Source organism: Mustela putorius, unplaced genomic scaffold (assembly GCF_011764305.1).
Source record: "Mustela putorius furo isolate JIRA1106 unplaced genomic scaffold, ASM1176430v1.1 tig00003858_pilon_pilon_pilon, whole genome shotgun sequence".
NCBI classification, from domain to species: Eukaryota; Metazoa; Chordata; class Mammalia; order Carnivora; family Mustelidae; genus Mustela; species Mustela putorius.
The window spans coordinates 40179341-40292242 of NW_025422010.1; the positions used below are offsets into that span (position 1 = coordinate 40179341).

Sequence of the window (112902 nt, forward strand, 5' to 3'; positions counted from 1 at the left end):
TTGCCACAGAGCTGCCCTTGGGACTCCAAGATACCACTGGAAACACGAAAGAATACCAAGTGAAATGAGCAAAGCTTGGCCCTGCTTTTGTTGATCAGCCTTACCACTCTTCTAGTTTGGGCTGGACTGCCTTTGGCTTAGGAGATCCCACTGGCTTTGGGGAGCTCAGAAAGCCCAAAATGGAGCCTATAAAAAGAGGAAAAAAAGAAAGCTGGCTACTAAGGGCTGGCCCTAGGTACAAATAGTTTAAAAAAAGAAAAAAAAGTGTGAGGCTTTAACTAAAAATAGAAAACATGGCCTGACAATGGGCTATTTTACAGGGCAAGTAAAACTGTGTGAAAAATTATCTGGATATCCTTAGGCAGGTGTATCTGCCACACGTCCAACAGATGTAGTTGAAACTGAGACACCCCAGGAAAATCTCTGCCAATTACTTCCTTATCAGCCCAGCTCACCAGGGTCAGAAAGGTAGAGTCGTACTTAGTATAAATGCCAGCAAAGAGGCCAATGAATGGTGCATATCCTTGGAAAATATGGCGAAAGAGTTTTTCTTATATCATATGGAGTACAGATCAGTAATATCATGTGGAAAAGTGAGTCAAGAACCACAAAAGTGTTTGTTTCCCTGACCCAGAAATTCCATCTCTAGTAATTCATCCTAAGGAAATAACTTACACACAAAGACATTGGCTGTAATTTTATGAGATGCAATCTAAAACGTCCAGTGGGGAAAGGGGATACGCATCAGGGCACATCCAGATAATGGAATATCACGCAATGAATAAAAGTTGACAGTTTTTAATGACATGTAGACCGAGGGAAAAAAACCAAGACACAAATTATATTGAGAATGAATAAAGCTACGTCAAAATACGCACAAGTAGCAGAGAGACGGCAGGAAATATGTAAAAATATCAAAGTGCTTATTTTTCTTTATACTTTTCTGTATTGTCTAATTTTTCCTCAACGAGCATATATGACTGACATAAACAGAAAAAACAAAAACATGATTGAATCAGGCAAGCATTAAAGAAGAATGGGCACTTTCATAATAGCTTTATTTGTTTCTGCTAGGAGTTGGGAGTGTGGCTCCTAATAACAAAAAAAGGGGGGGGCGGGGCTTACAAACTGGTCATTCATTTGACAGGAGCATCAGACTCTTAAAAAAAAGCAGAGAAAGTCTTAAATTTTTTCCCACAAGTTTCACTATATTCATGTAGAACTGCAAACAGAAAAAAACGGTGAATCAAACCGAATTGTCAATCACTGACCTTACTGATGATATGCTCCCACAGCACATGGACCCAGGGCCACATAACACATCACACCCAAGTTTAAATGAAAAGAATTAGGAAAACAAGTGTTTACTTAGAAAAAAAAAAAAGGGAAAATAGTTAACGCTTTTGTACCAACTGGGCGCTAAAGAGAAATAAAAAGCATACCCGAGAATTAAACTAATGTTTAATTTTTTGGTAAAAATCAAATTTACCTAAAAAGACAAAATGTGACTAATGAATACTTTATTAGCAAAAGGAAAACAATCTTGGTTACTAAATGACTAGTATCCAGGACTGGCCTGAAGGCAGAACGCCTGACAGGTTTAATGTCAAGAAGTCTTTGTTGAATACCATTTCACCTAAAATCCAAGTTTACTCCTCCTTCAAACTCTTTTAAGATTCTACCCTAGGGAAACTTACTTTATGTCAAGAGGCATGGCTCAACTTACTTAGACTTACAACTCTCCCCTAATCATAGTATTTTCATCCTAGCTTTCCTGAAGTACACTGTAAATGCCACATAACCTAAATTTACTGCTATTATTTCACTTGGGCTTATAATTATTCTATGGTTGGCATTCTAAGATGCCAAGTATTTTTACCTTCTGGTAAAGGCATTTACCTCCTTCTGGGCAGAAATGGAAATTAAAAATCCTAAAGTGGCTCATCTAAGGGTCAGAAAGTGAGTGAAGGTCAGCAGAGTTTAGCTGTGAAGCTATTTTCAGCACCAGTTACGTAGTAGTCGGGAGTCACCAAACCCAGGAAAGCTCTTAACATTTCTACATGCATAAGGATCAAAACCACAGGCTGCCTCAGTGTTTTAAGAGGAGACCAGTAGGTGCAGTCTACAGTATCCTTCCTTAAACAAGACCTCCACATAATCACTAGCAGGCTGACATCTATGTAACGGCTAAGACAACCTCCTCTTGAAACTGCATTACGCTGGGTTATGCAGAAATCTTGGCAAGTAAAATAAACTACTGAAAAAGTCAGGGTCTTGGGGAGAAGTATTTGGTGACCATCCTTTAAAAAAAAAGAAAAAAGAAAAAAAGATAACTCAATGATCATGCTGTTTTAAGGCAAAAGCATAAAGTACTCATCCTCAAGATGCATACATAAAAGCCCCAATTTTAAGATTACAGACTTAAAAGTATATTTTTAAAAATGTTAGTCACCTGTATAAATTATAATTTTATGTAATTTCAGTATAAAGCACCAAAAATGAACACTAAAACTGTTCACATAAAATCATAGAAAAGAAACAAAACACAACTATAAAAGCACAGAGGTATCGGTTACAAGAACCAAGTAAATAATTTCTATGAATATATTTTCATTTAACCTTATAAAACTTCGTTGATTACGCTGGGGAGGGGGGAGTCCAAGAATCTAAAGGGTAACAAAATGGTAACAAATATACATCATTTATTTATTAACAAATTATATACCACACAAATCAGAGTTACGTTTTCTATCTGATTACAGAGTTAACAGAGATTGCATCTGTGTGTAGAGCAGCAACATAGAATCTTACGAGGAACAAATTCTCTACGTGGACCAAAGCCCTGTAACATGAACTAGAACTAAGAAGGTGAAACTGGCAATGACGATACAACTGCTGCAAGAAGATTCTGGTTTGTTTCCATGTTCTCAATAGTAAGCAGATCTCCAAAAGGAAGAATGCATTAAGTAAAGGGATGATGTAGCCAAAGGAGATGATGTAAAAAAAAAAAATCACATGAAATTAAATCAGGATAAAAGGAGCACAGAGCCATGAAAACTTGAGGGGTTTAAAAAAAACCACCCAAGCAGTGACAAGTCAGCTTCCTAGAGTTCCACCAACCCTGAAGTAATGCATTGTGTCCCTGATCTAACTGAACTCGATCTTTTTGGCTGGCACTTCAGTCTGAGAAATCAGTTAGATTAGTCATTTTTAAAAAGGGTTTTTTATTTTTAAGATAGATACAGTTAGGGAGAGAAAGATAAACATTAGAAAAGTATTAATTCCTTGAGAACTCAAAAATTTAGGGAGCCAAATGAAACAAAGGGAAATATAAAATGTGGATAGAAATGTTTCTCTAAGGGTAAAAGTCGGTCTCCTGGGGAATTGAAAATCAAGTCCACTCTGAATGAGTGGTTTTCAAAGTGGGCTGCGGGCCCATCCTCCCCAAAACCTCCTTATTTTATATTCACACACTTCTAACTTTGTGTGTCCTTTGTGGTTATTCCCTTCTTTAAAAAAAAAAAAGGAACGGGAAATCCAATGCAGTCCCCATGCCTCGCCATGGTTTGTGTCTTCTAATTACGTTTGAAAATCATCACTGGGACTGTACTGGTGAGAAATGTGTGACCAGAGTTCTAAATCACATTCGCTTTGTTAGTGTTATTAAAACATGAAAAGTTTCAACAAAGATTTGTATATTATTCTATAAAATAAAATGAGCAAAAGTAGTTCCTAGAAAGAGATTAAACTCTGTTAATCCCACATCCCCAAAATCTGTTCTTCTACTGCCTCAAAGCTCGCAATGTTCTTGGTCAGTGTGAGCAAGATTCCAATGAACATTCTAGCCACAGGTTACTCCAAAAACATCTCATTCGACATTCAATAGCTGCACAGAATTTCTTTCTCGGGAAGGCAAGCCCAATTTTGTAGAAATCTCTAGAATGAGAATGGACAATTACCAAAAATAACACGCATTACATCAGGGCAGAATATGCATAGTGTTCTTCAGTACAATCACTGAAATCAAGCAGCCGATTCCCAGAACTTCCCTTTGCAACTGCTAGCAAACAACATCAAAGTGTAAATGACAACCAGGGAAAAATAAGTAACACAAAGGCCATTTTTCTTTGATGTAATCAGGAAGAAAAGGGGAACTGCGGGAAGAAAAGTGGAGCCAAGCTCTGGCCACCTAGCAAGACTTCATTATTCGATGAAACAGAACAAATCTCCGTGGAAAGGACTCATTCAGCAAACATGACTTCCTTCCATGTATTTTTCCTTCACATCAGGTTAAACAAAAGTTGCCGTCATTTTAGAATCATTGATTACATCCTTTTTTAGTTAGAAAAAAAGTTTACTTGAATATTTACATAATTTTATTGCTGTTTATTACAACAAAAAAAATTTTAACCGATGTGTGTAGAATCCATCCAGTAACATAGGAAATCGAAATCCATCTCTGGAGAAGATACAGTTAGAGCTGAAATGTATCTGATGCTCAGAGTACAGCATGAGTAAGAAAAATCCTTGCATGTCATTTGGTTCTTGCTGCAGTCATCTGTGATCATCTCTCAGAAAGCAGAAGAATCCATTTGACGTTTCAATAAATATCAAAGTAATTGTTACTGAAAAAAATAGCTTCCATGGACCAGAGATCCAAGAAAGAACAGTTTCGATGAATGATTCCTAGAATCGAGTGAGTCCTCCTTTAGTCCAATGAGATGATGTCAGGAATGTTACTTCCACTGCTGGTTATGACCCCTGTCTCACTCCTGCTGCTGGAGGAACTAACATGAGTACTGCTTTCATGGGGGCTGGTGGTGGTGACAGACGTACTGCTTGCTGTTAGGGGTGAGGTGAGACTATCCAAAAACATAGGAGGACAGTACTGCTTGAAACAAACAATGATGCCGATGAGGAAGAGGCTACATTGATTTTAAATAAAGAGACTAGAAATTGTTAGATATGTACAAGTGATAGCCATATATTTAAATCCCCATAGGTTTAGAATTTCTCAAAACTTCGTATCTTTGGATAAAAGGTGGCATGAATTTAGTTATCTATTCTACTGTTTAGTGAGTGTGGCATATTTTTCATTTTCTCAAATCTATGAAAAATTTGTTGAGCAAGTATATAGATACAAGTATAAAAATGTCAACAACAATAAAATTATTTAATAGTAAATACTGGCCCCACAATTATGACTCATACTTAACCTCCGAAAGAATATGCTCACTAAATGTATTTCTACCAGGTTTAAATCACATCAAAAAGGCTAGCAAATACTTATTTCCAATGGTATTAAGCAAAAATGCCAATGCAAAATTCAATAATTCTATCAAAATTTACTATTAATCAGACTTTTCAGGAATAATGTTAAGATCAAGCAACTCAAGAGTCCAAGCCTCTGGACATGCATGAAATGATACCTGTGTAATCAGGATCACAGTGTTCATTCTGAAACAGAGACTACATGCTAGCTAACTACCACTATAGGATGTTCAGAACAAAGAAGTATCCCATATAACCTCAAAATTTTGGAATAAATCTTAAAAGAGATCTAATCTAATCTTCCTTGTGAGACTCGATACCCGCCCTCCGAGAATTTATATTTCAAGTTTCCTTACCATCTTGATCGCTGACCCCCATATTCAAATCCAAGTTTAATACTCTAATATTGCCCAAGAGAAGTAGAGAGACAGGAGCTAACAGTTTATTTTATGTCACCACAGAATATTTTCGGTGAGAAAAAACAGCACTGACTTTAGTGAGGTCCAAAATATACACGAGAAGCCCTAAAAGTCGGTCTTTAGATTAAAGGTATCAAAGATGATCAGTAAGGATATCCTATCAATATTACCAATTCTATAAATTTCTCAGCCTATCATTAGACTTAAATTAAATCGCCAAACAGGAATTTAAAACTGAAGCTGTTTCGACTACATGATCTTCCAAAAGATCTTAAAACAGCAATGACAGCCCCAGGCTTACGCTGCCAGTCAGTGGAAGAGCAGCAACTAAAATTCAGGCTGCTTTACCGAAAAAGGTAGTTTAGTGGCTAGGATGGGTAACGGTCTTGGTTCATCAATAAAATGAAAGTCATGCACAAAGAGATCAAAGGGATATTGGTTAAGGGTGGGTGGGGGGGATAGTTCTTAAAGAGCTTCTCAGAAGCTCTGAAGAGAGAATTGTAAGGCATTAAACTATTTTAAAATCAGATCAATTCTAATTTTCCACTAATATTGAGGGAACAACCTGGAAAAAAGCCCAGAAACTTGCATTTTATTTCTACTTCCTCTCAGGCTGTTTTTGACTGCCTGGTAATAAAAAGATCCTCTCTTGCTTATAAGACGAAGGCTAGACACCGCGTCCTGCTGTCAGTAGGCCCTGCGAATTCTTGCAACACTTGGGCTGCAGCCATTTCACCTCTAACTCTTTCTGTGTAACTGGCACATATCTACACAAAGATAACAGGGCTTAAGGGGGGCACCATGGAGATAAAGAATAAATCTAAGGATTCTTAGGAAAACTGAAGGCACCACCTCACCCTTCTACTGGCCTAACAAGTAAGTTAGCTGGACTGACACTAAGTATGCCAAACAACACTATGAAACCAAAACCCTCTGGTTCCAAGATCATTTTTTTAAAGGATGATTCTCATAAAAATCAGTAATATTTTAAGCCTGAAGAATCCATTCCCTAGAAAAACATATAGCTACCTTTGCTACAGAATCTACTGATGTAACAAAGTCAGCTCAGGGTGAGAAGAGATTCCTCATTCCACACATGTTACCCTGGGCCCAAACTTTCAGTGCTGTTTTTTGTGATCAGATACAGAGTCCTGACACAGAAGGCCACTTCTGAGGCCTATGAAGCAGTGGTCTGTGGGTCTTCCTCTGGCCCTCCCTACCCTCAGCAATTCTCTCCAAGTCTCTGTTCCCCCTCCACACTCCCTTCTGTTTCTCCCATGCCTTTCCCTCCTCTGCTCTGCCTCCACTATAGGCCTGTCAGTCCAGGTGTGCTACAGGTCTTCATATTGGGACTCTAGGATACTCCACTTTCTTATCGCTGGCAGAGAAAATAGGAAGGACTGGTTTATGGCAACTTCAGACTAGGGCATCTCCAACATTTAAATCTGACTGCCTCTAAACACAAGGAAGAATCAAGCTAATGATTCAAACCTGTTGAACCATCTTCCACTCTATTCTACATACAGAACAAGTGTTTCATAAATAATCTCCGTCAAGTTTTAACTTCCAGGGATCATTGCTTCCCCTCATTTTAATCACTCAAGTGCTTGTAGGAAATGCCAACTGATTATTAAGCTGAATAAAATGTAATTAAAAATTCATGTATTAAGTCGAAATAACATAAATTTAAAAATAGCAACTTTATTTCTCCAAATAAAAATGTGAGATATTTATATAGTAATTCCTTTCCATCAAGTTGAGTAACTGAAAGTTGACTGTCCTGATTTTATGCAACTGGTCATTTTTAGTTAGTATGACATACCAACAATCAAATACAAATTAGTTGCTTAAACTCAGGGTACATACCTGGGGATCAACTGGAATAAGGGAAAGAAAATCCAAACCTAAAACAAAAATGCTTTGTTAATAGTTGTCTCATATTTTGGAGACAAGAATTATTTCCCAAAATCATTTTGTATTTATCATAAGTCATAAAACATTTGGGTAAGTGCTTACCATTCTGCCATAGAGAAGTTCAATACCACAATCAGTGATATTTAAAGTGCATAAAACCCCCAAATAAACATATTTCCTCACAAAACAATTGGAGGGACTTAAAGGGACCAGTCTAGATATTAACAGAAAAGTATGACTAGTCAAAGCAAACTTTTCCCTTTCATCACTTAACAAAATGAGAAGCAATAAAAATGATGAGAGAATGATCTGGATTCGGACCATTAAAAAAAACATACTTAGGCTCTTAGGATACTTCACATTTATTTTTTAGAAATACACCACATTGAGGTTCATCTAAAATATCACTTCTTAAACAGATGTCTCTTTCATGGATTGCTCTCTGTCACCCTGTCCCCACATCAAGAGTCGTACACAGTTCAACGCTCTGCACAAAGCAAGCACTTGGTTAACTGCTGCTCACTAACAAGTAAAATCTTAGTAGGGTTTACTGGGTTATTAGCTAATGCAGTTTTCTAAACCAAAGATCTGGGATTCTCCAATAATGCTTTAAAAACAGGAGTGTGGAAAGTTTGCCCAGTAATACAACTCTGAAGTATTAATATTATAACAAAAAATAATGGTAAAATTTCAGTTTTGAAAAATCTAGCAATAAACTTCAAAATCAGCCCCCCTAAACCTGACTAAATTTTAAAACATTAAAAAGAAAATTTACAAGGTATAGGTCAGTGAGACAGGCCAATTTCTGTTTAATTCTATGAACTTTTATATGCTGGCATTCAATGTCACCTCAAATATAAGAATCATACAGAATTAAAGTCTGATATTAGACTGTTACTCAAAATAGAGAATATTTGTGGAAATAATATTGAAAAAAATTTAATAACCAGTATGAATAATTTATACCTCTTTTAAAGTATATTTATTCCCTTATAATCTGTAAGGATATGATAAAAAGGCTTATCAAATGATACAAGCTAGAGCACCAATTATTATTCAGTTTCTAAAGCATTTTAAAAACTGCTGATACGGTTTTTCACTCCATAGGCCTGTCACTAGCTTTATGATACAACAGAGCCTGAGCCAACAATGGACAAAGGGGGAGCACAATGAACTTTTCCCAATGACTTCCCCATTATACTGATCATCAGTAGATGACATATCTCGGTAAGCTGAGAGTTTCCCTTCACATTAATGATATTATTCAGTAAATCCTCCACTTCTGAACAGCATTTCAAAATCTTTCTAGCCTTTACAATGCTTTCTGAATTTTATATACTCAACATTTCTATTACTGAGTAAGTCACAAAGATAATTTATTGGCATGCCCTTTAATTGACTTAATTTTATTAATTTGGTTTTGCTTCAAATGGTGTAGCATTTTTCTCTTTGCTTTTTATAGCCTAATTAATTTTATTTGTTCAATCACTTTTAATGTTTGTTGAATCACTCTGTCCATTTGAATAACTTAAACCTTTTTTATAAAGCTGAAGAAAAATCTTACTATCTTTTGCAATGTTGTGTACTGAAGCCAAATCAGCTCAAAAATGCTCGTTTTCTAAATGTGTAATTATTTCCACTTCAAAACTGCAATTTAAATAAAAGACACAGGCTTGATATGATTTTCAGGCTGTGCAGTGCCAGCACTGGAGGCTGCCCACCAAGGGGCAAAGATTCCTCAGATTTTCATTATTTCAATTACCAGCTCTTCGGAGGTACTGTCATTCTCTTTGATGATCATTTTATGTGTGGCAGTGGATAGATACTGATAAACGATTTAAGACATTTACTTCCTCTTTATCTTCTGACACCTTATCCAAGGATAACTGAATATGGTGACTTCTAGTATGCCATAATAAAACAACTTGAAACATTTCTACGATCAGTTGAAACTCCCGACTGTGTGCCATGACACAGATGCTCTCGACACAAAATCCAATGTTTTAATGTAAATATAGCTCACTGAACCCATCTTTTCTCAAACACTAATAGTGAAGTTCGATACAGTATTTCAGATGTTACTCCTTCTGACAAAAAACTCAAAACTATTCTCAAAGCCTTGCATCTTAAACATTTTAAGTATACTATTAAAACTCCTATATGAAATAGATGGAGTTTCATGAATACGAATTAAAATGTTACTGCCTTGTTTCGTAGTTGAGTAAAATGTTGTTTTCTTATTTCACCATAATTTCAATTACAGCATGTTATACTGATATATTTTTATGCCCACCTAAGTATTTCATGGCTGAAAATGCTCAATTATTTTTAACTAAAAAGCAGGCAGTGTTAAAATTCTGATGATACATTCTAAAGGTTTTATTTTATTAACACTGAAAAAAGTGTAGTTTTTTTAAGTGCTTCTTTATGTGAAACTGACTCTACATGTCTTATTAATAACACCACATTTTCCTTACTTGAGTCATGAACTTTAACAAAACATGATAGCTACATGATTAAATATGTAAATGTTCAGCACTTTCCAATTTTAATGATACAACTTTCGAGCACCATTCGCACCTGACAATATGGCACTAGCAATAATAAGGCAGTCATATTTTTCTTGAAATAATCAAGCTGTTTTCCATTCCATAAATACAAATTATTTGTTTTATTTTGTATTCATTGTTGCACAGTATCAGGAGGTGTTCCAAGCTGCAGTTCATTATTAATATCATTTCTTCTTTGTTCTCCTGCAGATTCAGAAGATTCACGTTTATGATGTTTAAAAGGAATGTTAAGAAATGTATTAAAACTTTGTCATTGCTCCATTCTTGATGTTCTATTTAATATTTTATTATAAATTATGAAATTTATAAATATCAAAACTCTGCACAATAGGACTAATTACATAAAAATTATGCACTGAAATAAAACCAAAATAATTACTAACTACAAAAGACCACATTGACAATAAAATCAAAGTAAAAACTAAACTATTTAGATGTAGTAATTGCTAATATATGAATAATAATTCATAGATGATGATAAACTGGAAATTCTTCTGTTCAATTTGTCAACTGGTTAAGAAAGCATTTTGACACTTCAATAACCAGGATCCCCATACTGGTTTATACTGGTCAAATATCAGCCCTCTATCTTGGTGTTAGTTCCTTAATACCAGCTTGAAATGTATTTTACAAAATATACAGTTAATATAATGTAAATATAGCTTCTTAAATCTGCACATTTTATTAATAATCTCAGTTTATGCCCAAATTTTGAAATAATGCAAATTCTCTAAAATTAAAAATTCACCCAGACTCACATAATTTGAAAACTGACAGAGCAAGTGATTCATAAATTGTGGCTGTTCTATTCTTAAATGGCCAGGGTCACTTTAGTAAACAAAAAGTTTTTTCAGCATTAATTTGTGTATCAAGGTTTTTAGGAACACAAATTCTTCCTTAATGCTTATTTAAAACACATACTAAGACGATACATCATGGACACTCTTCAACTTCATTTAAAACTAGACAAAGTTAAAGGAAAACACAGCCGTTAGGAATTAAGTATCTCTGAGTTCCGTCTGTCTTATGGACCATGAAACCTCCCCTGTATCTTGACATCAAGTATTATATACAGCAAGTATTTTTTAATTGGTGCCGGCTGGGCTTAACAATGTTTTAAAATACCAATTCCCCAAGTACATATGTAGTAAACATAATTAAGAAGGCTTTTTGAAAATTCCTGATAGATACTATTATTGGTCTATTCATCTTCATTAAATTTTACCCGAATTATCTGAATTTCAAGTGGCAAGATTACACTAGGCCAGATAACACAACTACCAATTGTTTCAACAACACAAATGTTGCCCAACAGAATATATACCGTGCTTAAAGTAAAGACCTCATTGAGAGGGTAAGAAAAATAAGCTGTAGGTCAAAATTAACTTCACAAGTCTAGAAAAGAATATTAAGAATATGAGGAGGGAACTGTATTGCACCAAAAGTGCCCCTCAGAAAGAAGGGAAGTCATGAATCTAAGAGGCACTGGTTTCAGCCGGCTCAAATTTGATTGACAAAAAAAGTGTCTACAAAAACAATGGCTACAGAGGGAAGAAAAGAGGGTGCAGGGTGGGAAGGGGAGGTCCATATTTTATAATATGGTCTTGGTTCTAAGGGACTTCAAGCAGCACTGAGCTTTTCAAATGTTAATACACACATAAGAAATATCCTGAAATACTAAGCAGTGCTCTAAGGAAACAGCTGGTAGACCCTACTTTTATAGAGGGGAAAAAAGCCCACAGGGTAAAGCTATGGGTGATGTTAACCCCATGGTACAGCAGTATGTTCTGAAGCTCTGAGGAGCTACCAAGATCGTGAGAAAATACTCTCCTGAAACTGTGAACCTGCTATGAGAAAGAAAATATCTCTGAGTACAAATTCCTTAGGAGGGAGAGTAAAGTCCATCAAACTCTCCCCTATCCTACCATATTTCCTATCATCAGGAATCTACAGAGAGCTCTGAAATTAAAATGGTAGGACTTGAATGTGATGCATTAAAAGATACTACCTTTAGAAGAAGCCTTCAAATTTCCTTAAAATTTCTGTTTCAATTTTAACACTACATTTGCTCCACAGATTTAGAGTAAAAATAAATAAATCTTGGTAACAAAATACAAGAACTCTTCACATACCTGGCAAATCTGATGACATGCTTGATATTGGCGTGTGGTGGAATGGTACTGAGTAGTCTGTTAATGAAGGCGGAATAGCAGCAGGATCAACCGAAGTCACACTGGGCACCCTTACAGAAGATGGCTGATACATGAGAACCCTGTTTTAAATAGCATGGGAAATTACAAACAATCTGGCTGTTAGTTCACAGGAGACAAGGGCTGCACCCTGGGCATTCTCAGCTGTAAGTGCACTAAGTTTCAACACACCGACATGGCGGCTGCTCACTGCACAGTCCCTCCACTCTACTCTCCTCTTTCCTAACAGTCTTCATTTTAACCTGAATGTACGAGGGCTCTCAGCAGCAGCTGCGATGTGAGAGTGAGCTGGCACGAAAACGTAACGTACACTGCTGGAGCAGGGCAGGAAACAGTCATCCACAAGTGGAAATACACTTCACACAGGCTCTTATTAATGTACGGGTAACTCAGATGTGGCTATTAGTAATTTTATCTATAAAGAAACTTAGAAATAAAACAGAGGACTCCTAAGATTTGATTTAAATCACTGCATCTTAAAAGTGAAGCTACTTACTATATAGCTCAACCAGAAGCCGGTCCATTCTAACCCGAACTGTGTTAATTAGCGGCAATCTTATCTGAGAATTCATCTGAGAAAAAGATAGCCCATCCTAAAGCCAGCCAGCATGATGACAATAGGCAGCAGTCAGAAATTAGAATAAGATGATTTCTCAAGATTTAAAATATCCAGGGGCGCCTCGGTGGCTCAGTGATTAAGCTGCTGCCTGCATCGGGCTCTCTGCTCAGCAGGGAGCCTGCTTCCCCTTCTCTCTCTGCCTGACTCTCTGCCTACTTATGATCTCTCTCTCTGTCAAATAAATAAATAAAATCTTTAAAAAAAAAAAAAAAGAGTCTTAAAATATCCGGAAATAAAAATGTTAAATTACTATGACACCCGTCTACCCTAAAAGGGTTTATATATAGACTTTGAAATTAACTTATCATGCTAAGAGTACAAATTAAACACACTTAAAAAATACGCTATAACTAGTTTTATTTATATATACAAATATACACATAGTATATATGTATAGATATATATATAATTAACAGCTTTATCATTTCAAGAAGCAGTGTAATTAATTATATTTTTTTAAATGTCAGGAATAAAGAGAGATGACTGCATTCTATCTATTTAACCTTCATTTTCTCTTAGTTGCCCAAGCTCAACAATTAGAACCTCACAAGAAAAACATCTTGAAAGTACATAAGAAATTAGGCAATGTTAGGGATCCTTGGCTGGTGGTGATGGCCATCTTTTCTGTCTACCATCTTAATGAGGCTACAGTGGTAGCAGCTGTTCCCTGAGCTTCATGATGCCACCCAAGGACAAGAAAAAAAAAACAGATGCAGGAAAGTCAGGCAAGAAAGATAAAGACCCAGTGAACAAATCTGCGGCCAAACCAAAAAGAGATAGTCCAAAGGCAGAGTTTGGGACCTAAGATCAATAACCTGGTCTCGTTTAAGAAGGACCCCATGTGACAAACTCTATAAGGAAGTTCCCAGCTATACACTAGTAAGTACAGCTGCTGTCTCTGGGAAAGAAAGCAAAGATTCACAATTGCCTGGCCACGGCAGCCCCCTTCAGGAGGAACTCCTTAGTAAAGGACTCATTAAGCTGTTTCCAAACATGGCAGCATTCAAAGTGATTTATGCCAGGAATACCAAGGTTGGAGTGCCCCTTCTACTAGTGAAGATGCATAACACGTCCCACCAACTGTACATTTTGAAAAATAAGATTTATTAAATTAAAAAAAAGGAGAGGAGACAGGGACACAGGGACATTAATGATAGCATCCCACAGCATTGCCACTGAACTACTGTAAGCTTAACAAGAGAGCCACAGAATTATGGAGTTGGAAGGGATCATTACAGAAACAAAGAAAGTAAAACCAATAAAAACTTAGCACCATGGTCACAGAACTAGACTGAGATGACCACTAGGACCTCTAGATACCTTTTCATTTGGTCCTAACACTTCTTGTTACTGCTCTGATCATTACGTACTAGCGATAAGAAATGATGACATAGTCCCATGTCGCTTTTCATACTTTAAACAACTGACAAAACTATTTCATGACTTCAATCTACATCTCAAACCGCTAAGATAATCACAACTTATTTAGACACTGGAGTCATTCTAAAACTCGTCTGCATGATGACATGAGGGTCCTGTCTAGCTCTTATTCTGTACTCCTTGTTGAAAATACAAAAGTCACTAGAAATGCAGAAAATGAGGTCATCTTGAGAGTACATATATATAGCTGTGTTGGCAACTATGTTATTCTCCGAATAGTGAATGAATAACATAGGTCGGAGTTCAGAAGTCTTAAAAATGGACTCATAGGAAACATAACATGCTTGAGACAATTAACAGAAGTCTGGTATTTCAAACACATTTGCCAGAGGTAGATGAAGAAGTCATCATCCAAAGAAGAACCTGCCTGGATTAGAAACAGAAGACTTCTTGGCCTCCAATGTTACATGGAGACCTAAAACCACAACCAGGAGGTAATACTAGAAAAGGCAGATTCTGTGGAGGGAGAAAGAACAAACTGGGGATGAAATCAAGTAAGTTTTGCTGTATTAAGCCACATCTGAGAGGCTTGAAAACAGTGGTCCTCTACATTGTAATCACCAAAAGTATTTTCAAATTACATGTGATCCCACCTCCCGCATAGGAATGCGTATCTGTAATTGGGGTGGGAGGACAGGGCTTAAGACGGAGAGAGACTGGTACGCTCCTGCTGAGGACGGGGTTACAGAAGTGGCTTTGATTAATCTGGCTGTCTTACAGTTTAAATATCTTAATCATTTTTTTATATGTAAGAGACAAGCTTTTGAAGATACACACATACACCTGCCATACACACATGCCTACCGTCCTCCTGCTCTTTCTCTTCCTTTGATATCTCACACTGAGAAGATTCTTTTTTCTTGATCCTGAATTGATCTCTGAATGTGAATCAGATTTATAGGTGACACCAACAAAACTCACTTTCCTCCCCGGCTCTATTACTTACACCTGTAGCATCAAGTCAGTGTCCAAAGACACAGTCTATCACCATAGTAACATCTAATTATCACACAGGTTCTGTTCTCATAACATGAAACTTTATAAAAGTAACTACTCTTTGTTTCTCCAATACAAAATGTTGATGGTCAGAAAAGGTGAAAATGTCAAAATCCTATGAGGGTACAAATTATTAGATCAACATCTAAAATCTTAGCAAACATCTGAAAAACTAAAACTATTTTGTGTAGATTAATTTCTTTTGCCTGAACTTTGCAACCATTAACACAAATTCTATTTTTACAGAATGGATAGTCATTTGTGACCATTATCAAATTATGCATTGGTAGCAGATTTTGGTTTTAATCAGAATATTCACAAGGACTACGTTCAAAAAGGTAAATGATTCTAACGTCTATCCAAAAAAACAGATGTATTTATAAATATGGAGTAATAAGGAGAAATGCAAATGGCTTTATCTAATGGACTTGTGAGTATAAAAATGTGATACTATAAAGTGACAGAAAAAAATTTAAAGTTTGTAACTTGTTACTGCCTTCTCACAGGATTGGCAAATACACAGGCATAGGTATATATTATGCACATGTACATATATATTTTAAATTTTTGTAGCTTTATCCCTAACATCCCAGCACAAGGGTAAACTGGAACCAGCCTTACCACAAAGATAAAGCTGGAACACTGCTGGAGAGCAAATATTAGTATTCTAGACCATGTACTAGATCACTGAATTCATCATAATTGGCCCAGGCTTAGATGTCTGAAAATGATTAACAGTTCAGTAACTTGAATTTTTATCCATAAACCTGAAATTCCCTGTGTGCTCCCACTTTATCATACAAACATAAAAAAGATCCAATTTTGTTACCAATTTCTAATGAGTCTTAATCCACACAAGTTCTCTATACTTGTCTATGCCTGTCTTTAGAATACCTTATTAGTGACAAAGTAATCATTCAGTGATTCAGGGAATGGGGTGGGGACATAGTATTTAAAATTAACTTATAATGTAGAAAAATATTAGAGGTTTTTCTAAAAGTCTTAGATTAATGTGCCAGTCTCTTCTGATAACTACGATTATGACCACAATTAAGGACTAGAGTATGTATTCAAGGAGGGAGGCTAGAAGGATTACCATCAAAATGTCAACAGAAGCCTCGGTCTAAGTGGAATGCATTCTACCTCTTGATTATAAAACAACTGTGAAATTGTTTTTAAAAACAATTTCTAAGGGTGCCTGGGTGGCTCAGTGGGTTGAATGTCTGATTCGTGGTTTTGGCTCAGGTCATGATCTTAGGGTTGTGGGATCAAGCCCCATGTCAGGATCTGTGTTCAGGCAAGGAGTTTGCTTGGGATTCTCTCTCCCATTCCCTTGGCCCCTTCCCCAGCTCACGTGCACTAAAATAAATCAATCAATCTTAAAAAAACAAAAAACAATTTTTACTAAAACAATACCTCCTCAAAAATAACTGCTCTCTTGGGATCCCTGGGTGGCTCAGTCGGTTAAGCCACTGCCTTTGGCTGGGGTCATGATCCCAGGGTCCTGGGATCGAGTCCGGTGTCAGGCTCCTTGCTCGGCAGGGAGCCTGCTTCTCTCTCCGCCTCTGCCTGCCACTGCCTGTGCACTATCGCTCGCTCTGACGAATAAATAAATAAAATCTTAAAAAAAAAAAAATAACTGCTCTCTGGAATGTAACTGAAAGCAAGTTTTTCTGGTTTCTCATTCTCTATTCTTTCTCATTTGCTTACTATCATTGACCAAGAAGTCCCACGATAAACTTACACAGCAGAAGAAAACCATGAAAATTCTAGATGCTGAGCCACAAGAAAATACAAAAAGGATGACCAAGAACAAAACCAGAAAAGCATTAAGAGTTGGAAGGGAATACAGAGATAATATATCCATAGCATGAGTCTCCATGACACCCACTGGGACAGGGGGAATTGATTCTACCTCAATAAAGAAAATGTGATTTTAGCACCAAACATCAACTTTCCTAGTGTTCAGCTCCAGCTGAAAGTCTTTCCATGTATCTTCCCTCCACTGTATTTAGATCTCCCAAATTTTATTACACAGAATAAACTTAATCCACTTAGTCAATGATTCCCTTTTAAGAACTACAAGATATTCACATATTCACATCTTCTCTTGTCCTGGCTTAACAGCGTCAGTCCGTAGACCCATCCATCCATCCATCGTGCTACAGGATGCACTATTTACCACCCTGCTCCCATCGGCTCATGATCAACACTGACTAGAGTGATATTAAATAAAAATCATCTAGCCTTAAACAGAATAAAACTAGTGTAGGTATATATCCTGGACACTATGCCTCTTTCATTAATGCAGCCTAAGAATAAATCAACTTCAGTGGTAAACCCTTCAAACCTTAAGTGAATTCTGATATTTCAAAGAGTTTCTCTCAGGAATGGCTATTAATGAACTAAATACCTTTCCAGAATCCATTAAGATGACTACATAGTTATCCTTATTACACAATCCATTTTATCAACATATTTCCTAACAATAAAGCATTCCTGGATGAACCCTACACTTTGTAGTAATGGATACCATTTTAATATATACTTAAATGATTTTCTAAGACTGAATTCAGAATTTTCATTGGCCTTTCAAAAGTGAAGCAGCTTCATTCTGCATGGTTGTTAATGTGTAAATCTCATTTGGGTATTAGGAATTAAGTTGACTTCATGGAATGAGCTGGATAGCTATAACTTCTAGTCCTTTTAGGCCAAAATACACTGAGAGTATAATTCCAATTACATAAAATGTCTGGAACAGACAAATCATAGAGATGGTAAGAAGATAAACAGTTGCCTAGATTTGGGGTGTGAATGGGGATTAACTGCAAGTAAACATGAGAGATGTTTACTAGGTGTTGGAAATATTCTACAGCTGAATTGTGATGATGACTGGGCAACTCTCTGAATTCACTAAAATCAATAAACCGGGCAACTTAATAGTTAAGATGGGAAAATTTTATGGCATATAAATTACAGAAAAAATAAGTGCGCTGAGAGAGGCCCCAAGGACAAGACTGGCACACCCAAGTCTAATACAGTATGTTGATGGAAGGTAACAAAAACCCTCTGCTACTATCTTGCAGGTTCCAAAATTTCTAAGAAGCACCAGTTGACAGATACTTAAAGCTATCACTTACTACATAAGACAGCAACAGCTTCTGACATATGAGTCATAAAACATGACATGCTAGAATGCATTTACTTGCCCACAGTTTGCCCTGGAGAGGATGAAATAGGAAGGCAACCAATTTTTACTAAGAGACTAGCACATGCCTGACACTGAGCCTAAGCTCTCTCTCTTATTGAAACCGGACAATCATCCTCTGAGGTAGGTATTATTTAACCCCATTTTACAAAGTAGAAAAAGGAGGCTCACATAAGTCTATTAGTCAAGATCCCGGTACTAGTAAGCAATGGTATCAAAACTGGAACCCACACTTGTCAGATTCCCAATGCCACACTCCATTTTTATGCTAGGCTTACTCATGCTGGCTGTGATGTCAAATATAGGTTCCAGAAAAATGACAAAAAAGAATCAAATAGGAAATAAATACTTAGACATGAGAAGACTTCAACTCTTACTTCCTGAAGATGTTAATAATTTCTTCATCAAAATTTTCTCTCCTTTAAACAAGATGCTTTCTTGAAAATATTTCAACTGAACAAAGGCAAATGAAAATAGCCTTCTATGGTTATGCAACTGTCAGAGACACTTACAAACCTGTACCGAAAACAGTTAGTTCCAAGTATAATAAACAATAGTGAACTATAAATTAACAAACCCTTTGGTTGGGCTGCTTTGTGTTTCTGACATAAAGATGCATTTCCTTTTGGCAGGAGGGTCTTCCTCTTCATCAGAAGAGCTTTCTATTGTTAGGTCAATAACATCTACTTTCTTCTTGCTTGTCTCATTGGCTACAGTCACCGAACAAGGCTTAGTGAGGACACTTGAACCTGATGTGGGGAAGAGAAGTAAAAGAAAAAAAAAATCAAAGGTGGGACACAAATAAACTCTAACCTTAAGTCTTAATTGTGCAGCAAGTAAAGGAGAATATACAACCAGTAAAGACACATACTCTGCCCAATGGATACAGACAAACTCCTTAACTCCAGATGTTTGTCTATAAAGTGACTGCTTAATCTGGGGACAAAAAATAAACTCTATGCATGGCCAGAGCGTCAAAGCCTCCTTCGGACAGCATGTTCTTATGTCCCCCGGACTGCCAGAAGACGCGCTCAGATCCTACTGCTCACACTGCCTGCCTCCCTAGGTAAACATTTTATAGGCAGCCTAGGGTCAGGGGTCCAATCTCAGCCACAGGCAAGAGTAAGTGGCTTCACGGGCTGTGTATTCTCACAGATGTGTGGCACTGTTAAGTCAGAATCAGATACTTTCACTCTAGCAAAGCAACAGTACTCATGTCAGGATAATGTACAGGCCCCTCACCATAAGCCAGAACCTGATAAAATTTTAAACCTTCATGAGCTGAAAAAACTCCAAACTTCTCTTAAATTATTCAGACATTTAAAGCTTTTCTTATCAACTATCTATTAATCACTTAGGTCCTCCTTTCTGCCCTCATATACTATATGTTAACACACCAGTTCACAGAAATTATGTTATGCCCTGTAATCTCTTTAACAGAAAACTAATGCTGGCTGATAATGGAAAAGGAGCAACTAATCAACTATTATCACTGTTATTCTCAAAGATGAGGGAAACCTTGACCCTAATTCTCCCTGTAGGTTCAGTAACAATCACAGGAGAATGAATTTTTTTAAATTAGGTTCCACACCCAATGTGGGGCTTGAACTTAGGACCTTCAGATCAAGAGTTTCATTCATACTGAATGAGCCAGCCAGGTGCCCCAGGAGAACGAATCTTTCACTTTTTACTCGAGTACCCATTATTCATTACACTGGTAGTGTGTCAAACATAATCAGCACAAAGCATAAATGTAGTGAGTGGACCATATCAGATAAAAAGAAAACTTTAAGTTCACCTACAGGTTTCAATTAACGGAACTGCCCTAAGTTTCTCCACTCAGTGTGGCTGGGTAGAGGGAGCTGAGTCCTAGGTAACCAAGGCAATGGTCAAATTCCTTCCCATAAAGAAATGGAAACAATCTGTTCACTTTTTTAGCAACTGACCTGTGAGCACCTGCCCCAACCCTCCACTGACGGATTCAGCCTCTTTAAGCACACCTCTACTGGCAGTTCCCTCAAAAGGTACTCTACAAAGAATCCTGAAATATCGTCCATAAAAATGTCGTTTATAACTTTTCATTTTGTAACAAACACCATATATTAAAATAACTTGAGATGATTGTTTCATTTACTTTACATATAAAAATATATTATGAAAAAGCTAATTAGAAGATGATATAAACTTTAGCACATTTCTGAAGGAAAGAGTAAAAATCATTCGGGGGAAATTACATATATAACAGATGATCAAAAGATAAAGTTCGCAAACTGAGCTCCAAATGTAGTTCTAGCAGCCAAGGTTAACAATAAAAACAACACTGTAGGAGTCTCATTGCTTTGCTCTCTGGAGCCATTCTGCACATACTTTCTATTTTTGTACATGGCTGGCTGGACACTTTCATAGCTTCTTTCTTCGGTCTCATTGGACACCAAGTGCCATCCTCTTGGAATTTGATCTCATCCACATCAGAACAGTCATTGAGAATTTCCATAAAAAGCCTATGAACCAATTAAAAAGTGCATAAATGTAATCAATGGCTTTGTTCAATGGTGAACTAACAAAGTAATACATATACTGCCTTGGAGATGAAAATAATGCTATCTTTTTTTGTTTGGTGTTTCAATACTTCACATTTTACAACAACTATTACATCCCCTCCTCCTAGGTTTCAGATCTTTAATGAACAACATAAGTGACGTACTGAGTATCATCTAAGAAATCAATGACTAAACAGAAAGATACCTGGAGCCTCCTAACTGGGATTGGCCAGTAAGAACAATTTCTAACACAACATACAAAACAAACATAAGGAAATATAAAGGTTATTATACAAAAAATAATCTATAAGCTTATTCTCAAGATAAATGGATCATCAGGGTAGGGAAAAGGAGGATTAGGGACATGAAAAAATTTAAATAACTCTGCATAAAAATTATGTTCTATGCCCATAGTGAAATTTGAAATCAATCTTCAGAAAAATATATGGAAAATGCCAATATTTGGAAACTAAACAAAACAACCAATGAGACCAAAAAAAAAAAAAAAACCCCATAAACATAAATTAGAAAGTATTTAGAACTGAACAAAAAGGAAAGTATAATAAAATTTGTGGAATATAGCTAAAGCAGTACTTGGAAGAAAATTTATAGCACTAATCTTCCTACATTAGAAAGGAACTCAAATCAATGACCTCAGCTTCTACCTAATGAAACCAGAAAAAAAATTAAACATGAAAAGGGAAATAACAAAGAAAAGAATCAAATGAAATAGAAAAAAAACAAAAAATCAATGAAAACAAAAAGTTGGGGCTTTAAGATCAATAAAATCGACAAACTTCTAGCCACACTAAGGCTCCAAAAGAAATCGATAACCTGAAGAAACCCACGTATATTAAAGAAAATGAATTTATAGTTAAAAACTTTACCACAAAGAAAAGCCCAGTCCCAAACATCTTCACAAGGGAATTCCAACAAATATTTGTGAAGACATGATATCACCACTTCCCAACTCATTTGCATGAGGTCAACATTACGGTGGTATTAAAAGGAGACAAAGGGGATGCCTGGATGCCTGGGTGGCTCAGTGGGTTGAGCGTCTGAGTCTTGGTTTTGGCTTAGGTCAGGATCTCACGGGTCGTGGGATTGGGCCCCGTGCAGGGCTCCATGTTCAGCACGGAGTCTGCTTGAGAGATCCTCTCTCTCTCTGCCTTTCTCCCCACAACCCATGCTAATGCTGTCTAAAATACACAAGTAAATAAAATCTTAAAACAAAAATAAAACAAAGACACTACAAGAAAACAACAGACCAATGCCCCTCTGAGTTTAACAAACCTAACAGTACAGAAACCCAACAATAAATACAAAGAGTAACACAACCCTAGACTAAAATGGATATGAGGCTGTACTGGCTGTTTACATAAGCTAACACGTAGGCTGGGATACACTTACCCATCTAAAATGAGACTTTCATACGCAGCCTTTTTATCACACACGGGACAGATCCAGGTGGGCTTCTTCTCATTCATTTGCAGATAAAGGGCAGCATCAAAACACTGCAGATGTGTACAAGTCACTGCACGGCACGGGATTGTCAACCTCATTTTCCCTAACTACAGGACAGGGAAGACAACAGGGGGAAACTTTTCAGAAAGGAGAATAAAGCCTCAAAGGCAAGAATCACTCATAAAAGCCTAAAAAGATCTTATGAGAAAATCAAAATGAAAAAATTCAAACCAGAATTTATCTCTATCAAGACTGCTACACATTTCACTTGTATTCACTGACGGCCCTATGATTTTTAAAAGCCCATTTCACATTTTTAAAATAATCAACATGCAAATTCACAGGAAGAAAAACGTGTCTCTTTCTTACCTGTTCCCCTATTTAGAGGGAACCACTGTTGCCCATCTCTTGCTTGTACTTGCACCAAGTCTACACATAACCAAGTATGTATTTTAAAAATTTTCCCAGAAATGGTGGCATGCCATCCACACAATTCTGTACCAGCTGTCACATAATTCCCTTGGTGACTATTTCAAACATATCAGAACACGCAAAGCTACCATGACTTGAAGGTATCATAACTGATAATGAAGCGTATGATATGAAGGCTCATTATTTATTTAACTAGTACCCACCCTAGCAACAGACGTTTAAATTGTTTCCAGTCTTTTATGACTACAAATAATGCTCCAGTAAATATCTACAGAACGACTCCTAGAAGTGATATTTTGTGGTCAAAGGGAAAGTGCATTTATGATTTCTGTCACACTGACAAAAACGTCTCCCACAGAAGCTGCCTACCTACCGATGCATGCACATACATGTATCAGTGCACTTGGTTCCCCTCAACCTTGCACACACAGTGCTGTAACTCTGATCTCTGCCAACCCGATAGGTGAAAAAATCCCATTATAGTTGTGAACTACACTTCCCTTATTTTGAGTTGAGCTTCTTTTTTACTTCTAAGAGCCATTTGTGCTTCTAAGAGCCATCTATTCATAACCTTTTCTCATTTTCCATTTAGTCTTTGGTATCTATCTACAGCAGCTCTACATTAAGTCAGCCTCATATATATGATGATGTGAACTGCAAATAGATTTTTCACTTATGAGAATTTACTTGTGTATAATCACATGTGCTGATATTCTGATATATTTTTATATAACTACAGTGCTCTGTTCAGTTCTTATTCTAGCTGGTAGAGGTATGCCAACATCAGGACACACACCCAGATTAGACGGAGTCTGTCAGGACAGCCTTTCAACAGCCCTCCCTATATACTTCCTTACAGAAAATCTCTCAGCTTACAACCAGCTCTGTGTTATTTGGATAGAAAATCTGTTTCTCCCACTAGACTCTAAGCTCCACAAGGACAAGATCCATGTCGCTGCTCACCGCTGTAATCCAAGTGTCACAGCACAGCACCTAAAATGCAGCATGTGCTCGGAATCTGTTGATCAGATGACAGAACAAAGACAGACAGACTAGAAAAACAGCAATGGGAAAGAAAGGGAAACAGGAAGGACTTCTTTACGGGCACTATAAAGTCTAGAAAAATACACAGCAAAATTACACTGTTAACTTTGCCTGAGGGGTAGGAGTCTTAGAATGCTCCTGTTTGCCCCCCCCTTTATGGTTTATCTAAAATTTCTTTCTTCTAAAATGAACATTTGTTTATTTCGTAATTAAAAAAATTAATTTAGCCAAGTTGTCAGCATAGCAATAACTATTGTTTGTATAGTTCTACTTACATAGAAGGCACGATGCTGATGACTTTATATTATGAAGTGACACTTTATATTTAAACCTAACAACTGCACTGTATGACTGATCTAGAGAAATTATTGTCTCCCCCACTCCCACCCTGAGAACACCAAGGCACAACAAAGCTAAGTAAAGATACCATTACAAAGTTAGAAAGTGGCAGCACCAATATCTGAACCAAGCAACTCTGGCTCCAGAGTCCATATCTTAACACTGTGCTATACTGACTCCATCTGAGTGTTTTAACTAGAATTCTAAAAGAGATCTTGGAAGTTACAGTGATTCATGCAAGTACATAGCACAACAGAACTCATTATTTAAGAAAGAAAAAAGGAAGAATAGAACCTAAGGCATTTCATTTTCTTACAATATTTGCTTCCAAATTTTCCCTTCCTTTAGTAACAGATTTTCTCCTAAGCCATGTGGAATCTTACTGGGCGCTAAGGATTTTTACATACATTTCACAGAATTCTCCTAACAGCCCTAGGACTGCAGACAGACTAGTATCTGTATTTTGCTTTTGAAATAAAGATGCTGAGACGACATGAGGCCATAAACAACACACTCACTGAGACCCAGCTGGTGGAGCTCTAATGCAAACACAAATGTTTACTTCTATGGGACTCCTCTTAGTTTTACATCACACATGGTGCTGTTTCTTGGTTCCAATTATCCACCTTCTCCTATTTTGCTAAAAGTTTTTGTTCTCTTAGGAATGGAAGCTGACTGAATGCTTATTCAGCACCCTAATGAGATGATCACAGGGATTTCCTAACCCCCTTTCCATTATTAATATAAACAATCAAACCATACTTGCATTCCTAAGAGGTATCCTTTTGTTATCACGTATTATTCTTGCAAAATACTGATTCTTTTTAAAGTAATGGATTCTACTGGCTAGTGTTTTGCTTAGGAATTTTTCATCATTGCTTTTTATTTGGAAACAACCTAAGTAATCACTAAAAAGGTTAAACAAGTTAATTTACACCACACCCAATCAACAAAATGCCTGTATGATTAAAATAAGTCATATCTACAGATATTAATAGTTTAAATATACTGTTAATTTTAAAACAGTAAACCACAGAACAGTATATGTAGCACAATATAATTTTTTCCAATACATAAAGTTCAGTCTAGAAAGATTTATTTCATACTATTAGTAGCATTACTTTTGAGTAAGAGATCTTATGAATTTCAAGTTTTAATGTCTGTTCTATTTGAATAATTTTATAATAAAGTAGGTACTATTTGTCAATTTCCATAATTTGTTTCCTTTAAATAATGCTCTAGCTCAGCCTACTATGATTTTTTTGGAGGGGGCGGGGGCTCCTAGTTCTCATACTTTTGGCTTCAGAATCCCTTCACACTCTTAAACACTGAGAATCTCAAGGAGTTTTTATATATAGATTATATTTACCAATATTTATTGTAGTAGCAATTAAAGCAGACATTTTAAAAAGACAAGAATAGACAAATACACACTACATCAACCCTCGGGAACACTGACATTACCAATAGTCAGGTAATCCCTATTAAACACCACTGCCTACTCATGAGAGAATAACAGAAAAGAGACAAACTGCATCACAGTATTATTTTAAAAATTGCTCTGACTTTGTGAGCCTCTTCCAAGAGTCTCAGGGCTCCCAAGTATCCCTGAGCCATGCTTTGGGAACTTGGTTTTTTTTCTTCTTCTTCTTAGGTACCACCTTCATCTCTCCTGTCACTGCCTTAGAATTTCCACGATACAGAGAACTGAAAACATTCACAACTATAGAAGCTACTGATCCTAAATTTAATCCTAGTGGCTCACAAAAGTTAATGAGCATTTCTCAAGTTTAAAAAAGCATTTATTACCAACTGGCCAAATCTGATTAATTTCCTAATACTGATCATGGCGTGTCAACAAAAGCAGCTTTGTATGCTTAAATTCTATTTAGTCAGATAATGGATGGATGGATGGACTGATGGATGGAAGGAATTGTTCCTAAACAATGCAATACTCTTTTTGATTGCTAAAATATTTTTTAAGTTTTTACTTAAATTCCAGTTAACATACAGTGTAATCTAAGTTTCAGATGTTATGATATAGTGTTATGTTGTTTTGATATAGTGATCCAACACTTCCATACATTACTTGGTACTCATGACAAGTGTGATGTGCCCTTAATTAAGTACCCTTAATTCCCCATCACACATCCTCTCACCCGCTTCTCCTCTGGTGACCATTGGTTTGTTCTCTATAGTTAAGAGTCTGTTTCTTGGTTTGCCTCTCTTTTTTGTCCCTTTGCTCGTTTGTTTTGTTTGTTTTCTTTTTTAATTTTTTTAAAAGATTTTATTTATTTATTTATTTGACAGATAGAGATCACAAGTAGGCAGAGAGGCAGGCAATGAGAGAGAGGAGGAAGCAGGCTCCCCGCTGAGCAGAGAGCCCCATGCGGGGCTTGATCCCAGGACCCTGGGATCATGACCTGAGCCGAAAGCAGAGGCTTTAACCCACTGAGCCACCCAGGTGCCCCATTTGTTTTGTTTCTTAAATTCCATGTATAAATTATATCATATATAGTATCTGTCTTTCTCTGACTGATTTTGCTTAGTATAATACTCTCATGCTCTACCCATGTCATTACAAATGGCAGGATTCCATCTTTTTTTTTTAATGGCTGAGTAATATATCACAATCATCAGTCGATGGACCCTTGGGCTGCTTCCATAATTTGGCTATTGTGGATCATGTTGCTATGAACATCAGAGTGCAATGTTAGGTACAGAGCACCTAAACTGATTTTTACTTCGCTGTAGCCTAAATGCATCTACGTAAATTAAGACTGTATATAGTAAAAATGACCCAAATCAGTGGATCCAAACTATATATGAGTCAGAATCTTAAAAGATAAAATCAAACCTAGCCCCCTTTTCTATCCCCCACCCATCCATCTTTTCTCTGCAGGAAAGACAGAAAATCACTAGCTTATATCACTAAAATTGATAAATTTTAAAAACTGTAAAATTCAGACACTGTTCAGAAATATAATTATATACACTTAGATCCCTCCCTCGAACTACAGTAAAATTGCCTTCCGTAAGTCCCAAGGACAGAGGCTTTGGACTGCACTTCCCACTCCCCAGACTCAAGTCTACTCTGAATCATTTTACAAATATACTGTGAAACGGGACAAATACTTCTCCCAGTACCTGACAGCCATCATTTTCTGTTAGCTTCCTTATCCCAGGGTTCACGTCTCATCCTTCCAAATGCTTACGATCCACTCTGTGCTTCTGTATTTCCTAGCACCACTCCGGATCCGCTGCTACTTCTGCAGCCAGTAGGCTGCACTCCTTTCTGCTCTTTTCAGCTAATACTGGTATTACCTCCTCCTCTCATCATCTCACTTCTGTCATCCATCTGTTAAATCTGATCAAAACATCTGTTTGGTGTTCTAATTAACATGTATCATAGACTACAGTTAGCTTCAACTTTGTGTTAACACTACTACAGCCTGGAAAGTACCACTTACTCTTTTCTTAGAAAGTGCTGAAAAAATCAGGTAGTGTGATTTTTTTCAAAGCTCAAAAGACAGTCTGCAAAACAGACTTAGTGAAAAGGAACTGTTCCCTATTCTTATATAGAAGGAATCTTAACCGCTCTGATATACCACTTCCACTATTTTGAAAATCTGAGAATCTGTTAGTATGTCAGTCTCTTATGTTTTGTTTGGGTTGTTCTCATACAGAATAGCACAGTGTTTTTTAAAAAAAACAAAAACAGAAAAAAAAACCTTTAAAAAACAAGGTCAAGGAGACAAGACAGAAAATGGAATCTTACAACCATTAGAACTCTTTAGGTAAGCTATCCAGAAGCACTTTCTACTGACAGAATAGTGTGCTACTAAAACATAGAGGAAACATGAGTTCCCTTCCCATGTTGTGATTATGCCTAGAATATAGCCAGTAAACAACATTTGCTCAAAATAGGGTTAAACTATAAGAAAACTGTCAATATACAACTGTTTTTGACCAACAAAATGGCAATCTCCTGTGTCAATTTAATATCCATTCTAACACGAGAGGGAGGAAAAGAGTAATGTGAAGACACTCCAAAGAAATCACATCTCAAGGTCTGCACACAGCATGGGGGTAGAAGAGGAGGTCCTGGGTCCAAACACAAGCCCTCTTGGACCTCTGCCACCACTTCAGGCATTAATGCTCCCCACCACCGCTGCTGGAACAGCAGACTTTCTTCTCTCTGGATCTGACAACCACAGGTTCACCATTTCTAAGCAATCCAATTTCATGCACTTCTATTCCTTTTCAACAGAGCTAAGTTAGTTTAAGTTAAAGATAAAAAAATAAATTCAGAAAGAAAGAGATCTGCAAACATCACTTTCCAGGGTGACAGAGAGGTGAACTTATATAATAAGGGTTTTTTATATTTTAGCCCAATGTGGTATTATGGTATATTGTTAAGGTATCTGGAATAATGTCCAAAGACCAAAATTTTTATCCTTGTTTTGCTACTAACTGTGTGATGTGGGCTATCCAAGCACTTTTAGTCTCAGTTCCCTCAACTACAAAATGTGAACAACTCTTCCACACAGGTTTGTTAAGACAGTTAAATTAAGAAGCACATCATGGGAACTCAACAAATTATTCCTTTCTCTCTCCCTCTCTCTGACACAATTCTCTCTCCACTTAAATACTATACATTTCTCACAATGGTGGCTGGTCATGAGGTTCTCCCAAAACTACATTCCTGATTCCGTGACTTTTCTCATAAATTTCTTTGCATGTGGAAAGGTTCCCCTCCACGAGTACTGATTTTAGAGAAGACTTCATCCACTATTCCTGACCTCTCCCTATGCTTAGCAAGGTTACATGTGGTATGTATATCTTCGTTTTCTCATGTGAGTTAGTTTTATCTCTCAAAGTAGACTATTAACTTTCTGACAAGTTCTTATCAAGTCCTCCGTATTTTCGCCCCCAAATTAGCTCAGTAACAAGAACACAGGAGGATCTGAGAGTTGCTGACCGATTTCCAATCCATAGTCTCTATATAGAGACATAAAATTATTATGCAACTAAGAAGTGCATTACAAACAGATAAAGGCATCTCAAACATTCTAATTCATTAAACCAGAACCATCAATTAGCATTTATTAGGTGATAGTAATTTTACTGCTATTTTTCAACACAGTCTATATTCTGATAAAAGGAGCCAACTCTCTATTCTCTCTAAATATTTACTATTAGCTGTGGACTATTTACAGCAAAAAAAAAAAACTGTGACAGATTATTCTGAATTTAAAGCTCTCTTTCCTTTTCAAAACAATACCCTTTTAGGTCTCTCCTTGCTTAGTCATTGTTTGAAGAACATTTGCATTCTTTAGAATTATGTTTAATCATTAAAATTCCTGAACGGGAAAATGACAAAAGTTCTGAATTCTATCATAACGTATCATTCATTCCCACACTTACTTATATAGGAAATTAGTCATTTATAAAAACTGAAACACCCCGCAATGTTTTTGGCTTTACTTACAGGGCACATCAAGGACACCCGAAGGCTAGTTGTAGCAATTTCACTATCAGGATCTGCAGTAAGTTTTTCTTTAACTTTAAAAAGAAAAAGAATTTTTTAAAAAAATTTTTAACTGTGATATTCTGAACAGGATTACAGAAATAGATATCATCTTATTTAAAGTTTCCCAAACACTTTGATTAGGTCAAGAAACTAAAAAAAGGAAACAAAAAACCCCCAAAATGTTAAGTATTCATGTAAAAACACAATCATACTTCCAGTATTAGGTTAAAGAATTACAAACTTGCAAACTCTAGATTCACATGTTTGATTGCATTTTTTAAATAGTTTCTTTCTAAAAGCAAAATTGCAGGGGGAGCTGTACTTGGGAGCTTCAATGCTTTCCTCACACACACTCAGAGGACTTTTTGTTACAGGGTATTGGTTGTTTCCAACTATTAAATTTGTAAACCGAAAAAGCCAAATACTCTCATACTTCCTTTGACAACTGAAAACTGCAAGAGATGTGCTAATGTCTCTGAAGTTTGATTTTCCAGGTAATGTATACAGGTTAAAGTCTCTACAAGGTCACAAACATATGCATGGCCTCTAGGTGGTTAACACTCAACACCATCATAGAGAAAAGGCAAGGAAATGGGAAACTGGAACTGCAGTGGAATGAAAAAATGGAGGGAAGTGCTTCCTCGGCTTCCAGCTCTAGGCAGGAAGACCGCTACTCTTAAAGAGATGAGAATGGTTTATGTACAAGAAATGCAAACCATTTCAATAGCCCTACTTGGCTCCCTTTTCAATCTGTAGATCCTTTTCTCCTTTCCAGTTCATCCAGCGTTAAGTGAAGTAACTGGGGGAAAAATATTGTCTTTCCCAGAAAAATGTCTTGTTCAATTAAGTTAAGTTACTGAATTATTTACAGTCTGAGTTAGACTTTTTCTCTATTATTATACATTATGAAAGCAAAGTAAAAAATAAAACCTCTGAGAAGTCAAATATTATTGATAGATATCAGCACTTCTTTTGCAAAAAGGGCGTTCTCGTTTAGGATTTTTTTAAATGTACATTGCATTACACACTGGAGGTTCTGAAGACTTGCACTCCTATTTGTGAGTCAACATACGCATCAAAATTACCAACAACCTGACATTTACCTAAATAAGTTTGCATAAAAAAGCCCAAAATCAGACTAGTTGGGATATAAAACTGATCCTTAGGAGTGATTTCTAAGAAGGGCTTTTCATTACAGGGCTCTGTTCAAAGGAGTATTTTTAACTCAAATATATTTTAGGTTTTTTTAAATAATTCTTCACAAATTATTCCTGTATTGATGTATATTTGAGGCTTCCTTTTTTTTTTTCCTCCATTAAAGCATCTCAAATGCTCAGTTTTACAAACATTACTTACTTAGTGCTCTGGAATGATCAGGGTTTCTAATACCTTTCATTTTTAATCTCTGTAATAACATGGCTGATGTGAGCTGTCGTACAAGATATACAGACATGGAGTAATTCTACAAAGAAAGATAATCTGTATTAAAGATGAGAGATAATAGCCTATTTACATAAAATACCTGTCTAAGAAACTCTGGTTTCTAAAAATAACATTCAAAATAACTTTCACAGGAAGGTCAAGGACTGGGAAGGGAACAAAATCAACTTAGCTATTTTAGGGAAGATAAAACTCAATCACATTAAAGGTATTTCTCAATCATTTATCACTTTAAAACATCCAAGTGAAAGATAACATATCTTAGATCTGTAGTTTTCAAACTGTGTTTCTAATTAAGCAAAACTGATTATCCTGGGGTCATCGTGGCATGAATGAGAATGTACCCTCCCGGAATGCCCACTTCTAACTAAAATTTTGTTTTCATGTAATGGGACTGTCACAATATTTGCACTGAAGAATGGGTTCCACTGCAGAAACAAAGTTTAAACACCAGTGGTCTGAATTAACATTCAAATCCAGAGTTTCAAAGTTCTAATTCTGGCAGAAGAGACCACCTCATACATGGCCTTGAACAAATCTTCAAATGAACCCAGTATCAGCTTTCTTCGGAGAAAAACTTTTGACAAATTAACCCCTGTTTCCAAATGCACATTTTATTAGGGAAGGGACAGCTACTGTAGTATTTAAGACACACGAAGAAATGATAAAAATCAAAAAGACAAGGCCAGAAAATAATAGCATCCAATCCCATACCTCTTAGATCTGGCACAAAGGAACCTTCGTTAGCTATTTATAGAGCTATGAAGAGATGAAATAGAATTTTACCTACATGCTAAAAATCTATCTTACTATTTCACTACACATATTCATTCAATTGATCCTATAATAAACAAAATACTTTTAATAGTTACCAAGCCAAATATTGTAAATATCATTTTAATGTCCTGCAACAGTCTTTTTAAGTATCTGAATACTCAATACAGTATGCAAATTTTTAATCAATTAATCATTTTAATTACATTTTAATTAATGGAAAGTATATTACTCCCATTACACAGCAAAAAACCCTGCCAGATCTTCAATGTCTATAATTGTTTACTCAAAAGTATATGTTAATAATTACGTCAAAAAGATACATTCTTCTATTCAAATTTCTCGCATAAGCTTTAAAGCATTAATACCTGCTCATTTACCAATGACTCTTGCATTTGCAAGATTTTACTTATCTTTAAACGGGCCTCAGGAAAGTAAGCAACTTTGCCAAAATCAAACCGTGGCCAAGTTGGGACTAAGATAAGATTTTCTGAATCCTTACCCAATGCATCACTATACTGCACAGTTTGTACAAATGAAAAATATTAGGATCAGTGTCCTATGATAATACAGACAAGTTATGATAAAAATCCAAAACTGAGAGCTCAAGAAAACAATCATTAGAGAGATAGTAATATTTTTTTAGTCCAAATATTAATACAAAGCTATTCTTTATGTCCTCAACTCTGCAACTGCCTTGGTGTGACAACCAAAAATTCCTGCTATGAACAAATGACTCAATTTCTCTGTCAATAAAATAGGAATATTACCCTTTACCAATGAAATAGCAAGACTAAAGTTGATGTTCAGAAACTAACTGAAATCTCTTTTGACATTCTATTATTTCTATATATAAACAAACAGTTGTAAGACAGAAATCCCTTGTTATATTAGTCAGTATCCCATAACTAACATAACACATTTGAGACTAGGAATTAGTAGAAAGCCAGGTTCATCAACCTACAGGTATTGGGAAAATAATGTAATTTTAAGTAAATATTTTCATATGAGATTCCCAAATTATCTGAAGTGACAGCTGTTCATGTAAAAGCTGGAACAGATTATTTTCAACCACATTTAACCATTTTCCTCAAAGCCTGATAAGCTTTGCCCCTCTTCATAAATACATAACATTACCCAAAGTTTCCAGTTTCTTAAAACCCTACTTAAACACATACATAAACACAATTGTGATTCAGGCATTTCCTTAAGAAATAATTACACTCACTTCTTTTCCAAGAAAATAAAGGGATGACACTTAGGACATCTTGAACTTTTCAACCCTAAGAATCCCTACATCTCCACTCCTGAATTGAAAATCACTGCTTTTCAGGAATTAAGATCAGAAAACTAAACAGGTTAGAGCTAGTACCCTGAGCTAAGACAAGACAAATCAACTCCTAGTGAGATCACTTTCATGCGCTACCCAGAAAAGAGTCTTTACCTTTCCGATTTCTGATGCCCAAGAAATGGAAATTTGGTTTGGCACAGCTGAGGATAACCTAACTAAAGATGTAATATTCAAAGGGCGTCCAGGGCGCTTCTGTTCAATCCCATTTTTAGGTGGTGGTGCATAACCCTAGAACCATAAGAGAGAAAAATAATTTTAAATTCTCTGTTGGGGAATCAAACAATTTTCTCCAAGACAGACATAAGTTTGTCTAATTTCCGTTACATAGATCCAATACATATTCTTTTTTTTTTAAAGATTTTATTTATTTATTTGAAAGACATATCACAAGTAGGCAGAGAGGCAGTCAGAGAGAGAGAGAGAGAGAGAGGGAAGCAGGCTTCCTGCGGAGCAGGGAGCCCGATGCGGGGCTCGATCCCAGGACCCTGAGATCATGACCGGAGCCGAAGGCAGCAGCCCAAACCACTGAGCCACCCAGGTGCCCCGATCCAATACATATTCTTATTTTATCCTGGAAATCACAAAATCTTCATCCTAAAGTCACCAATCCAAAGAGGAAACAGACCTTTTAAGAAATACTATTATTTCACAAGTTCAGAAAAGCACCAAAAAATGTTGCATCATTAAAATGAAAAATACTAACATCTTGCCATACTATGAATCTTTTTCCTTTTTATAATGATGAAGTCCCAGAACCTAAGTCAGGTTCGGTGGGGTGAGGAGGTTCGGAGCCGACGACTAAAGAAAGAATTCTTAAGACGTCATTGGTGCAAAATGGTGGTTTATTAAAGCACGGGGACAGGACCCGTGGGCAGGAAGAGCTGCTGCTGCCCCGGGTTGTTAGGAGTGGTTGGTTATATACACAGGAGTTGGGTAGGTGAGGACAAAGGGGTGTCCAGAAGGGCTATTGGGGCAAAGAATACTATCAGGATATTGAAGGCTTAGTTGCTATCAAGTAAAGACAATTGGAAGTCTGGTGGAATGTTACATTCCTGCTATCAAGCATCCTTGTTAATGAGATTTAGGTTTAGAAGAAATTTAACTTTATTTACTTTTCCTTCTACCTCCACCTCCTTCGGTTTTTATGGAGGGGAGGGTAACATTAGGCTTGAGGAACTGAGTTCTGTGTCTTTGGAAATTGGGCTATTGATAAGGTAACTTCTTTGTTGTAATCTCAAGGACATTTGTAAACCAAGGGAGACTCCTGTCTTGCAGGATTGTGATCTCAGCAAGTTAACTATTTATCATTTTATGGCAGTCAGGGGTGCCTGAGGAATGCTACACCTATGGAGGGGAGCGGATGAAGGGGGGGGGTGCAAGGCGCCAGCTCTTGCTTTGTCCTCAGCCAGCCTCCTGCTCCCTCATCAATAAACGATAAAGTTGTACCTCTTTGTATTAATCTATCGTAGGAGCTCCTATTTAAAACACATTCAAATACTGGGGATGGGAAAGAGGGAAAACAAAGTTTGGGGATTAAAGAACAAATTAATGCAAAAATAAATTACTGAAGCTACATTAAAATAAACTTCCTCGCATAGCGAAGGAAGCAATCAACAAAACTAAAAACCTGCTGAGTGGAAGATATGTGCAAATGACATATCTGATAAAGGGTTAGTATCCAAAATATATAAAGAACTTACACAACTTAACACTAAAAAAAAAAAAAAAAAAAAAACAAAACTGGGCAGAAGATGAACAGACATTCCTCCAAAGAATACATACGCGTGGCCAAGAGATAAAAGATACTCAACATTACTCATCATTGGGGAAAGGCAAATCAAAACTACAGAAAGATTATCGTCTCCCACCTGTCAGATGGCTAAAATCGGAAACACAAACAACGGTTAGCCAGGATGTGGAGAAAAAGGAATCCTTGTGCACTGCTGGTGGGAATGCAAACTGCTGCAGCCACTGTGGAAAATGGTATGGAGGATCCTCAGAAAATGAAAACAGAACTAGCCTACAATCCAGTAATTGCACTAGTAGGTATTTACTAGAAGAATACAAAAACATTAATTCAAAAAGATACATGCGTCCCTATGCAGCATTGTATACAACAGCTCAAATGTCCATAAATAGAAGAATGGATAAAGAAGTGGTGCTGCATACATACAATGGAATATTATTCAGCCATTGAAAAAAGGAAATCTTGCCATTTGCAACCACGTGAATGGAGCTAGAGTATACAGCTAAGTGAAATAAGTCAGAGGAAGGACAAATACCATATGATTTCACTCATATGTGAAATTTAAGAAACAAAACAAGTCAAGGGGACAAAAAGAGAGAAACCAAGAACAGACTCTTAACTATAGAGAACTGATGGTCACCAAAGGAAGGAGGGTGGGGGCACAGGTGAAATAAATTACAGGGATTAAAGAGTACGCTTTTCATGATGAGCACTGAGCAATGTATAGAACTGCTGAATCACTATAATATACACCTGAAATTAATATAACACTCTATGTTAACTATACTGGAATTAAAATTTTAAAACAATAAAAGATACAGATGTAGTGAAAAGAAGGGCCATCTGTACCCCAATGTTTATAGCAGCAATGGCCACGGTCGCCAAACTATGGAAAGAACCAAGATGCCTTTCAACGGACAAGTGGATAAGGAAAATGTGGTCCATAGACACTATGGAGTATTGTGCCTCCATCAGAAAGGACGAATACCCAACTTTTGTAGCAACATGGACGGGACCGGAAGAGATTATGCTGAGTGAAATAAGTCAAGCAGAGAGAGTCAATTATCATATGGTTTCACTTATTTGTGGAGCATAACAAATATCATGGAGGACAAGGGGTGTTAGAGAGGAGAAGGGAGTTGGGGTAAATTGGAAGGGGAGGTGAATCATGAGAGACAATGGACTCTGAAAAACAATCTGAGGGGTTTGAAGTGGCGGGGGGAGGGTGGGAGGTTGGGGTACCAGGTGGTGGGTATTATAGAGGGCACGGATTGCATGGAGCACTGGGTGTGGTGAAAAAATAATGAATACTGTTTTTCTGAAAATAAATAAATTAATAAAAATAAAAATGAAAAAAATGCTCTCCATTGCCTTCTTTCCAAGTAGAAAATAAATGGTCATTTTTTAAAACCAGAACATGTCAACAAAGAATAATCAGTATTTCAACTGGCATTAAATGAACTTGATGGCTGTAATACTGATATTTATGCTTTATTCTTTTTCTAATTACTATTTGTGAACCTTCCTTAAAATGTTCTTAAATCATCTGTTGCTTAAAAAAACCGAAGGAGCACAGCTAACCAGTCCTGCCACAGGAATAACATCATGACTGTACTAGGCAATGACAACACATTATAGCTTGCCACCTGGTCATCAACAACTGTAAGATACCTCTGGACTCTAGTGATGTTAAAAGTATGCAATGTTAGAAACAATGAAATACAGTATTGGTGGCATTACACAACAGAGCTAAGGAACACGGTCTATCACAACTAAGAAACCTCTTCACTGCCCCGAAGGAGTTATGATAGTAATTATTCAGTGGGAATACACCAAACTTGCAAACTACGACTTGCATCAAGACTTGGAAAATCATTAAAAACAGCTTGGGCAGGGAAGAAGGAAGGCAAAGAACATAACTTCAACAATGGCCATTACACTATGGAAAAGGGAAGTTGTGTGTGCGCCTGCGTACACGTGTATAGGAAAGTTATGCCCATCTCAAGTTATTCAAGTGAAATAAGACATAAACAATTCAATCTCTTATAAAGACTCTACGAATTGGTTCAATGAGAAAAAAATCGCAAGAAATATCAACGTTCTGGGCAATTCTGAATGAAACCTTTGTTTTATCTGTTTTCTGTCTTCTGGTATGTTCACTGGTAGGTTAGCCAAATAAAACAATGGCACAGGATCTGCCAAGACGATAAAAACAACTCATGAACTAGTCAAAGAGTAAACTCCCTAAACTGGAATCGAATCACCAATGTTTTCAGTCCGTCTGAAGAGGAAGAGAGCAACAAGAGAGGGGAGACTGGGCGACTACAAGAACGAGGTATTAGCAAATCTCAGCCATCTCAAGTATTTTAAATTTATCTCTACCCTACCCAACTAGTTTGATTTCACTGGCAGTTCTGAGTTATCTTTTAACTTGTATTCTCCTTCTGACCATTCTATCACCTCCATTCAGCCATTAATTACCTGGTTATTGAGAACGGGGTAAAATTGCAATTTTCTAAAATATGGATGTGCAGCTTTAACATATTTCTAATGATTTTCCATATCTAAAGCAAAAATAAATTTAAGTTCATTTGATAGGGGACCTCTGGAGGAAAGCTAAAAACCTTCTTTAAGAAGGCTGGTGGAGGGGTGCCTGGGTGGCTCAGTCATTAAGCATCTGCCTCCGGCTCAGGTCATGATCCTGGAGTTCTGGGATCGAGCCCCACACTGGGTTCCCTGCTCAGTGGGGAGACTGCTTTTCCCCCTCCCACTCCCCCTACTTGTGTTCCCTGTCTCACTCTATCTCTTTTTCTGTCAAATAAGTAAGTAAAAATCTTTTTAAAATGAAAAACAAATAAATAAATAAGCTGCAGGAGAGCCAGTAAAGATGTCAGTCTCAACCTAATGTTCCAATGAAAAATACACTCGAAAACCTTTCTGTGATGTACTGTAACGACATCCTACCTGACTTGTAACTGGGACAAAAGTTGACAGCGTTATTCCTTTAACATTTCCCTCTGGAATTTCCTAATTACTTCTACTACCACTACTGTAATACTGTCAACACAGATTTACTATTTTACTGTACATTATAAAAATGTTCAAGGATAGATATAAGTAGAGAAAACTACCCACCAGCCAGCTTCACTAATTACCAACAATATGTTTCCAATCTTGCTTCATTTGCCTGTCTCCACCCACAGCCCACCCAAAAATACACACCCCACACATATACACATTTATTCTAGATAATGCCATTTGACCCATACTTCTATATGGTTTTAATAACACCTTTCAAAAAAAAAAAATAAAACAGTATCACAACCTTATAAAATTAACCGTAATTCTTAAAAAATTACCTCGTATCCAGTGTATATTCAAATTTTCCAACTGCTTCAAATATCTTTATTATTGAAAATTTTCAAACATAAAAAAAGATGGGGCATCTAGCTCAGTCGGTTGAGCATCTGCCTCCTGCTCAGGTCATAATCCCAGAATCCTGGGATTTGCCCCACGGCAGGCTCCCTGTCAGCAGGGAGTCTGCTTCTCCCTCTGCCCCTCAACCTGCTCACCTACTTTCTCAAATAAATGAAATCTTAAAAACTATATACATATATATGAGAAAGGCATAATGAACTCCCATATACCCATCACCCAATTCAATATACATTTGTCATAAACAATCTTTACTTAATTAACCTCACTCCTATTCCAGATTATTTTAAAGCAAATCCCAGGCACATCATGTTACCCACATATATAGCCTGGTACATAAGATGTCCCTTTACAGTCTAATTCAGAATCCAAACTAGAGCCTCACATTGTGGTTAGTTGTCTCTGAAGTCTCCTTTATTCTACAATAATGATTTTTATTCTCCCCCACCCTCTCTTCTTCTTTTCCACTGTCATTTTTTGTTAAAGATACCAAAACTTCTGACCTGAAGAATGACCTCATTTTTTGCATGAGGCTTCCTCATGGTATAAAGTTCTGCTGCTCCATCTCCTGTAGACATTTTAAGCTGGTAGCCAGTTATGCACGCTTGATTTGATTCAGATTTGAATCTTCAGACACAAAACTTCATAGGGAATGTTAGGTACTCCCCACCATACCACATCATGAGGCAAATAATGAGTTTGCCCCAGTTTACAGTGATGTCAAAACTGATGAGGAATTCAGCCTGACCCTGACATCAGCCTGACCCCTCCATGGTAACATTCCCCATCAAGCTTTGACCTAATAGTTTTAGCACCCATTGATGGTTACCTAGATCGATTATATAATTATGGATTTGAAAAGAATGGCTTTCTAATCCATTATTCCTTTTATTTATATTAGTTAAAATGTTTCCATAAAAAAAACTTGACTGTGCACATGTCTGACTACCCTGAAATCAATGACTCTCTGCCTTTATCAATTTTTAGAATACTGAATTAGTACAACTTCCAATGGTTTATTTCAATGTAATTATAAACTCAATCATGTATTTAATAGCTCTGCGTCTACTGTAGTAGTATCTTTTAGATAATCCCATCTTAGGCCACAGGAATCTGGTTAAATTGGGGGACAGAAGTGTATGTTTAAAAGAAAATACTGACTTTACCTCAGTCAAGATTTACTGTGAGGCAGACCATTTGCGTAACTAATGCATAAAGGAAAAAATATATATGAGAAAAAAGAAATCCATGAACACAGAAACAGAATATATTAGGATAAGAGGGTGAACACCAAGAAGACTTCTGACTACATCAAGAGGAAATATTTGATTTCTGCCAGCTGAATTGCAGCACATATCCTCTTCATTCTACAAAATCTTTCCAAGTAACACTCCCCACTGTCAACCCAATTCTACGATATCCCACAACGTTACAGCTCCACAGATTTACAGAAGCTTCTCAAAATCTATTTAAAAAGAAAAACCATTCAGCCTCTCAAAATCATTCTAAGCAAAGAGGGTCTTTTTCCTCTTTCCTTTTCTTCTGTTCTTAAAAACAAAATTTTCTCATCTTCTATCAGTTTGTACACTGGCAGCCCTGGGAGCCAAAGACGGGAAAGGGGGGATACTCTCAGAGACAGTTTCACTTTTATCTGTCCATGCTATACATGTCATTCTACAGGTCCTGCTGTGAGCTGCTTACTGTTGTCCTTATATTAAGGAATCTTAATCCCTGTATTAAGGGATCTGAAAAACTGATGCATTGGGGCGCCTGGGTGGCTCAGTGGGTTAAAGCCTCTGCCTTCAGCTCAGGTCATGATCCCAGGGTCCTGGGATCAAGCCCCACATCAGGCTCTCTGCTCAGCAGGGAGCCTGCTTCCTCCTCTCTCTGCCTGCCTGTCTCTCTGATTATTTGTGATCCCTGTCTGTAAAATAAGTAAATAAAATCTTTAAAAACAAAACAAAACAAAACAAAAAACTAATGCATGAAGGCATCTCCTAAAACTCACCATCCTAAAACTCATGGGTAAAACAGTAGAGGAACTGCTTTCATCACTATTTGACCCTTAAGAATCCAAGGACACATTGCTATTATCAAGGTAATGCTATTTCTCATTCAGCTTTCTCTTTGTTCATGCAGTATCATGGTTCCGTAATAACTGGATACTGCAATAAGGTCTACACAGAGAGACTGGTTCCAGGATACAAATCCAAATACATTCATAGTTCTCATGGGAAATTCCATGACTGTGTCAAGCTTATTCTCTAGGATTTGCTGTGCAATAAACTAGGATCATGGGCAAGGATCACATGTCAAACTTCTCTGTGACCTGTCAATGTTTCTTACAACTGGAACAAAGTCCCTGAGGATCTCCATGCTGGTAAGGAGTTCAACATATTAATTTCTAAAAGGTCAGTAAAGTTTCCTCTTCTGAGGCTGCAGTATACTCCCATGATTTTCATAAGCCTGCTTCATGCTAGTAAAGGCTCTATATTTCATTACCCCAATCAGTAGCAATTGTGGATCAAGAAGTGGTTTAAGGAGTTTTCTATCAGTTGCATGTAAATTTACATCAGCTGTTCCACAGAAGGTCACAAAGCCAAAAAGCCTCTTTGGGAAAGTCTGGCATTTGATCTCTGGGATGGCCTGATTAGGTCAGGAAAGCCCCCCCACCCAAGCCCCCACTGCTTTCTGTTTTTGAAATCTATCTTTCCCTTTGTCCTAAGGCTCCCTATTTTCACCTCCTTCACAAAGCCCCTGGGGCCACTGAAGGCCCCTGGCTCCAGAGGCAAGGACCAGACTCACTAAACAGTAACTGATATATTCACAAACAGTCTAATATAAGCACTGAAGGTTTAGTTGGTGCTTTGGGAAAGAAACCAACAGTTTCTTTCTACCAGAAAAAGTACTCAACTGCCTAATTTCTTCGCTCTCAAAAGGACTGAAGAGTGACACATTCAGAGATTTCCATAGATAGAGCTCATGGATGAAAATGCCATCCCAAAGAATAACACTGCTCCATTTGGAGTATTTTGTGTAACCTGTAACCACCATATTTTCTGCAGCAATGCCAAAGTTTAGGTAGAACCTCACACATTTCAGATAGTCCCCATCATTAGCACAGCCGCATGATACTGGACAGGTCTTCAAGGTAGGCCTAGATACCAAAAAGATCTTCACAGTTAGATCTTCCAAGGGTGGTGAGAGGGTTAAAAAGGAACAAAAATGAAGGTCAAGGAAATTTTAACAGGTCTCAGACAAAGAAAACTGGGTATGAATGGTCACTGAAAGTGTGTAGAGGCATTCCACAATCTGTGATTTTCCTGGGATTCCCTCATCACACATGTGGCCATCCACTGACATTGGGTGGCCTTCAGTTGCAAGGAAAATTGCCTCTTCCCTTCATTCAGATCTTTGTATGATCTATCCAGATAAAAGACAGTCCCTAAGAATCTACTGTTGCTCATTGCCAGAAACCTGAGAAATAAAATGTCCCACCTGGGTCTTGAACAAGCATGGGGCCATGTAAGCATTTCTCCTGACCAACATCTACTCCATCTCTGCAATTTCCTCGTTCATTCCCAAAGGACTATCTCAAATGACTCAGCCCCACAGACATCTTTCAAAAAGAGCCAAGCAGCAACAGTGCAGTATTGCTCAAGCTCTTTAAAATTCATGAATTAGGTACTTCTCGGGTCTCTAAATCCACAGGCTATCAAGAGACAAAACAGGACTCCTAACAATCAAGTCAGATATTTGACTACAAGGGATTGGCTTTGGCCATGGGCTGTCTTCACCTTTTGGCGGGCGGGGGTCGTGGGGGTGGTGATCAAGACAACCATCTGGTTCTGGTAGAGCCCAGAGTCCTTAGACCACATTGTCCAGTCTGCTCAGCTATTCATGTGTGTTGTTAATATACTTATTCCAGAGCCAAGCCTTGTGCTCAGCAGGGATACTAAACAGCTCCTCCGTACCCCAGCACCTCCTTCTCTGTAGTCTCTGCTGCTGAAATGGCAACTTAGCATCCTCATGAAATTACTGTTTCTCGCAGCATATTGTGGATGAAATGCACCTCCACTTTGCAAGGCTTGACAAACAGGCCATGCTCTCCTACTTTTCCGACTGTGGCTTTGCCAGCCTTCTACACGGTTGCACTAATTACTGACTTATTCCAAGCCTCAGTGGAGACAGATATACAATCCAGTTCAATAATTCAGTGTTATTTTAAGATGAGACTAAAAGGATCTGAAGAGTCCAGAATTATCTATCAGGCCAGAAACAGGCTGTACACACTATGTGTGCGTGTGTGTGTGTGTGTGTGTGTGTGCATGCGTGTGTGTATCGTAAGTGCTGAAGCCACCATACTGCTTCACTGCTTTAACAAAGGGCTGTCAATCAAATACCGTTGCATCCACCCACCCAGGTGTGCACATCATGACCCAAACTTGGAATCCTTGCTCTCCACATCCAGTCGCTCTCAGCAGCCTCCACCTTTTACCATCTACTCCATGGAGAAGGCCTAGCTAATTCAGATAACTACCACAACATGCTGCCCTATCTATGCAAGTCATGCCCTGTTATTATATCATTTGATACGATCCTAAGAGTCTTTCACAGCGCCCCTGCTTCCTGACACAAGGCATTCCAGGCTCACCTTTTCCATCTCCCCCAGACCTAGAATCAGCCACTTCTCCAAGGAGTCATGAATCCCTCTAGTGGAACAAAGTATTTAACGTGGATAATAAGTCTGCTCATTGGTACGGAGTTGTCATTGTTTCTTTGCCTTGTGAGTATTCAGACTAAATTTACATGCAAGCCTGGTAAAGAAAAAGCAACTTACAGGCAAAGGAAACAGCTTCCCATTTACTTTTATACATAGACTATTGGGATAGTTGTCTTCTTGAGGGCAACTTGTCTCTGCCAGGCAAAGTCTGTATTAAAGAAAAGAAAAAAAGAAAATTGTTCTTAAAGAGTGTACCCAAACATATTTACATATTTCAAGTTCACAACTATATGCACATAGATAGCAAGTATAAAATTAACAGAAAATTTCAAACTCACCTCAGCTGAACCTGGACTGTATAATCTCTCCTACCACCTGGCAAAAAATCCCTGTTGGAAAGACAAAGAAACTGGGTTGAGAAGGCACAATGAGAATTCACAGGAACTTTCGCACAAAAGCATTGTTAGTATTTTTTATCTTATTCCTAAAGATTAATACTCCCCTACCAATAGCACAAGACTTAATCAAAACACTATAGTGATGAGAACCCCTCATTTACTTAACATTTAGTCATGTCTTTATGGCAATTTTAAGGTATTTTCAATTCACAGGAACTTTCATGATGCAGTATTTATTTCAATAGGCAACAGATTTGGTTAACATGAAAAGAAGTACCCTCGGTTCTAAAGGAGATTAATAAATTAATTTGTTTGCTCATAATCGTTCTTACTTTGGCTGGGCATTTTATTTTATTTTTAAAGATTTTATTTATTTATTTGACAGAGAGAGAGAGAGATCACAAGTAGGCAGAGAGGCAGGCAGAGAGAGGGTGAGGCAGGCTCCCTGACGGGCAGGGAGCCTGACGCGGGCTCGATCCCAGGACCCTGAGACCATGACCTGAGCTAAAGGCAGAGGCCTAACCCCTGAGCCACCCAGGTGCTCCCTTGGCTGAGCATTTTAATTATGTGACTTTAAAAAAAAAATACGTAAAAACTCATTCACTAGACTATTGGTCTGGAATGCAGACCGAGCTTTAGCTTTTATAGTATGTGATTCTAATATAGAACCAAAATGGAAGAACGAGTGCCTAGAGTCTCGGCATCTCTATACCATGGCAACTTCATAATTAAGTATCCAAATAAGGACACAGAACCTCTTAGAATTTCTACATGAGAACCTAATAGAGTCCCATATAAAATATTTTTGGCACTGAACATTCCAAAGCCTTGTCACTAAGGAGCCCACAGTGAAGCAGCACTGTGATTGCTTGGGAGCGTGTCAGATATGCAGAATCTCAGACCCCACTGCAGACATGCAAAATTAGAATCTGCACTTTATCGAGCTCCCTAAGTGACATGAATGCACGTTATAGTGTAGAAGTATTGTCCTTAGCAATTATCATCAATCTTGGACTCCATCAAGGAGAAGAGTACTAGAAAACAGTCCTTTCTTAAGAGTACATTTTGCCCTCACTTTGCTCTAACTGGGCCAGTCTTCTGTCACTATGTTCACTGGAAGGCAATAAAGCACCACAGTGACCAGCTTGGGTTCTACAGTCCCAAACTGTAGGACCTCGGGCAAACTATTTTTTTTTTTTAAAGATTTCATTTATTTATTTGACAGAGAGAGAGATCACAAGTAGGCAGAGAGGCAGGCAGAGAGAGAGAGAGAGGAGGAAGTAGGCTCCCTGCTGAGCAGAGAGCCCGATGCGGGACTCGATCCCAGGACCCTGAGATCTGACCTGAGCCGAAGGCAGTGGCTTAACCCACTGAGCCACCCAGGCGCCCCTCGGGCAAACTATTTAACCTCCCTGTGCCTCTGTTTCTACATCTATTAAAGATGGAAAATTATGAAGCTGTTGCAATGATTAGATGTGTTAACGATACAGGTAAAGTGCCTGGAAGTATAAAGTGCTCACTCAGCCAGGGTGGGCAGCCAGCTGCTATGATTATTAACTCTGCTTTTACTTTCCCTCGCCGGTAGCCTCCACCTTCTCAAATGTCTATTCAAAATATCCCCATGCTCTAGACAACACTGACCTCTTGTGAGTAACCCATATCATTCCCCTCATATAAATCAAAAAACGTTTCAGTCTGGGTGCTGGTTCAGCAACAAAGACACAGTATTTGCTCTCAAAGGTCTCATGCTAGTAGGTAACAGATACATGCTACTAAAATAAAATGTGACAAATGCTACGGTACTTTACCAAAAAACAGGTGCTACAGAAAAGATGCAAGTTTTACTTTGTCTTAAAAGTTCAAGGCATTGAGGCGTGTGGGTGGCTCAGTGGGTTAAAGCCTCTGCCTCCGGCTCAGGTCATGATTCCAGAGTCCTGGGATCGAGCCCCGCTTCAGGCTCTCTGCTCAGCAGGGAGCCTGCTTCCTCCTCTCTCTCTGCCTGCCTATCTGCCAACTTGTGCTGTCTGTGAAATAAATAAATAAAATCTAAAAAAAAAAAAAGTTCAAGGCATTTATCACAGTTCAGTCAAACTAAAAAGTTAGGTTTGTACAGCAATGGTTCTGCCTGTATCTACTTAGACCCAATTTCACCATTAACAGTGACTTCACCGGTGCAGATTCTCAGCAAAAGGGAAGGGGGAAGATCAACCAGAGAAACCTAACAGAATCTTGTTGGGTTGGGAAACATAATCTGAAAAAAGAGCAATGGTAAAAGACATACTAAAAAGATAGCTGGGAAAATGATGTAAAGGGTTTTAAAGAGCTTGCCTAAGGATTTATACTTTATGCCAGTAAGAGAAATGAACATAAACTGGGGAATGCAATGTACTATATATGTCCACAAACATGAGGAGTAATTGAGTAAGCATCTTCTGACATTCAAATTTCTGCCAGTCACCATTTCTAGGAACTTTCACATGTTCATCTCATTCATCAAATATAAAGCAGGCTGTATGTCAGGCACTGTGACAGGCTTTGAGAATATAAAAAGGAGTAAGATGATGTTGTCATCGAGTTTGTAAATTCAAGTAGTCAAATAAATGCAATGAAGCTTTAAAAGAAAGTAAGTATGTAGTACAGTGAGACAAAGTGTGTGTTTGGGGAAATCTGGAAAGGCATCACAGAGAAGCTAAGACTAGAACTGGCCCTAAAATACACTTCAAGTTTGCCAAACAGAATGGGGAGGAAGAGAATATGCAAAGGGACAAAGCTGTGACAGGCCAGTTGCTGGGGAAGAGTAGAGTGACAGGAGATGCAATGTGACAGAAAATGAGTAGAACAAGATGTTGAAGAGAACTGCCAGGCAACAGAGTGTGGACTTCACGAGCTATCACTTCAGGGTTTTAAACACAAGAGAGAAAACACCGAATGGGCTTTAGAACGCTCTCATGGTTAGCAGAAGAGTTAGGGGACCACTGCAATTGTATCAGCAAAAGATGAGGGCTCGAAGGCTACTTAAAGGTAAACATCACTGAGTGGTATTTAGGCATAAAACAGAATTCAGTGACTGACTAGATACAGAGGCAGGATAAATAGGGCAGCGTCTAGGGTGGGGCCCAGGTTTTGGAATGGGGATAAGGCCACTCACCAGGGTAAGAAGTAAAGCAAGTTATGACACTTAATGCCCCAGCCACTGACTGAGGTGGTGATTATTTTTCCTATGTTACATTGGGTAAATAAGATTCAATGGGCTTTAGTAACTTACCCAGGGGCACAGAGACAGGCCTAAGTGGTTGGGCCAGTATTCACATTCCTTTTGGTATTATTCCAAAGACCATGCTAGCTCCCTAAAGGACAGAGTTGCATCATGTTTTAAATCGTGAAAGAGACATAGAAGAAGGATCAGTAGAGTGTAGCAAACCGACAGGACATGGTGGATGAGGTGTGGGATAATACAAAGGGGGCTCTGTGTCTGCACAAATCCCACACCATTAACGAAATGGGTAGTGGGAAGAAATATACCAAGCACAAGTCTCCTTGAAGCCAGTTTATTTTTTCACCTTTGCACGCCTGGTACTGGGAACACTGCCTGGATCATAATAGGCAGCAAATAAATACATGCCATGAAGCTAAATGAATAAATGAAAGAACAAAAAATAAACAAGCAAGTTTGGGCAGAACGAAAGTTCAATTCTGAATGTGCTGTTTGATGTACCTGTGCATCATCGAGGCAGGGACAGTGAATATGGACTCTAGAGCAAAGTGGAGATCTTGCAGCCAGCAACATAAAAATAACAATGCACATTCACAAAAACTATCAGAGAGTAGTGAGAAAGGAATCACAGACTGATTCCTGGGAACCCACAAGAGAAGTCAGTGTGAGAAGCTGAGACGGGATGATTAGGGAGGCACTAGTAGCAGATGGAAGTGGAGTGCTAAAACCAAGAAGAGAACTAAACTCAATGATAAATCTTCACAAGACGTAATAAGAAAAGAACAAAACAATCTGAACCTGAATGTGTATGAGCCTCATTTAGACCTTACTACCATGAGATGAGGGGAGAAGATGGATGCACAGCAGGAGTTCTCTAATTTGTCAGAGACTGGGAACACCTGGGGAGCTTTACAAACTGGGTTCCATCCTCAGAATTCTAACTGAACTGTTATGAACGAAACATGGGTATTCAGATTCCTAAAAGCTCTCAGTTGATTCTAATATGCAGCAAAGCATGAGAACCACAGGCACAGAAGTTAAATGACATCACAAGAAGTACCTCTGGATCCAAATCCAGCACATGTAATATGCTATGAAGTAAAGGAACCGTTTTTTTTTCAAGGAGAGCGGTAAGAAATATTCTAAGAACAGAAACAGAACTCTTTGGAGAAGTGATCGATTCCGGAACTGGGACAGAGAAATTACAAAATGAACCTAGAGCACCCTTTGGTGCCAAAAAGTAAAGCAGTGCTCAGGAACCGTCGGAGACGGTTTGGCACAGGAGCCAAATGAAAGATCAGCCAATAGCCAGAGGTAGACCAGTCTAAACAACATGAATTAAAATTATCACAGCACTGCATTATAATCCAGATTACTCAAGAGCCTACGCAGATACAAGTAAATGACTGAATAAGTAAATGGGTGAGAAGGGACAGCTCTTCCTTACAAAACAACTCTAATGTGAAAAAAAATAAGGACATCAGAAAACCACTAGAATACAAGAGTGTTTATGACAAAGCAACTGCTGAAGGAAAAGATCCATCAGTGAATGCTAAATCAGTAGGCAAAAATTTGAAGAGGAACAGAATATGTGCCTTGTCTCCAAGTATCTCCCCCAAGATATTTATCACTAACGAAGGAAAAAAACACAACCCTATAGTGCCAAAATCTAGTAGAGAGTACCTTAACCAAGTGATCAATACTATGTAGTGATCAATAACATGATACACTAAGAATGGCATATAACTCAAGGTATTCTTGCCAAAAATGCTTAAACTCATGAAAAAATATCAGACAAACCCAGTATTTTACAAAATACCTGGCCAGGACTCTTCAAAACTATCAAAAGTTATGAAAGACAAGGAGATCTAAGAAACTGTCACAGACTGAAAGAGACTAACATGAAACTAACAATTAAAGGTTTGGGGATCTTGAATTGAATCTAGGAATAAAAGTTCATTAGCAAAAAAAACTTGTGAAATCTGAGTAAAACCTATAGTTTGGTTAACAGTACCATACCAAGGTTAATTTCTTGGTTTTGATAACTGACTATGGTTATGCAAGTTGAAGCTGGGTAAAAAGTATATCTATTTTCATAACTTTTCTATAAATCTATAATTACTTCAAAGTAAAGTTTTTAAAAAAATCTTGGGAGATAAATAAAAAGTAATTACATGGACCATGTTTAAATAAATGAAAATTTAAATTTTCTTAGAAACAACTAAGAAAATCTGAATATGGGCTAGTCACTGTTTTATATTAAGGAATTATTATTTTATTGTGATTATATTAAGAACTAATTAAAGATCCATCTTGAGGTATTTCCAGCTGAAATTATACGATGCTTGTTGATTTCCTTTAAAATATTTTAGAAAAAGGGCACCTGGGTGGCTCAGTCAGTTAAGTGTCTGCCTTCAGCTCAGGTCACGATCCTGGGGTGCTGGGATTCAGCCCCATGTCCTTGGCTCCCTGCTCAGCAATGAGTCTGCTTTTTCCTTTGCCCCTCCCCACTGCTGATGCACGTTCTCTCATAAGTAATATCTTTAAAAAATATATTTCAGGAAAAAGGTGGGGGGGTTACATCCAAACTGCCTAAGTGTTGATAATTACTGAAGTTGGGTAATGGGTACCAAACTTTCACTTCTACTCATTAGGGAGAAGATTTTGTATTATTTAATATGACTCTGGCTTTGTCTATATGTGTATGTGATTTACTTTGTCTTCTTTGGAAGGAGACCTACAAATAGCCTTCTATTGTTTTTTAATTTTTATACATAAGATACACAAAATTTATCATGTTAACTTCTTTAAGTGTATAGTTCTGTGGCATTAAGTATACTCACACTGTTATACAACCACACTACCATCCAGTTCTAGAACATGATCAAAATGTTTAGATGAGATTTAAATTTTAGTCATTCATATTTGGACTACTTAATATAATTCACATAGTTCAAACTTCAAAAACATATAAAAAGGATATAAAGTGAAAACACAGTCCCAACTCTGGCCCTGGCCATCCATTCCCCTGTACAGAGGCAGCTGATCGGATCTGTCTAGACATATTTTAGACACTTAAGCAAATTACACACACATCTACCTTTTTAGGGCAACTGCTAAGTTATTCACATTTTGATGGTTTGGTTTTGTTCACTTACAAATGTACCTTGAAATCTGTATCTTTATATCTGACACACTCTAAATAATCTCCTTCCCTCAAAGATCCACGCAACATTCTTGAAGCCTTCCCAGACCACCAACGTTAATAGTAATCTCATCCTCCTATAAATCAGTTATTTGTAATTACTAAAATTGGATCTCTTCATCTGACACCGTGCAATGCCAAGACCATTTTATGTATATGAACTGGTTCATTAGCAAGAGAAGCTGTACTATGTAATATAGTAATTTGTACCTAATACAGAGTAAACGACCTCAAGCAAGGGATCATCACTGAATAACAAACAAGACTTAAAATTAATGATAAGGTTTTGGATATAAAATATAATTTTAATAATATAAGTTATTTTAAAATTTCAATTTGTTCTATTTATTTGTTAGTTGGTTTATTACTATCCCCAAGATTGAAAGTACTTCCAAATTTATAAAAACTCACTGCAATGTCTTGCTCCTGGTGAAAATGAACCACATCAGGCTACATTCATTTTACATCTTTGATAATTTGCTCCTCTGGATTTTCTGTTTTCTGAAACTCCTATTATTTTGGGTATTGGATCTTTTGGACTAATCCTTGTACTGCTCATAGAGGAGGAGCATTCAAATGAACAGCTGAAAGGAGGCAAAGACCTCTCCTCTGCTCAATCTTCTACTTTTAACTCTACAGTCCCAGAAAAATCATTTAACCTCCTACAGCCCAAATTTGTTTTTACTAAATCTTTTAAGAATGCAATTTTAAAGAGTCACATGCACATTATTAACACCAAAGAGGACTATATTTTTAACTGGAAAAGTATACACTATTTCCTTTTCTTTCGTCTTACATCTTAGCTCATTTGCTCTTTATAAATGTGTCTATTTTGTTCCTCCAATTTTTCTAAAAGGCAAAGCGAAGAGTACTTTCCATAATTGTTTTTAGATTTCTACTAATTTTATAGTCTTGGTGACCACATACCTCAGAACAGTGCCAGTTTATTAATTTTTCTGGGCTAAGAACATGATGTCTACTTTAACTCTTAAACTGCCTCAGTTTGAATGATAAAATTTATAGACATCCTATCTTTGGGCTGTTGTCACAAATTCTTTTTTATGTTGCTATATTTGGAATAAAATTTTCATTAAAAGTTATTGCCACAAAGTCAAAAAAAAAAAAAGTAAGCTAGGGTTTTAGTCAAAGATTAAACTGTTTTCTAATACAGAGTATTTATTAAGTATTTGGCTAACTTTAGTCAATTATACTATGTTTTCTTAAGGAACAATAGTCCAACTATTATGGACTGAACTGTGTCTCCCCAAAATTCAGGTTGAAGACCCGACCCCCCAATCTGACCTTATGTGAAGATGGAAACTTTAAAGAGGTAATTACAATTAAATAAGGTTGTACGGGTGGGGCCCTAATCCAATACAAGTAGTGTCCTCATAAGAGAAAGACACCAGGAATACACAGGCACACAGAAGAAAGATCAAGTGAGGCAAGAAGGCAGCCTCTATAAGCCAAGAAAGAGAGGCCTCAGGACACACCAAATCTGTTGACACCTTCATCTTGGACTTCAAGCCTCCTGAATTTTGAGAAAATAAATTTCTGCTGTTTAAGCGACACAGTCGCTTTGTAACGGCAGCCCTAGCAGATTAATACACCAACATTCATGAAGAAACATATTCCAAACATTCCTCTTACCTGGATATGCATATCTCTCTAACTTGCTGAGGTGTCAGAGCAAAAATAAAAAACTTCTCTTGAAATCGTTGAATACTGCTTTGAACTGGGGAGGGAAAAAAAAGAACATTCCAATATCCAATATCCAATATCCAATATCCAAAAGGTAACACACCCAAGGATATAACCATGTGCAATAACAATGCATTTCTGATCAAGAGTCTGCCAAATTCTGCAATTTTTTATGGTTAAAATACTCCAAAATAAAGAAGTAGTAAAATGCAGAGTCATCTTGGAATCATGAAAGCAAAGTCACTCTAAAACAGGCTCAATTTTCAGCAGTTTTTATTCTAAAACACTACTTGTAACATAGTCAAAATGTAACACAAATGTTCAAAATTCTTTTTCTGTTCTGTTCTGTTTTGAAACTGTTCATTTCATCCTTGACTACAGCATTATCAAATGAAAACCTGAGGAAGTCAAAAACTCTGCCTAGAACTCTATACCAGATTTAGGTGGTCTTTTGTTTGTTTTCTTTGTTTCGTTTTCAACACTTTATATTCAGCTACACAAAACATTCATATAAAACTTTAAACTTAATACAAGCACGCTAACCACAAAAAAAAAATTTTAACTTAAAACTTCCAAGTTGATCAAATGAAGATACATAATTAATTATATATAGAAGTTTAAAAAATTGCCTAATGAAGTCATCCTTAACTATGTTATTAAAAACTGCGATCTACTTACTTCACAAAGAACTTTATAGCACATTTATCCTGATAAAAGTATTATTCAATGATGTTCTAGCACTCATTAAAACAAAATAAAGCAAAAGTCAATATAGAGACCTTGTGCTTCCAACAAGTATTGCAACAACTCACAAGGCAAAATGCCTCTTGTGTGTGTTACTGGACACAGTTTTCCTGATACATAAAGAAAAGTAAACAAGATGCCAGTTAAATATCCAATGTCAGAGGTCTTCCATCCACAAGTCACACCAAATCAAGAAAAACATTAACTCCTTGAGTAAAACACTCTTCTTTAAGCACTGTTTATTACACCAATTATGTGCCTAGAAATTGTGTCATAAACTGGCTGGTATTTTCCGAAAGCTAAAAAAAAAAAAGGAGGGGAGAAAGAGGAATGTGGTAAAAGCCTAAAACTGAAACAAAATGCTAAGTCACAAACATAGGGATGGGGCAAAAAAAAACACAAGAAAACACACACAAACACACAGCTACAGCAGTAAGTTTCCCCATTTCTTCAATTCTCTTCACCCCTCAACTCTTCCTTGTAACAGATTTCACTTTCCACTCTCTACCCACAGTTAAGGTCATTTCCCACTCTCTACCCACAGTTAAGGTCACCAATAACCTCTTAACTGTCACCTTTGAGATTAGAGGTGAACACTCTGCATTTTAAATTGGAGCTAATGGTATAAGCACTCAGTCTATCTAATCAGAAACCTCCGAATGTCTTACATAGGTACAAATGGAGTCCCAGAAGGAGAGAACAGGGCACTTAAAAAACAAAAGGTTTCAGAAATAATGAAAGAATACTGATTAACCCAAGAGGTAAGGGAGAGCCCTTTCAGATCAAAGCTCAAGCAAATACAAAGAAAGATACCTAGTCACATCAAAATCAAACTACTGTAAACCAATACTGACTACAAAATCTTGTGAGCAGTCAGGGAAAAAGAAACATTACATACAAGGGGAAAACAATATGAATAAAGGCAATGTTAAGTCAGAGGTTGTCTTTAAAGCGGTGAGAGGAAAAAAACTGTCACTGGAAAATTCAATACCCTTCAAAAACAGGGTTAAATAATGACGTTTAGCTAAACGAAGGCCAAGAGAACTTGTGAAAGCAAATACACAATACAACTAACAAAAAAGGAAACTGTCAGGATAAAAAGAAATATCAAATTCTAAACCAAATTTTCAGGAATGAAAACCACTCTAAACAGTAAGTGGTAAAGATAAAAAGAATATGCTGTTCTTTTCTTATGATGTCTTTAAAAAGATAACTGTGTAAAGCAAAAGCGGTGTGCCTGGGTGGCTCAGTCAGTTAAGACCTGCTTTCAGCTCAGGTTATGAACTGGGATGGAGCCCCATGCTGGGCTCTCTGCTCGGCAGGGAGTCTGCTTCTCCCTCTCTTTCTCAAGTAAATAAAATCTTTTTTAAAAAATAAAAATAAAGCAAAAGTTGTGGCACTGAAAGGCAGGATTTTTAAGATACACAGAAGGAAAAGATACCACAGTAGCAAAACCATAAATAAATTACCTGCCCAAGAGCTGTGATTCTTGCTTCATTCTGATGAGCTTAATTACCACAGATCTCCCCAGAGATAAATTCATTCCTTGTGCACGAAAAATGTTAGTTATCTACTACTGGAAAGCTGGGTGCATGCAGGACCTTGGGTCAAATCATCCAGTGTAAATACCAGTATTTGAGCTCTTGCCTGCATGGCTGAAGTCAACCCACCCAGAAAAGAACCCATATACCATGAAACTTACATTGAACCTGGAAGGCTTCCATAGTCAGCATATGCCAACATTTATGTACAATTTACAGGACTTGCAGCCTAATGTTAGCAGTTTATATCTTAACATATTTTTACAGAAGCTTTAATTTTTCTGACATAGTTTTGAACTTATTTATTTGATGCTAAATTTTCTGTTCAAAATAGAATACCAAATAACTAGTGTTTCTTTGGGGCGGTGGGGGGGGAAGGATGCTTTATCACTGTGTACCATAACTGAAATCCAGGAACTTAAAGCAACAACAACAAAAAAGTGCTAATAAAATCCAATTTGTATTAACTGACAATTTTTATATAAGACAATTTTAAGCGCACTAAACATGCCATGAGGCCTCTCCCTCTCTTGCTCTCTTTCTCAAATAAATAAATATTTTTTTAAAAATTTAAACACCGTATCTGTTCCTGGGCGCCTGGGTGGCTCAGTAGGTTAAGCCGCTGCCTTCGGCTCAGGTCATGATCTCAGGGTCCTGGGATCGAGTCCCGCATCGGGCTCTGCTTAGCAGGGAGCCTGCTTCCTTCTCTCTCTCTGCCTGCCTCTCAGTGTACTTGTAATTTCTCTTTGTCAAAAATTTAAACACCTATTAGCTAGACTGTCATTTTAATACAGATCAGAAAAAAGAATGGCAAGATATAAAGCAGAAAGATGCAGGTATTTTCTTCTCATTCGTGTCTCCAACTTGGGATCAGAAAACCAATTCTACACAGACTCCATGAACACTTTTTATGTTAACAGTAGCAAATGACAACAGAAAAAGACCATGACTCAGGGACATGAATCAGATATGAATGTATTCAAACCCTTTCCTTTTTAAACAATCCTCCATAAGGTAGATTCTATTTTTCAAAGACAGCTACAACAATATTTCCCATCAGCCCTTCTTATAACCTTGACATTCTTTCAATGAATCAGTGGGGTCTTTATCACCCTCCCTTTGAACTTGAGTGGTCCTTTGCAACTGCTTTAATCGATGTTATGCATCAATTACATAGCGTAAGTGATGCTATGTAACTTGCAAGGCCAGGACACAAAAGCACCATGCACTTTTCCCCTGCTCTCTGGGGACACTCTCTTGAGACCCAGCTCTCAGCTCTCACGCTCTAAAGAAGCGCAAACCAGACCAAAGGAAAAAGCCTTATATAGGTACTCTAAGCCAATAGCCAAGCTGAGTCCAAGCCAAAGGTAGCACAGACACCACACATGAGTGAAGATGCCAGATGTCAGATAATCCCTTTTCTAGACATCAAGTCACCCCCAGCCCCTAAGTGTTCTTAGCTAAGACCGCAGACATACTCAGCTGGAGACAAGCTATCTACACACTGTTGGAACTTCCAATTCCTAACAGGGAAAGTCCACGAACATAGTAAGATGGCTATTTTACACCACTGTACTTTGGAATGATATATATATTATACAGCAATAGCAAAACTATGCCACAGCCTCATGAAGTTAATTTAAGTATTAATCTTAAAAATTCCAAGTTCTATCATTATAGATAGCTTCACTTATAATTACTAATTGATGAGTCCTGCTGATATGACATAATATGATTCTTCTAGACTTGTGGATATTGGTTCTTTCAACCCTTTAAACATAAGTGGACCAGAATATTACTGTATCCTCATCTTAGCCCTACTGGTTATTATTTGAGGGATAGGAAATTCACATAAGAGCTCCAAAGTCCTTCTTTACTCCTCAATTAAAATGGTTTGCTCATCTGCTTTATTTTTAAGATTTTATTTATTTGAGAGAGAAAAAGCCCCACATACACTCAAGAACAGTTGGGGGGGCGGGGTGGTGGGGGGAAAGGGACATGCAGACTCTGCACTAAGCATGGAGCCTGATGCAGGGCTCAATTTCAGGACCCTGAAATCATGACCTGAGCCAAAATCAAGAGCCAGACATTTAACCAACTGAGCCACCCAGGCACCCCTCATCTGCCTTTTAAAGGTTATTTTGTGGGGTCATGATCTCAGGATCATGAGATCAAGTCCTGCATCAGGCTCAGCACTCAGTGCAGAGTCTTAAGATTCTCTCTCAGGGTGCCTGGGTGGCTCAGATGGTTAAGTATCTGCCTTCAGCTCAGATCATGATCTCAGAGTCCTGGGACTGAGCCCTGCATTGGGCTCCCCGCTCAGTAGGAAGGCAGCTTCTCCCTCTCACTTGGCCCCTCCTTCCCTGCTGGGCTCTTTCTCTTTCACTTGCTCTCTCTTAAATAACTAAAATACTTTTTAAAAAATTCTCTCTCCCTCTCCTCCTCCTCCCAGCTCACACAAACACAAAAAAATCTTTTTTAATTTAAAAATAAAGGCTGTTTTGTGGATCAAATGCAGTAACATATGTGAAATCATTCTGAAAACAATATAGCACTATACATATGTGATGTATTTTCAGTTCCAGAAGTCCTAATCAAAAATGTCTGCTTTTAAGCTCAGGATAAGAAATCTGTAACATACAATGGTAAAAATATTAGATTGGTAACAGACTTCTCCACAGAGATCTGGCAGGCCAGAAAGAACTGGCATGATATATTCAGAGCACTAAATGAGAAAAACATGCAGCCAAGAATACTATATCCAGCTAGGCTACCACTGAAAATAGAAGTAGAGATAAAAAGCTTCCAGGACAAACAAAAACTAAAAGAATTTGTAAACACCAAAGCAGCCTTACAGGAAATATTGAAAGGAGTCCTCTAAGCAAAGAGAGAGCCTAAAAGTAGTAGACCAGAAAGGAACAGAGACAATATACAGTAACAGTCACTTTACAGGCAATACAATGGCACTAAATTCATATCTTTCAATAGTTACCCTGAATGTAAATGGGCTAAATGCCCAAATCAAAAGACACAGGGTTTCACAAGGGATAAAAAAAAAAAAACCCTTGGGGCGCCTGGGTGGCTCAGTGGGTTAGGCCTCTACCTTCGGCCCAGGTCATAGTCTCAGGGTCTTGGGATCGAGCCCCGCATCGGACTCTCTGCTCAGCCTGCTTCCCCGGCTCTGCCTGCCTCTCTGCCTACTTGTGATCTCTCTCTCTGTGTCAAATAAATAAATAAAATCTTTAAAAAAAAAAAAACACACACCTTTAATATGTTATCTACAAGAAACTCATTTTAGACCCAAAGACACCTTCAGATTTAAAGTGAGGGGTTGGAAAACAATGTACCATGCTAATGGACATCCAAAGAAAGCTGGGGTAGATATCCTTATAACAGATAAATTAGATTTTAAGCCAAAGGCTATAATAAGAGATGAGGAAGGACACTATATCATACTCAAAGGGTCTGTCCAACAAGAAGATCTAATAACTTTAAGTATCTATGCTCCTAACATGGGAGCAATCAACTATATAAACCAATTAATAACAAAAGCAAAGAAACACATCGACAATAACATAGTAATAGTAGGGCACTTTAACACCCCCCCTCACTGAAATGGATAGATCATCCAAGCAAAAGATCAACCAAAAAATAAAGGCCTTAAATGACACACTGGACCAGATGGACATCACAGATACTTCAGAACATTCCATCCCAAAGCAACAGAATACATATTCTTCTCTAGTGCGCATGGAACATTCTCCAGAAGTGATCACATCCTGGGTCACAAATCAGGTCTCAACCAGTACCAAAAGACTGGGATCATTCCCTACATATTTTCAACCACAATATGCTCTGAAGCTAGAACTCAATCACAAGAGGAAATCTGGAAAGAACCCAAATACATGGAGGCTAAAGGCGCATCCTACTAAAGAATAAATGGGTCAACCAGGAAATTTAAAAATTGAAAAAATTCATGGAAGCAAATGATAATGAAAACACAACGGTTCAAAATCTGTGGGACACAGCAAAGGCAGTCCTGAGAGGAAAAAATGTAGTGATACAAGCCTTTCTCAACAAACAAGAAAGGTCTGAAATACACAATATAACCCTACACCTAAAGGAGCTGGAGAAAGAATAGCAAAGAAAGCCTAAACCCAGCAGGAGGAGAGAATTAATAAAGATCAGAGCAGAAGTCAATGAAATAGAAACAAACAAACAAACAAAAAAAAACCCCAAAAAACAAAGAACAAACAATAGAACAAATCAATGAAACTAGGAGCTGGTTCTTTGAAAGAATTAGTAAGATTGATAAACCCCTGGCCAGACTTATCAAAAAGAAAAAAGGACCCAAATAAATAAAATCATGAATGAAAGAGGAGAGATCACAACCAACACCAAAGAAATACAATTACAAGAACATATTATGAGCAACTATACGCCAGCAAATTTGACAATCTGGAAGACATAGATGCATTCCCAGAGACATATAAACTACCAAAACTGAACCAGGAAGAAATAGAAAATCTGAACAGACCATAATCAGTAAGGAGACCGAAGCAGTCATCAAAAATCTCCCCACAAACAAGAGCTTGGGGCCAGATGGCTTCCCAGGGGAATTCTACCAAACATTTAAAGAAGAACTAATACCTATTCTCCTGAAACTGTTCCAAAAAATAGAAATGGAAGGAAAACTTCCAAACTCACTTTATGAGCCAGCATTACCTTGATCCCAAAACTAGACAAAGACCCCATCAAAAAAGAGAATTACAGACCAATATCCTTGATGAACACAGATGCAAAATACAGAATACTAGCTGATAGGATCCAACAGAACATTAAAAGGATTATTCACCATGACCAAGTGGGATTTATTCCAGGGCTGCATGGCTGGTTCAACATCTGCAAATCAATGTGATACAATACATTAATAAAAGAAAGAACAAGAACCATATGAATCTCTCAATAGATGCTGAAGAAGCATTTGACAAAGAACAGCATCCTTTCTTGATTCAAAATTCTCCGAAGTATAGGGATAGAGAGTACATACCTCAATATCATCAAAGACATATATGAAAAACTCACAGTGAGTATCATTCTCAATGGAGAAAAACTGAGAGCTTTTCCACTAAGGTCAGAACATGGCAGGGATGTCCATTATCACTACTGCTATTCAACATATAGTACTAGAAGTCCTAGCCTCGGCAATCAGACAACAAAAAGAAATTAAAGGCATCCAAATTGGCAAAGAAGAAGTCAAACTATCACTCTTTGCAGACGATATGATACTTTATGTGGAAAACCCAAAAGACTCCACTTCAAAACTGCTAGAACTCATACAGAATTCAGTGAAGTGTCAGGATATAAAATCAATGCACAGAAATCAGTTGCATTTCTATACACCAACAAGACAGAAGAAAGAGAAATTAAGGAGTCCATCCCATTTACAACTGCACCCAAAACCATAAGATACCTAGGAATAAACCTAACCAAAGAGGCAAAGAATCTGTACTAAGAAACTATAAAGCACTCATGAAAGAAATGGAGGAAGACACAAAGAAATGGAAAAATGTTCCATGCTCATGGATTGGAAGAACAAATATTGTGAAAATGTCTATGCTACCTAAAGCAATCTACATATTTAATGCAATTCCTATCAAAATACCATCCATTTTTTCAAAGAAATGGAACAAATAACCCTAAAATTTATATGGAACCAGAAAAGACCTCGAATAGCCAGAGGAATATTGAAAAAGAAAGCCAAAGTTGGTGGCATCACAGTACCAGACCTCAAGCTCTATTACAAAGCTGTCATCACCAAGACAGTATGGTACTGGCACAAAAACAGAAATATAGATCAATGGAACAGAACAGAGAGCCCAGAAATAGAACCCCAACTCTATGGTCAACTAATCTTCAACAAAGCAGAAGAAAATGTCCAATGGATAAAAGACAGTCTCTTCAAGAAATGGTGCTGGGAAAATTGGACAGCCACATGCAGAAAAATGAGACTGGACCATTTCCTTACACCACACACACAAAAAGACTCAAAATGGATGAAAGACTTCAGTGTGAGAAAGAAATCCATCAAAACCCTTGAGGAGAACACAGGCAGCAACCTCTTCGACCTCAGCTGCAGCAACTTCTTCCTAGAAACATCACCAAAGGCAAGGGAAGCAAGGGCAAAAATGAACTTTTGGGACTCCATCAAGATCAAAAGCTTCTGCACAGCAAAGAAAACAGTCAACAAAACCAAAAGACATCTGACAGAATGGGAGAAGATATTTGCAAATGGCATTTATCAGATAAAGGGCTAGTGTCCAAAATCTATAAAGAACTTATCAAACTCAGCACCCAAAGAATAATCCAATCAAGAAATGGGCAGAGGACATGAATAGACATTTCTGCAAAGAAGAAAACCAAATAGCCAACAGACACATGAAAAAGGGCTTGATATCACTTGGCATCACGGAATTACAAATCAAAATCACAATGAGATACCACCTCACACCAATCAGAATGGCTAAAATTAACAAGTCAGGAAACAACAGAAGTGGGCAAAGATGTGGAGAAAGGGGAACACTCCTACACTGTTGGTGGGAATGCAAGCTGGTGTAGCCACTCTGGAAAACAGCATGGAGGTTCCTCACAAAGTTGATAATAGAGCAATCCTATGACCCAGCAATTGCACTACTGGGTATTTACCCTAAAGACACAAAGAAGTGATCTGAAGGAGCACGTGCACCCGAATATTTATAGCAGCAATGTCCACAATAGCCAAACTACAGAACCTACTAGATATCCATCAACAGATGAATGGGTAAAGATGTGGTATATATATATAACAGCATACTATGCAGCCATCAAAGGAAATGAAATCTTGCCATTTGCAATGACGTGGTTGGAACTAGAGGGCATTATGCTACACGAAATGAGTCAATCAGAGAATGACAATTATCATATTATCTCACTGATATGAGGAATCTGACAGGCAAAGTGGGGGCTTGGAGGGTAGGAAAGTAAAAAATGAAACAAGATGGGATCGGGAGGGAGACAAACCATAAGAGACTCTTAATCTCACAAAAGAAACTGAGGGCTGCTGGTGGGGGGGAGGGGGTATGGAGACGGTGGCTGGGTTATGGACACTGGGGAGGGCATGTGCTATGGTGAGTGCTGTGAGGTGTGTAAGCCTGACGATTCACAGACCTGTACCCCTGAAGCAAATAATACGTTATATGTTAATTTTAAAAAGAGGGAGAGAGAGAGAGAGAGAAATGTATCTGCTTTTAGGGGCACCTGGGTGGTTCAGTCGTAAAGCATTTGCCTTCTGCTCCCTCTCCCTCTGCTACTCCCCCTCTCTCTGTCAAATAAAATATTTAAAAATATATTAGAAAATAGGGGCGCCTGGGTGGCTCGGTGGGTTAAGCCTCTGCCTTCAGCCCAGGTCATGATCTCAGGATCCTGGGATCGAGCCCCACAGGCTCGAGCCCACTCGGGCTCTCTGCTCAGCAAGAAGCCTGCATCCCCCTTCTCTCTCTGCCTGCCTCTCCACCTGATTGTGATCTCTGTCTGTCAAATAAATAAATAAAATCTTTTAAAAAAATTAGAAAATAAACCTCTATTAAAAAAAAAAAAGTCTGCCTTTAAAGACAGCCAAAGTTAAAAAAAAAAAAAAAAAAAGGAAAGAAAGAAAGAAATACAGTCCAACAGAAGCATTTTGCCAACTATTCAATAATAATGACTTTCTCTTGGTAAGATATTCAAGTAGAAAATATTTTAATATGCCTAAAAATGTTAACTATTGTTAGTAAAACAGGAAACTTCCAAATCTCCCCCACCACAGAAAGTTATACGGACACCTTTTAATAAATTGGTTTACATTTAGTCAAGAATGCTTCCTAGCAATGAGTGCCTAGTTAACAGGAGTTTATAAAATGACCCACTCAGGGAAGAGTTAAATCAAGATGTTATATAGGCAGTTTTGTGAATTAGCATGGCTCAGTCTAGCTAATCTGTAAATATAATAATTCATAATGTAACAATGAATAAATAAAAGTTTATTATACTGCATCATCTAAGATCTCTATCCTTAGCTAATAAAATGAATAGTTTATTATACTGCATCATCTAAGATCTCTACCACCCACCAATCAACTGTTCCATTGCTGCCAATCAATAATACTCTTATAATTTATTCCCTTTCCCATCATATCTCTGCATCCAAAGTAAAGTGGGGAAACAATCCTCAAACATGTATAAATAAAAATACACACAAAAACAATATTCTCATACAGTTATAATAAAAGAAATAAATACAAAAAGTTCTGTTCTATATTTGTAAATAAGCTTGTTTTTGATAACTCGTTTCTTAACACACTGGAACAGGCACATGGAATGCTTTCAATAAACACGAGTGATCCTATATTCCCATATTCAGTTGTTTACAAATAATTATCATTGAACATTGTTTTATATGAACACTTTTCAAATGATAATCCTATATTCACACCCAAATTTTTCTAATTTAATGGAATTCACTCAGAAACCGGAGTCATTTGAAAGAATTTCATCTAGACAGAAACCATCACTGTATTATTAATCATCAGTGAAGGTTAATATGAAAGGACTTTCTTCCCTATACAACAGCTGCAAAGATCATGTGGGGAGAGCAGAGCACTGAGGTTTCATGCTTCTCATAAAAACAGTGACTTTAATTCAGAACTTTCAAACAGGAGAATAGTTACCAATTTCCCCATCACTGGAAATCATTCATTTCCTTCACCCCAGTCCTCTTCTTCATCCGCTATATCCTTTCAGTTATTAAGTCCTGCTTTCTAAAATTTTCTTTTCGGCTGCTTCCTCTCTGTTTTCACTACCACCAGCCTACTCAGAACTATTACAAGTAATTGCTGTAATGAAATGAAGAGCAAAGTTGCCTCTCTCCGGTCTCCCGTCAGAACACGGTACGGAGCTGGTCATCCTTAGCCTCACTCTCACCACCCTTCCGCTGCTCACAAATGCTCAGCAGCTTCCTACTTCAGAATGAACCCAGTCTAAGCTCCTTTACCTGTGAGCACCTCCATAACAAAGGCCCCTCCTCTTCCCTAGCAAACCTACATTTCCCCATTTCCCCATTTCCAGTGTCTCCCCAAGTCTTACTCTTTACTCAAAACAGTTTCCTCGGTCAGATCTCACAACTATGCCACTTCCATTTCTGCTACTGCGACTACTCACAGTTCTCCCCTTTCTTGGGGTTTCCTCTCCTATAAATGCCATCCATTCAAAGTAGACAAATTCATACTTCAAAGCTCCTTCACATCTGACTCCTACTCCAAAAAGTCTTGACTGACTTTGCCGATCCTGAGGCTGATACAGTATGAGTTTCAGATACACAATTTATAGTTCTTCATCATACAGGTACATAGCTCATGGCTACCTGGCTCTCACGTTAATACTATCTCCCCAAATAGATAACCAACTTCCTAATGGCTATCTCATATCTCTGGCTTCTCCACAATTAGACTACATGACCATACCCAAATTAAATCATCATTACATACCCATTAGCTGTGTTAATAAAAATGATGCGTATAGTATCTGAATTTATCCAAACTCCTTAGAAGTGAGGTTCTATTTTAATGGCTTTCCATCAACTGCACATCACTTTAAACCTGTTTAACTGCACCCAAAAAGCTTAATGAGTTATTTCCTAATATTCAGGAATTTAAGAATATGAAAAATGTTAATTCTTACTAAGTCTCACTGTTTCAAGATTAAAAGGCCAATAATAAATTAAAAGACCAATGCTGATGAGGGTATAGAAAAATAATATAATCATACCCTGCTGGATTATAAATGTTAGGCATAAGGTTTCTGAAGCAACTGCTGAAACAAAAGCTGAGTATCAAAATATTAAGTACTTGTACTGACTTCACAGTGGCATAATATTTCACAAATATGCTCAAAAACGCTCAGCAGCTAGGTATTCAGAAGCACATAGGCAAAAATTCTAATAGCAGCAATGTTTTAAAAACTGCAAGAATAATGACCGACCATGCTGGGTACTAAAATACTTTCAAATAAATAAAAAACAAAAATGTCCACCAACGGAATACTGGTTAAGTGATGGTACAAGATATAATAAGATCTATTTAACCCACAAATCTCTAATGTATTTCCAAGAAACACTGTTAAGAAAGATCATCATGATGCAGAACTCCAGGAGGTGCTACTGGCAGAGGATACAAGTAAAACAGTATCCTCTCTCACTAGAAACGTGGCACAGTGATTCTGCAGTTGGAAAAAGCTCTTTTAATGAACAGGAAAAGACAGATGACAACATATACAGAAAAACAATTTACTACGCTACAACTCCAGCAGGGTAATATAGGACGTTAGGAGGGACCTTCCCTTTGTTATATTTCCATGATGTTTGAATTTTCAATTACTAGCATAAATTATTTTTGCAATCTGAAAAGCACAATGAGTAAGTTTTAAGGAATTAAAGACTCAAAATACTCTGAAGGTATTTCACAAAATACCAAACAGCTAGATGTATCAACATACAATGATTATAAGAGCCAGTCACAAAAGAATATAAATCATCACATAAATTTCAAAAGCAAATCAAACATTACTTTTTTAAAATACATACATGGTAAAACAAGCAAAGGAGAGAAATATAAATTCAGAATAGTGATTTAACTCAGAAAAAGCAAGGAGATGGCTTGAAGATACTGGCAATGTTCCTTTTAAAAAAACTAGGCAGTGGAGGGATGGGAGGAACACCAGGGTGGGCCTGGATCTCAGCTCAAACAAAACAAACACAAAAAACAAAAGTAGGTAGTGGTTTCACAAGTGTTCATTTCACTGATTTTTTTACACCTTAATGCTTTATATATATTCTTTTGTACAAACTAAATAAAGACAAATTTCTTAAATAGAAAATTCCCAAAGGATTTCATCTTCCAAAGTTCTCTTTAAAAAAAAAAAGAAGGGATGGGCGCCTGGGTGGCTCAGTGGGTTAAGACGCTGCCTTCCACTCAGGTCATGATCTCAGGGTCCTGGGATCGAGTCCCGCATCAGGCTCTCTGCTCAGCAGGGAGCCTGCTTCCTCCTCTCTCTCTGCCTGCCTCTCTGCCTACTTGTGATCTCTCTCTGTCAAAGAAATAAATTAAAAAAAAAAATCTTTAAAAAAAAAAAAAAAAGAAGGGGCGCCTGAGTGGCTGAGTGGGTTAAAGCCTCTGCTTTCGGCTCAGGTCATGATCCCAGGGTCCTGGGATCAAGCCCCACATCGGGCTCTCTGCTCAGCAGGGGGCCTGCTTCCTCCTCTCTCTCTGTCTGCCTCTCTGCCTACTTGTGATCTCTGTCAAATAAATAAATAAATCTTAAAAAAAAAAAAGAAGAAGGAAAAATACAACTGAGAAGAAGAAAAAAAGACAACCTGTGAAAGCAAATCATAATAGCTATTTAAGGGAGGAGAACAGAGAGTTCTGTTAGTTTTTGAATTATGGGGTTATCTATTTGTTAGAGTAAAACCTTAGTCACAGAGAACTTTAGTATTGTGTATACTCTTGTTTTTCAGATGCCATAGTTGGCCATTTTAAATGCTAAAATATTTTTATTATAACCATTTTGAATAGAAATAATTCCAAACTACAAAACTATATTACAATGTATCTCCTTAAACAGAATATATACATCATGGTTGTTTCTTGGGTTCTTTTTTAAGCATCAATACTTGGGCCATGCTATAACAGCAACTCCCTCACTACTAAGGGCTATCAGTTTCAATATACCAAGAGGTTTGGGAATAACATTTTTTGACCTCTTTTATCTATTTTTGCTAGCACAGCCCCTCTAATCTCTCTTATGTTGTCAATTCATTTCTACTTAACAATAAGTTGATGGCTTAGAAATCATCTAATCAACTGTATATAAAATCAAGTATACACAGACTGGTTTGCAGATGTTAAGAATATGTGCTTTGAAATATGGATTTGAGATCTCTTTGGCCTCCTGAGGATTTTTAATTCTCAATCCCCAAATGTAAACAGGTTTCTCGATAGCAGGATTCCAAACAAATGAACTTCCGCAGAATTTCTATTTTTATGTATATTTTCAAATTATAAAACAATTAATAAAAATTAAGGAAGCTTCTGAATGTCACTGCATTGCCTTAGACACTGCAACACTGAAAGTTTTCAATTAAAGGTCATTACTGGAAATGATTAATTTTTTCCACTTTCATTTGGCAGACTATATGTTGATGTGGATTTTCTAACTTTCCACCTCCAAGTCTAAAAGAGCATTTCTTAGATCACTGTTTTATCAATCTGACATAACAAGATTACATACATTCAGAAAATTCTTTTTTTCCTCCTTAGGAAAAAAAAATCTTACCTCCAAGATAAGGAAATGTTTATTGTTTTAAAACAAGAATCAGTCTATAAATTCAAAAAAACAATGATAGGCAGGACTCTTGAAAAACATATGCATAGACAGTTTTTAGCTCAGGGGTAAAAGTTATTTCAAAAACCTTAAGGTTACATGTTATCTCTTACATTCTAATTTAAACTATGAGCAAAAGGCAGGTTTTTCTTAGCCACTCTTCAACACAAAATACCTCTGGCATTATTTTATCTAAGTGAAATGAGATAGGAAAATTTTATCTTAGTAAACTCACGAAATGCCTACTACTCTCCTTTAACCTTATGGAGGTAGTGAAAGAGAAACTCTATTAAATACAGAAAAGCAGAAAACTCCAGTTTCTATCTTTGAACTAAGCAGAGAAATACAGAAAGAAAATCACAAAGCCTCTCCAGAGTTCACCCCTTGGTGCAACACTGATGCTAAAGAACAGAGAAGACACGCCTGCATCTTCTTTCCAGGCACACAATCAGGTCTCTTTCAGTCCCTTTCACTGTAACTACAACCCCACTGCCCTCTCACATCTTCGCCAGCCTCACCTTAGCCATATTCCTGAGGAGTCCCAGGACCTATGCTTAGGTAGGGGCACCTAAGCATATTACCAGTCTGAATCTTTCTCAAAATACATACCAAAAAAAATTTGCAGTAACTGCCAAGAAAGAAACATGGAAATGAGCCATAATATGCTCCACTGGTATAAACAAAAAAACATGACAAAGATAGAAATAAAAAAATTATGGAACCATTTTAACCAAATAAATGAATCTGTTTAAAAAAAAGATGAATCTTTTTTCTAAATCTCTGTAAAAGCATAAAAGAAAGGCAACTAGGTAATAAACATTTAAAAATGTTTGCTTCGGTTATTAATTCTAAAAATAAAAAATGTAAACAAGACACAAGCTTTCACCTGTCAAAATCACCAAGATTTGTTTTTAATAACACCTAATAAAGGCAGGAAGAAAGGCCATAAGAGACACTCTGTCACTTTGTGTAATGCAAACTGGCACAGCTCTTCTGGAAACTAATTTAGCAACATGTTATCAAGAATCTAAAATTAAAATGTTCTTACTCTTTGATGCAATAATTCTACTCAAAGAACTTTGTACAAATAATAAAAGGTGAACACAATCCTTACTTCATAATGAATGTAATGAAGAGGTAAAATGCATTTCTCTACCTGACTGGCTAAGTATTGCTAAATTAAAACTTTTAAAGCGAGGAGGAAGGGGCTGAGAAAAGCACAGCCACCATGACCTGCCATCACTCAGGCCGTACCGACTCCATTAACCAGTCCTACCCCTCAAAATGTCCTTCTGGCTCAACCAAGATATACAGCAGCATAATCTTCTACAAAAGGAAAAAAGCACATTGATACATATTTAAGAGAGTTCCCAAATGACTTGAAATAAAAAGAGTTTTCCCAGAATGAGGGGGGGGGGGATCTCCAAAATTAACTATGAAATGCCATTTCCTAAACAATTTATTTCATCAAAAAATCCAAATACCTCTGTAAATAATTTCATTAGGCAATAAAAAATCATACCATTAGTACAAAGAAGCCATCATGTAGGTAAGAATTTGTTAAAGTCCCATGTATCATTTTTTAGGAATGATAAAATTAAATTTTCTGAGCAGTGAATGGATATTAAAAAAGCTAAACACATGTGTCCAACTCCATGTGCCGAATTAAGTATAAAAGGTTTATTTCTTATGAAAGCAGTTTAAACACTATGTTAAATGGAAACTAAATATCTGTAAAAATACCAAAACACAAATTACACACAAGCAATATCTGTACCTGTTCCTACACACAAAGATGTAATTTGAGTTCTAAGCTATAAAAATGTAGGTATGATGAATTAGCATTTCTATACTAGATTTCAGTCATGGTTGCCAATATTTTTTATCTGGCATTTACTTGCCATTAATGTTTGCATTTTATAGTATTAACAGCAAATTGTTAATCACTAGTTGAAGGCCTCTTGCCTTAGTTATTCCCTCATCTGGAAGGAACTAATTTCTCTAACACTTACCTAAACTCGTGGGCTTGATGAGAACATCAAGGACATCATAAAAGGGCAAGTTTTTTAACTGCACATCAGGATGGACCGGAGGGATTGGGGGAGATGGCTGCTGCATCTCAAATGTGGGCTTCGTGTCTTGAAGCAGCACAGAACCCACAGGAGAGGACGGTGAGTGCGGTGTAACCGAGGTGGAAGGCAGCGCGTGGATTCCGGCCACCCCCAAGTCAGGTTCTACAGGTGATGAGCTACCATCCAAATTGAAAACTGAAGATTTGATGGTGGATAAATCAGAGAGTCCCTCCAGAGTCCGTGGGTACCGGCGTCTGTACAATTCTCGGATTTTGATCTGAACCGCAGGGCTGCAGCCGCTCTTCAGTAAATGCAACGCCCTCATCAGGAGGTCATGCTTGCGTCCACTTTTATTCCGTCCAGCAAAGCCTAGTAACACTTGCAGTTCAGAAACCCTAAAGCTAGAAACCATATTCTAAAAGGGGGGAAAAAAAGACATAAGCCAAGAGTCACTGTCAAGCATATAAAAACCCCATCTAAAATATACCATAAAATCCGATTTTACCAGCATTTTATCACCTGGTATATGCTAGGAGCCAGCATTTTCACATACCACTTAAGATTGATCCTATTTATAGAGCCACTGCCCACCCAAGTTACATTCAAGTTATGGCATTAATCATGGTCTGCTCTATTAATCTTGATAATCTATGGCCTATCAGTTTCTACTAACCACCTCACTATCTGATGATGCTGAAGTGTAAACCTGTATTTGCTTTATGACTATGAAATTTATAACCGATGAAAGTTTTCTTTTCATCCTATCAATATACAATGTAATGCCTGCTACAGTACCATCAAAAATAAACCTAACAAAAAATTAGACTTTTGCAAAATTATATGCATAACTTCCAATACTAAATAGTAAATCTACAAAATCAGGAAGAATTGTGATCCAAAAATCCAGTGAATTTTTACCCCAACTCAAATTACTAAGAAATAGATAATGCATGGTCATTACACTTCAAATCACTTCATTTCCTCCATGTGTTAAAATGAAGATTTTATCAATCTTACCCCAGTGCTATGGACAACAAACATGAAAAACAAAATTCTTGGCCTACGTCAAGATGTTACAGATTACTCACGGTTTCATGCATAAAAAGGACTATGACAGCTTTCTCAAGTGTCCTGCCAAGAAAGAATGCAATGCACCTTTCCCATCCCCAATCTTAACACTTCGATTGAAGTTGGCTTGCACTACAGTGGCGTAAGCAACATTACCACATGCGAACACTAACAAAGGCAGTCATACAGACAGAATACATCCAGGACAGTTTCTAAAGAAATCTAACTCAGAGTTCATTGCTTTGCTTCCCTCCTTCTATTATTTTCACATTACTCTTTGCTTTAAGGAAACTTGTTTTACAGAAATGATGTAAAAGAACACAAAGTCACCCTAAGCTTGGCTCTCAAAATGGGATTTCTGGGAGGTCTCATATCACTTATTTCCAATCATAAATTTGGCAAAGGATGCTAATGCAACTGGCTCTATTAGTTGCTGTAAATATACAAACAAAAAGGAAGAAAGAGATAAGGGCTCACAAAATGAATGCAGAATCAGGACATTCTGAAGCAAAAAGAAATCCCCCTTAACTCAGTCTTCAACCAAATTTCAGCTGTCACCAGGTAAGGTGAGCCTACTATGAAAACTACCAAGAAGGGATTTCAGCTACTGTTCTCCACCAACCTCCAGTGTCTATATCTTTAGTATAATTTTTAATATAATTTTTTCCAAGTGGACTTTATCCAGTCCATTCTGCTGCCTCCCAAAGTGTGTCTTCTAATACTTCAGTGGCAACTGCTTTACGCTCCACACAAAAGAATTTCTCAATAAATGCTTGCTAACTGATTTTAAGGAAGTTCTATGAACCAGAGAGAAATATGTTGGCAGGACTGATTTTTAGAAAAATATATAAACAGGGGCACCTGGGTGACTCAGTTGGTTAAGCAACTGCCTTCGGCTCTGGTCAAGATCCCAGGGCCCTGGGATCAAGCCCCACATCGGGCTCCCTGCTCAGTGGAGAGCCTGCTTCTCCCTCTCCATCTGTTGCTCTGCCTGCTTGTGCTTTCTCGCTCTTTGCCAATAAATAAATAAAAATCTTAAAAGAAAAAGATACATAAACAAAATTTTAAAAATATCTAAACAAAAAATACAAATTAAGACCAGGACTTAAGGATGCCTGGGTCCTCAGTCAGTTAAGTATTCACCTTCAGTTCAGGTCTTGATCCCAGAGTCCTGGGATCAGATCCCACATTGGACCCCCTACTCAGCAGGGAGTCTGCTTCTCCCTCTGCTCCCACAAGTGCCCGCATGTGCATTCTCAAGCTCTCGTGCTCCTGCACGCACTCTCTCTCTCTTGCAAAAATAAATAAAATCTTTAAAAAAAAAAAAAAAAAGTTAAAAAAAAAAAAGACCAGGACTTTAAATCAACCTTGTTTCTTTATTAAACAACACTATTTAAAAAATTAAAGCTGAGTCATCATATAATTGGAACATCACATACAAGAGTGAAGGCAAGCTGAAGGTGCTACATTTAGAAAACCTCACTAAGGAAGTAAATATGATAGTTACATGCAATAACCAATGAGTAAAAAGATTTCCTTGAGACTACTCTTCAACTCTTATATATGAGATGGAAACTGCACAAGCAGTCTAAAATTTGGGGAAGTTCTAATAGGTCAGAAGTCATAGTAAAGATCAACACAAACTTTGTAAATAGATATTCCATCTGCTAGGAAGTATAATAGGAGGTAGAGAACGGAACTGCTGAGGGAATTGACAGATCACATTTATATTAACACTGCCTATCCCAACTACAATATTAAAACAATTTACATCTTCATTTATAAGTAGTTTTTGAAATCCCAATGACATAGATGGTTCTAGATCCAGAGTATTCCGCTAAATGAAGTAAGTTAGTCTGAGAAAGACAAATACCATATGATTTCTATCATATGTGGAATTTAAGGCACAAAACAAACGAGCAAAAGGGGAAGAAAAGAGAGATAGAGGCAAACCAAGAAAGACTCTTAACTACAGAGAACAAACTGATAGTTACCAAAAGGGAGATGAGTGGAAGGAGGAGTTAAAAAAGTGATGGGGATAAACAAGTGGACTTGTGATGAGCACCAGGGGTCATATGAAAATGCTGAATCACTAAACTGTATACCTGAAACTAATATTACACTGTATGGTAACTAACTGGAATTTAAATAAAACTTTAAAAAAACTGGGCAGAAAATTTCTCAAATAAAGACATATAGATGGCCAACAGAGACATGAAACGATGCTTAATATCGCTACTCATCACAAAAATGCAAATCAAAACCACACTGAGCTATCACCTCATACCTGTTAGAGTGGCCACTCCAAAAGACAACAAAAGTTGGTAAGGATGGAGAGAGTGGGAAAACTGTTGTGCACTGTTGGTGGCCGTGTAAATGGGTATAGCCACAAAGGAAAACAGTATGGAGGTTCCTCAAAAAATTAAAAATAGAACTACCAAAGAATCCACCAATTCCACTTGTGGGTATTTACCTGAAGAAAATGAAAATGCTAACCCAAATATGCATGCCTGCCAAATTCATTGTACCATTATTTAAACACAATAGCCAAGATACAGAAACAACCTAAGTGTCCATAAATGGAAAAATGAGTAAGAAGCTGTGTATATATACACATACCCTTCACAGCTGTATATCTACAACAGCTTCTATACACATATACAATGGAATATTAGCCATACAAAAGGATGAAATCTTGCCATTTTATGACAACATGGATAGACCCTAAGGGCCTTATGCTAAGTGAAATAATTCAGACAGAAGTGGGCAAATACCATAGAATCTCACTTATATGCGGAATCTAAAAACAGAACAAAAACAAGAACACGAAGCTCACAGATACAGAAAACTGGTGGTTCTGATGGGGGGCTGTGGGGGAAAATGGGTGAAGGGGATCAAAAGGTAGCAACTTTCAGTTATAAAACAAGTATGATATGGGGATATAATGTTCAGCATGATGAGTACAGTTAATAATCGCATATTGTGGAGCTCCTGGGTGGCTCAGTCAGTTAAGCACCCAACTCTTGATTTCAATTCAGGTCCTGATCTCAGGGTCATGAGTTCAAGCATTACTCCATGCCCAAATTTAAAAAAAATTGTATATCTCAAAGTTGCTAAGGGAGATCTCAAAAGTCCTCATCACACACACAAAAATATTTTTGGTGTGATAAATCTCTACTAGATTTATTGTGGTAATCATTTTGCAATGCATACACCTGAAACCAATATAATGTTATACATCAATATACCCTGATTAAGCAAATAATAAAAAATATTACCTGAAACTTGAAAAAAATTATTGGGGGAAATGAGTGGAGATGCAGGAAAACAAAACAAAATAAAACAAAACAAAAAAACCACCAACTAGGTACAGGGTACAAAGGGAATTCTCTACCTTTGTAAGATGTTTCCACAGTAAAAAGTTTGTTTGAATGGGGAAAACTAGTTGTGGGTTATACAACAACTCTCTATACTATCTTCCCAACTTTTCCATAAATCTAAAAGTATTCTAGATTTAATTAAACAAAAATTGTTTGTTTGAGGCAAAGACAGACAGACTATGGTCTAAATACCATTTCCCACAAAAGGAACCCAGGCTCCTTGAGGAAATAGCTAATTGCAAGTCTGGGGTAGAAAATGCACACGATGAGCCTAGAACATCTGATCACACCAGAAAGCAAAGAAGTTATCAAAGACTACCGGTATCTTGTCAGAAGGACACAGAAAACAATCTAGTAGCCCAAGACCTCAAAAAAAAAAAATTCACTGATCTCTGCTAACAGAATGTTGAGAAACCAACTCATTATTCTGAAAATTGTTAAAATAAGGAAAGCAATACAAAAAGATTTATTGGCTCAAATAATGCCATATGGTTAATCTGCATAAATGCCAAAAGGGCATTTGCAAAAGTCCTAACCATTACTGATAAAACCTCTCAATACACAGGAACAGAATGAAACTCTGTTAACATGAGAGAGGATAGCTATCAGAAACCAAGAACAAATACCATCTTTAAAGATGAAACACTAGAAATAAAGACCCATAAAAGATGTTTTCTCATTTAAAATTATTCGAAGGTTTCAACACAATACAGATTTTAAAAGAAGCAATATTAATAATTTACAAATGACAGAACTTTCTATACTGAAAATATTTATTACCCACTGAAAAATAAGACCTAAAAATAACTTAAGAAATTCACTGAGTTATCTACACATCGAACAGATTTTTGAGTGACTCATCAGGAAAAACAGTATTTAAAATGAGTCTAATAACAAAACCTAAAATGCAAAGGCATAAATTTAAAAATTTTCCAATAGCTACATAAAAACAAGACATAAAAGAACCCTTGAATAAATTAAGAAATGTATCGTTACTAGATAAAAATAGTAAATACTGAAAAGATGTCAATGCCCCTAAATTGCATAAGTAAAATAAAATTTCAATGAATGACTGAGTTGAGGAGCTTGACAGATTAAAATTTATCATAAAGGGGCGTGTGGGTGGCTCAGTGGGTTAAGTCCCCAACTCCGGCTCAGGTCATGATCTCAGGGTCCTGGGATCGAGGCCCACATAGGGCTCTCTACTCAACAGGGAGCCTCTTTCCCACTCCCCCCGGCCCCCATCAACCCCTGCAGACTAGAACCTCTGCCTACTTGTGATCTCTGTCAAATAAATAAATAAAATCTTTAGAAAAATTTATCATAAAAATAAAATATATAATATGGCAGGTGGTGATGAATACAAAGGATAAAAATAATAAGAGAAAAGGACAGGGAATGAAGAGGTAAAGGATTTGCAATCTTAAAGAGAGAAGGTCTCCCTCAGGAGATAAATGAGTAAGTAACTGAAGGATTAAGAAGATACCCAAAGAGTATCTGGGAAAAGCATTCCAAGATCTCAGATGCAGCAGCCATAAGTAAGAAAGCATGTCTAACACAGGAAAGGAAAAGTAAAAAGCCCATCAATGCTGAACCAGAATTTAGAGGAATCTAACATAGCAGAACGATGACCAAAGAAAATGACAAGCCTCGGGGAGGAAAGTGATTAGCTTAAACAAACATTTACTGTATAAAATTACAATAGCGGGGCGCCTGGGTGGCTCAGTGGGTTAAGCCGCTGCCTTCGGCTCAGGTCATGATCTCAGAGTCCTGGGATCAAGTCCCGCATCGGGCTCTCTGCTCAGCAGGGAGCCTGCTTCCTCCTCTCTCTCTGCCTGCCTCTCTGCCTACTTGTGATCTCTGTCTGTCAAATAAATAAATAAAATCTTTAAAAAAAATAAAATAAAATAAAATAAAATAAAATTACAATAGCAGATTTGTAAGGCTAAGAAATGACAGAACAAAACTGCAGACAATGACATGCATGTAAGTTGGCAGAGTGGGGAGCAGTTTAAAAATGAAATAAAACTTTCCAATTAAAACTGCAAGATTAGTGAATATCACCACAGACACCACAGACATCAAAAAGAAAAAAAATACAGGAATACTAAGAACAACTAGACACATGAATTTGGTAATTCATATGAAAATGACAAATACCTTGAAAAATACAAATTAGGAAATTCACCCAATATGAAATAGATCACTCAAAAAATTTAATTCATAATTTTAAAACTCCCCAAAATAGAGGCACCCGGGTGGCTCAGTGAAGCATCCAACTCTTGATTCTGGCTTAGGTCACGCTCTCTGGATTGTGAGATGGAGCCTCAAGTGAGGCCCCATCTTGACACTCAGCATGGAGTCTCCCCGAGATTCTCTCTCCCTCCCCCTGCTATTCATGCTCTTTAATAATAAAATCTTCAAAAAAATGAATTAAAAAATAAAACCCCTAAAAAGTAAATGATCAGGCCTAAATAGTTTTACTGGATAATTCTACCCAAACATTTAAAGAATTAACACCAATCTAATCTAATTTCTTCCAGAAAATAGAAGATGACAGAACACTTCCAAATTCATTTTATAAAGCTAACATTACCCTGATGGCAAAACTAAACAAAAACAGTATGAAAAATAAGACTACAAACCATCACAAATATAGATGCTAAAATACTTAACAAAATGTTAGCAAAGAGAATTTAGTAATATAAAAAAGAATTCTATACCATCGCCAAGTGAGGTTTATTCCAGGACTACATGGCTGATTTAGTGTTTGAAATCAATGTAGTATACGCTTTTTTTTTTTTTTTAAGATTTTATTTATTTATTTGACAGAGAGAGATCACAAGCATGCAGGGAGGAAGGCAGAGAGAGGAGAAAGCAGGCTCTCCGCAGAGCAGAGAGCCCAATGCGGGGCTCAATCCCAGGACGCTGGGATCATGACCTGAGCTGAAGGCAGAGGCTTTAACCCACTGAGCCACCCAGGCGCCCCAGTATACCCTTTTTTTGTTTGTGGTAGTATACCCTTATTAAAAGCTTAAAAAAGAAACACGTGATTTTAACAGTCAATGCAGAAAGAGCATTGACAAATTTAACACTCATTCATGATAAAAAATTCTCAGAAGAACAGGAACAGAGAACTTCCTTAACCTGATAGAAATCACCTACAAAAGAATCTATAGCTAACACTACACTTAATGGTAAAAGGATGAATACATTACCCTAAGACTGGGAAGGAGACAAGAATGTCAAGTCTCACCAAATGAATCAGAATAGTGTTATATGTTCTGGACAAGGGTAAAGACAAGAGGAGGAAGTAAGAGGCATACAGACTGAAAGGAAAAAAATTTTTTAAATTGCCTGTATTTGCAGATCCCAAAGTATCTATAAAAACAACTCTTACAACCAATAACTGAGTTCAGCAAAGTTGCAGGAGACAAGCGTGACACACAAATATGAATCACATTCCTATGTATTAACAAAAAATATACAGAAACAAGTTTAAAAACAACAATACCTGTTTGAAAATATAACAAAACACACAGGACTTGTATACTGAAAATTATAAAATGCTAATAAAAGAGGTCTAAGAAAATTTAAATGAATGGATTCTCAAGGCTTTTAAGACTCAACAAGGAAATTACATCAATTTTGCCTAAACTGACACAGATTTGACACAGTTTCAACCAAATCCCACCAAGACTTTTTTATATTTAAGATTATTCTAAAAGGTATATGGAAAGGCAAAGGAACTAGAAGAGCTAAAACAATTTAAAAAACAGAGACAGAAATCAGTCCATTCCATTTCACAAGTTAGCTCTGTTATCAAGACTGTGTGGTATGTTGTATGAGCAAAGGTAACACACAGGTCTATGGAACAGAACAGAGAACCCAGAAACAGAAACAATATGCCCAAGTAGTTTTTGACCAAGGTGCAAAAGTGACTCAATGGAGGAAAGACTGCCTTTCAACAAATGGTGCTGAAGCAAATTATACATCCAACTGTGTCTTACATTTTATACAAAAATTAACTTCAAATGGATCACGGACTTAAACATTAGGATAAAACTATTAAACTTTTAGGAAAAAACACAGAAGAAAATCTTCAGGAACTAGGGCTAGGCAAAGAATTCTTAGACTTGACATTCAAAGCAAAATCCACAAATGGAAAAAATAAACACTGGACCTCACCAAAATTAAAACCATGTGTTCTGCGAGCCCCTGTTAAAAAAGATGAAAAAACAATCAAGAGGCTTGGCAACAGTATTTGGAAACCACATATCCAACAAAGCATGAGTATCTAGAATATATCTAGACCTCTCAAACTCCAACAGGAAAAAAAAAATCCAATTTAAAAAAGGACAAAAGGCATGAAGAAACATTCCATCAATAAGGATATACAGATAAAAAATAAGCACATGAAAATATGTTATCATTAGCCACTAGGGGAGTGCAAATTGAAACCTCACTGAGGTATCACTAGATACATACCAGAATGACTAAAATGAAAAACAGTGATAACACCAAATGCTGGCGAGGATGCAGAGAAACTGGATCACTCCATACATTGCTGGTAGGGATGTAAAATGGTACAGCCACTCTGGAAAACAGTTTGCAAGTTCTTAAAAAACTATATATACAATAACCATACAACCCAGGAATTGTACTCCTGGTTATTTTTAGCCCAGAGAAATGAAAACTTATGTTCATCAAAAAAAACTATGCAGAAATCTTAAAGCACTTTTATTTTTAACAGCCCAAAACTCTAAACAACATGGATGTCTTTCAACAGGTAAATGGTTCAACAAATCCAAACCATGAAATACTACAGCAATAAAACGTGATGAGCTATCAATACATAAAACAACATGAATAAATCTCCAGAGAATGATGCTAAAACCAAACACAAAACATAACACACTTGATGATTCCATTTATATAACATTCTTAGAAAAGATAAAACCACAGAAATGAGAAACATATGACTGGGTCCAAGATATTAAGGGGATGGGAAGGAAGTGGGTGTGGTGATAAAAATGACAACAAGAGGGATCCTTATAGTGATGGAAATGGTCTAAATCTTGATTGTGTCAATGTCAATATCCTTGAAGTATTGTTCTCATACTGCTCTAAGGTTTTGCAAGATGTTACCACTGTGAGAACTTGGTAAAGAGTATGTGAAATCTCTGTACTACTTCTTACAATTGTGAGTAAATTAACAACTTTCTTAATAAAAGTTTAATTTAAAATTACAAAGACCAAGATTACTAGAGCGGATTAATATTTTTAATTCAATAGCCTGATATTCATAAGAGAGAAAACTAAAAGAACACAAAAATGTAGGGATAGGGAGAATTTTAAAAATCAGGCAAAATTAGTTGACCAAAAGAGAAGATTACAGCTATAATATAAAACAATAGTATATAATACAAAGAGCATTCAAAGGCACAAAAAGTTAATAGAGAGTAAAAGCTCCAATTCAACAGGAAAATAAAAGCTTAAACTGTCATGTACTACCAACAATTTAAAATATATTTTAGAAATTAGTAAAACTGTAAGAGAAAACTGGGGGAAAAAAATGTTCTTCTAAAAGATTAACATCCAATCTTAACATCCAAGATTAATCTTCTAAAAGATTAACATCCATTAACATCTGCTCTCCAAAAACATATGGAAGATTTAAACAAAATTAACAAGCCTAACTACCAGACATATATAAAACTTTGTGCTTCCAACTGAAAAATCACATTCTCTCTAAGTACAAACAAGAACAAAAACTGACCGCAGTCTTAACAGATTTCAAAAGATCACTATCATACGTATCATGCTTCCAAATTACAACACATTTACAAATCAATAACAAAAGAAACTCCCATGTTTGGAAAAAAAAACTTTTTAAAATAACTCAAAGAACTGACAATGAAAAACAGAAAAATACTCACAAGTGGAAAATAATGAAAACACTGCACATCAAAACTTGTGCGATGCAGGGAAAACAATGGAGACCTATGTTAAACACTGAAAATTAAAGAAAAAGGCATCCAACTTAAGAAATTAGAGACATAATAAAAATATGCCCCCCAAAAGCACAAATTAAATAAAAAGCAGAAAATAATGAAATGGAGGAAGGATACATTGAAGAGCATAAAAAAAAAAAACTGATCTCTGATAAGTCTTTAAAAAATTGGTAAGCTTTTAGTTTTTGAGAGATCAAGAAAAAAGGCATTAAAAGAAAAAAGACAAAAGGGACATCAAATACAAGTAATACAAAATTAGAGATTAACAACTTAATACCATAAATTCAAGAACATGAATGAAAAAGACAACTAACTTCCTATAAATATATAACCTACCAAAACTGCCTTGAAAATTGAAATCTTATAAGCATAGCAATTGAATCAGTGGTTAATAAGTATCTCACAAAGAAAACACAGTCACAATTTTGTCAGGGAGTTCTAATCCTGCATAAATTCTTCCAGAAAAAGAAGAGCATATATTTTTAGGTCAATATTACTAATTTTAAGAAGTAAAAATCTTAAATTAACTATCTTCAGTTTGAGTCCAAAAATGAAAAAAGAGACAAATGAGGATTGACTTTATGCTTGAAACACACAAGTTTCACCCCATTAACAGGTTACAAAGGGAAAACATCATCATCTCAAAAAAATGCAGAGAAGGCTTTTGATAAATTCAATATCCATTCATGACTTTTTTAAATTAGCAAACTAGTAATAGAAAGGAACATCCTTAACCTGAAAAGATTATCTACAATAAACCTACAGCAAGCATCATACTTAACTGTGAAACTTTGAAAGCATTCCCTTTAAAATCAGGAACAAGATCAGGAAGCCCCCATCACCGCTTCTATTCAACACTGTACTGGAGATCCTAGCCAGCACATTAAGACAAGAAAAAGAAAGAAAAAAAAGCATAAGAATTGAAAGGAGGAAACAGAGAGGTCATTATTCACAGATAGGTCTATCTACACAAAAATCCAAAAGAATTCTATTGATAATTTATCACAATTAGGAGTAGAGCAAGGTTGTTACACAAAGTCAAAACTGTACTTCTATACACCAGCAAGGTAGAAAATATAATTATGAAAAGATACCATTTATGATTTGATACAAAAACAAAGTACCTAAAAATAAATCTAACAAAATATTTGCAATAGCTTAGTTGAGGAAAATTATAAAACTTTATGAAAGACATTGTAAAAGGCCTAAATAAATGGAGATTACAATGTTCACGGTTAAGAAACCTTAGTTCTCTCCAAAATTATTTATAGATTCAATGCATTTCCCATCAAAATCCCAACAGATCATGCATGTTTCTGTCTGTATAACTTAGAAAAATGATTTTAAAATTACAAAGGATCAAACAGCCAAGAAGTACCCTAAAGAACTATAAGGCAAGAAGAGTTGGCCTACTTCTTGTCCCTCAATGATTGAGTGGACTTTGAGACCAACCTTCCCTATGAAAATTTAGAAACTGAAGGTAATGTGAAAAACATCCATTTGAAGACATGAAGCACTATAAAAAGTTTCAAGGACCTGAGAGGCCAGTGCTGTGAAAAGAAGGGAAGTATAGAAAATGAAGTACAACATTTAATGGCTCTTTTCCCCTGCAAGTATCTGCCAGTGGAAAAAGGGCAATGGATAGGTGGAGAAGTCAAGATCTTTGTTTGAATACACTTATAGGGCTAAGGAAATGAGAAGATTATTTGAAAAATATAACCTGTAAGAGCTGTATCTGGGATATGTACTGAATTCCTATAAGCTAGCAGGAAAAAGACAGATAAACCAATATAAATGTGGGCAAAAGAATTGGCAAAGTCATGACACAAAAGATATCCAAATGGCCAACAGACATAGTAAAAGGGACTTAACATCATTACTCATTAAGAAAATACAAATTAAAACCACTAAATATTCACTAAAATGTTTAAAAAAGTGGACAAGAAAGAACATGAAGCAACTGGAACCCTATTTTGCCAGTGGAAGGGAATACACAAATTACAACAACATGCCAATAAATCTTGCAAACAAACTGAGGGGGAAAGACACAAAAAATATATACACCATACAGTTCCATTTATGTAAGTTTCAAAGAACAGACAAAACTAATCTAAGACCAGTATCAAGCCAGTACTATCTTTGAGGAGACAGAGGTTAGTCACTGGGAGGTAAGTAACTCTAGGGTCCTGGTGATGTTCTATTCTCTTCATCCACATTTGGTTATATTGAAAAAATTCACCCAGATGTATTCTCATGATCTACATATTTCCTACACAAATGCCCTATATCAACAGAAGTTTGTTTTTGTGGAAGTTGTTACAGAGTTGGGAGTATTAAGACAATGTGATGGTGCTGTCAGTGCAGATTAAAAGATAAGAATCCAGAAAACAACAATAACAAAAAAAAAAGAATCCAGAAAACACAGACAGATTCAATTATAGAACTCTTAAAATTAGTAAGAAAAAAGGTTTTTTAAACCTACTACAAACATGGACAAGAGACACGAAACAGGTAAGAGAATCTCAGAAGAGCTAAGAGAATATTAATAAGCATAATAAAAGATGCTCACTTTCATAACCAAAGGGAAAAATTAAAAACCATCAAGTGAAATTTTTACTCAGTCGCAAAAACATTCAGTGTGATCAAAGTGTTAGCAAGAAAGCGAGTAATGAAAACTTCTACATTGTTGGAAAGAGAAAATACTGATACAATCCTTTTTGGAAAATAATCTGACCTCATCTAGTCAGACACACATATCCTTAAATCCCAGCAATTCTACTCCTAGAACTTCTGCAGTGAAACATACAAATATTTACATTAAATGAAATCAATAAAAAATTACAAATAGTGTCAAATCAGTGCAGATTAAGTTTATAGAATTTTTCTTTATTTGCATTTTCAGCATATTCTGTGGTTCAGAAGTTTGGATAAAAAATTTGGTGACCTGTGATAGAAAAAAAAGGAAACTACACAAATTTCCAACAAGAGAAATGATAAACTGGTATTCATACAATGGAAAATTAAAAACGATAATAAACAAAAAAAATACAGCATCATTCCATTTGTATAAAATTTTTATGTACATAAAAATTTAGATATATAGATATAATATAATTCTGTATGTCTACATGGTGTGGGTAAAATCAGTATGAAAAAGATAGATGGCCCAATATAAAAATGGGCAAAAAAAAATTTGGCAAAGCCAAATACACAAACCATGATTATAATAAAAGAGAACTGTCTCAAGAGATCTTTTTAAAGGAATTAGCATCCTCAGAGACTTCAAGGTATTTTTCCCCATAAACTAAGAACAAGTTGTTATTGAAAAGAAGAAAAAAATAAAGCTTCTACAAACTAAAAATATAATCACTGAAATAAATTCTGCAGAAGAGTTTAAAGACAAAAATCAAGGAAATCCTCAGATATAAACAAATACATGTCAATCTAGAAGTCCAACTTTCACCCCTGAAGTCTCAAAGAAAACAGAAAAGAGGGAAAAAAGTAATCAAAGAAATAAAAGCTATTTCCCATAACTGAAAAGACTCTTAGAGCTAAAATGTTACCCCCCGCAAGAATGAAAAAAAGGTTTACAACTAGACACATTTCACAAAATACCAAAGATAAAAAGATCACCACAAAGATTTTAAACAAGGTGACTACAAGGATAACTACCAGATTTGTAATGCAACTCTATTAGCAACACTGGTGTTTTAAGTTCCTAGGGCAAAGCTTTCAAAATTCAGTAGGAAAAACTGATTACCAAAATATATAATTCTACATCTAAACCTCCAATCAGGAACAAAGGCAAGTCATTCTCAGACAATGAAGGAATTAGATGTTTATCACATGTCCATACTAAAACAACTACTCAAGATTATATTCCAGTAATATCAAAAATGGAATTTAAAAAAGACAAGGGATTCAAGCAAAAGACCTAATCCAGGTGCAATATAATCCCAGGATGACAGCTGTATAGCAGATCTAGAAAGCAAGCTGCCCAAATTTGAAAAGAAAGGTTGAGAGCTCCAGAAAAACCCTTCACCAAGAAAAGTTGAATGGTCACATATGAGAACACACTATAATATTAAATTTAAAAAATAATTTCCATGAATTCTCCTCACTCAAGCAAGACTCTATTACATTTCTCCTTTGAGAAGCACAGGGGTAGTAACAGAAGTTCCTCTATAGTTCCAAGTGATGTGGTTTCACAGTGACTAATATTTCTATCAGGATACATACTACAAAGAGAGGTCCAAAACTCAATTTCAAGAATCCTCCCACAGAAGCACAGAAAAGTTTAGAAGTGTTATAAACCATAATATAAATGCTAAAATCTTGACAGTGCAATAAAAAATGAAGGCTGGAAGTAAATGAAGACTGGAGGTAGAAGAAACAAAGGGAAATAGATGGGTACTAAATTCTCTGTGAGACTGGGAACTGAAGAGATACTGCCTAAAATTGATAGGTCAAGAAACAGAAGTTTAACTATTAGAAAAAGTTAATAACTAACAGCAAAATTAGGAACAAAAATGTAACTGGTAGAAGACAAAGACGGCCAGACACAATGAAAAGGTGCTCAACATCACTCATCAGGAAAATGCAAGTCAAAACTACAATAAAATATCACCTCACACCTCTCAGAATGGCTAAAATCAATAACACAAGAAACAACAGGTGTTGGCAAGTATGTGGTATATGGGGGACCCTCTGACACTCTTAGTCGGAATGCAAACTAGGGCAGCCACTCTGGAAAACAGTATGGAAGTTCCTCAAAAAGATAAAAATAGAACTAATCTACGAATCAGCAGTTGCACTAGGTTTTTGCCCCCAAAATATAAAAATACTAATTCAAAGGAATACATGCACCCAGTATTCATAGCAGTATTATCTACAATAGCGAAATTACAGAAGCAGTCCAAGTGTCCATCAATAGATGAATGGACAAAGACGTGGTGTGCATGTACACACACACACACACACACAGGAATATTACTCAGCCATAAAACAGAATGAAATCTTGACACTTGCAATGACAGAGTTGGAGCTAGAGAGTACATGCTAAGCAAAATAAGTCAGAGAAAAGACACATACCATATGATTTCATTTGTCAATTTAAGAAACAAAACAAACAAGCAAAGGGGAAAGAAAGAGAAACTGGGCAAATCAAGAAACAGACTTTTAACTATATTTAACAGAGGGTTAACAGAGGAGAGCTGGAGTGGGGGTATGGGTGAACTAGGTGATGGGGATTAAAGTGGGCACTTGGGATATGCACTGCCTGATGTAAAGAAGCACTGAATCACTAAATTGTATGCCTGAAACTAGTATAACACTGTACATTAACTGGAATTTAAAACTTTTAAAAAATAATAAAAAGTATAACTAGTACAAATCAGTATGCTAGGAAAAGTGGAAAACATAATGATCTAAACTTCTTATCTACTAGAGTCAAGCAGAAGACACTGCTCAGAGTTTAAAGAAAAATCAAGATACAGAAAAATATGTGGGGTTTCTGAGTTTGGGAACTAGCCTAAAGAGAAAAACTAAAAACAGAAATACCCAAGCATGGTTAAAAGACAGTTAGCTATATCAGGAGTGGAATCTACTGGGAAAGAAAGGAAGGGCTTTTATTTTTCCTTCTGAATTTTCCTGAATTACCTGCAGAGGTATTGCTTTCATTTGGGAAAAACATTGAGGAATGGTGATAAGAATAAAAATTATTATTAAAACCATTTTCCAGGGGCGCCTGAGTGGCTCAGTCAATTAAACTTCCAACTCTTGATTTCAGCTCAGGTCATGATCTCAGGGTCTTGAGAACAGGCCCCTACTGCAGCTCCAGTCTCAGCATGGGGCGTGCTTGGGATTCTCTCTCTCCATCTGTCTCTGCCTCTCTTTCTGCTCATGCACTTGTACGAGTGCATGCTCGAGCGTGCGCGCGCTCTCTCTCTCTCAAACTAAAGAAACCTTCAAAGACATAAATAAAAACATTTTCCAGGTTGGTGCGCCTGGGTGGCTCGGTCATTTAAGCTTCTGACTCTTGATTTGGCTCAGGTCATGATGTCAGGGTTGTGGGATTGAGCCCTGTGTCAGGCTCTGCACTGAGCATGGAGTGTGGAACCTGCTTAGGATTCTCTTTCCCTTTCCTTCTCTTCCCCCTTGTGTGCACGCATTGGTGCATGTGCATGTGTACACACACACACTTTCAATAAATTTTTTTTTTAATTTTTTCCAGGTTAAAGAAAAAGTGAAATAATTTGGCCAAAGTCAGTCAATAACCATGCAAAAACAACCTTCTGCAATGTAATCAAGAACAGCTTTTACTGACCTATATGAATAATCAAATGGAGAGGTCTGAATGTCCATGTTAGATTTACATTGTTCTCTGCAAAGTCACAAAAACTCTTATTTGTTTCAAACCACTTTTCCAAAAAAAAGTCGAGGAAAAAAAGCCACATTACCAGGGGTGGAGGTTCAATGTAAACATTCATAGAGAATAGTTCGGACTATGATACCCATTGATTCCACATATCACTTTTATTTCAACTGTGTAATTTCTTAAATTCAGGTACTTGAAAAAGAGACTAGCTCTAAGTATAACTCAAGGGAGAAAGAATCATACTTCAACAAATAATGTGTGAAAGTGGATATCCATATGCAAAAGAAGTTCAATTCCTACCTCACACCATCAACAAAAATGGATCAACAACCTAAATGTTAAAAACTAGAACTACAAATATAAACGCTTATATGAAAACGACATAAATCTTTATGACACTGAATTAAGCAATGACTTATCAAAATCACATGCAAGAAAAAATTTATAAATTAAATTTTGTCAAAATTTAAAAAAAATTTTGTGCTTCAAAGTATATTATGGAAAAAGTGAAAAGACAGTCCATAAAATGAATAAAATATTTGCAAACCATATATCTGATGAATACTTGAACTTAAAAGAAAGTTTAAAAATGGGCAAAAGATTTGAGTAGACATTTTCCCAAAGAAAATATACAAATACCCAATAAGCAAAAGCAAAGATACTCAACAACATTAATCACCAGGTAAATGCAAATCAAAACAATGAAATCCACTTTACACCCGTGTGTGAGGATATGGAGAAATTAGGACTCTTATAACTACTAGTAGAAATGTAAAATGTAGTAGTTTGGGGAAAGTTTGACAGTTCCCCAAACACTTAAACAGAGTTATCACATGTACCCAGTAATGCCATCCCTAGGTAACTACCCAAAATAACCAAAAACATATGTCCACACAAAACTTATACACAGATGAATGTTCATACTAGCCAAAGAGTACAAACAACCCAAATACACATAAACTCATGAATAAACAAAATGTGGTATACTCCATACAATAGAATATTATTCAGCCATAAAAAAGGAAAAAACACTACCACATGTTGCAACATGTACCTTGAAAAGGTATGTTAAATGAAAGGAGCCAGACAGAAAAGGCCATGTGTATGATTCTATCTCTATGAAATATCTAAAACAGACAAACCCATAGAGACAAACAGTAGATTACTGGAAGCTGAGGGCTGGATGTAAGAAGGAGTGACTGCGAATGGGTACTGGGTTTCTTCTGGAATGATGAAAATGTTATGGAATGAGATGGTGGTGATGCTTGCACAACTCTGTGAATAGACCAAAGCCATTTTAAAAGGCTGAATTTTATGGTATGTAAATTACATCTCAATAAAAAAATTTTAAAAATAAAGTAACTAAGATCCAATCCAGAAAAATAAAGGCAAAATGCTAAAAAAAAGAGAAACACCTGAAGAATGTAATATTTAGAACAGTCTTAGAAATGTCTTAGAAAAGACATTCATGGAGGGAGGCCACAGACCTAAGGTACAAACAAATGCAAAGGCATCTACCACAGCTAAGAATACCTTCGCTTACTATTTTAAATTATCCATTTAAGTTAAATACTGAGTTTGGAACGTGCTTTCACAGACAGGATCTCAAGTGAAGTTGTGTCCTGAAATTTCAGTTATGTCCACTCAAGACTTTGAATCATATGGTAGATTCAGTTGCATCTATCTTATCTATTAGTCTATTTCCTCGTCCAATAGTTGAGGAGCATGAAGGATGAAGAACTCTAACCTCACGCCTCCCCCCCATTAACTTCCTATTCTCCCTCTATATCCTAACAGCACCCAAAGCTACCAGAATGGCAAGTCCTGCTATGTGTAAAGAACCAAACATCCACGCCTTCTAGGCAGAAAATCTTCTGTTATAGAATTACTTAAGACTCAGCATAAAAGCTCTTCTGCATTTGGTTTGCCAGTATCTATTAAGAAAGTTACGATTACTCACTCTCTTTCACTAGCCCACAAACTGAGACTGCACACCCATTCACTCTTGTTCTCTGACACACATGGAGATAATAAACGCAATGCACAAAAGGAAGGGGATGAGGAATGCAGGAGAGAAGGAGAGAGAATCTTTAAAGGAAAAAAAAAATGTTACCGCAACAGATCCCTCCTCCATCTCCATAATTCAGTGGTGAGAAGTAAGGAGAGTAGATTAACCAGGTTAAATAATAGCAGGAACCTTTTTAAGAACTGCCAAAAGACTGCATCAACAGCCCACAGTATACAATTATGCAACTGGAGGAGAAAGACAAGGGTAAAAAAGCCACTCTGGGGGATGCCTGGATAGTTCGGTCAATTAAATGTCCCACTCTTGATTTTGACTCAGGTTATGATCTCAGGGTCATGAGACTGAGCCCCATGTGGAGCTGTGCACTCATCAGGGAGTCTGCTTGAGATTCTCTCTCCCTCTGCCCTTCCACCCAGTCCACCCCCACCCTGGCACTCGAATGCAAGCTCACTCTCTAAAATAAAACATCATTTAAAAAAAAAAAAAGCCACTCTGGTGGCTTTTCTGAACTTCAGAACCCCGAATATTCTGCCTCTGCTCCATCCCTGTGCTTAGCTCTGACAGAGACTATTTCGTAGGGAGAAAGGAGGGTGGCAGTGACAGAGGTCCCAGTCATCAGACCTTATGAGCTCGCCCCAAGTTAATTCACAACTAGTTAATTTACAAATTAATTCAGAAACTTCTACCAACATAAAAGCTATATACAACCAACCACTGAATTGAATAATTTCTTCTCCAGCATCTTGAAAGCTTTGAATACATGATGTGTTATCATAATCATCCTTGACTACTCAGCCCACAATTTCCACTTCAGAGAACTTGCCCCTTCCTTTCCCCCAACCCATCAAGATAATCTCATGAGTCAAGTTTTTGTGCTAGGACTCTAAGCTTCTGGCCACAGATGATTAGAATAGAAGAGGACCCTCAGCTAAGCTCAGCCAGTCAGATCTCCTCTCTCAGAAGAACTAGATGAAAGGTGTGCTGGTATTCTATTAAAATGAAAGCAGCAAAGTACAGGGTTGCCATATTCTGCTATGACCGGACAAGACCTCTAGCATTGGCTTACATAGCAGTCTCAAAAACTAAAATCATCTGGCGACCTCTTAAGGTTCCACAGGAGTTGCCTCATCAAATAACCCCCACCCCCACCCTAAGCTTACAAAGCAAAGGCACAGGAGTCACCAATGCACAGTGGGGATGACCTTTCCCAGAATTCCTGACCTCCAGTACAGGAGATGGCATCACCAGCCAGAAGTGACCTGCTCTGGTTATACAAGCCCCCAGGGAGTAGCCCCAAATGATAATGGATAAAGATACTGGAAATACTCTCAGCAGCAGTATGGGCAGCCAAATATGTGACATCCAGGTCGGCTATTTCCTCTACTGCCAAGTTAGTCAACAAACTAATGCTGGCCATTTTTCCTCGTCCTTCAATTTACTTGACGATCTCTCTGAGCCTCACAGAATATATTCTGAGGCAGAGACCATTTAGAATGTCCTGCATGTTTCTTCCTCTTTCCCTCCTTTCTAATTAGATTTTCAGCCAGCTGTCCTGTTTCCCCTCCAGTATTATATATCACATAAGAAGGACACCGGCTATTTATCATTGTTTAGTTCACAGATCCCAGGCTGATGGCTAGCAGCACCACATGAACCTGAAGGAAACTACAGAGCAGGACAGTTTGGACTCTGGATAGCTATCATCAACATCATTGTCACTGTTTGAAATGAGGGCAGGGCACGGAGACTGTTCATCTTTAAATGTAGAAGATGCTGCTGAGCAGCTAAGGCGAAGACTGGGGTGGATAACTCTTTTCCAGCATCCATCTGCACACCCCTTCCCTCCTCTGCAAACTCTTCCCAGTCACTCTCTGTTGGGCACCTTATGTGAACTATGAGGGAGGGGCCATCTTCCATCAAGTGCAGGGAGAAGCAAAGACAGCTGATTTACAGAAAGAGATGAAGTGACACACAAAACAACCTGTAGGGGGCAAGGGTGGGGGGGGGGAAGGGGAGGCGGAAGGGAGGTGGGGAAAGATAAAAGAGGAGAGAGGAGAGTGGAAAAGAGGGAAGGGACAGGTACACCCAAAGAGAAAAAAGCATCTTTGGTTTCCAACCACTCTGCAGTTCCTGGTTCCACCAGAACTTCAGCACTGCCTGCCTTCTCTGCCCTAGACTGGTAAATAAATCCTCCTTTTTTTTTCCTTTTTTTAAAGATTTTATTTATTTATTTGACAGAGAGAGACACAACAAGAGAGGGAACACTAGCAGGGGGAGTGGGAGATGGAGAAGCAGGCTTCCCACAGAGCAGGAAGCCCAGATGGTGCCAGGCTGGATCCCAGGACCCTGGGATCATGACCTGAGCCGAAGGCAGACACCCAACGACTGAGCAAACAGGCGCCCCTTAAATCCTCCCTTTTTATTAAGCTTTGACCAGCAACATTTATAAAAGTCTAATGGAAGTCTTGGAAACATTTTCATCAACAAAAAACCTTGGAAGAGAATAAACTATATAGAGATGTTACTATGCAAAATGAAGAGGATACTGCAGGTTAAAAAAAAAATGTTTTTTCTTAAATTTAATTTCAACATTCAGTCTCCGCAACCAATCCCTGAACCTAATGCATTCATTTATACAGCTGAGGCTCAGGCCTGCTTGTTTCAAAGCTCCACAGGTGTTAAAAAAGCTCCATGCTCTGAGACATTAAAACTCCTACACTTACCAATATGATTACCCTTTTTACCTACTATAATGGTTCTCTGTATAAACTAATATAGAGCATAAAATGCACTAATGTACCATTCTTTTTGAAACAACAGAAGGGAAAATAGCAGGTATTACGCAAATTATAACCCATTCTCCCTTTAGATCAGAATCACCAATGCGTCCTTTTGCTGAGGTCCACCGTACCAGCCAGGTGAACAGTCAACATCCTTCCCCACTCCAACCCTCGCGGAAAAAAACAATAAATATACAAAACTGAATATTTTACCAGATTCTTCTTATTTCAAAAAAGTAACCCTAACACCATACGTCTGTTACGCAAAAGGACTGCCTTTAATTTCAAGTTCACATTCATCTCTACTTTGACTTTTCTTTTAAATCAGGGTTTCCGTCCTTAAATATTCCATTTCTGTCGCCAGTAACTCAGCGATCCATAAAAAATAAAGCCTATTCGTTGACCACCGTTTAGTTTCAATTGAGGACTCTGAAGGATATCAGCCCAGGGAAAAACATCTTTTCCGTTCTACCCCCAGCACACCCATTGTCAAGCCTCTACTATACAAAGATATCAACAATAAAGTTGTGACCTTGTTCTCAGACTAGAAAGAAAAATGCTTTCCCTCGAGCAAAACGAGTTCACAAACAAACCTCATGACAACACGGCCTTTGCGGGTGTCTTAACCACAGCACTGAGAAAATATCAAGGTTTAAGGTCGATTATTAAAGGCAGCGCTCCCCAGAGACCACGCTTCTCTTCAAGAGGAAGCACTGGTAGGAGAAAGGGGCCTTTCTTGTGACAGATCTCACTAAACGGTAGCATCAGCCATAAGAGAGAGGATTCCTAAACGCAACTTCACGTTTCAGAAAACAGGCTCCCACCAAGTGAGTAACGTGTAGACTTCTGAATCGCCACACACACGCACACACACACACACAAACACACACACACCCCATGAAGGTGGAAAAGCAAATCACGCTTCCCACTTCAGCCCTTACACCAGAAAGTCGGGTCCCCACGAGCCCCTCCCGACGGCGGCCCCCGCCCCACGCCAGGTGTGCGGACCCCCCGCGGGACCCACCGGCCGCTCGCCGGGGCCCCAGGCCCGCCGCCCCCGCGCGGCCCAGGCGTCCTCCGCCGCCTGGCTCCCCTCCCCCGCCCGCGACGGCCCGGGCGGGCGCCTGCTCGCACTCGGGCCGGGGCTCCCGGCTCCGACAACCGGTCCCAGCGAAACAAGAAGGTGGCGGCCGGCGACGCTGCGGGTTCCCCGCCTCCCCTCCCCTCCCCCGCGGCCTCTACTCCCCACTCCCGCGCCCCCGCTTACCCTCAACTCCTCGAAATCCGCCATTTTACACCACCCGCGGGCACCGCCGCCGATGCCGCCACAGCACCCCCTCCCGCTGCCGCCAACGACGCCGCCGCCACCACGGCCGCCGCCGCCGCCTCCAGCACCATCCTGCACTGGGCGCCGCTGAAGACGCCGCGGCCGCCGCCGCCGCCGCCGCTGCCGCCGGACCTGTCACGTGACCGGCGCGGGAGCTCCGCCCCCAGCGCGCGCGGGCCCCGCCCTCCGGCGCCCACCGGGCCCACACGGCCCACCACCTTCCGCCCACGTCTTCCGCCCGGGCTCGCGGCGCGCCGCGTTAGCTGCGCGTCAGCTCCCGCCCTCTCCCGCGGCCTGCCGGCCTCCCGCACGCCTTTAGGCGCCGGGCCTGTGACGGTGCCCTCTGTCCCGCGCGGTGCCTGCCTCCCCTGGAAGCGCCGGCGCGACTGCGGCGTTACCCGCCGGCCTGGAGGAGGGCCTGGCCCGGGGGAGCGGCGAAGACGACGAAGAGGTGGCCGGGACTCCTGACAGCAACATTTCGGGAAAATTCTAACGGTGCTCTTCCACACGGTGGCTGTAGCTGGAGGAAAGCAGCCGCACATAAAACCATCCCCAGAGTAGTGGCGGAACAATCTAAATGTGGGTGTTGGGTAAGCTATTGTTCCGGTCTAATGGAGCAGGATGGGTGAGACCTCTTTGGTTTGGGAATATCGTCCGCGTACTAACCCGGCTGATTTCCTTCTGACTTTGAAGGGCGCCTGAATGTCATGGAGTGCGGAGTTGAGAGAGTTGGGCGGTGGAACTGGGGAGCCGTGAAATAAGAGAGGGAAAACAGAGTGCTCGGGAGAACCCTGGTTTTTTTAAAAAGCCGAAGGGTCAGGGAAATCAGATAGCTGGGAAAGATGAAATGCCAAGGGCAGAAGAGATGGAAGGGTGCTGGATGGCACCGCCGACGTGCTGATAAAGGTTGGGAGAAGATGCTGAGTCAAGCTGCTCAGAAAATTCCACCGGACCAAGGCCAGGGTTCAGATTTCCTTGAAGAGGGGGATGAAACCCACCCACGAAAGAACTTTAAAACAATACGATTCGCAAGGTCCTGTTTGATTTGGTTCCTACCTACTGCCTCTTCCCAGCCCTGTTTGTTTCATGAATAAAAGAATGAATGAACAATATCTAGTTTCCAGTGCTGGCTCTCGACCATTAACTTTGTGGTCTTAGCTTGGCTTAATCTTAGCTTATTCTCCTTTGGCCTTGATTTACACGTCAGTGGAGTTTAACATTGTTCAGCAGTAATTAAATGAAGGCCACTGTGAACTGGGAGCTTTGAAGGGAATATAATACAACCCTTGCACCAGGAAGCTTACAAGACCTAAATGGGACCAAGATGAACACAAACTAAGCGGGGCATGGCCTCACTGAGACTTGTTTGTAGTATTCATTGTAGGGCTGGGTAGGTTTGACTGCAGAGTTCTAACTGCTGCCTCAGATCATAACCCAATCATAACATGTCCCATGTCCTCCTTGCCACAGTAATTACATCAGAGCTGAACCTGTAAATGCAACTACAGCTACAGGGCGTTTCCAGGCTTTGCCAATTAAATCAAGTATGGGCCCATTTATTCAGTGATTAGAGGTGAGAGATGAGGAGACCGTCTAGCTTGTGGAGTGTTATAACCATTTTGCTAAAATGAGGGGCCAGCCTGAGAACCAACCCATCTCATGGGTAAGAATCTCCCCCAAAATTCCAGAATTAACTTTGACACCCCCCCCCAACCTCTTGACTTGTCAGTTTTCTTAAGCCAATGCCTTTCTGTTACTGTTTTAGATAGTTTTCCATAGGTTTTCTATTAGTAGCACCTGAAATAGAATGCTACCTTGTCTGCCTGCACCAGATTACTAATTTGGCATCTTTTCTAAACTACTCTAACATTCATTCAATGTTTGTTTAGTGGAAAGCCTGAGTAGTAAAGAGTGAAGGGGATGCTTGCCTCTTTACTGTCACGAACAGGCCAGCTCTGGTCTAAATTTGTATATCCTACTCTTGAGATAGAAATCTCTGCACTTAGTTGAATCTAACTTCCTTATAGTGTGGCATGAAATGTTCTTATAGCAGAGTTGGGGAGGAGGGAGGTATAATAATCTCACCACCACTTTAAACCACATACCAAAGTACCACTTCTAGCCACACACAAAGAGAACTATTCACCCAGAAGAATTCCATTAAATACCATTTTCTCAATACATTTTCTTTTTTTTTTTAAGGTTTTATTTTTGAGTATTCTCTATACCCAAAGTGGGGATTGAATTTACAACACCAAGATCAAGAGTCACACACTCCACAGACTGCGTCAGCCAGGCATCCTCCTCATGACATTATCTATGATAAAATGTGTTAACACTTTTTATAGATTGAGATTCTAGGCAATCACCTGACTGTTCCACCCCTTAGCCTAGCTCCAGTTAAAAAACATCAGTATTTAGGGGCGCCTGGGTGGTTCAGTGGGTTAAGCCTCTGACTTTGGCTCAGGTCATGAACTCAGGGTCCTGGAATCGAGTCCCACATGGGGCTCTCTGCTCGGCAGGGAGCCTGCTTTCTCCTCTCTCTCTGCCTGCCTCTCTGCCTACTTGTGATCTCTGTCTGCCAAATAAATAACGTCTTTAAAAAAAAAATCAGTATTTAATAAAACTGTTCCAAGATTACACTACATGAAGTCAAAGTCTTGGGAGTGACTTTTCCATTTATTAGCTATGTAACTTTAGCAAAGTCAATTTTCTAATACATAAAACAAATGATTATTCCTGAACTCAGAATGCTGAAGGATTAAATGAGATAAAGTATATAACTATATGAACTTTTAAAGTGATAGATGATAAATCTTTTATACCTAAACAGCTGATAAACATCAAAAAAAAAAGTATAATTAAGAGGCACTCAAAATATACCCATATGATATACCCTAATATCTTTGGAAAGGACTCAACCTAGTAGGACCATGCATGAAATTTTGAATTCAGTTCTAAGTACATGTCTTATTCTTTTCCTTCCTATCTCTGAACCAACAATTCTCTCTGATCTCAACATCTCTCTTTTTTCTTTTTTTTTTTTTAAAGATTTTATTTATTTATTTGACAAAGAGAGAGAGAGCACAAGCAGGGAGAGCAGCAGGCAGAGGGAGAGAGAGAAGCAGGCTCCCAGCTGAACAAGGAGCCTGACTCGAGATTCAATCCCAGGACCCTGGGATCATGACCTGAACCGAAGGCAACGGCCTAACCAACTGAGCCACCCAGGCATCCCAACATCTCTCTTTCTCACTGATTTCTTCCTCTCTCCATATAATCATTTTCAAACCTCCTATAGTACCAAGACACCTTTCTTCCTTTGCCTGCCATACATCTTTTTTTAATAACATTCTTCAGTCCTTTACACTTTTCCAATAGTGTTTGGCCTTAACCTTTACTGAAACTACTATCAAGGAAACTGAACAATGAATTTATCTTTTATTTTATATCCCCAACTTCTTATTCTGAAATTTTTAAACACCAAGAAAAAAAGCATAATACAATGAACATCTGTATATATTCTAACTAGATTCAGTAATTATTGATATTTGAACAATTTTTATTGATCTAATTTACATACAATTAAATCCTTATATCTTAAGTAAATTCTTCAATTAGTTTTTTTTTTTTAAGATTTTATTTATTTGACAGACAGAGATCACAAGTAGGCAGAGAGGCAGGCAGAGAGAGAGGAGGAAGCAGGCTCCCTGCTGAGCAGAAAGCCCGATGTGGGGCTCGATCCCAGGACCCTGGGATCATGACCTGAGCCAAAGGCAGAGGCTTTAACCCACTGAGCCACCCAGGCGCCCCTTCAATTAGTTTTGAAAAATGCTTATCAAGATCCAGAACATGGCCGTTACCCCAGAAAGTTCCAAGTTCCTTCTTGCCCCATCCCAGTCAAGGCCCCCACAAGAAGCAACCAATGATCTGATTTCTAATAATAGTCCCGCATCGGGCTCTCTGCTCAGCAGGGAGCCTGCTTCCTCCTCTCTCTCTGCCTGCCTCTCTGCCTACTTGTGATCTCTCTCTGTCAAATAAATAAATAAAATCTTTAAAAAAAAAAAAAGAAAGAAAGAAAAGAACCAGAACATATGTCGGAAGGCTATTTTTAAAAAATATTTGTATGATAAAGAGTTGGGTAGGGGTAGCAGGAGAGAATCCTGGAACAGACCCCCCCCCCCATCACTGAGCATGGAGCCCAATTTGGGGCTCGATCCCATGACCCATAAGACCACAACCCCAGGGCACCTGGGTGGCTCAGTGGGTTGAGCCGCTGCCTTCGGCTCAGGTCATGATCTCAGGGTCCTGGGATCAAGTCCCGCATCGGGCTCTCTGCTCAGCGGGGAGCCTGCTTCCCTCTCTCTCTCTGCCTGCCTCTCCATCTACTTGTGATTTCTCTCTGTCAAATAAATAAATAAAATTTAAAAAAAAAAAAAAAGACCACAACCCCAGCCAAAACCAAGAGTGAGACACTCAACCGAGTCACCCATGCACCCCAGAAGTCTATTTAGAATGAAGCACAGAGAAAACAAAACCAAAAAAAGATTAAAACAAAAAAAAAAGGAAAAATGCGTCAGAAAATATCGGAGACATAATTTGAAGCCTAGCAGATGATGTTGAAAAGGTACAATAAATGTTTAACTGGAATCCTCAAAGAAGAAGAAAGCCAGAATGAGGCAGAAGTATTATGTGAAGAGATAAAATCCGAGATTTTCTAGATTGATGGAAGAAAACTAGATAAACTGATAACAAAACCCTTTGCTGTCCTGAATGGGTACTTGACTTTCAGTTAACGCTCTAGCTTTGTTCACTGGAAGGGTGATAGAGGGCTATAATGAACAACAACACAAACAAACAAGCAAAAACACGTCTGACTGGCAAATTGCCTCTCAATCAGGAGGAACTTAGTATGAATTATAAATACCTGATGGGGAGGCCATACTTGGGACTTTCCTGAGAGAGTTCAATACACCAGTAAAATACAGCAATTTTCAGTTTGTATGCAACTGAGGCATCACCCTCAGGTATTATACAGAACTATCGTGAGAAATAGAATAAATCTGTAAGTATAGTGAAGCATTTTACCATGCCTATCTTAGTAATTGATTTAAAAAAAAAAGACAAAAAAATCATTAAAGATATAGATTTTTGTTACAACATAATTAACAAACTTGACCGAGTGACTCTAATGTGCAGAAAATACATTATTTCAAGCACATATGGAACATTTACAAAAATGACATACAATGACAGTAGAGCAAGTCTCAACAATTATAAAAATTATAATAAACTACACATAACATTTACCGTCTTCACCATTTATTTTTTAGATTTGTATTTATTTATTTATCTGACAGACAGAGTTTACAAGAAGGCAGAGCGGCAGGCAAAGAGAGAGGGGGAATCAGGCTCCCCACTGAGCAGAGAGCCCAATGTAGGGCTGGATCCCTGGACCCTGAGATCATGACCTGAGCCAAAGGTAGAGGCTTTAACCCACTGAGCCACCCAGGCACCCCTACCGTCTTAACCATTTTAAGTGTACAGTTTGCTGCCCTTAAGAATAGTCACACTGAGGGGCGCCTGGGTGGCTCATTCAGTTAAGCATCTAACTTTGACTCAGGTCACAAGCTCAGGGTCCTGGGATCCAGCCCTACGTCTGACTCCCTGCTTAGTGGGGGGTCTGTTTGTCCCTTTCCCTCTGCCCCTCCCCCTGCTCATGCTCTCTCTTTCTCTCAAATAAATAAATAAAATTGTAAAAAAAAAAAAAAAAAAAAAAGCATGATCATACTGGGGACACTTGTGTGGCTCAGTCAGTTAAGCAGCTGACTCTTGATCTCAGCTCAGATCTTGATCTCAGGGCTGTGAGTTCAAGCTCCACATTGAGCATAGAGCCTACTTTAAAAAAAAAGAAAAAGAAAAAAGATAGACTAGTCATACCGTTGTACAACTGTCATCACTATCCATCTTCAGAACTCTTTTTTCTTCCCAAACTGAAACTCTTTACTCATTTAAAAATAACTCCATTCTCCTCTACCTTTAACCCCTGGCAACCACCATTCTGCTTTTCCCGTGGAATTTACAGCATTTTTGTTTGTGACTAGCTTATTTCCTTTAGCATAGTGTCTTCAGAGTTCATCCATGTTGTAGCATATGACAGAATTTTCTTCCTTTTTGAGGCTGAACAATATTCCTTTGTATGTATATACAATATTTTGTTTATCCATTTTTCTATCAATGAACAGTTTAGGTATATCTTAGTGATTTGGGGCTACTGAAACAAAATATTACACACTAGATAGCTTGAACATTTCTTTTCCCACAGTTCTGGAGGCTGGGAAGTCCAAGATCAAGGTGCCAGAAGATTTGGTGTCTGAGGAGGGCCCTCTTCCTGGTTTGCAGATGTTTTCCTTTTTGCTGTATTCTTACATAGTGGGAATACAGAGCTCTAGTGTCTTCATCTTTTTATAAGGGCATTAATTCCATTATAGGGCCTCCACCCTCTCAACTCAGCTAAACCCACCCTTTCAACTCAGCTAAACCCAGATACCATCACAGCGGGAATTAGAGCTTTAACAGATGGGTATTGGGGAAGTGAGGGGGACAAAGACATTCTGTCCATAACAGGTTGTTTCCACCTTTTGGCTATGTGAATAATGCTGCCATTTACATGGGTATAGGGGTGCCTCTTTGAGACTCTAATTTCAATTTTTTTGAGGATCTACTCAGAAGTGGGATGCTGGGGTATATGGTAATTCTGTTTTTATATTTTGAGGAACTGCCATACCATTTTCAAAAGTGACTGCATCGTTTTCCATTCCCACCAGCAATGCACAAGAGTTCCAAATAATCTCCATCCACATGAACACCTGTTATTTTCTGTTTTTCAATAGTCACCGTCTTAATAGGAGCAAGCTGGTATCTTATGGTTTTGATTTATATTTCCCTAATGATTATTAATTTTGAGTGTCTTTTCAATGTTTATTGGCCACATGTATATCTTCTTTGAAGAAATGTCTACTTGAATCCTTTACCAATTTTTAAAATCAGGTTGTTTTGTTGTTGTTGAGTTTCACTAAATTTAAGAGGATTAAAATCTTACAGATTATGATCTGTGCACAATTATGGTAGAAATCGGTAAGAGATAACTAGAAAATCACCACGGTTTTGGAAATTAAGAATACCCTTCTAAATAACCTATGAGTCAAAGAAAAAAAATCACTATGAAAATTTAAAAACCACCTGAATGAAAATACAACATACCAAAATCTGTGAGTTGTACCTAAAATCACAGTTACAGGCAAATTTATAACCTTAAACTTACATGTTAGAAAAGAAAAAAGATTGGCAATCAGTTGACCTAAACAACTTTAAGTAACAGAATAGAAAAATATCCAAGGAAGTTAAGAAGAAAGACACACTAAGCATAATACAAAAAACTGATGAAGGGGAAAACTTACATATAATTTGTACACAATGCTTGACATTTCCTCAAAAATTACCAGACATGCCAGAAAACAGGATCAAATGACTAAAAACCAAAAAGGAGATTTGTGACAATAGTTTGCACCCTTGATGTGATGTCATGAGAATGGCACTTTACTTCTGCAGTCTTCCTCCTAAAAACCCATAACTCCAGTTTAAAGAAGAGAAAAACATCAGACAAATCTCAGTTGTTGGACATTCTACAAATTAATTGACCAGAATTCCTTAAAAATGTCAAGGTCATCAAAAACAAGGTAAGGCAGAGGAACAGAGCCAAGGAGAGCCTAAAGAGATCTAACAACTAAATATGATGTGGCTGAGATCCTGCTACAGAAGGACATTAGGCAAGAACTAAGGTAATCTGAAAAATTCATACCAAAGTATGAATTTTAGTTAATAATAATGTATCAATATCTGTTCAATAATTATGACATATGTATCATATAAACACAAGGTGTTAATAATAAGGGAAACAGGTATATGTGAGCTCTGTACTATAAGCACAACTGGAATCTAAATTTTATTTATCACAAAAATGATAAATTATATTTGATAAATAAAATGTTCATCATTCAAAATTATATTTTCCAAAGATAAAAAAAGAAAATTTAATTTTTATTTTATTTTCATCTTTTTATTTTTGGGGTATTAGTTTTTTTTAAGATTTTATTTATTTGTTTGACACAGAGAGAGAGAGAGATCACAAGTTGGCAGAGAGGCAGGCAGAGAGAGAGGGGGAAGCAGGCTCCCCACCAAGCAGAGAGCCCGATGTAGGGCTTGATTCCAGGACCCTGAGATCATGATGTGGGCCAAAGGCAGAGGCTTAACCCACTGAGCCACCCAGGTGCCCCAGGGTATTGGATTTTTAAATAACAATTTCAACCTTTATTTTGTTATATTAATTGTATTTTTATTTCTCATAAGTAAGTTAAACAGTTTTACTTTTTAATTTTTTAAATATTTTATTTATTTATGGGGGGGGAGAGAACATGAATGGGGGGGAGGGGCAAAGGGAGAGAGAGAATCTCAAGTAGACTCTGCCCTGAGCACAGAGCCTAACTAGGGCCTCAATCTCTTGACCCTGAGATCTTGACCGAAATCAAGAGCTGGGCACTTAATCAAATGAGCCACTCAGGCTCTCCTAAACCCTGGTTGAAATGCTATTTAATTCCCTTTTAATCCCTAGTGTTCATCCCATTTTATCTTCTTTTTTAAGATTTTATTAAGTTTTTAATTTCAATTCCAATATAGTTAACATACAGTGTTATACTAGTTCTCAGGTGTACAATATAGCGATGCAGCAATTCTATATATCAATCAGGGCTCATCACAACAAGTGCACTTTTGAATTCCCATCACTATTTCACCCATTTCCCCTACCCTCCTCTCCTCTGGGGACCATCAATTTGTTCTCCATAATTAAGAGTCTGTTTCTCAGTTTTTCTCTGTTTTTTTTTTTTTTCTTAAATTCCACACATAAGTGAATTCATATGGTATTTGTCTCTCTCTGATTTATTTCACCTAGCATAATACCCTCCAAGTCCATAAATGGTTTTGTAAATGGCAAGATTTCATATTTTTATGTTTCACTGTATGTATGCGTGTGTGTGTGTGTGTGTGTGTGTGTGTGTGTACCACATCTTCTTTATCCATTCACCTATTGATGGACACTTGGGTTGCTTCCATAATTTGGCTATTGAAAATAATACTGCAAAAACATAGAAGTGCAACTTTTTTCAACTTAGTGTTTTGTATTCTTTGGGTAAATACCTGGTAGTGTGATTATTGGATCATGGGGTAATCCTATTTTTAATTTTTTGAGCAAATTCCATACTGTTTCCCACAGAGGCTGGGTTGCACCAGTTTGCTGACACTTCAGCCTTTAAGTGATTGTAAAAATGTGAAATTTCTTTTCAGTTGTATCCACAAGAATTTGAAGACATTGTCATTAAAATGTCTCAATCAGGGAGTATAGACATTTCAAGCACTAAATCTGCTATGAAAGATCTCTCAAACATTTTGTTAACTTTTTTAGGAAGTTTTATGCAAGTTTAATACATTGTGTTTTCCGTAATGCTTTACTATTCTATTTTTTTCTTTGAAGAAAACAGTAATGAGCCTTTTTTTTTTTTACTTTTCACCAAGGCTGTTGAGGTCCCTGAAGTCTTTATATAGCCCATAAGTCCTTTCTAGTTCAACAACATGCCACAGAAATGTTATCACTTTCTTCATGAGCTATGACCTCAAAAAGGCTAGGAAGTATTCACCTAGAGAAACTCTTATATCCTCACATGTGTGGTGGGAGATATGTATAAGGGTATTCATGACATTACTGTTTGTAATAGTGAAACACTGAAAAAACTTATCTTGTCCATCAAGAGAATGGGTATATACATTGTGTTAGATGCCTGAAAAAGAATGCTATGTGTATAGAATAAGAAAAAAATGAATAAGCCAGAGTTACATTCTCAAAACAATATGGAAGGAAAAAAATTAAGTCAGAAAAAAGTTATATATCCTTTCTACAAATTTTTCCAAAGTATGAAACAATGGTATATACTTATGGATATATACATATGTGATAGAAGTTCAACAACATGCTTGTGAATGCCAAATACCAACACCAGGACAGTGGGTACCTCTGAGAAGGGAATGGGATCTGTGGGGTATTCTGGGAGATTCTATATTTATAAAGATTTTTCTTAAAACAAACAAACATACCCGAAGCAAATGTGGCAGAGTGTTAAGCTATGACAGATTTGGAAGGTAGATATACCAACCTACTTTTCTTTATGTTTGTGTGCTTGAAACATTTCATAATAAGACAAAACACAAAATACATCCTAAATCTGATCATTCTTTCCAACTTCCTGGCCCCTCAGCCTGAATGACTAGAGTAGCCTCCTGTCTTGTTTCTTTGCTTTCTATCTTGTCCCACTACAATTATTCTCCACACAACAGCCAGTAAGGCATTTTATAAATATAAATCTGCTCTCACCAGCCCCCGATGCAAAAACCTTTCCGTGGGTTTATATGACTCTAAACATAAAAATTAAGCACCTTACCATAGCCCACTGGCCCTAGTCTCATCTCCAACACTTAGCTCTTAGTCTTCCTCCACTATCATTATTTACTGCCTCAAACTGTTTTATTTTTCTTTTGGATCTTCTCACAACCTCAGATTATATTCATTCATGGTTTAAGGCTACAATTATTCCCAGAGTCTCCAGCTTCCACTAGAATATAAATTCCTTGAAAAGTGGGAATGTTAAGCTCTGCTGTATCCCTATTGCTAAGAATATTGCTTGACTCATTAAATGTGACGTATTTTTTTTTTTGGAGGAATGAATAACTGATTTCTTTTTCATTCAAAAAGAAGAAGAATGACACTTCAGTGGTTTAAAAAAAGGTATAATCAAACGCATGGAAACTGAAAATTACAGGGTATGCCGTCAACAATGACAACAGCTAAGACTCATTAAGCACTCATTATGTACCAGGCATTGCCAAGCACTGGGACCACATACTTCTTGGGGAGCATGTCAGCCTTCCTCTCCTTCTCATAGGCCCCCAAAACCTATTTGTGACGTGGAAGCCTCCTCCCTAGTCACAGCTTATTGGATCCATATCAAACACTGGGGAAGAAAAGCCCATCTGTTAGCCAGGAGGAAGCAATCAGATTTTTTTCTTGAAAATTGTGCTGAGAGTCATCCAGGCTGAACAAGTCTGAAGATGAGTCATGTTGATGGCAGGACGTTTTTGAGTGAAGGGGACAGCTGTTGAGGTCCCTGAAGCTACAGTTGTATCTGCCCTTTCTGGACCATGTTGCTCAACATTTCCTGGTTTTTTTTTTTTTTTTTTTTTTTTTTTTAAAGATTTTATTTATTTATTTGTCAGAGAGAGACACAGCAAGAGAGGGAACACAAGCAGGGGGAGTGGGAGAGGGAGAAGCAGGATTCCTGCTGAGCAGGTAGCCTAATGCGGGGTTCCATCCCAGGATCCTGGGATCATGACCTGAGCCAAAGGCAGATGCCCAACAACTGAGCCACCCTGGCATCCCTATTTCCTGCGCTTAAAGACATAGTTACCCCTCTGTCGTTCCATGACACCCAGTTCCTTTGTTTTTAAAATTAGCGTCTACTTAAAATTAAGTCTCTTTGTTTTGTTGATGATTCGTCCTAAAAACAGAGAAATCAACCATCTCTTCATCAAGGAAACTTAACTCAAACAGTGTTTCCCACGTGTGGTCTCATTTAATTCTTGTAACATTATGAGAGAGTATTACTAGCCCCATTTTCCAGACGAGGAGACAAGGCTTGAAAAGGTCCAAAAATATTCCTGAAATCACAGAGCACTGAAGTTTCCAATCCTGGCTGTGTGATTCTGGAGAGGAGCCCGAGTCACTCCGTGTGGCTGTGGGAAGGGTAGCAGGAGGACTGTGGTGGGGATGCGGTGAGGAAATCAGATCAAATATTTTATTTTATTTATTTTTATTTTCATTTACTTTTAAAAAGTATTTATGTATTTATATGTCAGAGGGAGAGAGAGAGAGCACACAAGCAGGGGGAGCGGCAGGCCGTGGGAGAAGTAGGCTCCCAGCTGAGCAGGGAGCCACATTTGGGACTCTATCCCAAAACACTGGGATCATGACCTGAACTGAATGCAGAGAGGACTCAACTGAACCCACCAGGAATCCCAGAGCCAACATTTTAATATCACCCAGGGCGATTTAGAAAATGACGTCGAGGGCGCTTGGGTGGCTCAGTGGGTTAAGCCGCTGCCTTCGGCTCAGGTCATGGTCTCGGAGTCCTGGGATCGAGTCTCTGAGTGGAGAGCCTGCTTCCCTCTCTCTCTCTGCCTGCCTCTCCATCTACTTGTGATTTCTCTCTGTCAAATAAATAAATAAAATCTTTAAAAAAAAAAATCCACAATCTTTAAAAAAAAAAAAAAGAAAGAAAATGACGTCGACAATAGTGTGGGGGCAAAACCCAGATTTCATTCTGTTTTTGGATAAGATCCAGAAAAATTTTATTCTCACATTTCAACAATCGTTGGCAGAGAGAGATTTCTATCGACACAGAATGACTATATGATTAAAACGTTTTCTCTCCCCATTGACAGAGTTGACAGTTTTTAAAGAATGGCAGGATTTTTTTTTTTTTTTGGGAACATGAAAAATGGAGTTTTAATATATTTTCGGAGATGACTTATAGTTAGTTGACTGTCACAGTGTTTGCAATGAGGCAGGTATATTTTTTTTCATTCTCAGAAACTCCCCCTCATTCTTGAATGCCTTGAGAAGCCCTACTGAAGGTCGTGAGGAAATCCAAGGTGTTTACTTGGGGAAGTGCTAGGGGAGAGAAAGCGATGGGGATTGATGGATTAAAGTATGATTTGAAGAGAGTGATCAATAAATCAAGTTTATGGTTTAAAAACACTTAGAATTCACTTTATAGAACATCCTCGCTGGGGAATAAAGGGTATGCAGAATAGCTTGTTTTTGACAGCTGAAGTTGGACGGTGTTTTCTTTTCTTTCACACACACACATATATATATATATTTTTTAATAAACATATAATGTATTTTTATCCCCAGGGGTACAGGTCTGTGAATCACCAGGTTTACACACTTCACAGCACTCACAATAGCACATACCCTCCCCACTGTCCATAACCCCCCCCCCCTCCCCCAAACTCCCTCCCCCCAGCAACCCTCAGTTTGTTTTATGAGATTAAGAGTCACTTATGGTTTGTCTCCCTCCCAATCCCATCTTGTTTCATTCATTCTTCTCCTACCCCCTTAACCCCCCATATTGCATCTCCACTTCCTCATATCAGGGAGATCATATGATAGTTGTCTTTCTCCGATTGACTTATTTCACTAAGCATGATACCCTCTAGTTCCATCCACGTGGTCGCAAATGGCAAGATTTCATTTCTTTTGATGGCTGCATAGTATTCCATTGTGTATATATACCACATCTTCTTTATCCATTCATCTGTTGATGGACATCTAGGTTCTTTCCGTAGTTTTGCTATTGTGGACATTGGTGCTATAAACATTTGGGTGCATGTGCCCCTTCGGATCACTACATTTGTATCTTTAGGGTAAATACCCAGTTGTGTGATTACTGGGTCATAGGGTAGTTCTATTTTCAACTTTTTGAAGAACCTCCATACTGTTCTCCAGAGTGGTTACACCAGCTTGCATTCCCAACAACAGTGTAGGAGGGTCCCTTTTCCCCATATCCTCACCAGCATCTGCCATTTCCTGACTTCTTAATTTAAGACATTCTGACTGCTGTGAGGTGGTATCTTATTGGGGTTTTGATTTGTATTTCCATGATGCAGAGTGATGTTAAGCACTTTTTGTTGGCCATTTGGATGTCTTCTTCCCATTTCTTGATTAGATTATTTGTTCTTTGGGTATCAAGTTTGATAAGTTCTTTATAGATTTTGGATACCAGCCCTTATCTGATATGTCATTTGCAAATATCTTCTCCCATTCTGTCAGTTGTCTTTTGGTTTTGTTAACTGTTTCCTTTGCTGTGCAAAAGCTTTTGATCTTGATAAAATCCCAATAGTTCATTTTTGTCCTTGCTTCCCTTGCTTTTGGCGATGTTTTTAGGAAGATGTTGCTGCAGCTGAGGTCGAAGAGGTTGCTGCCTGTGTTCTCCTCAAGGATTTTGATGGATTCCTTTCTCACATTGAGGTCCTTTATCCATTTTGAGTCTATTTTCGTGTGTGGGGTAAGGAAATGGTCCAATTTAATTTTTCTGCATGTGGCTGTCCAATTTTCCCAACACCATTTATTGAAGAGGCTGTCTTTTTTCCATTGGACATTCTTTCCTGCTTTGTCGAAGATTAGTTGACCATAGAGTTAAGGGTTTATTTTTGGGATCTCTATTCTGTTCCATTGATCTATTTATTATTCTATTCCTGTTTTTGTGCCAGGACCATGCTGTCTTGATGATGACAGCTTTGCAATAGAGCTTGAAGTCCGGAATTGTGATGCCACCAACTTTGGCTTTCTTTTTCAATATTCCTCTGGCTATTCGAGGTCTTTTCTGGTTCCATATAAATTTTAGGGTTATTTGTTACATTTCTTTGAAAAAAATGGATGGTATTTTGATAGGAATTGCATTAAATATGTAGATTGCTTTAGGTAGCATAGACATTTTCACAATATTTGTTCTTCCAATCCATAAGCATGGAACATTTTTCCATTTCTTTGTGTCTTCCTCCATTTCTTTCATGAGTACTTTATAGTTTTCTGAGTATATACTCTTAGCCTCTTTGGTTAGGTTTATTCCTAGGTATCTTATAGTTTTGGGTGCAATTGTAAATGGGATTGATGCCTTAATTTCTCTTTCTTCCGCCTTGTTGTTGGTGTAGAGAAATGCAACTGATTTCTGTGCATTGATTTTATATCCTGACACTTTACTGAATTCCTGTATGAGTGCAGGAAGTTTTGGAGTGGAGTCTTTTGGGTTTCCCACATATAGTATCATATCATCTGCGAAGAGTGATAGTTTGACTTCTTCTTTGCCAATTTGGATGCCTTTAATTTCCTTTTGTTTTCTGATTGCTGAGGTTGGGACTTCTAGTACTATGTTGAATAGCAGTGGTGATAATGGACATCCCTGCCGTGTTCCTGACCTTAGCGGAAAAGCTTTCAGTTTTTCTCCATTGAGAATGATATTTGCGGTGGGATTTTCATAGATGGCTTTGATGATATTGAGGTATGTGCCCTCTATCCCTACACTTTGAAGAGTTTTTATCAGGAAGGGATGCTTTGTACTTTGTCCACTGCTTTTTCAACGTCTATTGAGATTATCATATGGTTCTTGTTCTTTCTTTTATTAATGCATTGTATCACATTGATTGATTTGCGGATGTTGAACCAACCTTGCATCCCTGGAATAAATCCCACTTGGTCGTGGTGAATAATCCTTTTAATGTACTGTTGAATCCTATTGGCTAGTATTTTGGTGAGAATTTTCACATCTGTGTTCATCAAGGATATTGGTCTGTAGTTCTGTTTTTTGATAGGATCCTTGTCTGGTTTTGGGATCAAGGTGATGCTGGCCTCATAAAATGAGTTTGGAAGTTTTCCTTCCATTTCTATTTTTTGGAACAGTTTCAGGAGAATAGGAATTATTTCTTCCTTAAACGTTGGTAGAATTCCCCTGGGAAGCCGTCTGGCCCTGGGCTTTTGTTTGTTTGGAGATTTTTGATGACTGTTTCAATCTCCTTACTGGTTATGGGTCTGTTCAGGTTTTCTATTTCTTCCTGGTTCAGTTGTGGTCATTTATATGACTCTAGAAATGCATCCATTTCTTCCAGATTGTCAAATTTGTTTGCGTAGAGGTGCTCATAGTATGTTCTTATAATTTTTTGTATTTCTTTGGTGTTAGTTGTGAGCTCTCCTCTTTTATTCATGATTTTATTTATTTGGGTCCTTTCTCTTTTCTTTTGATAAGTCTGGCCAGGGGTTTATCAATCTTATTAAACCTTTTAAAGAACCAGCTCCTAGTTTCATTGATTTGTTCCATTGTTTTTTGGTTTATATTTCATTGATTTCTGCTCTGATCTTTATGATTTCTCTTCTTTTGCTGGACTTAAAGTTTCTTTCTTGTTCTTTCTCCAGCTCCTTTAGGTGTAGGGTTAGATTTTGTACTTGACACCTTTCTTGTTTTTTTTTTTTTTTTTTAAAGATTTTTATTTATTTATTTGACAGAGAGAGATCACAAGTAGGCAGAGAGGCAGGCAGAGAGAGAGAGAGAGAGGGAAGCAGGCTCCCTGCTGAGCGGAGAGCCCGACATGGGACTCGATCCCAGGGCCCTGAGATCATGACCTGAGCCGAAGGCAGCGACTTAACCCACTGAGCCACCCAGGTGCCCCTCTTTCTTGTTTCTTGAGAAAGGCTTGTACTGCTATATATATTCCTCTCAGGACTGCCTTTGCTGTGTCCCACAGATTTTGAACCGTTGTGTTTTCATTATCATTTGTTTCCATGAATTTTTTCAATTCTTCTTTAATTTCCTGGTTTACCCATTCATTCTTTAGAAGGATGCTGTTTAGTCTCCATGTATTTGGGTTCTTTCCAAACTTCCTCTTGTGGTTGAGTTCTAGCTTCAGAGCATTGTGGTCTGAAAATATGCAGGGAATGATTCCAATCTTTTGATACTGGTTGAGACCTGATTTAGGACCTAGGATATAATCTATTCTGGAGAATGTTCCATGTGCACCAGAGAAGAATGTGTATTCTGTTGCTTTGGGATGAAATGTTCCAAATGTATCTGTGATATCCATCTGGTCCAGTGTGTCATTTAAGGCCTTTATTTCCTTGTTGATCTTTTGCTTGGATGATCTGTCCATTTCAGTGATGGGAGTGTTAAAGTGCCCTACTATTATTGTATTATTGTTGATGTGTTTCTTTGATTTTGTTATTAATTGGTTCATATAGTTGGCTGCTCCCACGTTAGGGGCATAGATATTTAAAATTGTTAGATGTTCTTGTTGGACAGATCCTTTGAGTATGATATAGTGTCCTTCCTCATCTCTTAATATAGTCTTTGGCTTAAAATCTAATTGATCTGATATAAGGATTGCCACCCCTGCTTTCTTCTGATGTCCATTATCATGGTACATTGTTTTCCACCCCCTCACTTTAAATCTGGAGGTGTCTTCGGGTCTGAAATGAGGTTCTTGTAGGCAACATATAGATGGGTTTTGTTTTTTTATCCATTCTGATACCCTGTGTCTTTTGATTGGGGCATTTAGCCCATTAACATTCAGGGTACTATTGAGAGATATGAATTTAGTGCCACTGTATTGTCTGTAAGGTGACTCTTACTGTATATTGTTTCTGTTCCTTTCTGATCTACTACTTTTAGGCTCTCTCTTTGCTTAGAGGACTCCTTTCAGTATTTCCTGTAGAGCTGGTTTGGTGTTTGAAAATTCTTTCAGTTTTTGTTTGTCCTGGAAGCTTTTTATCTCTCCTTCTATTTTCAATGATAGCCTAGCTGGATATGGTATTCTTGGCTGCATGTTTTTCTCGTTTAGTGCTCTGAATATATCATGCCAGTTCTTTCTGGCCTGCCAGGTCTCTGTGGATAAATCTGCTGCCAGTCTAATATTTTTACCATTGTACGTTATATACTTCTTTTCCCGGGCTGCTTTCAGGATTTTCCTTTGTCACTAAGACTTGTAAATTTTACTATTAGGTGACGGGGTGTGGACCTATTCTTGTTGATTTTGAGGGGGGTTCTCTGCGCCTCCTGGATTTTGATGCTTGTTCCCTTTGCCATATTAGGGAAATTCTCTCCAAGAATTCCTCAGATATACCTTCTGCTCCCCTCTCTCTTTCTTCTTCTTCTGGAATCCCAATCATTCTAATGTTGTTTCGTCTTATGGTGTCACTTATCTCTTGAATTCTCCCCTCGTGGTCCAGTAGCTGTTTGTCCCTCTTGCTCAGCTTTTTTATTCTCTGTCATTTGGTCTTCTATATCGCTAATTCTTTCTTCTGCCTCATTTATCCTTTCAGAAAGTGGTTGATTTTCTGTTTCTAGAACTGCTGTTCATCCTCTGTTCGATCTCCTGTTGGATTTGTAGGCATTTGCAATGTTTAGATAAGCTATCTAGCTGATCTCCTGCTACCTAATGTAGCCTCATCCTGCTACTTCTCCACCATCTTGACTCCTCCCCTGGATGGTGTTTTCAATGCTTCAGAAAATAATACACCTTGGGGTGCCTGGGTGACTCAGTGGGTTAAAGCCTCTGACTTTGGCTCAGGTCATGATCTCAGGGTCCTGGGATTGAGCTCCACATCGGGCTCTCTGCTCAGCAGGGAGCCTGCTTCCTCCTCTCTCTGCCTACTTATGATCTCTGTCAAATAAATAAATAAAATCTTAAAAAAAGAAAAAGAAAAAGAAAATAGTATGCCTTGAGGAAGAAGCGGTAAGCTTGCACTCCACCTCACAGACCTCAAATGACACAACTTGGAAGCATCATTAATGTGTGCATCAGACACAGTTTTGTTTACCTTGGTCTTTATTTAGACTGTTTAAAACTCAAGCACAAGGGGCGTCTGGGTGACTCAGTGGGTTTAGCCACTGCTTTCAGCTCAGGTCATGATCTTGGGGTCCTGGATTGAGCCCTACATCAGGCTCTCTGCTCATCAGGGAGCCTGCTTCCCCCTCTCTCTCTGCCTGCCTCTCTGCCTACTTGTGATTTCTCTGTCAAATAAATAAATAAAATTAAAAAAAAAAAACAAAACAAAAAACCTCAAGCATGGGAAATTTTAATGTGTTTTATAAAAGAAGGGAAAAATGTGTTTTTCTTAGAAAATGGAGAATTTTTCTCTTCTCGGTAGATAGTAATACTTTGGGAAGCAACACATTGGTACATTGAAAAGATTGGTTCTGAGAACAGGAAACCTGCCATTTGCTCACTTTATACCTTCACAGTCCCTGGAGTTATGGCTGCACCAGAAAAGAAGAGGAGGCCAGGGCCACACTGTCTTCCCATTGAGATGTCTACAGGTGTGCCAGTGAAGGTCCTATATAAGGCTGAAGGCCCCAAATGAGAGACAAACACTGGTGAGGTGCATCATGGGAAGCTCAGAGGCAGAGGACAACAGAAACTGCCAGTTGTCCAATATCACAGTCCCCTCTGGAGATGCCAAGTGGCCCAGCCAGACCAGGTATATCTGTGGCCACAACATCTTTCCAAATTTCCCTGACATGCTGAAAGTGTGCCTATATGAAAGAGCATAAACAAACAAACAAAGAAACAAAAAGGCTCAAGAGGCCAGCTGTGGAAAAGGTCCATGTGGCCCTGAGAGGAAAAGGGCATGGAATGGGGCATGGAAACATCTTCCAGTGGCAAAGATAAATTTATCTGTTGAAAGGGGATGGCTTGAGGTGAAAACGATTATGAGTACACACTTATTTTGATGACAACTGAGTAATGTATGGAATTGTTGAGCCACTATATTGTATACCTGAAACTAATATAATAATGTATGTTAACTCTACTGGAATTAAAATCTTTGAAAAAGAAAAAAAAATTATCTGTGGAACAGAACTTTGCCCTTATTTTTTTCTTCTAATTCATCTGGGTTGGGGATGGAGGGTGTGCACACTTATGTATATCTAGGTACTAATCTAAGACTAAGTTTACTCCCCAGAGAACTTTTGGCACTCGGCCAAGCCTGGAGACATTTTCGGTTGTCACAGTTTTGGGGAGTGTTCCTTAGATATAGTGGACAGAGGCCAGAGATGCTGCTAAAACATCCTAGTTAAGCAAAGGTCAGTGCCCCACAACAAAGAATTATCTATCCCAAAATGTCAATAGTGATAAATTTGAGAAACACCACCCTAGCCCAGCAAATCTAGCTAGCAGAGAATTTCAGTGAGAAAAGCTGAGTTCCTTTCTTTTTTTTTCCTTTTAAGTAAACTCTATGCCCAACATGGGACTTGAACTTACAACCCTTAGATCAAGAGTCACATGCTCTATTGACTGAGCCAGCCAGGTGCTCCTGAGTTTCTTTCTTAAAGGGAAAACATGCGTTTGTGTTTACTTTTTCTTTTAAAAGTGGTGGCTTTAATTAAAACGAATTTTAAGACAGGGCAAGAGAAGATTGGAGGCAAATGCGTCAAGATGAAGGCATTGGATGATCTGGGATACCACACAGGATTTTGTAAGTATAGTGTATAAGATCTCTGGTCTAGAAGACTAACTGTAAAAGTAACTCTGTGGGTAGGTGATGTCTAAAGACCTCATCTGAGAATCTCCCCTCTCAGCCCTTAGAGTCCCTGCCTCATTATTCTAGAACATTTCCATAGTTTCCTTTCTGACCTTCCAGCTCCTGGCAGTCACCTTTTCAAAGTCCCCTTAATTTCTGAAGAATATTTTCACTAGATATAGAATTCTAAGTTAATGACATTTTTTTTTAGCATATATAGAGTTATATTTCTATAATCATCTGGATTCTCAGGTTGTTCCCATATCTTGGCTGTTGTAAATAATGCTGCAATGAACTTGAGGGTACAGATAGCACTTCAAGCTGGTGACATCATTTCCTTTGGTTATATATCCAGAAGTGCAATTGATAGATCAAATGGTAGTTCCATTTTTAATTTTTTGAGGCAACTCCATACTGTTTTCCACAGTGGTTGTACCAATTTATGTTGCCACCAACAGTGCATAAGGGTTCCCTTTTCTTTGCGTCCTTGCTCACATTTGTTATTTGTCTTTTTAATAATAGTCATTCTAACAGACATAAGATATATCTTGCTGTCTTTTTGATTTGCGTTTTCCTGATGATTAGAGATGTAAAGTACTTTTCATGTACTTGTTCATTTGTATGTCTTCCATTTTTAATTTTTTTATTTTTCTTTTTTAAGATTTTATTTATTTATTTGACAGTCAGAGATCACAAGTAGGCAGGAAGGCAGTAGAGAGGGAGGAGGAAGCAGGCTCCCCACAGAGCAGAGAGCCTGACATGGGGCTCGATACCAGCCCCTGGGATAATGAGCCAAGCCGAAGGCAGAGGCTTTAACCCACTGAGCCACCTAGGCGCTCCTGTATGTCTTCCATTTTTTAAATTGAATTGTTTTGTTTTGTTTTGCTATTGAGTTGTGTGAGTT

At 37.8% G+C, this 112902-nt stretch overlaps 1 protein-coding gene across 7 annotated transcripts; it reads right to left on the reverse strand.

Annotated features, from left to right (window-relative positions):
- Positions 1-682: 682 nt before the first annotated feature.
- Positions 683-91914, reverse strand: PIAS2 (protein inhibitor of activated STAT 2). 7 transcript variants are annotated; one of them, XM_045065594.1, is made up of 14 exons: positions 91706-91914; positions 68735-69209; positions 51937-52021; positions 43808-43858; positions 43587-43677; positions 33658-33792; positions 31356-31461; positions 29958-30031; positions 22598-22758; positions 21015-21148; positions 19225-19396; positions 12307-12446; positions 7557-7594; positions 683-3936 (listed from the first exon to the last, which is right to left on the reverse strand). In XM_045065594.1, exons 1-14 carry the CDS (start codon positions 91727-91729, stop codon positions 3880-3882), a joined length of 1743 nt encoding a protein of 580 aa, XP_044921529.1. In that variant the 5' UTR covers positions 91730-91914; the 3' UTR covers positions 683-3879. The 7 variants fall into 7 exon arrangements, with proteins under 7 accessions (XP_044921529.1, XP_044921524.1, XP_044921527.1 ...); XM_045065589.1 differs by having other exon boundaries at positions 683-4891; XM_045065592.1 differs by having other exon boundaries at positions 683-4925.
- Positions 91915-112902: the final 20988 nt, after the last annotated feature.

What these genes read in the sequence shown, in the direction of transcription:
- PIAS2 (XM_045065589.1), bottom strand. Translation starts at nt 91,729, where the DNA reads ATGGCGGATTTCGAGGAGTTGAGG. An exon ending in TGATCATTCCAGAGCACTAA is followed by an intron (nt 30,032 to 31,355) that starts GTAAGTAATGTT and finishes TTCTTTTTAAAG; the next exon opens with TTAAAGAAAAACTTACTGCA. An exon ending in CAAAGCAGCCCAACCAAAGG is followed by an intron (nt 12,447 to 19,224) that starts GTTTGTTAATTT and finishes TATTTAAAACAG; the next exon opens with GGTTCTCATGTATCAGCCAT.